Below are 144,179 nucleotides of genomic sequence, written 5' to 3'. Positions count from 1 at the left end.
AACCCAATAAATAGATCTAACCAGTTTTTCTTTTTAAAAACATTGTGTTGGAGTGCTGTACAAATTATTTTATTTCTTTTCTTTGCAAACTTGCTCATCAAATTTCCTTTACTTTCATTGTCTTCCACTTTGTCAATAATCACCTTTTTCCAGCTCTCCCTAACAACATTTCCAAAGCCCACGACACAGAATTATTTTTTGGTCTTTGTATTTAAAGGTGACTGAAGCAAATGCACATCTCAATGCAGCTGAGACTATGTTTGATTTCAAGTTGAGCATTCCAAGAAGACCAACTACATGCCCAATCCTGGGCTTATCAAGTTGGGGTCTCATGGCACCCCATGGGATGAGAAGATATAGTCTCTGTCCTCAAGATTCTCACTTTTAGAGAGACCAAACCAGCATGTTCCCTTTATCAGGAAGGCAACAGCTTTCCCATAAACCCACAGTCAACTATCCCCCAGGTCACACCTGGCCTCTAAAAGGCAAGGAGGCTGGGGAATGGAATATTGAGCTTTCTTCTCTTTAAAGCTGAGGAAGACAAGGGAGAAGGCGTGTAGGAATAGGTTTTGAATGAACTAACTAATCATATGTTCCAAAATAAGAATAATGCCTGTTTTTTTAAGTTTATTTATTTTGAGAGAGAGAGAAAGAGAGAGAGAGAGAGAGAGAGAGAGAGAACACACACAAGCAAGTGGGAGAGGGGCAGAGAGAGAGAGAAAGAGAGAGAATCCCAAGGAGGCTCTGCACTGTCAGTGTGAGGAGCTGGATACAGGGCTTGAACTCATGAACCACGAGATCATGACCTGAGCCAGAACCAAGAGTCAGACACTTAACCAACTGAGCCACCCAGGTGCTCCAATGCCTGTTTTGTTTTTTTTTTTAATGAGGAAACCAAGGCTCAGAGTATTGAAGTATCTTGCCTGTTGTCACACAATTGGTAACAAAAAGAGCAGGATTCTGTGTGACTGTGTCTGACTCAAGAGCCTGCTCTCTGAATCATTCTAAACATCTGCTACCTGTGTTCCTCTCCTCTGGATTATTGTGTTTGCCTCAATATATCATCGGAAGATTTTAACTTAAATATTGTGCATTTTTAGGTGTGCTCGTGTTTGGAAAAGACAGTCTTCGAAGTCTTGGCATTTCTGTCATAGAATCTTTGCCAAATTTTCTTCCCTCCCTCCCCCTTCCTTCCCTCACATATTTATTGAACACCTGCTATGTGCCAAACATTTAGGTCTGCCACTCTGCCTAAACACTCAAGTGCTTGTTGAATAAATAAATATTTGTTGTCTGGCATAATTCTTCTGCCTTTATGTAGAGAACAATGGATTTGTTTGTCTGAAGTACAGGCCATTATTCTCATTTCTAAACCTCTGTTCTGAGAGCATCAATATGGCAGTTTTCAGAATGGAGAAAGAAAGAAAGAAAGAAGAGAAAGAAAGAAAGAAAGAAAGAAAGAAAGAAAGAAAGAAAGAAAGAAAGAAAGAAAAAGAAAGAAAGAAAGAAAGAAAGAAAGAAAGAAAGAAAAGGAGAAGAAGAGGAAGAAGCCAGCCTTTTCAGTGATATTAAACCTCTTAAATGACAAACTTGTAATTTGTAGAGGGAAAATGATTCCCTGAATGCATCTTATATCCTTGAGTTCCAAATTACAAAGTTCTCACTGAAATTGGTTTCTGCCCAGGAGGAGATAACGTCAGTCAAGAAGCTTGCTTTTTGATCAACACTGTACTTCTACCAACAGAGCGTGGCTGGCACCAGCCCTGCTCAAGCTGAACAAGATAACATGAAGGGCAATTTCCATTTCTTGTTGGGGCCTTCAGTGAACATACCAAAGAGAAGAGACAATGGCAGGCTATGGAGGTTATTAAAATACTGTTTTATTTTCAGCTGAAGTTAGAAGTTACAAGTCAGTTTTTGAGGAAACTTGCAGATACTTGTGGTGGTAATGACCACGGGCCCAGCCCACTTTGCTAAGGCATTTAGTGAGACTCAGGAACATTAGTCACCAGGACAAAAGTATTATTTTATAAAATGAGATAATGGCTATTGACTCAAGTTAAAACAATTGAAACTGCTGAGAAGCTTTGACTCATATTAAAATTCTTTGTAATCTTTCTAATTATTGCTCACAGAAATAATTTCATTGATGTTGGAGGGTTTCCACAAAGGAAATGAATGGACTGAAACCATTACTGAGTCTCCTGCTAGCATTTGGAAAGAAGCATTCTCTTTGAGAAAAGGCCCCTCTTCTTTCCAGACCCTCTGCCCTATTCTACACACAACTTCTGCCACCAGGGCAGTTCTTCATGTGTTTCAGTGCTCCTCCATGCCATGAATGCCTTTGTGTCCCTGAGAGGAAGCAAGGACAGCTTACCTCAGCTCTACAGACAAGCTGATTTCAGAGAGATTCAGCTCTCAATTGACACTCCATTCTAGCCTTCTGCATACACAGAGGGCCTAGGAGTCCTGACTTTGTACTCATTGCTTTTCTGGCACCAGCATCCTTGGGGCTATCAGAAAACACCTCTCCACTTTTATTCCAGAGTGGTGTGAGCACATGTAACCTCCTCAAAGATGCAAGAGCCTGTAACTTGCTCAGTAACCTGGAGTCTTTGTTGTTTATTTAATAAAGTCTCCCCCCTGAGACGCTGAAGCCAAAAGCTAAGAGAAGAGGCAGATAGTGCTAAACTTTCCTTTGAGGCTTATCTTTCACTCTAAAGCTATGAAATATTCAAAGCTATCTTGAGAAATGACCTTTAAATTTTTTTAAAGACCATATTCTCTCTCCATGCTTTTTAGATGAAGGGAAACATTTAGGAATGCAGGCATGAGCTGTAAGTTTGCAGCTTAGGAATGTTCTCAGACAATAAAGACTTTCAATTTTAATGTTCTGTATGGTCTATGAGGATTCTGAATTCTTCTTTGCCATCTTTGGTTTAGCAAAATCACCAAATCTTTTTTTACATAAACAACCCCTGCATCACCTCTCACACAAGTCTACACGAACGCACATACCCCTCTACCTTCCTGCTCTTGATTTAAAAATCAGAGCATCATGCCATTACAGTACACGGGTCAAATGGCATCATGGCTGGGAAGCTGCCTTGTAATGTGCAAGATATTCTTTTTTTCTTCCAATGGGATTGTTTGCATCCCAAGGGAAGGATTACTCTATGGACATTTCTTGCTTTCTTTTGTGCCAGGAAGAGTGCTCTATAATGAAGTTGGTTGTTTCACTTGAACTACCTTTATACCTTTCAATGTGTCACACATGTCCCTGCTTAGAATCACCGTCTATTACTTGATGGACAAACTCTTGGTTGAATTGCTCACTCTGGCCATTTTTTCTTGTTCTTGAACACATCAAGCCTATTTTATTTCAGGGCATTTGTACATGCTGTTCCCTGTGCTCAAATCTCTTCCAACAGGTTTTTACAGGGCTAAATACTTTGCATCCTTTGGTTTCTTTGCATCAATCGGCTCTAATATTTTACTGTCTTAGAGATACCACCTATGACTGCCCGTGTTAGTTTAAGGCAGCAATGGAAAACTTAACTCAAACTGGCTTACATAAGATGAAAATGTATTGTCTGATGTACCAGGTAGCCCAGAGACAGTGAGGGTTTCAGGGTTGGTTGACCCAGCAGTTTGTCCATGGCATCAAGGATCCAGATCTTCTCCAACTCTCTGATCCATGGTGTTGGCTTCATCCTAAGATTGATTTCTCCCAACATTGACAACTGTGCTACAGGCTCTCTCAGTCCCATTTAATAGGAAAGAGAAGTGATGTCTTGTACTCTCTTAAGAGCAAGAAAAAACTTTCCCCCAATTCTTTGGTAATATTCTAGTATGTCACATGTCCATTCCTAAGCCAGCCACTCTTCAGGGAATGTGATGACCTTTAAAATAATCAGGCCCCCCTTGGGCTGAATTTAGCTCTTCACACTTAACTGATGGAGTGGAATGGATGTGGTGGCATCCCTTCACCAGAGGCTCTCAGGCACTGCCTACCAGAATTGCTTGAGAACCTTAAAATGACCAACTCCCAAGCTGCTCTTTAGTTAGGTTTAATTGGTGTGGGTCTGGGCCTGTGGTTCCCAAACTTGGCTGCACATTAGAAGTACCTGGGGACTCCTACCATGACAGACATTCTAATGTAATCAGTATAGGATGTGAGGTGGGAATTTCCAGGTGAATGTGCAGCCAAGTCTGGGAATTATTGCCCTAGGCACTGATGCATACATATATGCATATACATTTCAACTTATACATATTTTATTTTTAAATTCTTTAATAGTGTTATTGAGATGTAATTTACATGCTACAAAATTCACTCATTAAGAAGTGTATGATTTGGTGATTTTTAGTATATTTTTAGAGCTGTATAAGCATCACTATAATCTAATTTTAGAGCATTTTAATCATCTCAAAAATAAGTCTCTTAACTATTAACTACCCCATTTCCCTCCACCCCCATTCTAGCCCTAGGCAAATATTGATCTACTCTCTGTCTTTATAGATTTGCCTATTCTTGAAATTTCATATAAATAAATTATACAATATGCAATCCTTTGTGACTGACTTTTTTCACTTAGTGTGTTTTCTAGATTTATGCATGTTGTAGCAAATATCAGTACTTCACTCCTTTATATGGCTGGATAATATTTTAGCATATGGATATACCACATTATGTTTATATGTTCATCAGTTGATGGGATGTGGATTTTCTCCTTTTTGTGGCTATTATGAATAATGTTGCTACGAACATTCATGTACAAGTCTTTGGGTGGACATATGATTTCATTTCTCTTGGGTAGATATCGAGGAATGAAATTTCTGGGTCATTCAGTAACTCTGTGTTTAATTTAACTCCTCAGTTATTGAGGAACTGCCAAACTGTCAAAGCAGCTGCACCATTTTACACTCCTACCAGCAATGTATGAGAGTTCCAATTTCTACACATCATTGCCAATATTTATTATTGTCTATCTTTTTAAGTATAGTTATTCTAGTAGATATGAAGTGGTATCTTATTGTGGTATGTATTTCTGTAATGACTAATGATGTTGAGTATCTTTCCATGTGCTTGTTGGTCATTTGTAAATCTTTGGAAAAGTGCCTATTCAGATACTTTTCTTTTTTTTTAATTGTTTTCTTTTTTTAATGTTTATTTGTTTTTGAGACACAGAGAGAGAGAGAGAGACAGAGAGAGAGAGAACAAATGGGGAAGGGGTAGAGAGATACAGAGACACAGAATCCAAAGTAGGCTCCAGGCTCTGAGCAGTCAGCACAGAGCCTGATGCAGGGCTCAAACCCACAAACTGTGAGATCATACCCTGAGCCAAAGTCAGACGCTTAACTGACTGAACCACCCAGGCACTCAATTTGTCTTCTTATTCTTAAGTTGTAAGAGTTCTTCATGTATTCTGGATACAAGTCCCTTATTAGACATATGACTTGCAAATATTTTCTCCCATTCTGAGTTGTTTTTCATTTCCTGATGGAATCTTCTGTCCAATTTATCGAGTTTTTCTTTTATCACTTGTGTTTTTGGTGTTGTATCTAATAAATCATTAGACATTAGCATAGTTTTGAAAACCTTCCCAGACGATTCCAATATAAAGCCAGGGTTGAGGACTTTTGCCATACATCATTGTGTCTATAGCTTTTTCAACTCTCATTACTTTGCTCTCTCACATTGCCACAAAGACAACCAAACCAAGGTACTTAATAGTCTATAAAAACATTTTGTTTATTTATTAGTTCTCCTGTTTATTTTCTGTCTTTTCCCAATGTCAGCTCCAAAAAGACAAATACCTGTGTGGCTCCCTCTTATATTCCCAGGATAGGGTCTAGCATCTGGAAGGTATCAGTTGAATGGAAAAATGAATGGGACTATTGAGCTGATCTTCTCACTGCCATCCTCCCACACCATCCTCCCAATAGGATTCTTGTCCTTTATTTCCAATTTCTGTTGTTGTTCTGCTACCCTGTTTATCCATGCCAGAGGTGGGAATCTTCCTTATCCTCCACATCTAATCAGCAACCAAGTTCAATGCTTTCCCCTGGAGAGAGCTGCTATTCACACACACACGGCACTGTATTGCCATCGTTCCTTTACTTTTCCATCTTGCTCACTTTTTGTGAGTTTATTGTGAGCAGAGATAGAGCCCTCCTGGCTTCTTATCCTTAGCACTTCACTCAAAATTGGGCATAACCAAGAGCTTAGCAAGGCTTCTAGATTTAATCATATGCTAGGGATTTGACATCTGAATCTGTGAGTTAGAACCAAGAATTGAGAGCCCTTTTTATAGCAGCCTTAGGACTGACTGTCCTTTTGCTCTGATGAGAACTGAGTGGCAGATTCTCTGATGAGATGTTGATGGATGTGAAGAGATGGAAGACGGTGTTAGCACTGGAATTCTGATGTAGAGGGAGACCTTCTAATGACTGGGAACTTAGAAAACATAAAATACTTACCCAGAACATCTGGTGAATTCTATGAAATGATAGTGAGGTGTAAAAATTAGCACATGAATGAAGAGTGTCCTTATGGTAAATGATCAAAATTACTCTCACTATAAGGCATGACCTTTCTGCCACAAAATAACAGTTTGGATTTTCCCCATCGCAGGACGGGGAAAGCTGTTTGCCTTGGGAACTGCAGCATTCCAACATGTCAGGTCCCAGTGGAGCCTGGCAAAGAGTAGAGCAACTGGCTTAGAATCAAAGGTCCACTTCTTCCATTTTTATCCTCTTTGAAGAGAATCAGTTCATCCAGAACCTTTTCTGGGCCTGAGGAGGTAGAAGGTTGGAGCTCACTGAGTCAGGATTTTCTCTGGTGGTTTTTAAAACACGGAAGAATTTGGCTTCATTTTGATCAGAATAAAGAAAATGATTTCACCAGACAAACAAGCTATTCTGCATATGCTTACTTTCCATAAGGTGATATATAATTGTCACATTTGTCTCCCCACCCCCATCCCCCTACAACTAACAGTCAGGAAACTGTTGGGGTGATTGCTGTTTAAGCTGAGGTAGGGGGTGGGATGTTGCAGTTTTAGCAGCTGCTCAAAACACCCTGCTCAGACTCTAGTAAGCTGGTGTTTCTGCAAGCACCTGCAGCTTTGCACCTGGGGGCTTTCATCCTTAGGACAGGCCAGACGTGCTGGGAGTGAATGGCCCTCAGCTCATGTTAGATGGGATTTGGAAGATAAATACCCTAGCTTTCTCACCTCTGGGGACTGGGGGAAATGACCCTGAGGCATATTCCACATGGTCTCCGGTCTTGCAGAATTTTTCAGTGGATTGAATTCCAGTGGCCTACAGTGGTGACCAGTTTGATAGCATGGTCTCTGCCACCTGCCTTCTCTCACTCTTTCACACCTGGATTCACCTCAGGCAATCCTTGCCCTAAATTTCCTGTCCCAGAGTTGCTCCCCAACAGTACATCATCCCCCCTTATCCACATGGGATATATTCCAAGATCCCCAACAGATGCCTGAAGCCACGGATAGTACTGAACCTTATATATAATATCTTTTTTTCCTAGAGATAGATACCTATGATGAAGTTTAATTTATAAATTAGGCACAGAAAGAGATCAGCAGTAACACACCAGTAACACCTTCTTCACAATTTCGTGGATAGATTCATTCTTTTTTTTTGGTAATGCTTTATTTATTTTTAAGAGAGAGAGAGAGAGCACAAACAGGGGAGGGGCAGAGAGAGGGGGAGACAGAGGATCTGAAGTGGGCTTTGTGCTGACAGCAATAAACCCGATGTGGGCTCGAACTCACAAGCAGCGAGATCATGACTTGAGCCAAAGTCTGAAGTCTGATTCTCAACCGACTGAGCCACCCAGGCACCCCTAGAAGATTCACTCTCAGCATAGATCTTAGCAACCTCAGCATACAATTTTTTTCTTTTCTTATTAAGTTGGAATTTTCTGAATTAAAGGAAGAGCTTTATGGCTTCTCTTTGGCATCTTCAAATTGCCAGCATCACTATCCTTGTGCTTTTGGACTATTATTAAATCAAATAAGGGTTCCTTGAACACAAGCACTGTGACACTCCAACAGTTGATCTGATAACCAGGTCAGTTGCTAAGTGACTACCAAATGGTAGCATATACAGCAAGGGCATGCTGGACAAAGAATGATTCATGTCCCAAGTGGACTTAGTAGGTTTTGAGATATTTCATCACACTATTCAGAATGGCACACAATTTAAAACTTATGAATTGTTTATTTCTGGAATTTTCCATTTAATGTTTTCAAGCCACAAGCGACTGTGGGTAACTGAAACCATGGATTAGGGGAACTACTGAATAGTGGAAAACGCGTTTTGGCGATGGGTGGATGTCACCCTTACTCTTGGTCAACCTCCACCCTTTTTCCCGTATGTCTGATGGGATTGTCTGATGTCCCTGGTGTGTGAGGACAGAGTCTCTCAGGAAGAAACCCTAAGTCTCTGAGACATAAGAGTGCCTAAATAAGTGTGGCTCATGCAGCAGAGCAGTGTAAAAATCTAATGAGCTTGCTTTTGACATCATTATTTGTCTTAGCAGATTTCTCCAGTGAGCAAAGCCAAAAGCCTTATGCATATTAGTTTCTTTTTTTTTTTTTTTAGCATAATTTATTGTCAAATTGGTTTCCATACAACACCCAGTGCTCATATTAGTTTCAGGGGTGACTCCAGTCAGCAGAAGCTGTGGCTGTGACTATTCAAACATAGAGACATTTCTTGTAGGGATGCTGCCAATCTTTGGCTGAACCTCTGTTTTATAATCCTGTGGTGGCCATCTCTGGGAGGGAGCAGGTTTTCTTTATTGGGAGACAAATAATGAAAGAGAGAAAAATCTTTCTGATTTTACTCATTTCCCTTTAGGACTGTTGGGTTTTGGATTTGGTTGCCTGTCTCAAATGAGAAAAGAGATTGCTTCTCTCTAGACCATCAGAAAGAAGATGCAGAAAGTTTGACTTTTAGAGTCTAATGCTATAGAATATTTTCATTTTTAAAGAGAAGCTGTAAGTTGGTGTTTATGTGAAATGCCTCCATGATTAAATGTTAGCTCCTTTCTCCTTCCCTCCCTCCTTTCCTTCCTTCCTTCCTTCCTTCCTTCCTTCCTTCCTTCCTTCTTTCCAAAACTGTACAGGCCAAGTCAGAATTAATACAGAACCAAACAAAATAAGTCCATGGTCTGATTCAACACTTGGGTAACCAGTTTGTGACCTCTGACCTCTACAGTTAAGTGGGTACATTGTGGAACAGTATAAGTGGTAAATGACAAAATTACTTTTGTGCATTGAAGGGATGAACTCCATTCATTCACAGATGCTTGGCTCTGTGCCCATCACTATGCCAGGCCCTGAGATCCAGGAATGAATGAGAAACAGTCTCTGCCTGCAAAGGCCTCTCATCTACTGGAAAGCATAACGTAGTCTAGGTGCATGCAGTTAAAGTAACAGCACTCTCTTTTAATTTGGTTTAAGCCTAAAGGGGAATTTATTGAAAGGAACCCATGAACTGTGGGTCTCAGAGAACCCAAAGGAAGCTGGGCCTAATGAGAACCTTGAGTCAACTCTGTAAAATCAAGACACTCTTTCATGAACCCTCATAGTTTCCTAGTTTTTCTTTTTTTCCTCTCTCTCTCTCTCTCTCTTTCTCTCCTAGGCAGACTGGCTTTCTCTCTTAGGCAGGCACATGGACAAACATGGTCTCTTCATAACTCCTGATATATCCTTTTTCTGTTCAAGCTACAGATCAGATGGACTGGAGCTGAGCCTCCTCCACCTTCCCAGGAGAGAGTATTGGGTGGTGCTGCCTCTATGTCCAGTCATATTCAAACATGATTTCTAGGGACCCATCCTTGTGATGGGTGAATTTTCATAGAAAGGGGATACTGTGGTCTGAAAGAGACCTCCTACAGAAGGAAGGATACTTCATTCATTTAATACCTGACATTGATCTAGTCTCTGCTAGAGAGCATAGCCAATAACGCAAGCAAAGCCTTACCTCCTTCAGGGAGCTTACATTCTCTTGAGAGTAGAAAGACAAAGAAAAGAAACAATAAAACAGTTTGACATAGGGGTGAGTATAGTGAATTGTTTAGGGGGACATTGAGGAGGGGCTGTGGAGGGGAGATCTGCAGCTATCAAGGGAGGCAGGTCAGAGAAAGGCTCTCTGAGCAACTTACATTTAATCTGAGATCTGACAGGTAAGAAGGAGCTGGAGTAACATGGTCAGATTTATGTTTTAGACAGATGACTCTGGCAGAGGGAAAAAAGGATCTTTCTCTCCATGGTCTCAGGAAACAAAGCTCACTCAATCAACTTGCTGACAAGGAAAATAATTTTACAGGGTTGCATACCAAGGTGACCTTGTCATTTTCAATCAGCCCTGGTTTATTTGCATCTTCAAACAATAAAAATCAGCTCTTATCTATATAAAATTTTAGAGTTTATAATGCATTCTCACCTCCAATAACATATTTAGTCTCCAAGCACTACTTTGGAGGCAGTGCAGGTACTCTGTCTCCATTTCACAAGATATTGGGACTAACAGAGACTGTGTCATTTATCCCAACAAATAGATGCAGATCTAAGACCTCCCCACCAGGTAATTTTATCAAGTTATATTACTAAGTAGGAAAATGCCACATTAATCCAGAATCATCATGGTTTTCCCCTGTGACTCTTGTTCGGTGGAATCAGTAGGAATGTGAGCCTGGCTACATTTCTTTCAATGTATCCTAGCTTAATAATGGGACCCCGAAACCTTAACAATTTCTTCTCCCAAACCTGTATGTCCAAACATTCAAAAAAAAATTTTTTTTAATATTTATTTTATTTTGAGAAAGAGAGAGAGAGAGAGTACAAATGGGGGAGAGACAGAGAGAGAGAGAAGGAGAGACAGATCCCAATCAGGCTCATAGTCTGACACGGGGCTTGATCTCATGAACTGTGAGATCATGACCTGAGCTGAAATCAAGAGTTGGATGCTTAACTGACTGAGCCATCCAGGTATCCACCCAAATCTTTTTTTAAAGACTTTTTTCTCTCCAGGGTGACTGATTCTGGAGGCTCAAGCTGTGTTATGTGCCTGAAAGCATAAGAACGGCCTCCACAGCCTCTCATTTCCTGCACATCCTGATTTGTGTACAAAACGTCACTGACAAAATTTTTTCTTAACCAGAGATGAAATTCTTGAAAATTCAGCTCCCTGGGCCTGTCCCAAAACTCAGTGATTTGAAGTTTTTTGTGGGGAAGGAAGGCATATACAGGCAGGAATTTTATGCAAGGCTATGCTGGCATCTAAGGAGCTGTGTTCATGGAGACTGTAGATTGGATCCTGGGAAGATGGTGGCATAGTAGGACACTGGGCTCACCGCGCGTCCTGCTGATCACTTAGATTCCAACTACACCTGCCTAAATAACCCAGAAAACCACCAGAAGACTAGCAGAATGGAGTCTCTGGAGCCAAGCGAGATGAGAGGCCCATGGAAGAGGGAAGGAAGGACAGCGAGGCGGTGTGCACTACACGGACTGGTGGGAGGGAGCTGGGGCAGAGGGGCAGCCTGCCGACCAAGCAGAGCCCCTGAGTCTGGCTTGCAAAAGCAGAGGGACTGGACAGAGTGTGTTCTTTTTTTATTTTTTTTTAAATTTTTTTTCAACGTTTTTTATTTATTTTTGGGACAGAGAGAGACAGAGCATGAACGGGGGAGGGGCAGAGAGAGAGGGAGACACAGAATTGGAAGCAGGCTCCAGGCTCCGAGCCATCAGCCCAGAGCCTGACGCGGGGCTCAAACTCACGGACCACGAGATCGTGACCCGGCTGAAGTCGGACGCTTAACCGACTGTGCCACCCAGGCGCCCCTGGACAGAGTGTGTTCTGACAGCAGGTGGGACTTGACATCTGGAAGGTTATAAGATAACAGCTGGGCTCAGAGAACGGGAGGGCTGGAGGACAACAGGAGGGAGAGTTGTTGAGCCTCGGAGGACAGAGCTCAACTTGGCAGGGAGCAAAGGAGCTCGCCAGTGCCATCTCCCTCACCCATCCCCCAGCCAAAATCCCAAAGGGAACCACTTCCTGCCAGGGAACTTGCTTGCACCGCACAAACACCTAACCTGTGCTTCTGTGGATACATCCTTCCAGGGGGTCTGACTCCCTCCAGGGGCCACAGGGCCCCTCCTGAAGTGGATTTCCAAAGGAAAAGCGAGCTGAGCCTACCCCTCCCGCCCCTGTGCACCTTGCTGCTCTACCCCAGCTAATATGCCAGATCCCCAGCACGACAACGCTGGCAGTGTGCAAGGAGCCCAGATGGGCCATGCCACCTCACAGTGAATCCCCCTTGGCAAAGTACAAGTAGCCCAGACTGGCTACGACACACCACAGTGAATCCCCCCCCCCCGCCCCAGGAGAGGGGAAGAGAAGGCACACACCAGTTTGACTGTGGCGCCAGCAGTGGGCTGAGGGCAGACATCAGGTCTGACTGCTGCCCCGCCCACCAATGCAAGTTATTCACCACAGCACAGGGGAAGTGCCCCTCAGTCCTGCACCACTCCAGGGACTATCCAAAATGATGAAACAGAAGAATTCCCCTCAAAAAAAACGTCCAGGAAATAACAACAGCTAACGAACTGATCAAAAAGGATTTAAACAATATAACAGAAAGTGAATTTAGAATAGTAGTCATAAAATTAATCACTGGGCTTGAAAACATTATAAAGGACAGCAGAGAATCTCTTGCTACAGAGATCAAAGGACTAAGGAACAGCCAGGAGGAGCTAAAAAATGCTATCAACGAGCTGCAAAATAAAATGGATACAACCACGGCACAGATTGAAGAGGCAGATGAGAGAATAGGTGAACTAGATGATAAAATTATGGAAAAAGAAGAAGCTGAGAAAAAGAGAGATAAAAAAATCCAGGAGTATGAGGGGAAAATTAGAGAACTAAGTGATGCACTAAAGAGAAGTAATCTATGCATAATTGGTATTCCAGAGGAGGAAGAGAGAGGGAAAGGTGCTGAAGGTGTACTTGAAGAAATAATAGCTGAGACCTTCCCTGATCTGGGAAGGAAAAAGGCATTGAAATCCAAGAGGCACAGAGAACTCCCTTCAGACGCAACTTGAATCCATCTTCTGCATGACATATCATAGTGAAACTGGTAAAATACAAGGATAAAGAGAAAATTCTGACAGCAGCTAGAGATAAACGTACTCTAACATATAAAGGGAGACCTGTAAGACTCGTGACCGATCTCTCTACTGAAACTTGGCAGGCCAGAAAGGAATGGCAGGAGACCTTCAATGTGATGAACAGAAAAAAATATGCAGCCAAGAATCCTTTATCCAGCAAGTCTGTCATTTAGAATAGAAGGAGAGATAAAGGTCTTTCCAAACAAACAAAAACTGAAGGAATTCGTCACCACTAAACCAGCCCTACAAGAGATCCTAAGGGGGATCCTGTGAGACAAAGTACCAGAGACATCACTACAAGCATAAAACATACAGACATCACAATGACTCTAAACCCGTATCTTTCTATAATAACACTGAATGTAAATGGATTAAATGCGCCAACCAAAAGACATAGGGTATCAGAATGGATAAAAAAACAAGACCCATCTATTTGCTGTCTACAAGAGACTCATTTTAGATCTGAGGACACCTTTAGATTGAGAGTGAGGGGATGGAGAACTATTTATCATGCTACTGGAAGCCAAAAGAAAGCTGGAGTAGCCATACTTATATCAGACAAACTAGACTTTCAATTAAAGGCTGTAACAAGAGATGAAGAAGGGCATTATATAATAATTACAGGGTCTATCCATCAGGAAGGGCTAAAAATTATAAATGTCTATGCACCGAATACCGGAGCCCCCAAATATATAAAACAATTACTCATAAACATAAGCAACCTTATTGATAAGAATGTGGTAATTGCAGGGGACTTTAATACCCCACTTACAGAAATGGATAGATCATCTAGACACACGGTCAATAAAGAAACAAGGACCCTGAATGATACATTGGATCAGATGGACTTGACAGATATATTTAGAACTCTGCATCCCAAAGCTACAGAATATACTTTCTTCTCGAGTGCACATGGAACATTCTCTAAGATAGATCATATACTGGGTCACAAAACAGCCCTTCATAAGTTTACAAGAATTGAAATTATACCATGCATATTTCAGACCACAATGCTATGAAGCTTGAAATCAATCACAAGAAAAAGTCTGGAAAACCTCCAAAAGCATGGAGGTTAAAGAACACCCTACTAACGAATGAGAGGGTCAACCAGGCAATTAGAGAAGAAATTTAAAAATATATGGAAACAAACGAAAATGAAAATACAACAATCCAAACGCTTTGGGACGCAGCGAAGGCAGTCCTGAGAGGAAAATACATTGCAATCCAGGCCTATCTCAAGAAACAAGAAAAATCCCAAATACAAAATCTAACAGCACACCTAAAGGAAATAGAAGCAGAACAGCAAAGGCAGCCTAAACCCAGCAGAAGAAGAGAAATAATAAAGATCAGAGCAGAAATAAACAATATAGAATCTAAAAAAACTGTAGAGCAGATCAACGAAACCAAGAGTTGGTTTTTTGAAAAAATAAAATTGACAAACCTCTAGCCAGGCTTCTCAAAAAGAAAAGGGAGATGACCCAAATAGATAAAATCATGAATGAAAATGGAATTATTACAACCAATCCCTCAGAGATACAAACAATTATCAGGGAATACTATGAAAAATTATATGCCAACAAATTGGACAACCTGGAAGAAATGAACAAATTCCTAAACACCCACACTCTTCCAAAACTCAATCAGGAGGAAATAGAAAGCTTGAACAGACCCATAACCAGAGAAGAAATTGAATCGGTTATCAAAAATCTCCCAACAAATAAGAGTCCAGGACCAGATGGCTTCCCAGGGGAATTCACCGCTGTTGTTTAACATAGTGTTGGAAGTGACCCAACAGCAATCAGCAATCAGACAACAAAAGGAAATCAAAGGCATCAAAATTGGCAAAGATGAGGTCAAGCTTTCACTTTTTGCAGATGACATGATATTATACATGGAATATCCGATAGACTCCACCAAAAGTCTGCTAGAACTGATACATGAATTTAGCAAAGTTGCAGGATACAAAATCAATGCACAGAAATCAGTTGCATTCTTATACACTAATAATGAAGCAACAGAAAGACAAAGAAAATGATGCCATTCACAATTGCACCAAGAAGCATAAAATACCTAGGAATAAATCTAACCAAAGATGTACAAGATCTGTATGCTGAAAACTATAGAAAGCTTATGAAGGTAATTGAAGGAGATATAAAGAAATGGAAAGACATTCCCTGCTCATGGATTGGAAGAATAAATATTGTCAAAATGTCAATACTACCCAAAGCCATCTACACATTCAATGCAATCCCAATCAAAATTGCACCAGCATTCTTCTCAAAACTAGAACAAGCAATCCTAAAATTTGTATGGAACCACAAAAGATCCCGAATAGCCAAAGTAATTTTGAAGAAGAAGACCAAAGCAGGAGGCATCACAATCCCAGACTTTAGCCTCTACTACAAAGCTGTCATCATCAAGACAGCATGGTATTGGCACAAAAGCAGACACATAGACCAATGGAATAGAATAGAAACCCCAGAACTAGACCCACAAACGTATGGCCAACTAATCTTTGACAAAGCAGGAAAGAATATCCAATGGACAAAAAGACAGTCTCTTTAACAAATGGTGCTGGGAGAACTGGACAGCAACATGCAGAACGTTGAAACTAGACCACTTTCTCACACCATTCACAAAAACAAACTCAAAATGGATAAAGGACCTGAATGTGAGACAGGAAACCATCAAAACCCTAGGGGAGAAAGCAGGAAAAGACCTCTCTGACCTCAGCCGTAGCAATTTCTTACTTGACACATCCCCAAAGGCAAGGGAATTAAAAGCAAAAATGAACTACTGGGACCTTATGAAGATAAAAAGCTTCTGCACAGCAAAGGAAACCACCAACAAAACTAAAAGGCAACCAACGGAATGGGAAAAGATATTCGCAAATGACATATCGGACAAAGGGCTAGTATCCAAAATCTATAAAGAATTCACCAAACTCCACACCCGAAAAACAAATAACCCAGTGAAGAAATGGGCAGAAAACATGAATAGACACTTCTCAAAAGAAGACAGCCGGATGGCCAACAGGCACATGAAAACATGCTCAACGTTGCTCCTCATGAGGGAAATACAAATCAAAACCACACTCAGATATCACCTCACGCCAGTCAGAGTGGCCAAAATGAACAAATCAGGAGACTATAGATGCTGGCGAGGATGTGGAGAAACGGGAACCCTCTTGCACTGTTGGTGGGAATGCAAACTGGTGCAGCCATTCTGGAAAAACAGTATGAAGGTTCCTCAGAAAATTAAAAATAGACCTACCCTATGACCCAGCAATAGCACTGCTAGAAATTTACCCAAGGGATACAGGAGTACTGATGCATAGGGGCACTTGTACCCCAATGTTTATAGCAGCACTCTCAACAATAGCCAAATGATGGAAAGAGCCTAAATGTCCATCAACTGATGAATGGATAAAGAAATTGTGGTTTATATACACAATGGAGTACTACGTGGCAATGAGAAAGAATGAAATATGGCCCTTTGTAGCAACATGGATGGAACTGGAGAGTGTGATGCTAAGTGAAATAAGCCATACAGAGAAAGACAGATACCATATGTTTTCACTCTTATGTGGATCCTGAGAAACTTAACAAACCCATAGGGGAGGGGAAGGAAAAAAAAAAAAAAAAAGGAGGTTAGAGTGGGAGAGAGCCAAAGCAGAAAAGACTCTGAAAAACTGAGAACAAACTGAGGGTTGATGGGGGGTGGGGGGGGGGGGAAGGGTGGGTAATGGGTGTTGAGGAGGGCACCTTTTGGGATGAGCACTGGGTGATACAAATTGGAAACCAATTTGACAATAAACTTCATATATTGAAAAATAAATAAATAAATAAATAAATACCAAAAAAAAAAAAAAAAAGACTGTAGATTGGTATATTTATTTGATCAATTCTCCCCTAGATGGCAGTAAAGTTCTATTTAACATGTTGAAAGGACCATTAAACCTGCATTATTACTGCAATTTTACAACAGATAAAGTCAAAATGTGTCTCAAGGAAGGGGCACCTTTTTTTCTAATTTGCACTAAGTTACCTTATGGATTGATGGTTACCGCAGGCTTATGTCTTAGGACGAAGTGCTGGTGAAAACCTCCAAACCTGCATTCCTAAGAATGTGTTTGTTTTGAAGAACACAAGTTCTATAGGATGTCAATAGGTTTGTGAACAAAGTGTGTGTAGTCAAATATGTTTATCTCTGAAGAGTCTTGCAGTAAGGACACTGACAGAATTTGTGAAACTCAGTTTGGCCAGTGTGGCTAGTGAAGCTATCACAAGGATGTTGTCTGCAGCATTTTGCTGACCTGACTGCTGCCCAGAATTCTCTTTAAGAAGCACTCTGTAAGAGTGGTTCTATTGAACTGCTGAGAAGAAGTTACTGTGGAACTGTATTGACTGCAGCAGGACTAATTTAAGACACAGCATCCCTTGCACCACAAATCTCTTTAGTTCCCAAGTTCTTAGAGTGAGGAATCGGAGGGCAAGTTCAGATAGAAAAGGCTAGCACCTGATCTGAGACTGTTTGGTTCCTGAATTTTCAGAGAGTGGGAGGAGGGAGTTCATATAGGGAGGAATGTATCTGGTACTTTTGGCTCCTGAGTTCTGATGATCAGAGGTGGCAGAGTTAGAGGTACCTGCATTCTAAAGGGAAAGGGAGCAGTGCTCTTCTAAGAACCTTGTTTTGTGGATGTTCAAAATAATAGTCTGGACAGATGGAGAAAGCAGCTAATAGGATAGTTCTCATCCTTCCCAAGGTCAGCAGGCTTCCTTACAAACAGAGGGGTGGGGGTAGAACAAAGAACTATGTAGAAAGCCCTGAGAGGAATGACCTGATGTATAAAGAACCATCCCACAGGTGCCTCATCTGGGAAGTGTCTGAGACACACTGGAGAGAGGGCAAAAGGGAGGGAAGAAGGGAGAGGGAGGGAGGGATAAGGGGGGGGCAAAGAAAGAGACTTCCTACATTTTTTAGCTTTTCAACTTGGAAGAGAAAGCGATCATGACTGAAGGGGTATTTGGGAGCCCAGTGGCGATGAAGGAAGCTACCTCTGGATGGTAATCAGACTTCACAGCCAGAGGCAGAATAATTATTACTTTGAAAAGCATAAACAAACCAGTGAGGGCTGAGGTCTCTGGGTCAGGCTTGGAAGACAGGGTGTTGGAGGAAAGTCATCATAAACCAGTTGGCCCCAAGGAAGGGAGATCAGAGGCCCTGGTCCAAGGGAACATCTAAGAAGGAGGCCTGTGAACATCCTTGCCCCATCCATCTAGGCAGAGAGGTATTTCCACACAAGGAGCATCCATCAATAAACTCTTTTCCTTCTGAAGTTGACTGTGAGTAACTTGTTTGGCTCTCACTGTGGTTTCTGATGAACAACAAGCAGAAACCATACACCACACATTTAAACACATAATGGTGAAATTAAAAAAAAATAATTTTATTTTTTATTTTTAAAGTTTACATCCAAATTAGTTAGCATATAGTGAAACAATGATTTCAGGAGTAGATTCCTTAATGCCTCTTACCCATGTAGCCCATCACCTCCCACAACCCCTCCAGTAATGCTCAGTTTGTTCTCCATATTTATGAGTCTGTTCTATAACAGTGCAATTTTATTCACAGGATTGGATGGAGAGGGGCCCCAGCCTACAACGTGTGTTGCAAATGACTGCTTGTCATTTGTGAGGTGATTTTTAGGACAGATAGACAATTGTACAAAATTTAATAGTTGCCATATATTTTACTGTGAATTAAAAAGATCTGAAGTCTTTGACTTTTTTTTCCTTTTTATAGAAAACCTATCACTTTTTGAATTAAGCCAAATATTTAAAAAGCGGTTTGATTTAAAGTTGGTTAAATTTTTTTTCTAGGTAAATAAGAGCAGAAGGTATACAGAGATATGGACAAAATCATGAAGGTGGTTTGCCAGTGGCTGTAGTTTGGTAAACCCTAGACTAGAGTGGTAGAAAGGCCCTGGGCTTTGGATTTTGACAAGTCTGACTTGTGTTACTCATTTAGCTGTGTGACCTTGGGCAAATTATTTAACTTCTCTGTCTCAGTTGCCACTTTTGGAAACACTAAAGGCTATATGATATTGATTTCCTGCCAAGTAGCAGGCCCTGTTGTGTTTGGGGATCCCCAGGGAGTGTCTCAGATGTGTTTACAACCTGGTCTATTAGGGGGTTGCCCTTTCAGCTTCAACTGGGGAACTGGAGCAGGAGGCCGTGATGTGGACATGTCCTTGGCCTGCAGTGCTGCACTGCCATTGTGCCTCCCTGTGCCACCCCCTTCGGAAATAGCTTCTGAGACACAGGAAGGAGTTAGTGCTATGGCTGCTACACATCCATGTCCTAACATTTGGGACATGGCTTCCCATCCTGGTGCTCCACCTTGGTGCATGGCTGTGTTTTCTGTTTTTGTCTATGAGAGCAATTCATGTTTCTTCCATGAGTAACACAGTTGTATTGAGAGAGGCAGGTTCAACTGGGATTAGGAAACCATTATTTCATCCTGTTTCAGCCTCTGTAACTTTATGCATGAAATACAGCCAGTCAATCAACAGCACTTAGCAGCTATGTCATTTGGGTAAGTGGCCTATCTGTCTAAGGTTCACTTTCCAGAAAGTATGGATCCAAAATTTATCCTTCCATCAGCAGTAGACAAGACAAGTGTGCTTGTTCCTGTGTGATCTTCAACACTGAACATAGTTTTAAAAGTCTTTTCTAATTTGGTATTATTTTAATTTTTGTTTATTTATACTAGAGTGGTTGATCTTTTTTTCCCATGTTTGTCACTTTCATCTCTTTGGTGAATTATTTTTGTCCTTTGCTCCCCCATCCCCCGCCTGCCATTGGGAGTGTTCCTGTATTTTTTTTTCTTTTGTAGTGACTCTTAAGAAGGTATTTTTTTTTTACTCTAACATTGTTTATCAACATTTGCATATATATATATATATATATATATATATATATATGAGTGAGAGAGAGAAGCTGTTTTAAAATCCATGTCTCCACTGGCTGTCATTTCTGAATTTAATTTAACTGAATGATTTTTATTCTAGTCGTTCTAGTCATATTTCTTTTTTCTGTCTGTCTAGTAGTTTTTTCTCCAGCATATTATTATAAAAAATTTAACCTACCACCTAGATTCTACAGCTCACATTTCATTATATTTGCTTTATCTCACATTTATCTGTGTAGTCATTACATAAATTAAATGGTGAATATTGTGAATTTTACATCGCTGATTGCTGGATTTTGTTGTGTTCCTTCCAGGGATGTTTGATGTAGTCCTGGCAGTTGAATTACTGCCCTTAAATTACTTGAAGTTTACCTTGACACTTAGAGACTGGTGAAGCTTTGTTAGGTTGGGTGTAAAAGACCTTTCTGGGTTAGTTTATACCTACTACTAGTGCATGCCCCTCTGTGCTCCAAACTGAATGCCCTGGATGTTAGGAAAACTCTCCTTTTCTCCGGGGGAGCCGGAACACCCCCTAGATTGGGGTGAGCTCCCTTGACATTCTATGCCCAGCCTGGTAGGGTTTCTCCCTGCACAAGTGAGAGTTAGTGGTTAACAGCAGACTAGAGGGCACCCCTATGTAGAATTTTGGAATTCTTTCTTTGTGTAGTTTCTTCTTTTCTGGTTCTCTGCTCTGCAAATTCCAGAAACCTTAGCTTCATTGAATTTAATCTCTGAAGAGAGCAGAAGGAATTAACTGAGAATTATTAAACCCTACTTCAAATTTATTGTATGCAATTATGTATAGAAAACTAAAGAAATTATTCAGTGGGGGTCTGCTATCGCTGTACAGTTTCTTTTTACCAGGATTATAGTGAAAACACTTGGCCTGGTATGGTTCACCTTTGTCTTATGCTGTTTTGTTCAGGTTCTGCTGCTATTCATCTGTGTCTCTCATTTTTCTGATCTTATATGCTCTAAATTCTGAGTCTCTATTTAGAGATCTTCCTTCTTTTCTTTAAAAATGTTAATCATAAAACGCTGAAAGAAAACACAAAGAAAAGCAGAGAGCATAACTACTCCCCCAATTTTATCACTCATCTTCAACATTTACCAACGGTCAAAGGCTCTTGATTCTAATCGCAGAGTATTGTCCGATTTTATGTCTGCAATTCCTCTAAGGCAATAGTTGGTAACATTGGCTGCATGTTAGAATCACTGGGAAAACTTTTAAAACACCTATCCCCAGGCCACATTCAAGATCAATTAAATCTTGATCTCTGGATCTTGGATCTCTGGTCGTGGGACCCTGGCATCCTTACATTATAAAGCTCACCAAGTGATCCCAGTGTGCAAAAAAAATGTGGAAACCACTGCTCTAAGGTAACTTTATGAAGAGTCTCCATCAGCTGCATCCCCAGGGAGGTCTTGCTGCCTTTCAATAGGGTGTGCAGAGAGCTGTCCACTGGTCACTGAGGAAGAGCGGCCAAGTCTGGCCATGTCTGTGGGAGGCAGTTGCTCAGCTGTGCTCTGTGACTAAATACCTTTTACTTAGAGGTCTCTGGATACTATTCTTTGTTGATGTAATGGTAGGAAGAAGGATTTGTTCAGTGTATTTTGTTGGGAACTGCCACTTCCAAATTAGGTCTGGGCTATGTTAGACTGAAACACAGGCACAAAGAGTGTTCTTAATTAGAGCAGTCAACAGCCTCTCCAGCAGTTTAGTGCTAAGTTTGGGGGGGGGGTGGTTTGTTTGTTTTGTTTGTTTGTTTTTGTTTCATTTAAAAATTTTTTTAATGTTTTTATTTATTTTTGAGACAAAGACAGACAGAGCATGGGCAGGGGAGGGGCAGAGACAGAGGGAAACACAGAATCCGAAGCAGGCTCCAGGCTCTGAGCCAGCACAGAGCCCGACGCTGCTTGAACTCAGACCGCGAGATCATGACCTGAGCTGAAGTCAGATGCTTCACCGACTAAGCCACCCAGGCGCCCCTGTTTTGTTTTGTTTTCCATTTCCTTATTTTACTTTGAGTTTTTAAGTAATTGTGTGAGGTAGGTATCATTTTAGAGATGGAAAAAGGATGCATAATATTAGAGATCTGTGCTCAAGGTCATGGACACTGTTAATAGGCTCCAAACCAGGACTAGTTCCCAGGTTTTCCTTCCTTATAACAGTGCTCTCCCTTACATGGAGTGTCTCCTCTGGCAGGCTATGAGCATGCTATAGATCCTGGGGAGAAAGCTTGGGATACTACAGATAATTCTGGTGTTCAGTGCAGGAATTTCATTTATGTGGCCATGAGTTCCTGCAGGGCTGTCTCAATGGCACACTTGTACTATTGGTCATAGTAGGCCTGGTGAGGTTTAGGAAAAGATGTAAAATAAGTTTGAAAGAAGATAGCCTTCTCAACATCTATAGGAGAGATAAGCATGCTTATGCACTGCTCTGGGAGAGTAATTTCAACTACTTTGGAGGGGAATTTGGTAGTATCTATTAAAATAAATGTGTAATTCCTATGACTGAACAATTTCACTTGTGGATATCTACTATAGAAAAATACTCGCTGGTGCCTTGGGCTGGAAGTGTGGACAAGGCTGTTCATCACAGCATTGTTTATAATAGTGAAAATTTTGAAACAAGTGTTCATTATTGTGGAATGTTAAATAAATAATGGCATAAAATGAAGTAGGTTACTCACTTAATGTTAAATAAATAATGGCATAAAATTACTGTGAGAGACTATGTAAATACTATGTACAAGTATTGCAATAATAAGATTTAGTAACAATAAACAATAATAACAATAAGATTTATGTATACTAAGTGCAATGACTTCTAAGACATAGTGTAGAGAAAAAAAAAGAAAGTTGTAGAAATGAAAGTACAATATGAAATCATTTACTTAAAACAAAATGAAAAAGAAATAAAATAACATATATATGCGAATGCATGAAAAGAGTCTAGTCTGGAAGGAATATACAACACATTGGTAATGGTAGTTCTGAAATGGAGAGAGGAGACTAGTTTTAGGGATGTGTGGTTACAGTGTACTTTAGCTGAATGTTTGATATTATTAGAAAAATTAATGTTTTAGTAATCTAAATAAAATAGTTTCCTTGAAAAACAAATGAACACCTATTAAGCCAAACTGGTCTTTTATTCAGTGCAACCTATAAGGACTATGACACTACCTCTTGAGAAATGAAATCTTTATGTGAACTCAGTAAAGCCCATTTCACTTTCCCCTTTCCTAGACCCATCTTACATTTAATTTGGCTCAAGAGCCATCAAGCCATACTTAAGAGGATCAGGAACAATCTAATAATTATCTTGATTTTAGCAAAAAGTCAAGTGTGATTCAGCAGACAGATGACACTTGACTTTTCTAGAGTGCTGTTCACAGGGGTTCTTGGTTTATGCTTTGGGTTCTCAGAAGGATGGGGAGGAGCCATGGCATATCACACACCTGCAGGCCCAATTGTGCCACTGTTACTGAACCCCAACCTTGGTTTTGATTGGAAATGAATTTCAGCTTTATTCAGAAGGCCAGCAACTTGGGGAAGAAGCAGACTCTTGCCCAAAAGCCAACTCCGAGGTTTCTGCTTTGCTCAAGAGTTTTTCAAGGGGTTTACCATAGTTAATCAGGAAAGAGAATGCAGGGGTCTGCAACATTTCTTGATTATGGGCATACTTGATGGTGCCATGTACAAATGTTATCTCAGTGCTTGGAGTGCAAGTGTGTCTGGTGCTTATTCTGTGATGTGCAGGAGTACTCTGTTCTTTCTGCAAAGGAGAGCAAAGTATACAGATACACAGAGAGATAAATTATTTGCATAACCTAAAATTATTTGTATGACCTAAATTAGTAAAATTTAGTAAAATTATTTGCATGACCTAAAAAAAGAAAAACATTTTTCTAAAAAAATTTCTGAGCTCATCATAAAGCTGAGATGGCTCCAAATAGATTTGCTGGCCTCTGCAGCCTGGGAATGTTTTGGCCGTTCACTCCTCAAGGCCAGTGGTCTGTCTGCTATGGATCAAGGAACTTAGGTCAGCAAGTAAAGAGAGTGTTAACTTAAAGCAAGTTGACTCTTAAGACTGGAGTGCTGTTACCATGAGGGCATTGAGGTGCTCTTTGCAACCTTGTCGGTTTTTGGAAACTAAGGTTGGACTCATGACAGGGTGATCAGGAGATGATCTTTCTAACTCTCATCATGCCTTTGGGACTATCACCTTTGTTCGTCCCTCCACCTAAGATGGTCTCTCAACTTCTTTCTGTTTAGCTATTCTGAGTCTCTGTTCAGTTTGCTCATTCAATGATTTGAAAATTATTTAAGCTTCTTGAGAGCAGAGAATCTTGTCTGTTTTGGTCACTGAAATATTTTAAACACTTGTCATAGTGTCTGGCACATAGTCAGCAAACATTTGTTAAATGAAGGAATAAAATATTTATCCAGTTCCTGCTGTGCATTTGGGCTGTGCAGTAAGGGCACAGTGTTGATCATTCCCTGCCCTGGGGTGCTCAATATTATGTCAGAAGGACATGGTGGGCAAGCTACTTCATCAAGAAGAGGAAAAGCTTCCTTAAGGAAGTGGCATTTTTTATATAAACTGAAGGGTGAGTAGAGTTAGCCATAAGACAAACTGGGAAGGGAATTCCTAGCAGGAGGAAAAGCAAATGTAAGGGCCCTGAGGTAAGTATAAGAAATAATAGAAATAAAAGTAAACCCAGTGGTGGGAGGAGGCTGTCAGATGGCAAAAGATCAGGGTGTGGACATGGGCAGGAATGGGTCCTGCAGCCCTTGCAAGTCTTGAATTTTGAGTTCCCATAATGTATAACAAAGGGCCTAGTACATATCTGTCATATAGTAGATCCAAAATGAGATTTATTGTTGTGTTTAATTTTGCCACTTTTAGAAACACTCCACTCACCCGTAATTTATTTCCACCTACAGTGATGTCTCCAATTTGCAATGTCATTGTAGTGTCCATCACATCCTGTTATTTATGTGTCTGCAGATTTTTCTTAAGTGATCCTCACACTCCACACCTCCATTTGATTTTGGTGGGCCTGTCAATCAGGTTGATCTCTTTGCTCTTTTGGGGAGTGGGTACAGCATTCAGACTGACCAATCAAAGTGTCCTGTAGTCTGGCTCAGTGAGTCCTGTGGGGGAGAAAGGGAAGGTGACCCAGAGACAGCATATCAGAATTTAAGGAATTGACATAGATGTGGGGAAGAGAAGGGCTCTTTCTCTTCTCTAGTATTATTAATATTACAGAAAAGCAGATCCCAGCCAGGATCTGCCTGGTGTTCTCTTTGATTCTCTTTCTGTTTCTTGGCTCTGCTTCCTTCTGTGAGAGCTTCATGCTTAAGAAGTTTCTTTCTATGGGGCAGCAGTGTTTTGGAGCCATTGTTTGCATCTCCAGATCCAGTTGTGCCTAAGAATGAAGCATGAAATAGGACCAGTGGATGTATAGGAATACAATTCATTGTTTTAGTTTATTTTTTGTATGTTGGTCTTATCTCTCTAGATAGATAGTAGGTACAACTTCCAAGCCCAATTTTTTGTTGTTGTTGTTGTTATTAATAGTGCCCAGTGTACTAGTTAACATACAGCAGTTGGTCAAACTATCTGGTGACTATCTGATGACTAACAAAGAAACTACATCACAAAGTTTGGTAACAATATGTTGGATCATTTTACTCCTGAATTAATCAGTGAGTAATGAGGATTTCAAAATATATGTTCATGTTTCAACTTCAGAGAGACTCCATGAGCTGAAAAATTGCTCCTTGGGTTGAAGGATTTGTTTGTAATACTATTTTTCCCATTCTTCAAGTAATAAGGTGCAAGTGAAGAAAGCACAGGATACAATGTAGGTTTTGAGGAAAACAAAGTGTAGGATTCCCATTTGGCATCATGCTACATGTAGGGTATTTTATATTTCCAATTCTTCTTGTCTTGGAGACACATTTGCATTTCAGTCTGTCTAGCATACTGGACAGAATGTGTTTTGGGGGACAGGAGGAGTTGATTACACTGGTACTGTTCAGTGACATGCTCCATGGCCTCCTGAGATGTGCTGTGGCATCGTCTCCCCTGGCTTTGCTCCAGTGGTAGCTCTTTCAGTGTCACTGGCTGTTGGCCTTGAGACAACACAGACTGGGGAAGAACGTTGTTGTATTTGCTTACTAGCATCCTTGATTACTGATGTTGATTTTGTTTTTGTTTTTGTTTTTTTGCATTGTGCATGCAAATCAAATTGCTACAATACATCTAAGCAGATGGTTCTCCTATATCCAGGAAAGACATTGAATGCTGTTGTGTGGGAAGTTCAGAGCAGTGGATTTTATTATTTATTTATTTATTTATTTAGAATTTATATTCAAGTTAGTTAGCAGATAGTGCAATAACGATTTCAGGAGCGGATTCCAGTGATTCATCCTCTATATATAAAACCCAGTGCTCATCCCAACAAGTGTCTTCGTTAATGCCCCTTATCCATTCAGCCCATCTCCCCACCTAAACCCCTCCATCAACCCTCAGTTTGTTCTCCATATTTAAGAGTCTCTTATGTTTTGTTCCCTTCCCTGTTTTTTTTTTAATTAATGTTTTTATTTATTTTTGAGACAGAGAGAGACAGAAAGTGAGCAGGGGAGGGGCAGAGAGAGAGGGAGACACAGAATCTAAAACAGGCTCCAGGCTCCGAGCTGTCAGCACAGATCCCGACACGGGGCTCAAACTCAGGGACCACGAGATCATGACCTGAGCTGAAGCCAGATGCTTAACTGACTGAGTCACCCAGGCGCCCCATCTCTTCCCTGTTTTTACATTATTTTTGCTTCTCTTCCCTTATGTTCATCTGTTTTGTATCTTAAATTCCACATATGAGTGAAGTCCTATGATATATATCTTTCTCTGACTGACTTATTTCGCTTAGCCTAATACCCTCTAGTTCCATCCATGTTGTGGCAAATAGCAAGATTTCATTCTCTTTGATTGCTGGATAATACTCCATTGTATATATATACCACATCTTCTTTATCCATTTATATGTCGATGGATATTTGGGCTCTTTCCATACTTTGGCTATTGCCAATAGTGCTGCTATAAACATTGAGGTGCATGTACCCCTTTGAAATAACACACTTGTATCCCTTGGATATATACCTAGTAGTGCAATTGCTGGATCGTAGGGTACTTCTATTTTTAATTTTTTGCAAAACCTCCCATAATGTTTTCCAGAGTGGCTACACCAGTTTGCATTCTCACCAGCAGTGCAAAAGAGATCCTCTTTCTCTGCATCCTTGCCAACATCTGTTGTTGCCTGAGTTGTTGATGTTAGCCATTCTGACAGGTGTAAGGTGGTATCTCATTGTGGTTTTGATTTGTATTTCCCTGATTATGAGTGATGTTGAGCATTTTTTCATTTGTCTGTTGGCCATCTGGATGTCTTCTTTTGAGAAGTGTCTATTCATGTCTTTTGCTCATTTCTTCACTGGATTATTTGCTTTTTGGGTGAGTTTGATAAGTTCTTTATAGATTTTGGATACTAACCCTTTATCTGATATGTCATTTGCAAATATCTTCTCCCATTTCATCGGTTGCCTTTTAGTTTTGCTGATTGTTTCATTTGCTGTATAGAACCTTTTTACCTTGACGAGGTCCCAATAGTTCATTTTTGCTTTGTTTTCTTGCCTGCGGAGACGTGTTGAGGAAGAAGTTGCTGCAGCTGAGGTCAAAGAGGTTTTTGCCTGCTTTCTCCTTGAGGATTTTGATGGTTTCCTGTCTTACATTGAGGTCTTTCATCCATTTTGAGTTTATTTTTGTGTATGGTGTGAGAAAGTGGTCCAGGTTCATTCTTCTGCATGTCGCTGTCCAGTTTTCCCAGCACCACTTGCTGAAGACAATGTCTTTATTCCACTGGATATTCCATTGGCCATATGTTTGTGGGTCCATTTCTGGTTTCTCTATTCTGTTCCATTGATCTGAGTGTCTGTTTTAGTGCCAGTACCATACTGTCTTGATGATTACAGCTTTGTAATAGACCTTGAAGTCTGGGATTGTGATGCCTCCTGTTTTGGTTTTCTTTTTCAGTATTGCTTTGGCTATTCAGTATTTTTTCTGGTTCCATACAAATTTTAGGATTGTTTGTTCTATCTCTGTGAAGAGTTCTGGTGTTATTTTGATAGAGATTGCACTGAATATGTAGAATGCTTTGGGTAGTATCGACATTCTAACAATATTTGTTCTTCCGGTCCATGAGCATGGAATATAGTGCAGTGGATTTTAAATCTCACCACTCTCATGAAGCCATATTCTTACATGTGAAAACTAGGCTCTCACTTCAAATGACCCTGAAGGGATATAGAACAGAAAGCTTATATGGATTGTCCAGGCAAGCCTGCCAAGCCACATGGGCAGGGAAGCTACAAGGTGAATTGTCAGAAACCCTGTTTGGGGACTTGTTCAGTACTTGGCAGTTCCTTTCACTGAGAACCATCCATAAGGGGAAGTGCCCAATAGCCCTGCTGCTCCCACTTCACATTTCCTTTCTCCTCCTCCTCCTCCTCCTCCTTCTCTTTTGGACTATAGGCACAGACAGCTGAGTTAATCATTCTCGGTTCTCAGCATGCTCTCTTACCATCAGCTGGAGCAAAGCCCTCTTTTGTTCTGTACATTTGTCATTCCCTGTGTTCTCATCTCACTTCCACACCCTTGCCTCTCCAACCCCTCTAGGTACTCATCTTGTGTTTTGATATATGTTCTGAAGAATGTATGTTTCATTGTAAAATAGGGAGAATTCTTTTGGCATAAGTTTATTTTAACTTTAAAAAATGTTTTTTTTAAATTTATTTTGAGAGAGAGATAATGGGAGCAGGAGCAGGAGAGAGGTGGAGAATTCCAAGCAGGATCCCTCTCAGCATAAAGCCCCATGTGGGGCTCAAGCTCATGAATCATGAGATCATGACCTGAGCCGAAATCAAGAGGTGGATGCTTAACCAACTGAGCCACCCAGGTGCCCCTCTTTTGGCATGAGTTTTTAATTTCATGATTGAGCTTGTGTTCTAGACCCTGACTACTCAACGTGTGGCCTTCAGACCAGCAGCATCACCTGGAGATTGCCAGAAACACAGAATTTCAGGCCCTGCCCCACACTTACTGAAATAGACCCTTCATTTTAATGAGATACTAGTATTTTGCCTGTACATTTAAGTTGGAGAAGTTCTTTTTTAATTTTTTTTAATGTTTATTTATTTTTGAGACAGAGAGAGACAGAGCATGAATGGGGGAGGGTCAGAGAGAGAGAGGGAGACACAGAATCTGAAGCAGGCTCCAGGCTCTGAGCTGTCAGCACAGAGCCCGACGCGGGGCTCGAACTCATGGACCGTGAGATCATGACCTGAGCCGAAGTAGGACACTTAATCGACTGAGCCACCCAAGCTCCCCAAGAAGTTCTTTTTTTTAAAAAAATATAATTTATTGCCAAATTGGTTTCCATACAACACCCAGTTAAGTTGGAGAAGTTCTGATCTCATTTATAGTCTGTTTCTTCCTCTTTCTACTTAATAAGTTGTGTTGCCCTCTGTACACCCAGTTTGTTGCTTCTAATTGCTTCATTTCTGTGATATTCATCTACACTGTTTTCTTCTCCATTCTTCCAGTGGTGGACACCTTCTCTGGTTCCCATAATTGTATTAAGTGACCCTATCTTTCTGGCCAGATGTTATTATTTGTTTCACATTGGGACAATCAGATTCTTCCTCCAGGGAGTTTGCACCTGTGTCTGAGATATAACAATTAAGCCTGGATTGATTGAGGAAATAGAAACTTGACAGCTGTAGAATGGGCATACGCTGGAAGAACAGAGCAAGGGAGAAACCACAAAACAGAGATGAGAGACAAATGGAAGGCTCCAGTTCCTTCCCAAGGCCTAGCGGCCAGTGGGCTCCTTGAGGTACTTTCATGCCTTTAAAATGCACTCTTCCCTGTTTCTTTATTTGAAAAATTTGCCATATATATATATGTGTGTGTGTGTGTGTGTGTGTGTGTGTATACATACACACATAAAGCTGTTTTGATCATTTGTAAGTGTACAATTCAGTGATATTGCATTCACATTGTTGTACAGCCATCACCATCATCCACCTCCAGAACTTTTTCATAATCTGTAATTAAAATTTTTTACTTCCTCTTTTTTGAAATTTGAGTTTGTTTTTATTCCATGTAAACCACAGACCATAAAAATAAAAAAAAACACTAAAAATCAGTAGTTTTTCTCATAATATGATCTGGGACAAGTCTGTGAGATAGAAATGACTAATCTAGGGGTGCCTGGGTGGCTCAGTTAGTTAAACATCCTACTTCAGCTCAGGCCATGATCTCAACATTCATGAGTTTGAGCCCATGTTGGGTTCTGTGCAGACAACTCAGAGCCTGGAGCCTACTTCGGATTCTGTGTCTCCCTCTCTTTCTCTGCCTTTCCCCACTCACACTTTCTCTCTCTATCAAGAAAAAAAAGTGAACATTAAAAAGTTAAAAAAAAAAAAAAGGACTAATCTATAAAGAAGGAATATGTGATTGAATCAGGAGTTTTTGTTCGTTTGTTTTTGGATCAGGAATTTTAAACTCAGACTCATAGATGGGAGAACTCTCTGAAATTGGATGGAGCATTTGGTTTAATAGGTATGTATTTTGGAGGAGAAGACCAATAGCTTTCATTAGCCTTTCAGAGGGCTTCAAGAGCAATGGAAAGTTACTAACTTGTGGGTTTAATGATCTCTTAATTTATTAAGTGAAATTTGCCCTGGGGATACACTGCTACTTAAAACACAGTCCTTGCTTCAGTGAGTCCAGTTTGCAGAGAACTGTGGGCTGTGAGATGTGAGCTGAGAAGAGAAGGCCACCAGGGACATCCACCTGGCCAGAGGGAGCCAGCTTTGTGCTCCATCAGACCACTTTCCTTTTTGGTAAAACTCCAGGAAAATCAGAGCAGAAAGGCTGAGTTGTATCCAGGGGACTTTCTCTAAGGTGAGCAGTGAGGTCCAACTCCATCTGGTCTTCTACATCCTGGGACCCCTCTGAAGTTCTATGAACTAAATGAGGAACCCCATATACAATGCCTAACAGTGTCTTGCACATAGAACATGCTCAATAAGTGTGAGCCATTACCATCTTGAGGCAATGCAAGATTGGGAAAATGAAGTTTTTCCATGTTTGACAGTCTTTAAGATCAGATGTCACAAGCTGGTAGACAAGTAGGTGATGTCTGTGGCCTGCTGACACTTTTTGTTTGCCCCAAAGAATTTGAAAAAGAAAAAAAAAGAACATTTGTTGTCAACAATAAAAAATGAGATTCACAGAGAAGTCCTGATTTTGAACTTATTTTTTTTTTTTAAATCAGCAGGTGTGACAACCCTTGGCTGGAGCTGAGCACTTAGTGACTTCTGTGTGTGTCTTCTCTGCTCACCACAGGCCCAAGCACTTTTCATAGCCTCTACTGGGCTTTCCTGTTGATGTTACTAGCCTGGCCTCTGTGAGCTTTATGGTTTATGACTTCTGTCTTAAAATACTGTGTCCAGTTTGGATCTGGAATGTGAAGATGTTGGAAGGAGCCTTGAGCAAGAGAAGTCTAAAAGGATTTAAATTTAATTGAATATTTTAAAATAAACTTTTCTTCTTTATCAATAAAATTTGATCAATGGGTCATGGCCACTTGTCTTGCTTCCCAGTGAGAGCAGCCTAAGTAACAGTTCAGGCTGTTGTGTGTCACAATGTCCTGCTGCTGTTTCTACTGCTGCCGCTGGCTTTGCAGACCAGGAGTCCTAATGCATGAAGCCAAGTAACAGGAGAGAGGACAGCACCTGTGTCCTGGCTGGAATAGGTCCATGGAGGTCTTGGCTTTTTGCTCACAGAAAGAGGTGAGTAACGTGACCTGAACATGTGGATAGTCAGAGCCAACTTGACTTTTTGACCAGTAGAGGCAGAGAAAGTCAGCAGATAGTGAGGTGCCTCTCCTCCCTCTGGCTGGCTGTACTGAGATGCAAATCTATGTGGCCTCTCTGAAGAGGCCCTGAGTGAGCAGTAAGATGTATTTTGCTATGGAGCTGTGACAGCTTGAAATTGCATCACCTGGTATTTATTTGTTTTACCCTTTTCCCTGCCTTAGTCTGTCTTCCTTATTCTTGTTTATCTGGGAATGAACCTCCAATAAAGCTTTAGCATGTAAGCTTGCCACAGTCTCTGCTTTCCAGAAAAACTAAAGTGTATATGCTCATCTTAGGCAACTTGTAAAATCCTGAAAAATATAAAGAAGACAATAAAAATAATTCACCCATAATCCTTCCATCCATTGTTAACCACTGTGAATATATTGGTGTATTTGAGGTTGCTGCTTCTCCTCTCTCTCTCTCTCCACTCCTTCCCTCTCTCTTCTGTCATTTAAACAGATGAGACAGGAAACTGAGGCTGGAAGAAATGGTCTGAAAAGGTAGGACTGAGAGAAGACTTCCTACTTGTCTTGCTGCAAGGAAAGAGATTTTAAAATGAAGATGCTGAATAAAAGGATGATAAATTAAATAGCAAAATCAGAAAGAGAGATTAGATGCATAAAAGAATGCCAAGATTGCCAGAAGCATTCTGCATTGGAAAAAATTTCTAGGAAGGAAGCCTGTGTGATCCCCAATGACTGAAGTAAGCATGGGGCTATGGGGGGAGAATAACAAAAACCATGGCATGTAGGTGCTCAGGGCAGCATCTTCTCTGTCAGAAGACAAACTAGCTAGAGAAAAACTGGCTCAGAAGACAAGCACTTGATGGAAAAGAAGAGGGAGAAACAAGAGAAGGAGAAACAATGTAAATTGAGTTTATTGTGTTTATAAAAATCTCATATATGATTAATTGTCTTTGAATTTTCATAAGAGGTTGTTTGGCAATGGGGAAAAAGAATTGTAAATAAATATGTACAATATGTAAATACATTTATAATAACACATAGGTCTGAGAGTGTAAAGTGTTCAGTAAGGTGTAAGTAATAGCGATACAGCCCAACACCGAGCTAAATAGTTCCTCATTGGTATTATTTGCTAATCATTTCTGGAGGTGACTCAGGATAGATGGCAATAAAATTTTGAGGGAATGTATTTTTGATTGACCCCAAAATGATTTTGCTGCAAAATTCAAATGTAGTGAGTATAATGTGGAGTTTATACTCCTCAAGAGAACTCTATAGATTTTCATATCCCATTTACATCAATAGCAAGATAATTTATCTTGATTACAGGGGGTACTGAGGGAAGTAATTGTCATGTGCTGCTTATTATAGTTCTTCCAAATAAATTGAAAACTTCAAAGTTATAGAGGTTTTAAAACCAGCCATAAGGCATGCACAGTAGCATTTGTTTCAATAATCAATAGTAAATGATCCATGAATTAGAAATGCTTTCTTGGAGTGATCATAATGGTTTTTATTCCTTTCTTTTCCACATCATTAACAATCAGCTTTTAAAAAAACATGGCTAGACCTGGGTGGCTGTTTCTCAAGAAGGGGCTGCATCTGTGTGCCTGAGCCCTTAGAACTGACCACCGGGCCGATGCAGAGCCTTCTTGACATCTCAGACATGGCATAGTGGGGGTCTCTGTACCAGCTCTAGTCTTCAGGTGTAAACACACACTATGCACACTGTTTAAGATTTTTTTGAATTCATTGCCAATATTTAAAAATCAAGAGATTCCACATGAGAAAACACACTTATGGTTTCTCTTTTGAAAATTAGAAAATTGGCTATATTAGGTCTGATTCTGCTATGACAGTCTGCTAAGGCTGTGGGTGACTGTCTCTTTTCTAAATGGGGATGAGCCCTGCAAAGAGAACCTTCCACATCCTCACTTCTCTACTTATTTTTTTTTAGTCTTTCTGGCTTCTGTAGTCATTTGAACTTGGGATCATTACTCTATCCGTACCAGCTTTTACCCCTAAGTCCCCACTGTTATGGGTGAATTGTGTCCCTTCCAAAATTCACATGTTGAAGTCCTAACTGCAGTGCCTGAGAATGTATTTAGAGATAGAGTTTTGAAGAGTTAATTAGGTAAAATGAGGTCATATGTATGGGCCTAATCCAACATGACTGATGTCCTTATAAGAAGAGAGTAAGACACAGACACACACAGAGGGAAGACAAAGTGAAGACAGAGGGAGAAAGCGGTCCACCTGCAAGCCAAGATGAGAGGGCTCTGAAGAAACCAACTCTGCCAATACCTTCATCTTGGACTTCTAACATCCAGAAATGTGAGGGAAAAAATTTCTGTTCTTTAAGCCACCCAATCTGTGCTATGTAATGGCAGCCATAGTAAACTGACATACCCACTCATCACTGTGCTCAGCAAAATGAGGGCTCTTCCTCATAGCACATTCTTCTAAGAAGTGGGAGTGTGAGTAACACGCCCTCATCATTGTTGTGCTTGTTGTCATCCTATCATCACTTCCTAACCTGTATTTAGCCTTTCAGTCTTTCCCAAGCTGTTTGACATACATGTTGTCAGAATATTCACTAAATAAACATGTGAGACTAGTGGTGGGTTCATGTCCATTTCTTCAGATGAGAAAACTGAGACCTAGGGAATTTTCAGGGCCCAATCCAGGATGCCTACCTCTCCCAGTTCAGCAGCTCCCTGAAGCACTACCTCCTCCCTTGCTCTCCCCAAGGTGGAGAGGGGAGGCTTGAAAAGCTTCAGGCAGTTACTGAGAGCTCTAACAGATTGCTCTATGGTGTGGGGGCCCTGAGAACCTGGGACATGGTCAGGAAATCTTGCTCCCTGACATTGACACTTCTAAGAAACTGTGCATAATGGTGAGGTGCAGCCTCTGAGAGATAGTGAGACTCATTTGCAAATGAAACAAGGTATTTGTCAAGTCTGCAGCAAAATGACCTTGGTGTTGGCATCCTTGGAAATTGTTTCTGGAATATGTCTGGGGGAGGAAGCTCTGAGTGGTTTGCAGATGTAAGGGGGAACCCCCTGGTGGAAAGAAGTGGCCAAGAGTCCTGACGGCCAAATTCTCATCCATCCTTGACCTGGGCTGAAGCCACCCCTGCAAGCAGAAACCCAGATCTAGATGGACAGCTGGTCAGAGCAACCTGCTGTGTGTCCCTTTCTCCTCAGTCACACCTGGGTCCTGTAGATGCTGGCTCCTCTCAGGGGACTATCTCATTCAGTCCATGAGCAGGGGGGAGGAGGTGGTACAGAGAGACAGGGGAATATTCTAGTTGCTTTGACTTGTCCTTCATGTATTCTGCAGTTGTTGCTTACCTTTTGTATATGCCTCACATCCTCTCAGCTTCACCTGCCTCCACCCATAGCTCAGGCAGACACTTCTGTGGGCCTCTACTTACTTTGCAGGGAAAGTACGTCACCTCAAACATGTGATCTTTTTCTGAAGGCTTTGGAAGATGGGGTTCTATTGTTGGGGTCGCTGACAGAATTTTGCAGCTGTCCAGTGACCCCACTCATTACCCCTCACTCCCCCACTACTCCCCAATTCTCCATTTTCAGGAACTCTTCCCTTTGGGCTCCCCTCCAGGTCTTTATCTCATTTTATGCAAAAGAGCTCTGTGCCCCCCCACTCTGTCCACCTAAAGACTCATTGATATGGTCATTTCATTTTAAATCATTATATTATCATATTATTTATATGATCTAAAATGGCCCATCCTTCTTAGCTCACCTTTGGCTGCCAAAAATGAGGAGACAATTAGACATTTCAAATCCTTCACTTTTTTTTTCTCCTCATCAGTCTTGGAGAGAGGAAAAAAAAACATTTAGAGATTTGATTTTCTATGTGATATGAATTATGTCACTCTTCTTTCACTTTCAAATCTTAGAAAATTTTCCACTGGGGGTATTTGTACTAAAATTCAGTCAATTTCATTTAACCCTAACTAAAATTCACCAAGTGCCTATTCTTTACCAGGCTTCATGCTCAAGCAAGTCACAATGAAGTAAACTGGAATTTTCCAGACAGAGCCATAATGCTAATGACTATGATGTATACAAGTTGCTTAGGAAACACTGAGGAGGGATGGAGGCAGGGGTGGGGGCTGGGGAGGTTTTAGCTGCATCCTGGAGTTGCCCCAGTGCCTTGACCTTTCCCGTCCCCAGCAGGCTCAACAAGAATTTGTATCACTTCATCTCCTCCTTCCCCACCCCTAATCACTGTCTTTTCTGGAAGAAGAGGGACTGTGAGGTCTTTGCTATGCTCAGTAGGCTGACTTCGGGCTCCTTTATTCCTGTTTAGTCCTTCCTCTGATGTTGAGGTTCCATTTCTTGGAGCTAGTAAGAGATAAGTGGAGCAGAGAAAAATGCCAGTTTTCATTGTTTGGAGAGAGAATGTATCCCATCCTTTGGGAAGTCAACTGCTTTTGGACCCACTTGGCTGCTTTTCTGCTTGGGAAACAGCTCCTCTGTGGGTAAGGCAGAAAGTCTGAATGAGGAAGAGGGTGACCAACTCCTCCCATGGATATTCTGAAAGGCAGGGCTGCCAGTGGAAGGCATGGAGAAGGCCCTTCAAACTCTGCCTCTGAGGCCTTAGCCATGCTGTACGATCCTCTCTTCAGTTTCTGACACCTAACAGAGGAGGAAGCACTGGGCTGGCAATAGGGATGTGCTTGGTGCATCTTGAGACCCTGGGCTGAGTCCATGTTTTCGAACTTTAAAAGAGGGCAGAGAGACAGCTTATTTAAGCAACTTTGTTTGCTCCAATTTATTTCCTAACATTCTGGGGCTCTGGGACAGATCTGAAGTAAAAGGTGATGGAATAAATGCAGAGGTATAATGCAGAAGTGAACTGAGATGATAAGAAGATGGAGGGCAGAAGACAGAGAAACAAAAGGGGAGGGCAGAGAAGAAAAACCAAAGAGAGAGACAGTGGGGACAGAGAGGGAAAGAGGGAGAGAGAGAGAGGATGAATGAACAATAGAGGAAGAATATAATGAATGACAAGGAGGCAGGATTTTCTTCCATTTGTTTGGATTCTGCCCTAGCTGCTGGTCTCTATGGTGATGGGATTCAGTGAAAGGAGGGAGGGAGATGGTTGCCTTTGCCTTTCCTAGAAGGAAGTAGCCCCACTGCAGAAGTTGTCACAGGGCCTGGTCTGGTGTACTTCTCTCCACTGGGCCTGTCTGTGGCTGTTTGCAAGTTTTCTTTCTACAGAACTTAGTGCCTTGCTTTTGTAGCACTTATCACAATTTACAGTTGATCATCAAATAAATAGACATACAAATAAATATATATGTATTCATGAATGCTCTAAGCTCCATGGGCATAGTGACCACATCTACTTTGCTCTTTGTTATAAACCCAAAGCTGGTAGTATCTGGTACCTAGTAGAAGACCAGTAAATGATTATAGAATGGATGAAAGTATGAGTGAATGAATGAAGAGTTGGGATGCTGTCTAATTTGTCTTTGTACCTTTAGTGCTTAGCCCTATACCTAGCACATAGCAGGTGCTCATTTAATGATAGCTGGAGTGAATTAAAGGCTAACTGGATGGATAGAAGATTGGAGTATTGGGGATTGAGGCCTGACAGATGTGTCAGGGCCCAGCCTAGCCCTGAACTTTGCCAAGACACTGCCTCTCAGGCTCTATTTAATTCCCTGACACATTCCCTTTATTTATTTATTTATTTTTATTCTATTTCCCTCTTTCTTGTTTGAAAGTGGCTGATTTCAGGGAAGAGTTTTGAGTGCTCTGCCATCTTCAGCCTGCCTAACCATTAGAGCCACATCCTGGGGGGCTTGGTGTCTTGAGGAGCTGAGGCTGGACTGTGATATGAGGCTGAGTCTACTGGAGCAGTAAAATCTGTTTCTACTCTGGGAATCTCAATGCAGGACTCACCCCTCCTCCAGGAAACTTGACAATAGTTGATTTATGAGTTCTTTTGATTCACAAGTAGTTGTGCCTTGGACACTTCTTTATTGCTATTCAGTGAGTGAGCCCTTTAGCCATCCCTGCACAATGAGACAGGGATGCTGGGTGGGGGTGGTGGCAGAAAGAGAGCAAAGGAGAGAAGTGGGTATCAAGGTCAAGTCCTTACCTCCATCACGATGTCTTCCTGGCATGGGCATGAGTTTGTCATGCTTCTCTTAAGCAGCATTCACATGATTGAGTCCTGACCTTTCCTTGCAGAAAAAAAAAGTCACACCAGTGAAATTAAGGCAGAAATCTAATATTCATGAAGTTCTGATTACCCACAAATTGGATAGTATCTTAAAGTGTATGGTGTCAGAATTGCAAAGAGTTTTGATAAATATGTATGTTTATGGGTCCAAACAGAAGTGAAATAAAGTCTAGTTGCTGAATAATTCCACATGAAGATGTAAAACAGAGCTTGCCACAGCCCATTCATCATTGGGTGCAGGGTTTGGGTGAGTTGTGATTATCTAACATAATTACACATGACATGCAACATTCATGAAACCCAGCAGACATCCTTGTCAACTTGGGATAGGGAAGGGCTTTACATTGAAGCATGGCAAATTCCCAAATTATTATTTAGCTTTTTGTAGTTCAAGTTTGAGCCACTTTTCAGAGGTGCTAATTAGGGTATTCATAATGCCTGCTGAGGGCTGATTAGGTACCTATTGGAAATGAAAGCTTTTCTCCCAAATGGCAAATGAACTAGATATTGTTAAATAAAACATTATGAAACAGAAATCGATTATCACTCACACTTAGCTTACATTTAGTTTTTCCTTTATAGTCAAGATCTTTTGGAAGAAGCACTGAGAAAATGCATTTGAACATATCCTCCCACTCCAAATATTTGATTTCACAAGGGTGAAATCAAATGTATTCTACCAAAATCTTTCCCATTAATTAAAAATACATCTTGTATGACTGAAGGAGAATTTAATCCACAAACTCTGTAATACTTTTCTTCTTCAGACATCTGTGTATAATGTTTCTTAAAGTAGCAATCTCATCTGCTCTCAAATGCTTTCCTCTAAGTGCTTTTTGGCAATGGGCAAGGAGATTTGCAGTTCCCATTTTGGGACCAGCAAACAAATCTGAGACCTGGAGCTTCTCAGATGCTCTCACTTTTGCTTCAAAGGAACATTCTGAGTTTGCAGAGAATGAGGGAGAGGGTCTTCCAAAGTCTCCACAGGGCACAGAGTGGTCCCTGGGACCTCCGGTTCACTCCTTTCTCTAGCCTTCACACTGGATTTTCTGTATCCACTGTTTCTCTCTTCTCAGTTCCTCCTGGACAGACTTACTAGATGGATTTTTTCCCCGAAGTGCAGCTTTCATCATGTTCCATGCGGGAGTAAAATTCGACTTTTCAAGATCCTCATCCTTTTCTTTATGGTGTTCTTGCCAAGCTTCTGCTTCCTATGTAGAAACAGGCCAAGGACCTTCACCTCTGTGGCTTTGCTTGGATCTTCCACTGCCTAGAAGTGGAGGGCCATCACCTCTGCCCAGCTCTAGACTCAAACCCTCCATGGGTCTTCCCTGGATCTTTGCTATGGAATTCATTCCTTCTTAGTGGCAATGTCCTCTAGTCAAAGGCTACCAGGAACACACCCATAGATGACAGGTTAGGTCTCTTACTTGATTCAGTGCTCACCAAAGGCAATGGTGGGGTGTCACAATAAGAGCATATAGGTAGAACTATATTAAAGTTTGGCTTTTGGTTGAGCAATTTGGGGGAGGATATAAGGAAGTGGGTTTTCTGGATTGGGTGTTGTCAGAAAGTAGGAACAATTTTATGACTGGGCATCTTAATAATTGTAATCAATAGGAGGGCACACTGGAGGTAGGACAAAGTTATGCTTGGTGAAAAAGTAGTACTCAATCAGGTTAGTCAAAAGAAGGTGATATTGTCATGTGGATTGTATAGTAACCTTGTTTTTGTTTAATTTTATCATCTCAGAGTGACCTTGTCTGATGCTGTTATTCTGTGAGATTGTTTACATCTAACAGGAGAAAGCCATGATCTAACTGTGAATGCCATACCAGTTCCCAGAAGCCATGATCTGCTTTGGTTCTTTCTCATTTCCCACAGAGCACTCAATGAACACTTTTCTTTTGGCACCCTCCACCTCATATTTTATGCAACAGTCCTTATGCCATGACTTTTTTCTTCACCTGATTCTATGAGCTCCCTGAGGGTAAGGGGTCAGTCTGATCCATTTCTATCCCTTGCAGTGTCAAGCCTGAGGCTTTTACTCTGCAAAAGCAGGCACAATTAAGCATCTCAGAAAATGGGTGGGAAAACTATAAGGGTTAAAGGGGTGAGAGCCTCACTAACCCTTGAATGGCAACTGGGAGGGGTGGTATAGTCAACCATTATTGCTCCTCTCCATCTTTTTTTTTTTCTCTAACTTTTTAAACGTTTATTCATTTATGAGAGAGAGAGAGAGAGACAGACCGTGAGTGGGGGAGGGGCAGAGGGAGAGGGAGACACAGAATCCGAATCAGGCTGGAGGCTCTGAGCTGTCAGCACAGAGCCTGATGCAGGGCTCGAACTTGTGAACTGTGGGATCATGACCTGAGCTGAAATCAGACGCTTAATGGAGTGAGCCACCCAGGTGCCCCGCTCCTCTCCATCTTGACATGAATAGGGTTGATGGATAATCTCTGTTTGCTCCTCCTGATCCACTTCTTGCTCTTCACTCTGCTAGGGTCCCAGGAAACTGACCTGTAAGGATTTAATCAATGGGGTCTCCTGTCCTCTGGCTGTAGGTTGGTTTTGGCCAATAAGAAGTACCAGCAGGAGACTGGAGGGAAGAATGAGAAAGGATTGGGAATTTATTAATGATTTTCTCCTAGTCTGGCCACAATTGGCAGTGACTGTGTCTTGTGGGTGGCCCCTCCTATGGCTCTCTCATGGGTTTAGTGAGCACTCCCTTTCTTTGACTTTGCTTTGGCCCTACACACATCCCTGTAAACAACCTCTTTGTTAAATTTTCCTTGAGATCTTCATTTAAGCGCCACCCATTTCCCATGTTTCTAGTCTGTATTAGCAAGGACTGATACAATTAGGTCTTCACATTAGCCTATAGGAGAAAACTGATGGCCTGTGTCACACAGTGAGAAAGCAGTGAAGATGGGATTGGAGCCTCAGCCTCCTGATTCCTAATTCATGACCTCTTCCTTGACCCTCTGATTCACATTGGGGCTAGTTTATTTAGAAATCAGCCCAAGTGTCTTCTCGTGCTCTGGATTGGTGTTTTTCAAACTGTGGAGTCATGAAATTGGTTCAGAGGATCATGAACCGGCATTAAAAGAAAATAGGCTAGAAACGGAGTGCATCCCACATAGTGGAGGTAAGTATTGTTTTATTAAACCTTGGCTTCAATTGTGTGTGTGTGTGTTTGTGTGTGTGTGGTCTATGTGTGATATTTGTATAGAGTAGCAATGTAAAATGTATTTCTAACTGTGGGCCACAGTAAATTAGAAAGCCCTTGTTCTAAGCAGAGCAGCAAAGCCCTCTCAAGACCTCTTGGTGATTCCCCTCCAGCCTTAGCAGGAGTGGACCCTGCTTTTGTACTCTTCATTTACTGTGACCCTCAAATGATGAATTTCCCAAATGCCTGGGACCAGAGAGCCTTCTGAATCCAAAGAGCATACCGTGGCCCTACTGTTCTGAGGGCTGCACTTTGGAAAATACTGTTCTGGGAGAGGTGAATCAGAGAGGAAATCCAGGGCCTGCCCTTAAGGTGACTCTGTGCTGATGGAAGCAAGCCAGGGAGGCAGTAGGCTGGAGGAGGGAGGGAGAAGAAGGAAGGGAAGTGTTGATCTGTGGGCTCCATATCCACACAGTTAGTTGGGTAGGCAGTGAGGGCCCTTACAGAATCTTAGAATCGCACACACTGATCCAGGTTGTTATTCATCCTTGTATCTCCAGCACCAGCACAGTAGGTTGACACTCAAAAAATATCTGTTGAATGAACAAATGAACCTAGCCCACTCTTCTGACTCTCTAAGGAGGCGATATGTTGTGAAGGAAAGAGAATAGGCTTTTGAGTCACACCACTTGCCAGTTTGCTGCTTTGGTTATGTTATTCAACCTCTCTGAGCTATAGTTGCTTTATATGCAAAATGCAGGTAACAATACCTTTCTCACCATTGTCTTGGGACATTGTGTAAAGGCCAGAAAGAGTGCCTGAAACATTATGGATACCTTGGTAATATAATTTTTCTTCTCTCCCTTAAAGTTCTCTTTCTTACATTCCTTCTATAATTTTTATCACTTGTTTATTATCTATTATCTGCCTGCATGCCTCTAGGGACAAGAAGATCATGGACTTATATTATTAACTCTTTCCAGTTTGGGGGCTAAAGACTGTCTCTTTGTGGCCCACATTCATTGTTCTGGTTTTATTCCTCTAAGCCTCTTACTGCTCCTTAAGGACACTAAATATTAAGGAAGAAGGGAGAAGAATGAGGAGTAAAAAGTGAGTTTTTATTTTTCACTTTAGACCCATCCCTCCCACTCAGATCAACCTGGAGTGTTGGTATTCTGTTCCTTCATGTTTTCCATCTCCCTTTCATTCCTTAGTATAGCATGGAACACAGAGCTGGCATCATTTTAGAACAGACTTCTCATTGGAACTTTGTAAGCATTACACGTTCTGTTTCTGGTAGTAGTATGAAATTTATCTTTCTGAGAATGTGGGACTCACTTGAAGACAATAAGTAAAAGTGACAATCTTTGTGCCTATCTTTCTTCCCAAAACAGTGGAAAAGTCAGTAGTTGTGCAGTGAGCATTGAGGGAACTTCAGGTCCATTAAGGAATTGGAGGCACTGTAGTGGATAGTGTTCATGGGAATGAATGAATGAATGAATGGACCCAGAACAGGAAAGAAGCATTAGGCAGAATAAGCAGGATGGGTGCCCTGCTATCCTTGAGTTCTCCCCTAGTGATTCTCAGACTTAGGGTAAAGACTAAGGCTAGATCCTCCCATAGGGGTTCAGAGGTAGGACATGCAAGGTTGGACAGCTTTGCTTGCTTACTTCAGGGAAGGTCTGAAGATGTAACCCTGGCTCAAGGGCCAGGATGTCTCAGCTCTCTAGAAAAGACAAAGGTGTGTCCAGCTCCAAAGTTCCTGCTCTTATCTCTATGAAGCAACACCTAGACCCTTTTCGACACCTCTTATACTCACATATGCCTTGTACAAACTTCTCCTATTAGATTGGCAGTTCTTAAGCTCAAAATCTGGTTCAATGTGTTGGTCTATTCTGTCCTGGAAAGCAATGATAGCTGTGTAAATATTTGTTGAAGGAATGGCCTAGTGAACAAATAAGTGAGTGGAGGAAACAGGTCTGAACTCCAGGTGGTGTTGGGAGTCTGAGTATTTCTGGATTCTGTGGTATACACAGTGGCCATATTGTGTTGTGTTGTTACCTGAAAGGCTTTAGCTGAGTCCTTCTTGGAACAAATGGGTGGTGTTCTTGGACAGCAAGTTGTACAAAATTCAGGAGTCCCTTTGATGTCTCCCCTTTCAACCAAAGAGAATGTCACCCCATAATGAAAATACCTAAGAACTCAGAAGGCTCTTTGTGAAACTCCTTGTTCTGTACAGGATGACATAGGAATTGTTGATTGATAGTGGCAGTAACTTTTTACAGTTAATGCTGGCAAAGGTCATGTGTGGGTGGATGGATGAAGTGGTGCTTGGCCACATCTTTCCTTGTGAGTTTTATTCTTGTTCTTTCTGGAACTGTTCTCTAATTTGCCATGCTTCATAATCTGGTCTCTCACATGAGGCTGGAAGTCCCTTGCTGGCAGGGGCCATTTCTACATTTTCCAACTAGACCCAAAGTGCCTCTCACATGGTTGGCATCTACTTGGTGTTTGCCAAATGAATAATGTGTTTAAAGGTGAGCAATATTTCAATCATTTTGGCTTTTTGGAAGGGCTTGTGGCTGGAAATCTTGCGGTCTTTTTCTGTATTTATTTTCCAGTAACAAGAAGAGAAATAACACACAGTAGTATCTATTGACAGCCAATCAAATGTCATTATGGTTGTCCTGATGGCAGGCTGTTTCTCATTTGCCCAAATTACCAATCTTATCATGCCATGACCATGTTAGATTGCTTAGGAAACAGATGACATATGTGATAATGCTAAATAAGCTGAAACTGTGCCAGAATGGGGACAGAAGGCATTTTTTTTTTCAAGTGAAGCACGGCACTCTGGAATGGCTTATTGTGATGTGGAAGGAGGACATGGAGGGGAATGAGGCATGGTTGTAGTAGAAGGCTACAAATGAAAGCACATGCTTGTTCCCCAAATAGAGATGAATGACAACTGACCCCTCTGCTACCTGAAGGGAGACTTGATAAGTTTGGGCAAAGAAGTCTTAGTTTTCGGGTAGCATTGGAATTTCTCCTGAGACTCTGATGTTCCCATCTGAATGCAGGTGTTAAGTAAACTTTTATTTTAGCACCAGAAATATGGCAACAAAGAGCTGGCCACATTGCTCTCTGCTACACCCTTCTTTGGCTTCCTATGGTTCTCAAGTGTTTGGTGTTTATCCTAACACAGTTCACAGGCCTCCCTGTGCCCATCCTCTAAGATCCCCTTGTACTATTTCACCCCTTGCTCACCAGGACCTTTCCTGTAGCTCTGTGTTGATATTCCTTCTCAGAAAGTGACACCATGGTTCTCAGCCCTGGCCAAGCAGTCAAATAATCTTGGGAGCTTAAAAAATGTAAACACTCTAGTTGCAGCCCAGGCCAGTGAAATTAGACTTCATGGAGATAGGACTCAGATGCCTTTTTAATTTATTTTTTTTTATTTTTATGTTCTAGAATATAATTTATTGTCAAGTTAGCTAACATGCAGTGTATACAGTGTGCTCTTGGTTTTGGGGCAGATTCCCATGATTTATCGCTTACATACAACACCCAGTGCTCATCTCAACAAGCAAGCTCCCTTCTCAATGTCCACCACCCATTTTCCCCTCTCCACTTCCCCCCATCAACCCTCAGTTTGTTCTCTGTATTTAAGAGTCTCAGATACCTTTTTAAAAGCTCTCTGGTGATTCCAATGTTTAGATAAGACTGAGAACCATCCTCTGGATATCATGATACAGGTGACCCAGAACTCCTCTTGTGACTTCTTGGATCTGTCCATGTGGACTGCGCAAAGGGCAAGATTCATCAAAAGTCCTCCACGACTCCACACTCTGGACTTGCTCCATGAGAACCCCTTCTCAGTTTGCTGCCCTGTCTCTGCCCCGATTCTGGGAAATGTCCCCATGTGATACTCCCTCTGTTTATCAGTCACAGAAGAGAAACAGCCCATGGATCAGACATCTCAGGCAGTGGAGGCCTCCCATGTAAGGAAGAGGTAAAACGTCTTTTTAAATGTCATTGAGAAAGCAGAAAAAGCAGGTGTAGGCACTGAAGCTTTGGAATTTTCCAGTGGGACTGTGGCAGAGTAGGAAGCAGTATTAGATTCACCAATTCATTTGGAAATTCCATGATGGGCAGAACATGCACCTCTAATTTCATTTCAAACTCACTCAAGCATTTACTCCCTTTTTATGAAAACTCCACTTCTCATTAAAATTACCAGTTTAAAATTACAATGTTCTGTTGAGAACATCTAAGAAATGACCTTTCTTCATTCTAAATGCTATAAGAATTAAGTTTTCCTAGGCTGTGGGCTGTACTCTTGGGATAGGTTTTTTTTTTTTTTTTAAATGTACTGGATATTGCTTTCAAAGTTCTCTAATTGCCTAAATTAATAATGGCTTTTTTCTTTGGTTCCTGTAAGGGACAAATGAATTTGAATCTCTCTTTAAAGAATTGAATCTCCAGCTATCTCATTCTGATTACTTTTTGCATTCATTATAGAATTTGAAATGATCTGCAAGGTCACCTTTTTCTACCCACTCCTGACTCCCTCAACTCTACCCCTTATTTCTAGCCTCTAGTTCCAAGAGTTTGGTTGGATAAAAGATAAGAAAGTCCTTAGGCTCGTCTATCCTCGGATTGGCATCTAACCCTCATAGACCGAACATTGTTCATTACATTGGACTTGATTTTACTATACAAAGAAACAATTCTCCTTAGGGAAATTACAAATACACAAACAGAAAAATGAGTATTTTATATTTTATTGTTAAATAAAATATTCAGTCTCACCATACTTTCAAAAATCTCTGGCACTTTTAAAAATGTGCATGTCATGACCAGCAGAACCGACTAAAACACACAAATATATTGCTTAAAACACACACACATACACACACACACACACACACACACACAAACTACACAGCAACAATAAAACTATGCCTTCAGTCTGCTCAGGAAAAGGCACAGCAAAGAGGCTGACACTATTTTTTAGATGTTAAGATGTTCATGTTAAAGAAAATAGAGTATAGTTATTGACTTTGAAATGTATAGCCATATGCTTAATTCAAAGATTGAATCTTTGCTAAAAGGACAGTTAGGCTGATGAAAGAAATTGACTTGTACCACTTAATGAGCAATTTCATATTTTTAATATAGAAATAACTGGTGCTGTGGACAGTCTTTTATTTTTTTGAGAATCCAATAACCAAGAAATCTTTCAAATGATCATTATACAATGAATACCCTGAGGCTTTGAAAAATATTTATTTTGAAATTATCACAAGCTCTACATTATTCACCAATAAAAAAAGGCAATTAAATCCTAGGCTATAAGCTCCAACAGATTTTTGCTGCTGAAAATAATTGGACAGATATTTTTTCCCTTTTTTTAAGTAATAGTGCCTAAAGAGCTTTAATGATCTTACTGCTTATGGATATGGTGCTTAAATATATTTCTTATCTTAACTTTGATGCTGGTGTAACAAGATTATAGAAAATGGCATGTGATTAGAAGTATAGTTTTACTAATGTATAACATACCAAATTAAGTATCTTCTAAAATTTTCCGAAAATCAGCACTAGTTTCTGAATTTAAGTTTGGAGTTGGTAGGAAGGAATCTTTGGTGTAGACCATACATGGTGAAGGCATTTTCTACATGCTCTTTACCTTTTCCAGCCTCCTTGCAATTGTGTGTGTGGAATATATGATCAGTTCTGATCAAAGGGCTATAAGCAGAAATATGAACACATTTAAGTAACAACTGATCCACACCCTCCAGTTCTCTACTTTCTTGCTATGGTGACCTAGAAGCCAACTTTTGAGACGTTGGTGCCCCAAGTGTGCTGGAAACTGAATCACTGAGTTACTGCATGCAGGATGGCTCTCCTGCATGCAGGTCTGTCTGGTTGGCCTCATTATTTGCATTACCAAAGATTCAACTTTTAGATTTTTAAACCACCAAGATTTTAGAGTTAATCTGTTACTGCAGAATAACCTGGGATATCCTTACTAATAATCTCAGGGTTATTGCAGGGTTGTTGAGAGGAGCTAATGGAGCCTAAAGTCCTCTTTCCATAGTGCTTGGTAGTTTTCTTGTAAAGAAAGAACTGCTTTTACTGAAGGATCTCCGAACCTGCACTGCCAGGCAAAATATCCATTTGATTTCTGTGGAGAGTTCAAATGGTTAATTCAAGGAGAACCAGCCCACCTCATGTTTCTTTTCATGGCAGACTTTCATGTTCTCACCTGCCTTGACTAGGTGGTCTGATTCATTTTACTGAGGGGTGCTCTGCACCCCATAGTGTGGATCCCCTTTGGTCCTGGAGACCACCCTTTAGGAGACACAAGTGGATTTGCAACAAGAAGTCCTGGTCTCTTGGTAATTGCCTCCCCTACCACTGCTCACAAGGCTATTAGGTTCAGAAGCTAGAGACCCATGATGAGTTTCCAGGGTACTCAGGTGACCTGCCATCTTGGAGGGGCTACAAGTGCACATGTTCAACCAAAAGCCCTTTCTGCAAAATTCTTTACCAGAATCAACTTTGTTTTCATGTCTAAATAATTTTATTCAATATCTTCTCCAGTGAGGAACAGAGAAGCTGTTTAATTTCACTCCTAGTGAGCAGGAGATAGTGTATCTGCCTTCCCTTTGAATTCAAATGGGGTTGGTTCAGGTTCTATGTAAATATGTGTTCTTGTCAACTTTCCTTCCAATTGAGAGGCTTCTAAGGGAGTCTGAATTTAGCTGTTAGTAACTATGAGAAAAATTAGTTTTGATTTCATAAGTTATTTTAAAATTTTATGCCAGGCTTAGCTCACAATTTATTGCCATCCTTAATATAGATATAGAGCTTTCTAGAACCACATGATTTCTCTTAGAAGTAAACCAATACTAAAACTACAAGTTACACACTTTAAAATTTTTCTTCCCTGTTATTACTAACCAAATTTGCAACAACAGGGCAGGAAAATTTTAAGTGTGATGATGAAGAGTATGAGTCCCAGAGTCTGAATAACCTGGGTTCAAATCTAGTTTCCCCATTTACTGTGTGATCTTGGCCATGTTACTTAACCTCTTTTCTTCTCTCTACCTGTAAAAGGGGCTAATCAGAAAGCCTTCCTCTGGGTGATGTCATTTAGACATTGTCTTTGTAATGTAATTAGAAGTGATCCCTGGGGCGCCTGGGTGGCTCAGTCGGTTAAGCGTCCGACTTCGGCTCAGGTCATGATCTCGCGGTCTGTGAGTTCGAGCCCCGCGTCCGGTTCTGTGCTGAATGCTCAGAGCCTGGAGCCTGTTTCAGATTCTGTGTCTCCCTCTCTCTCTGACCCTCCCCTGTTCATGCTCTGTCTCTCTCTGTCTCAAAAATAAATAAACGTTAAACAAAATTAAAGAAAAAAAGAAGTGATCCTTGAATATGGAAACACTGACAGCTGCTTTTATCATTATTATTATTTTGGAAAGAAAGTAAAAAAGAGTATAGAATAGTTTATGATTGGTTATCATGGGAAAATGAGGGAGTAAGAGGTCCCCACCCCCATTCATCTTTCCTTATTTCTTCCCACTCTAATTGCAATAATGAAGGCAAAAATGTGCAGAAGCCCCCCGCTGTGTGTGTGTGTTGTTTGTATGTGTGTATGTGCATATGTACACATATGCACATATGCACAAAAGGGTGCTCTCCAGAGCATGGAAGGGGCAGGGGAATGTGTCTGTTTTTTTCAGGTCTGAAGGCTGCTGCAGGTGTAATGAGCAGCGATTGATTACCTGTTCAGTAGTTTCTGGGCTGAAGGGAGAGGGATCAGCAAATAAAATGTAGTTATCCCCCTTGTATTTAGATGAGGTGGTTGGGGTGGGTGATGGAACAGCAAGCATATCAGTAATTATCACAAGGGGGAAAGGCCTTTGGCTAATGCCAGACAGAGTAAATACTGGGGAACAGGAATGGGGCTTCTTCCTTGTCAGCTGCATATGCCTTGTCACTCTGGGGAGGCAGGTAAGACAAGATCTACACTTGAGAAGAAACTCCTCAAGTCTCATTTCTAGTCCTTTTCATGGTGTGAGAAGTATGGGTTGATTGTCTCAGTGGGGAGGATCTATCTAGACCTGCACTGGAACCATGGTAAGACAGGGGTGTCTCTCCAGAGCCTGAAATCTCATGCTGTATTGCAATGTTGGAATTAAATTTGCAAAGACATGAGGCCAAATTCACTATAACCCCATGTGCCCTCGAATGGCAGGAAGTGGCAAAAATCAGACTGGGGAATCTTGTTTGCTGTGCAATGGCAAGAGTGAGACAGGTGTACCTGTTTCTGTGCGCTAAACTCAATTACTCCACAGGTGTAACAGATGTGATGTGGATGAATATACAGGCTAGCATCTGTCAGCTGGGAGGGGAACATAGGCACCTTATTAATCACACAGGGATTAGCCAAGTGGTAGATAAACCAGGCCTGGAGTTTTCCAATGCTGTCAAACCTTGGGGGAGAGCTTTTTCAGGTTGTACAGAGGTGCCACTGCCTGAAGTTTTGGATGCAGTTGCTGGAAAATTAACTGACCTCATGCAGGATCTATTTACATATTTTAAAAGAGTGTGGATAATAAACTCTCCATGCCATACAACTCACCATTGTGTGGCATGCTACATTTAGGAAAGGACTTTTATTTTTGGTGCCTTAATGATTCTCACACAAATTTATGAGGCCTCCAAGCAGGCATTGCTTCCCAATTCAGTGAACATCAAGAGAGTTCTGTGTGGAGTACTGAACTTGCAATTGGACTGTGCAACCACAGTGAGTAACTTACTATTATGTACCTTAGTTTCCCCATCTGCAAAGGTCTGGACTGTTGACACTTCCAGGCAGGAAAACTCTTTGTTGAGGTGCCATACTATGCACTGTAGGATGTTCAGCAGCATCCCTGCCCTATATGCACTAGAGGCCAGTAGCACCCCCTCCCCCAATAGTGACAACCAAAAATGTCTCCAGATATTGCCAAATGCCCCCTAGGGAGTAATCTCTGGTCTAGATACTTCCATATTAATGCACTGGGTGACCTATATTTGTATTTTTCTACATATCTGCCACTGAGAGTTCTGGGAACGATGTGCTGTATTAAAGATAATCTTGAGGTCAATTTTACTGACCATTTTTATAAGGATATCTGATATTTATCAAGTATCTATCATGTCCTTGGCACCTGCTGGGCATGTCTTATATAGATGTGGATATTAGTTGTTGTTTTTTAGTCTCCATTTAATTAATTAATTAATTAAATTCAATACTTAATTAATTAAATGATTTAATTAATTAATTCAATGCTTAACTAATTAAATGTTTTAATTAATTAATTAGTTAATTAATTAATTAAAGTTTATTTTGAGAGAGAAAGAGTGCACGTGAATAGGGGAGAAGGAGAGAGAGACTCCCAAGCAGGCTCCACACTGTCAGCATGGAGCCTCATGTGGGGCTCGAACTCATGAACTGTGAGATCATGGCCTGAGCCAAAATCAAGAATTGGACTCTTAACCTACTGAGCCACCCAGGTGCTCCATCCATTTTAAAGATAGAAAGCAAAGGCTCAGAGATGACATACAGTTTTAGTGATGTAAACTGGGACTCAAGTCTGGATCTGTATGGTTCCATAAACCCTCACTCATTTTAATGGTGGCACATTTAAGGGTGTGGATTCAGGAGCCAAATTGCCTGGGTTCAAATTTTGGCAGATTAGTACTGTAACCTTACATGGGCTATTTAGCTTCCTACCAAACCTATGAAGTCACTATTATTAGCTTGATTTTACTTATGGAGAAATTAAGGTATTGAGAGGTTAAGTGAATTAACGTTTATAAAATGTTTAGAACAATGCCTGGCATAAAATAAGAGTTACATAAGAGTTAACTTAAAAATTACAACAAAGGGCCTCTATATTCCTGGTTCTGTTGTGCCTGTGGAGTCACAAAGATGATAAAAGACCTGGTTTCTGACTACTTGGAGTATCTAGTGCGTTGGCAGTGTGAACGTGGTTCTACAGTACATTGGCGCTCTTTCTGGTGTCCTTTTGGTAACTTTGACGAATTTTACACATCTGTGTTCTTCCATGTCTAATAGCCACACCCATATCTCTGTCTTTAGTGACCCACCTTTGGGCTTTGCTCACAGGTACAAGTGTTTGAAGTGATGTTCTAGGGAATTCATGTTTCTCCAACCTGGCCTGTAGCAAGGGTGCTGGGGTATGAAACTTCACATGTTTTAATTCAAATCAGGATGAATTCTAAGATGTATGTTACATGCCAGTGTTGCACTATAGGATCAGGTGGAGAGTGGCACTTACCCATGTTCTCAGTTTCCCTCCCTCTGTCCTTTTCCCATTCCCTTCCTGATTCTCCTGGAGCATTATAAAGTCTTAGTCACATATCTGACTTTTGGGGACCCTGACCTCAGAGAGGGTCAAAGGGGGACCTGAGTAGAGGGGTTACTTGTCTACTCTCTCTGGTTCACACACTTTGTTTGTTGTGGCTGCTGTCTAGGCAAAGGTTCGGTAAGCAGGATTTAGCTGAAGACAAGAGAGTTTTGAACTCTGCGTTGTGGATCCTGGGTGCCATGGGTGTCTGGAGAAAGGAGGTCATTATGGACCAGCATGGTGGAGTACTCCCTTGCCATTTGCTTAAAATATATTGAACCTGAGATGATATCACACAGTGGCTGTCTCATAAAGAAGTGGTTATGGTGGCTGAGCTCTCTCATTACACTCCGTGAGCATTTTTGGCCCAGTGGACTTGCCCTTCCTCTCTCAGCACAGCCTTTTCTGCCATAGCGACTCCTGAGGGGTTGGCATGATTTCACTCTCCTCACTAACATGATTAATGCTGAGGTCCTGTGAATACTCGGGGCTGAAGTTCCCCAGTCTCATCACCCCAGCTGGGAAGAAAACATGGGCAAACTCACTATGTAACTCAAGGGAACCCGTGGTGAGTCCTTTGGAAAGATAAAAATCCTTTTCATCACACACATGTGAATGCATCTGCTCTGGGTCACACAAGCCCACAGATGGGATGGGAAAGGACCTTGAGGGTATGCTTAAGGTCACACTCATATTTGTGTCAGGGATTGAGAGGCTCACATCTCCATACACTCAGACCACAGCTGTTATCTTCACAGTGCTGATTCTATTTGTTTACTTACTTGAATTCCTAATATCAAGTTTCCTTAAGCTATGGCACTAATGGCACTGAGCTCATTTTTCTCTTTTTTTTTCATTCTCCAAAACATGTACCGTATACCAGGCACTGGGTGACAGGCATAGAGCCATGTAAGAAGGACGCCCCTCAGGGCCACATCAGTCCTTGGGACTTCCTGTGAATGTATGCATCCAGGGATATGGAGAGTCATAGGAGACCTTCTAGAAAATGCCCTGGAACCAGACTTTCAACTACTGGTGATGGTGATAAAATTGTGACTCCCAGAGCAGCCCCACTTGAGCTTGGCTTGGTTTGGCTCACACACTGTTTAGAACATTTTGGATTAGCTGCCAACATTTACAGTTTGGGGTTTCACATAACATCTGGATTTCCCATTGTGTCTTGAGAAAAATATATATTAAACTTTGGATATGAGCAGAAACTGCTTCATTTAAGTCAGAGCATGCTCATGCTGGCTTATCCTGGTTCCCACAACTCCCTGCTGTCCTACACCTGATCTGCCTCACACTTTGTGTCCTGCTTGGAGGTTGTAGGCAGTGTAGCATCGTGACCAAGAGCATGGGTTCAGCAGCCAGGTTGACTGTACTCAAATCCCTGCCTTTCCATTTCCCTGTCATGTGACCTTGGCTCCTTACTTTATCTTTCTGTGCCATAGATTTCTTATCTGTAAAATGAAGCTAAGAATAGAGTCCATCATAGGGTTATTGAAGGAATACATGAATTATTATTTACGAACAGCTTAGAACTGTGCCTGGCACATTGTCACCACTCAATAAATGTCACTTATTATTGTTGTTTTTATTGTTATTCTACCCAGTATCAGACTGTGGTTGCAGTTAGGCAGCCATTCTGCATCACTACCTCCGTGGGACTTTGGTAGGATTTGTAAGTAATGATAAGGGTTTTTGAGCTATCTCCTGGGTTCCTAGAAAAGATAGAGAACCTCTCTGAGTTCAAATCCCTCTTTGGGAACTGAAGAGTGATTGTATCATATGGATTCATGTCTTGATGCCAAAAGGGACTTGAAAGCATGGAGCTGCCATGTAGAAGCTCAGGAAATATCCATAGTGAAGACCGAGGTTAAAAAAAATGGCTTCTATCAAAATCCTCAAGAAGAAAGCAGGCAAAAACCTCTTTGATCTTGGCCACAGCTACTTCTTACTCAACACGTCTCCAGAGGCAAGGGAAACAAAAGCAAAAATGAACTATTGGGACCTCATCAAGATGAAAACTTCTGTACAAGGAAGGAAACAATCAGCAAAACTAAAAGGCAACCAATGGAATGGGAGAAGATATTTGCAAACGACATATCAGATAAGGGGTTAGTATCAAAAATCTATAAAGAACTTCTCAAACTCAACACCCAAAAAACTAATAATCCAGTGAAGAAAAGGGCAAAAGACATGAATAGACACTTCTCCAAAGAAGACCTCCAGATGGCCAACTGACAACTGAAAAAATGTTCAGCCTCACTCATCATCAGGGAAATACAAATCAAAACCACAGTGAGATACCTCCTCACACCTATCAGAATGGCTAACACTAACTACTCAGGCAATAACAGATGTTAGTGAGGATGCAGAGAAGGGGGATATTTTTTGCACTGCTGGTGCAAATGCAAACTGGTGCAGCCACCCTGGAAAACAGTATGGAGGTTCCTCAAAAAATTAAAAACAGAAGTACCCTATGACCCAGCAATTGCACTACTAGGTGTTTATCCAAGGTATACAGGTATGCTGTTTTGAAGGGGCACATGCGTCTCAATGTTTAGAGCAGCACTATCAATAATAGTCAAAGCCTGGAAAGAGCCCAAATTTCCATCTATGGATGAATGGATAAAGAAGATGTGGTATATATATACAATGGAGTATTATTTGGCAATCAAAAAGAATGAAATCTTGCCATTTGCAACTATGTGGATGGAACTAAAGGGTATTGTGCTAAGCAAAATTAGAGAAAGACAAATATATGACTTCACTCATATGAGGACTTTAAGATACAAAACAGATGGACATAAGGGAAGAGAAGCAAAAATAATGTAAAACCAGGGAGGGGGACAAAACATAAGAGACTATTAAATATGGAGAACAAACAGAGGGTTGCTGGAGGGGTTTTGGGGGGGGGGATGGGATAAATGGGTGGGGCGCATTAAGGAATCTACTCCTGAAATCATTGCACTGTATGCTAACTTGGATGTAAATTAAAAAAATAAATTTTTTAAAAAAGAAAAAAAAATGGCTCCTACCAACTTGCTCTCAGAAGGATCAAAGAAAAAGCTGCTTCTGGAAATGGACAAATCCTTCTGCTTACAGAGCTGTCATCTGCTTTGCTCCTGGAAGAAAAATAAAGGAAGATAAAAAAAGGCAGCAGAGACTGGCGGTTTGTTCATTGCTATTCCAGCAGCATCCCTCCTTATGCATCTGCATCCATTTCATCCCACCCCAGTCAGTATATTTTCACCAGGCAGTGATGCAAGAATGTCTGTGTACTCGAATTTTATTGTAGTCAGGAAACATTTATGGGTTTGACTTTCAACTGACCATGGCAGGAAGTCTAGAAGCAATTATAACCAACACCTGCTCTATCTGTGCTTCGGGCAGGCAGTGACTGATTCCAGGCCTCCGGTACAAGAGTGTTTCCTATCGTCTCAGAATAATAAAAGTGACACCTTGCTTCCCTGCTATCTGGAGGAGCTCATGGCACTTTACTCTGAAAACCCTCATATTATTGGCATTTCTTTTAGTGAAGATATCAAATTAGTTACTGGAAAGGAAAACGTAGAAGATGGTTATTGTCGATGTTAAAAGACAAGTTTAAACCACTTCCACAGACCATGTCTCATAAGTACAAATATTTGAGTAGAGAAAACTATCGATCTACAGTTGAACAAAATCTGAATTTAGACAATGTTTTGACCATGAATGTGCCAAGATTAAGGCTGGAGAAAGGACACAGTCTTTCTAGCATTGATTTCCACCCAGGATGTGTCTAGCTATTGTACAAGATGATTTTTGATCCCAGACAAATCTCTATTTCCACTTTCTCTGTGCTTTGCCAGCTAGCTGACAGATTCTGGGAGGGTGGGGGGATTTGGGGGCTGGGCTGACCTCAGGAAATCAAGTGTAAAGGGCTTTTTTTCTCACTCAGAAGCGGGTCATGTTCACAGCTGTTCTGTGTAATAATAACTCCCAGGCTCTTGCTTCTGAGCCTTGGCAGACCCGAGTCCTAGGAGGCAAATGAAAGTGAGAAACACCTCAAGGCACTTATTGCCTCGATTTAATTTGAGCCCCAGTTTTACTCTCCTTCTATTTTACATGAAGCTGAAAAGAGCTATACAGGCCAGATGGGCCACGGGCCCCTAGGCAGACAGCTAGGGGCCAGACAAGGCAGAAGAGGGGAGAACAGCATTACAAGGGCTCCTGGATAGGAGACTGAATGTGTGTTTGGCCTGGGAGATCCCACTGTGGTTTCCCATTGGCTGGGGACCAAACAGTTCCTGGGTCCAGAATTTATGTTACCCACGTCCCTGAATTCAAAATAAGAGGCTAAAAGTATTTAACAACAAGGTAGAAACTTGGTTTGTGAATTTACTCTCTTACTCAGACATCTCAAAGGATTTCATATGCAGACATTGCAATACTCAAAGCACAGCAGGAAAAGTGAAAGATGCTATCTTCCTCCTTGTCCCTCTTTTCTGGCTTTCATGGATTTCCAAGGGGCCACCCTGAGCTGATGCCATTTAGGTCAAGTTTAAAGATGTCCTAGTTCTGAGGGACTTGCTGTGCTTCTTTCTATTGTCGGAAGGCTCGATTTCTTTTTTTTTAATATGAAATTTATTGTCAAATTAGTTTCCATACAATACCCAGTGCTCCTCCCAACAGGTGCCCTCCTCAATGCCCATCACCCACACCCTCCCCTCCCTCCCACTCCCCATCAACCCTCAGTTTATTCTCAGTTTTTAAGAGTCTTTTATGGTTTGGCTCCCTCCCTCTCTAACTTTTTTTTTCCCCTTCCCCTCCCCCCATGGTCTTTTGTTAAGTTTCTCAGGATCCACATAAGAGTGAAAACATATGGTATAAGTCTTTCTCTGTATGACTTATTTCACTTAGCATAACACTGTCCAGTTCCATCCACATTGCTACAAAAGGCCATATTTCTTATCTTGTGACAAAATGCAAAGTACTGAAATCTGTGACCCCGTGTTCTTTTCTCACGACCTTTGCCCTTCTCTCTGGATACAACCACTCATCTGTGCTCACTGGTGAGCTCTGAACCACTCATGTCTCAAGATTATTTTCCTTCCTAGCAACAAACATCTGAACATTTTGTTAGAATACTCTGTGTCCTGGATTCCTGTCTTCTGTTTTTCCAACCTCAGACCTCCTACTTGCTGTGGCTTGCAAATTCCGATGCCAGTAGGACCAGGCAGGTAGAATAATTAAATGCAGCAGTTGCAAGTGGTAACAGGGGGTGGTGGGGACTGTGATCACGTGGTGAGTAATACATGCTGCCAAATGGAATAACTCCATCTCAATGTTGCCACCTGGGAATATGGACCCAGTCTTTCAAGAAATTCATATTTTAATGTAAAACCTCCCGATTACACATAAAATGAATTCAGCGTTGTGATCAGCACTCAGTGAGCCAAAATAAACATGTTTGCTGGATGGGTCAATTTTTACTTTCTGCTTTGGAATTTGGAGCAATTGAAGAGTGTTTTAGGAAGGAGGGACATAGTCCAAATGAACAAGATGAAGCAGAGAGACCAGTTACACGGTGGCTTTTGTACCATTCTAGGGAAGAAATGTTGAGTGCCAGAAAGTAATGACAAAGAGGACCTGGATTTGAGAAATGTTTTTGAAATAGAATTCACAGTGTTCAGAAATTTATTGGTTTTGGAGAAGGGCAGAGAGAGATAGGTGGAGAATGGCCCTGATGTATAGTTTTGTCTTGACTTTTGGCTAATTAATGCTTCTAGGATCGTGACCCTTGGCCCACAATCAGCCCTTCTAATACTCCCTTAACCCTGCCTAGTTCTCATACCCTTGCCTATTCCCATAGTGCTGCCATTCAGGGAGCGGCCACCAAACCCAGGAACTTTTTACAAAGACAAGAACAAGTCCCTCTACCACCAAGAGTAGGTAGTTTTAGGATGATAGATCTGAGATACCATGGAAAGCGAATCTGTTACCTTCCATGGTGCACAAAGCACGCTGTTACAGCTAGGACTCATAATAATCCCTCAGTTTCCTAAATTGCTTTACTGCTGCTTTTTTAATTAAGACCCATTAACTTGTCATATATTGATAATAGGATGACCCTGAAATAGATGGATAAATTAAAGCTCTCTTTCATTCTGTGCTTTTATATGAATGTGTTAATTATCTTTGTCATTAGGGAGACTGATGGAGGGATGGAGAAGTACGAAGCAGATTTTGACAAACTGTTGGTGTTTGTAGCTGGAAACTCAGTGCCTGTTGGATGCAATCCTTCACCCTTTGATGTCACAGTTGGCACCAAGGGGCCAAGCTAGGACTTTCTGTACAAAGAGTCCACATTATAGAGGCTGGTGGATGGTGCTGAGGGCCCACTGATTTGATGCAAGAGCTGCACACCAGCACTCACAGGTGTCCAGATCTGGTGTTCAGATGGAGGTTTTTTTGAATGCACACAGCTCACACACTCATTTAAAAAAATAATTATGGTCTAACATTTAAGGATAGGGAGATTTTGCATAAAAATCTAGATTTCTAGCTTCTGAAAATGTTTGATGGTTTGACATCACCAGATGGCAACACACTCCCTACCACTCCCCTTTGCCCCTTGAGTACTGAAACTGAATTTTAAGTGCCATTTGTTATTATCTTGTATGATTTTGTTTGTTCTTATGGTAGTATTAGGGAACAAAAGAAGAGATTTCTGGTATGTATCTCTGTAAAAAACAAAAAACCAAAATATGGACCAAGATGTTGGTCCATGTCTGAGGTCTGACCATGTTTTTCAAAGAAAATTTAGGGAGAGCATATATCTGTGGGGAAGTCAAGGCTGAAGCTAGCCTAGGATTGCAAATAGCTAGGTAAGATCAGTCACTGATGACCCCAATTGGAGAGAGCTAATAAGTTTGGAATCCTTGCTTTCTAGTCACATGTAGCTGTGCCTTAAGGACAGCTTAGAAATGGAATTCCAGAAAACAGGTTGGCATGGTAAATAATCCACTGCGTTAATTTACCAAATAATTATTTCAATTAACTGGGTATTTATTTTGTGCATGCTAGGTACCCAGGCTGTAATTCCTGACCCCACCACTATGTGAAACAGGGAACATCCACAATTGCATAAAGCCAAGCTTGGAAGAAATGGAACATCCAGCATACCAATAAGCACTTCCAGGAGGTAAACTCAGAAGGGGTTCCCTCTGGCTGAAAATTTCAGGAAGTTGCTTTGGAGGTGACAAGACTTGAGAACAGAGGGGGCAGGCAATGTTTGGAAGCACTTTCCTGCTCAGAAGAGCCCTTTGCCTCCATTTATCTGAACTGTGAGTGTTGCCTCTGGCTATCAGCTCCCATGTTTACAAATGATCTACTCATTTCAGGCCACAGAGGTATCTTTTGAAAACCTTCAGCTTTGGAGTCTTGCTGGCCATCGAAAGCATGACAAAGGACTCACTGAAGTAGTGATGATGGGGAGCAGCTGGGTTTGAGGAACTTGGGCACCTGCCACCTTCTTGTTTTTACAGGGCTCTCTGAAGGCCCTGATTATGCCTTATAAAGGTTCACAGAATGGGATTGTTTTCTGCCTCAGGCTTTGTTAACAGAGGCCCTCAGGCTGGCCATTTGTGTGTTTGCAGAAACTTCCTGCCAGTTCTCCCTTGTATTTTTTTTTTATACCTATATCAGGTAGATTCAATGACACCTGAGCCCAAGGCAGCAGACCTGCAGAGAAGGCATGGAGATTGAAGCAAGGTGAAGTGCTCCAAGTCAGTGTGGAGGGACCTCCCCATGCAGTGACCTTGAAGTCCCCCTGCTCCCCTCCCCACAGGATTTTGAGCTTTAAGCCTCATCTCTGACTCAGGAATAAAAGAGCTGAGTTTCTTGAATTTAAGAATGACAGGAACCAGTGGCAGTCATTACTGGTCTAAGCCCAGCCTAAGATTTTCTTTGCATGTTCCCTATGTCCAGCTGCTTCTGAGGGTCAAGCAAATAGTGACTGCTGGGCGGAAGAATGGGGAGTGGTGTCAGAGCATTGGCACTAAACACTAGACATGGCTAGTGTTTATTATTGTTAACTGGCTGTGGGCCAGCCCTGCATCTCTGAGCTTATTTCCCATCTATAACGTTGGGAGAGACCATGTTCCAGCTGGCCAATGTCACTGGTTACTGGAAGGTGTCAATAAGAGAATGTTTTGAACAGCTGTGTAAATGACAAAGTGTTATAGACATGAGATGGTGATGATGAATACACGAACAATGATGTCAGGACTCATGTTCTCCCACTAGAAGGATGTGCCAGAGATGACTCCTTATGAAAATGAAGAACCCAACATGGAGTTTCTCTACTTCTGGTGTCCACCTTGTCATTTCCCCTCTCTCCTCCCAGAGCCTACCTATGCCCAATAGCCCAGGTTTAGCTTTCAATGTGGGCTGAGAGCCAGTGCCCTTAGAAAGCATGTGGCTAATGAGGACAAAAGGCGGTAGGCAGTAAGACATTTGCCATCTTGGTCTCTTGGGAAAAGCTACTTTCTTTTGTCTCTATTCTTTTCCCAGCTCTCCAAGCAAACCCTGTGGTATGAGTTATCTTTGGAAGTAGCCACCTGTGTCCTGTCTTGGAAGGACAGTTTGTACCAGGCTCACCGTTGGGCCATGCTGCAGCAGAGATGTCTGGGAGCTGGTGTTTCAGCTTTGGCAAGTGGTTCTTGTTGCATTACTAAAGGTCACTCCTACCTGACTCATGTTCTAGGTGAGCTGTGTTTGCATCACTCTCCTATTGAAGTAGTATGGGAAGCTGACAGCCACTTCAGTAAACCCTGTTTCTGGTGCACAACCTACACAGTCCAGTTTCTCACTATCACTCTTAGTCCCCACCTGATCTGGAGCTGCTATACTCACATGATGCTCTCCTTTGGGAATACTTCCCCTTTGCTTTCACATTTGCTGCCCCATCAGACTTGTATTGCTGAATCAGGAGGCAAGAACCCAATGAAACTGTTTATTCTGAGAGTTCAAATCCCACCTCCACCTCTTCTTAATAGCTGGGTGGGTTTGAGCAAGTTGTTTAACCTTCTGGCTCTCACTGTATCAGTCAAGGATAAACTAGACAATGAACAACTCCAAATCTGCATTTAAAACAACAAAGGTTTATTTTTCACTGTAAGTCCAGGGTAGGTCTGGGGCAGGGATGTGGGACTGTTCTATAAACTCATCAGTCAGGGCTCCATATTGACAGAAGTTACTGACATTTCTGCATGAGGCTCCAGGCTTTACCATAGTTTATCAGGGAAGAGAGAGCAGAGCTGGCAGACCAAAAACCTCTGGTTAAATGCTTTGGCCTGGATGTGACACAAATCTCTTCTGCTTACAACCAACCATGTGGTAGTGACTAAATTCAAGGGGCTTGGGAATCACAGTCCTTCAGAGACCAGGAAGTAGAGGAAGGTTGGATATTGGTGAATACTAATAATGTTTACTGTATTCATTTTCATCTATAAAACAGGAGTAGTAATAGTAAGTACTTCATATACTTAGGCTGTTCTGAAGCTCATATAAATATTTTCTATTATTGTTATTATTATCATTATACTATTAATATAGTTAATGTGTATGACTGTTATGTTAATGTTAATGATTTTCTAGAATATGTACTCAGGGTAGAGGGTCCCTGAGAGATCATCTAGCTCAACATCTCAAGAAGAACATGATGTTTACAGTGAGACCAGGTGGTGTTCGGTTTCATTCCTAGTCCTCCAATTTTGTAGCTATGTGATATCAAGACACTTACTTACCCTTTGTGTGCCTCAGTTTCCTTATTTGTAATTTGAGAATATAAATTGCATCTGCTTACAGGATTTGGGGAAATGAAAGGAACCCAAGGAAGTGTAACTGGTGGTGTCAGTCTTCACAGATGATGAAAGCAAATATAAACAATTTACTACAAAAGCTTAGCTCTCAGCCACCCCTTTCCTCACCAGCTGGCAGCCTAAACCTCTGCCCCAAGAATGTCCAACAGGAATCCTGGGAGGGGGCAGTGTCCACACATCTAACCATGGCTGTTTAAAGTTCCCTCTCACAGACTCACTTTTGTCCTCATGACTCTGCTGTCCGGGGTGGATGGCTGTCTGGTGACTGCCAGCCCCTCCAAAACCACTCTCATCCCTCCCACATGCTACTGCCTACTTTTCTTATGGCCTCCTTCAGCCTTCTTGATTCTTCTGTCTGTCCCTTGTGGAGACTGTTCCCTTAGCTCTGCTGTGGAGACCTAGTGACTGATATTTGTACAATGGCCCTCTCTATTCTGAAGCCTCTAGGGCAGGCAATGAGGATAGAGTTAGAGAATGGCTTGGCATAGCCTTTACCTTTACCAGCCTCACTGCTCTGTCCTGCCATGTGGATAGCTGCCTTCTTCTCTGAGGAGCTCCACTGTTTACCCTGAAACTTGCCTGCCCTAGTCTGTCAGTTATGTCTGTATATTTATGAAAAACAGTCATGACTTGGTTTAGGTCACCTCTACAGGGCTGCTGGATCCTAGTGAATTGGGGATCATGCCTGGGAGCATCCTGAGAAGGTTGTTGGTTGGTCAGCCCAGAGTTCACAGTGGGCTCCAAAAGGCCTATTCTTTCTAGCCTATCAATATCAACTCTGGCTCAGACAAACACTGTCAAGATGCTTAGCCTTATAAAGTGTTGAGCACCATGGAGGTCCTACATGAGTGCTCAATTAAATGGTAGAATGGAAGATCACCCAGGCTCTGGATCAGACTCTTGGGTTTGCTTGCTTGACTCCACTGCTTATTTGCAGGGAGCCCTAGGACAACCTCATTTGTAGGATAGAATCATGACATTTTCACCTTATAGGTTGATGGAACATGTTTAGAATACTGCTTGCTGCATAATAAGTGCTCATTAATTGTGTTATAATTGCTATTTTCTCTGGTCAACATGTCCACAAAATGATTATATAAAAAAGACCATTAGCTTTTTATGATGGTCTATTCTGCACAGAACTTGACTTTGTCAATTGCCCTATGCTGATTCCATCTTCAGTGGAGACAGATGAGGAAACACGAATTCACAAACATTTGCACTTGAGCAAAGGGACTCTTGTATTCCTCTCATTCCCAAACCCTTCCCAGGTGATCTTAATCTTTGTTCCCTCCGATCCCCTGACCCCAACCAAATCCCTGTTTGAGGTTGGGGTTCTTAGGACTCTGTGTTACTCTGCCATTATTACAGTGGACTTTATTTGTATCTGACATTCTTCCTTATCATGTCATTAGCATTAGCATGGAGGAACCAGGAGAGTGGCAGTTATACTTGGTTGTTGATCCTTTGCTCCCCTTGGTTGAACTTTAGCTGTGTTCTTGAGATGGCAAGAATGTAGACTTCCTGTAGATGCCTCCTCTGCACACCTCACTGTGCAGAATGAATGGACTCCCAAACATTTTTGGAAACCTTGAAGAAGACTCCATTTCTAGTATCTATATATGGACCATTCCCAAGCCCACATCACCCCCTAATGAAATCTTCACCAACACTCTAATGAATAATTTCATATTTTAATTCCAGAATGTAGGTTGATTTAGTATATTTCTCTTCTGGTTGACTCTATCCATGAGCTGTTAACAAATTCTCACTTACTCTGACGTGAAACATGCCTTTTATAACTGCCAAAAGAAGTCTGATCCATTAATCAGAAATTGTTCCTTTAGATTGAGAGTTCTTCTCTGGGTGAGGTACACGGCCCCTCCCTGCTTAAGGGAATTTTTTTTTTTTTAGTTGAGAAATGCTGCTTTAGGTTCTATTCACTGTGAGGCTTCTTCTTCACAGGGTAAGCATGCCAAACTTCTTCAATAATTCCTAAGATGGCAGGGTTGGAGGTTAGGCACCTTTCCCACCATGATCCCCTGTATTTATCTGTTCTCCCTCTGAAAGGCACTGCCCAACACTACAGGGGGTTAGAAAGGTTTACAGTTTAAAGACGGATCTATAGATAGATAGAAGAAGGAAAGGAATCCAAGAAGGAAAGGAAAGGAATAACTCTGATGGTCAAGGTCAGGTACCCTTAGGAAACATGAGGATCTTCTTGTGTCCCTCAAATTATTGCAGGAAGAGGGCATCCTGTATACCTACAAGTAAGCAGATAAGGGGATCATGGGCATGTGGTGCAAATCTCTTCTGAATGCTGCAATTGCCTCCCCTCCAGGAGTCTATGAATTTGAAATAGAATTGTAATCTTTTATTCAGAGTCTTGGGTGAGAGCTACTTGTCTCCTTTGTAATGTTCCCTTGCATTCTTGGGAAGATTCTTTCCTTGCAGCTTGGGTGTATACTTCACAAGTAACAGTGAACTGGGGTCTGAGAGTGGATCAGAGAGGGACCCTCACATGCTTTGAATGATCTTGTGCAGGCTCTTCATTGCGTGTGTTATTCATTGTCTTTGAGAAAACCTCTTCTGTCTCATGACCAGTGCTGGCAGTTTCACCATTAAAGACTACCTTCCGCTGACAATGGGTGGCCTTGGAATAACCCTTTATCCTTTCCCAGTTTCATTTACTTACCTGTAAAATGAGGAAGCCAGACTAAGCTCTATGATACCTTTGTGCTTTGACATTCCATTATTAATTAGCCTTTAGACTGCAATTAGCCATTCTAGTAGAAGACTTAAGTTTTCACCTATTTCTATATATAATTATTTTCAATCTTTTTCTCTATGTGTATTTATGTGTGAATGTGTGTATGTGTCAGTCTGTGGGTATATGTATGTGTGCAATGGTGTATAAATGGGTGTACCTATGTGTTTGTGGTATAAATGTATAGGTGTGTACATGTGTGTCTCTGTATGGATGTTCATGTTGTGCGTATGTGTATGTTTGTGTCTCTGTGTGTGTGTTTATTCTTCCTGAGTCCTTTCACTCCAGCCCATTAGTAACCCCGGTGTTTGAGGAAGCAGTGGGGGCCACAGCAAAGCTAGGTTGCTACAGCTCAACATGTCCCTGCTGACTGAGACAAGGCATCCAACCTGCAGAATTCTTGCACCCCAGCACAATCTTTGCACCTCTGCATGTGCATGGGCTTCCCTCCTCTTCCTCCTCCTCCTCCTCTCCTATCTCTCCCCTCCTTCCTCTAGCTTTGGCCACTTCTCACTGCAGCAGCACACCATGGAGGGTAAACTTGAAAAGCCTGTTTTGATTCTCAGCTACTTTCTGCTTACAGAGGAACTGTATACAGAATTGGGAGCACAAATTAGCACTAGAATGCTCCTTACTGAGTACAAAAGGTCAGCAATTACCAAGTCCTCCAGACACCAGGTGAGGCAGTCTACTCCAAGCAACAGCTGTGTGTGAGAGCTTGTGTATGCTCCCCACCTGAGGCAGGGCCACATTATGACTTCTATGGGTCTGAGACACTGTTGTCTCCATGGGTCCTTTCCTGCATAAAAAAATATTATGAATTATACTTTCTGACTGACTTCAGATAAAGAAGAATGTAACCCAGGCTACATTCATTATTATTTATTCCTTATTATTACATTCTTTTTTTCCTTCTGATTTTAAAAGAAAATTAAAATATTCCTTAGGCCTCAAAAAATCCCATGGTCCCTAGACATTGTGCCTGATGTGCCTAGTGGAGAAGTCAGCTCTGCCAGGGAAGTTTTTTCCTCTTGCTCCCAATGGTCGTCTATGGCTCTAAAATCCATTGTTTTTGCCCTTCTTACCACTTTTTCTGTCTGTCCTTATCTGCTTCATATCTGACCCCCATTACCACTATATTACCTGGCTAGTTCACCTTCATCAACACCCTAAGAGTACTCCAAATGCTCCAGGGCCTGCAGAGGGATTTAAGTCAAAGCCAAGAGAGATGGTTCTTGCTTTTCTTATCCAGGGTCAAAATTAGCACTCATTTATTCATTTCCCTTGGCTTAAGTACCCACCCATGGGAGGTAATGTGACCTCCTGGTTTGGGCTGTGTGGTTGTGAAGCCTGACTTCAGTACTCAGTGCTGCATGGTCTTGGGCAAGTTCTTCACTCTCTGCCCAGTTTTCCCTTGGTAAAATGACAATAGGTGAAGTTATCTCATGGGGTGGTTGTGCAGATTAAATGAGATGACACAGTACCAAGGGTGCAATAACTGCCAGACTTAGAAAATAAAAATATAGGATGTTTGGTTAAATTTGAGAAACAGCTCTTGTTGCTGACTTTTTGTACTTTATTGAAAAAGGAAAACTGACTGCAGACATACAGGGCATCTTGACAAAGTCAGTACAGTATGCAGGATAAAAATCATTAAATTTGGGAAATGGCCTGTATATACAGGATGCCTAGAAGCTCTCCAGGCCCTATAACAATATCTAAAGGCCAGGAGGAAGAGACAGAGCAGGATCCTGTGCTCTGAGACTGTGATACTGAGGACATCTGCCCTTCATCATCCAGTGACCTATATTTTTTGCTAAGGCAGCAATCCATGTAGTAGAGAGAGCACTGCAGGAGTCAAGAGAATTAAATTTTACTTGGGTCACAGCATAACTTCATCACATCTATTTTGTTCTTTAGGTATCATCCACTATTCCTTTGAGTCTAAGTGTCCATGTTTAGTTAACCATTTTCCTGTCATTGGCCATGTAGGTTGTTTTGCATACAAAATGCGGTTGTAATTGAGAAAGGTCCTTGGAAGTATCATCTGTTCCTTTCACTTTGTGAAGACGTCAAGTCTCAGACCAGATAGCTCCCAATGGACAAGCCTTTGTCCCCAACACCACCTGTGCCCCATATCACTCCCTCCTCAGGGGCTTCCTCATATCTTCCTAGCTAATATTCCCACAGGTACACTGTTTATTTCCATTCAGAACTCTGTGGGGTTTTGTTTGCTGTCAAATGACTTGGTTGCCCTTACCCTCAGTCCTGTGGATAAGATATTTTAACTAGTAGGGGCCTCAAGAGCAGGAATCTCTAGGGCTGGGTCTCTTTCTCATAAGGGAGGCCCAGTAATTTTGGAAAGAAAAACTCCTCTTTGCTTGAAGATAGTTAAATGATTTTAAAATAAATTGCTTTTGTTTGTGTTGAATAAAAAGGTTGGAAATAAGGAGAAGCAAGATAGATGACTTCTAATTCCATTCATCATTCCTACTGCAAAATTGAGAGAACTCCAATTCTTCCCATGTCTGCCTATCTCTTAAATATATCATCTTGCACTGTGGCTGAAACTTATGGTGGAAATATGTGCTCAAGGGCCCTTTTCTTTTTTATGTAAAAAGTATTTTTCAGACACAGTGACAAGAATATATGATTTGTTTATAAACTTGAATAATTCAAGGATTACTTACTGACAATTCAAGTTTCTTTTTTGTCTTTTCTCTGTATTCCCCTCTCCCTTTTGTTTCTCTCCTTCTTTCTTGTTTTTAAGAACATTCTTGCAGATTATCCTGGCCACGTGTCTTTCCCTGGGAGGACTCCTTCCTGAGCTTGGCCAACCATGTAGTTTGGGGTACTCAGGTGTGTTTCTTACCTTGGGACCCACCCTTGGGCTGGTCTTCACATGGCTCAGCTTTAAGGTGCTGAGTCATAGGTCTAAAGAGCTTGGAGCAGAACTGCTATAGCCCTTGGAACAAAAGCCAGTGAGATGAGAAAGATAAGGTGCCAATGAGATTCTTATATTCTGAAAGAAGACACATTTTCATCTTGCTCAATTCAAAGTCAGAACTGGCAGTTCCAAGGACAGTGAGCTTTGGGTTCCTTTGCTGTTTCTGGGAGGAAGGGAGGGGGCAGGGTATTAGTTTCTCCTGGGCCTTGAGCTGGAAGACAAGGACAGACTGTGTATATACCTGAGGGGACCTCTAATATCTTCATGAGACTTTTCCTCAGCTCAGTTGTCTTGAGCTGCCTGGGTTTTGGGGGCATGGGCTGCAAGGACTGGTGCAGAGGCCTCTGGTACTTATTCACCTCTCAGGAGCCACTTATAAGTCCAAACTGAAGTCATAGCAGCCCTGATTGAAAAAAGCCAGCCTGGCACTGTGTCATCATATGAAAAGGGGCAATAAGATTGTCTCTTATGGGATGCAGTCAAAAACAGAGCTACACCTGAAAAAATTCCATAATCCAAAGTGGAACCATGGTGACACCAACAACAGCTGTGTTGGAAGAAAACAACTAAAACATTTAAGGAATGTCTTGGAAAGTAGTAGGGGGAATTAGAATTACCAGCTAGTTAATTTGATTCATTCTTGTCTGTGGGTGGGATCACCTGTATGAATTCTCAGTTGCTGTTGATAAAGAGGCCAAGGAGATCCTCAGAAAATAAGCCAGTGTGTGTGTGTGTGTGTGTGTGTGTGTGTGTGTGTGAATGTGAGGGGGCACCAAGGGAGACAGCTAGCAGTGCATATCTGCTGGGAGATTTCTATAGTATCATGAGTCTAAATATTTTGAAAAACTGCATGAGTCTGCCTCATTTACAAAAACAAAACAAATCAGTTCTAGGAAACCCAGCCAATCAGCAAATAATGTTTTGAGCATATGTTATGTGTGAGATTCTCTGCTAGGCATTGGTGACATGGGAATGGTACAAAGAGATAAAACAAGGAAACAGACTCCCTGCAGCTCCCTGCAGCTCCCTGGTGGGGGAAACAATAAATACAATCCTTGGAATGTGGTTTTAACAGTTATCTCTGAAGCATTTTTTTCCCCCAGGCTGTTTATCTAGCCTCTTGGTAATTTTGATCCTCAGGTTTTCAAGAGTTCAGAGGGTAGAGAGTTGCATACACATAGGCTTCCAGGATGTGTCAGGCCTGCACTAGCTGTAAGTTACAGAGATCCAGTGATGAAAAGGTAATCATTGGTTCATAAACTGGAAAGTCCAGAGAGAGCATCTGCTTCAGGCAGAGCTAGATATGGGGCTCCAAGATGTCATCAGTGATCTGCCTTTTCCCATCTTGGCTTTACTTTCCTTTGTTTTGGCTTCATTCTCAGGCAAACTTCCCCCAAGGGGTAGCAAATAAGGCCAGACTATGTTCTCCAGACAAAAAAAGGATTTATTTCCCAACAGTTCCAGCAGAAGTCCCAGGCTCTCACTGGCTCTGATCCAGTAATTCACCCATAGTTGAACCAACCACTGGCCAGGGAGGTAGAATTGCCTCCTAGATTGGCCAAATTTTGGTCATAGCCTGGGAGCTGAGAAGGTGGACTGAGTCCCACCCAGACTGCAAGGACTGAGGATGAAGGAGAGATGGGCCCCCAGGAAAATCAGTTGCTGAACAAGAAGGAGAAAAAATGGTGCTGGGTAAGAAAAAATAAGAGCTGCACACTTTAGACAGAAGCTTCCAAAGAAGGGACAGGACTTGAGTAGTGTCTTGGAGGATGTCTGGAATCATCTAGAATTGAGATGGCATTCTAGCACAGGTTCTGGTATGATCAAAGGTGTGACATGGGACTGTGAGTGGCACACTTGGATCACAGAAAGGACAATGGTTTGATTGGAATGATATGTTTGCAAGAGATCACTGGAAATTGGACTGATTGGTTGGATCCAGGCCATGCAAAACCCTAGGAAGTTTCTAAAGAATTTTGAGCAGAAAAGTGGCATGGTGCGGGTTGGTCACTAAGGGGATCAAATAAGCAGCAGATGTGCTGGATGTGAGAATGAGAGATAGGAGTCAAGAAGAAGGGGGTGGAATAGGTGGCAATAATGTGGAAGGAAGAAAAGAAGATATATCAGCTAGCTATTGCTGTGTGATAACCACCCCAAACTCAGTGACTTAAAACAATAAAAAAACATTTATGGTCACTTCTCTTCTGGTTAACTAGGAATTAGCTGATCAATCCAGTCCTGTTCTGTAGGTCATTCATCTTCCTTGAAACAGCAAGCTAGCTGGGGAATGTTCTCATTGTGATAACAGAAACATAAGAGCACAAGCCCAACTATGTAACACATTTCAAGCTCTAGTTTATGTCACATCTGCTAATGTTCCACTGACATATCAATGGCTAGGCCCAAAGTCAAAAGGAAAGAAGTACACTTTGCTTCTTTTGCTTCTTTTGGGAGGAACTGTAAAGTCATTGTATTCCTTGGATACAGGAAAAGATAAGAGATTGGGAAAAATACCACAGTCTATCACTGAAGGGGGAAAATATAAGCTATTCATTTTCAAAGTAATTTTTTTATCTTTAGTAGGATTAGCCACAGAGTCCTCCTCCTCTTCAACATTATAACTTTTCTCTTTAATTTTCTTTTTTTTTTAAAGTTTATTTCTTTGAGACACAGAGAGAAGAAAGAGAGGGAATGAGTGGGGGAGGGGCAGAGAGAGAGGGAGAGAGATATTCCCAAGCAGGCTCCATGCTCTGAGCTGAGCCTGAGTTGGGGCTCAATCTCATGATGGTGAGATCATGACCTAGCTGAAATCAAGTCTGGTGCTTAACCTACGAAGCCATCCAGGTGCCCCTAATTTTCTTTTTAATTACAAAATACTACAAAGATATAGAGAACTAGGAAGATGGCGGTGTAGGAGGACGCTGGGCTCACCATGTCCTGCTGATTGCTTAGATGCCACCCACATCTGCCTAAATAACCCAGAAAACCACCAGAAGACTAGCAGAACGGACTCTCTAGAGTCAAGTATAGACAAGAGACCCACAGAAGAGGGTAGGAAGGGCGGAGAGGCAGTGCATACTAAACAGACTGTCGGAAGGGAGCTGGGGTGGTGGAGGGGCATCCTGCCCAGCAAGACAGAGCCCCAGAGTCTGGCTTGCAAAAGTGGAGGGGCTGGACTGCCTGAGTTCTGACAGCCAGCGGGACTTAACATCTGAAATGTTAAAAATCAACAGCTCTGCTCTCGGAGAGCAGGGAGGGCGAGAGGGCAACGGGAGGGAGAGGTGTTGAGCCCTGGAGGACAGAACTCAGCTCGGCAGGGAACAAAGGTGCTGGCAAGCACCATATCCCTCTCCCATCCCCAGCCAAAATCCCAAAGGGAACCAGTTCCCATCACCGAACTTGCTTGCACTGCACAAGCACCCAACGCTGTGCTTCTGTGGATCCATCCCTCCAAAGGGTCTGCCTCCCTCCTAGTGCTGCAGGGTCCCTCCTGCAGGGGACGAAATCCCCAGCAAAGTGAGCTAAGTCTGCCCCTCCCACCCCTGTGCACCTTGTGGATCCACCCCAGCTAATATGCCAGATCTCATTGAAGCAGCACCACAAGCCTGGCAGTGTGCAAGTAGCCCAGACAGGGGCCACACCACTCCACAGTGAGTCCTGCCCCTGAGAGAGGGGAAGATAAGGTACACACCTGTTTGACTGTGGCCCCAGCAGTGGGCTGGGGGCAGACATCAGGTCTGACTGCGGCCTTGACCACCAACACAATTTTCTCCCAACAGCACAGGGGAAGTGCCCTGCAGTTTGGAGCTACCACAGGGACTGCCAAAATGATGAAATGGAAGAATTCTCCTCAAAAGAAACTCCACCAAGTAGCAATAGCTAACGAATTGATCAAAAACGATTTAAGCAATATAATGGAACAAGAAATTAGAATAATAGTCATAAAATTAATTGCTGGGCTTGAAAAAAGTATAGAGGACAGCAAAGAATCTATTGCTACAGAGATCTGGGACTAAGAAATAGTCATGAAGAACTAAAAAAATGTTATAAAAGAGGTGCAAAATAAAATGAAGGTGACCACAGCTCAGATTGAAAAGGCAGAGGACAGAATAGGTGAATTAGAAGATAAAATTATGGAAAAAGAAGAAGCTGAGAAAAGAGAGATAAAAAATCCAGGAGTATGAGGAGAGAATTAGAGAACTAAGTGATACAATCAAACGTATCATAGGAATTCCAGAAGAGGAAGAGAGAGAGAAAGGGGCTGAAGATGTACTTGAACAAATCATAGCTGAGAACTTCCCTGATCTGGGGAAGGAAAAAGGCATTGAAATCCAAAAGGCACAGAGAACTCCCTTCAGACATAACTTGAATGGATCTTCTGCATGAAATATAGTGAAACTGGCAAAATACGAGGATAAAGAGAAAATTCTGAAAGCAGCTAGGGATAAACAGGCTTTAACCTACAAAGGGAGACCCATGAGACTAGTGGCAGATCTATCTACTGAAACTTGGCAGGCCAGAAAGGAATGGCAGGAAATCTTCAATGTGATGAACAGGAAAAATATGCAGCTGAGAATCCTTTATCCAGCAAGTCTGTCATTCAGAATAGAAGGAGAGATAAAGGTCTTCCCAAACAAACAAAAACTGAAGGAATTCATCACCACTAAACCAGCCCTACAAGAGATCCTATGGGGGTATTCTGTGAATGAAATGTTGCAAGGACCACAAAGTACCAGAGACATCACTACAAGCATGAAACCTACAGACATCGCAGTGACTCTAAACCCATATCTTTCGATAATAATACTGAATGTAAATGGACTAAATGCTCCAACCAAAAGACATAGGGTATCAGAATGGACAAAATACTACAAAGATATATAGAATAAAAATAAATAAGAGATTCCTGTGTACCGAGCATACTGATTTCACGGATGTTAGTATTTGCTTTCTGTTCTCTTTCCTCTTCTCCCCCCAAGAAATACAATATTGATTCTACCAGGGGTCCATCCCAGTATTATTCACCTCATTCTTCCATGTGTGTTTTATATTTTACCCATTTTAGTTTTTTTAAACATGCTTTTATTAAAAAGAAGTCATTCATTGATAGTTTTGATCTGTATATCAGGGTTAAAGTCCTCTGTATTTAATGCCTCTGGCTCTGAAAAGGCAGCACACTTTAGTAACTATTGAAAATCACAAGAGGGCAGTATAACCTTAGGGGAAAAAATATCTGGTGGAGGAGGCACAGCTCTTTCTCTATTCCTTTCTCTCCCATTTCTGTTGAGATCGCCTAAGTCTGCTGTTTCTCTGTTAGCACTTGATGTGTGGCTTGTGAGTGTGTGTGCATGGGCCTGTTTCCATTCTGTGGGTGACTGCGTATTAGGACTCTCCCATCTTCCTGTTCTTACCTCACTGCCCTGTTGTCATTTTCTGGGTGCCTTGTCTTCCCTCCCTCAGACCTTGTGTCTGCTTTCTGACCTGTTTTTTTCCCCCAGTTTATTATTTGTCTTGGTCTTATCCCCACTTTCCATCTCTGTCTTTGGTGTTTATTGTGACTAGGGCCTGGATTTGTGCTCCCAGTTTTTAAGTTCCTCCTAAATGATGTAGACATAAGTTCCACAGGATTAGGAGGATGGGAGGCAGGATTGTGTTGGGTGCTAGGGAGGAGGGCATGGCTAAGATGCTTTCCTAGATATTTCACTCAGGAGAATGAACTATATTTCCCCTGCTCTCAAAAAATCCACATCAAGTAAAACTCTATACTAAACAGGTTTATTTATAACCATTTATATGTATCCTTAATTGGTTTTGTTTGGAGTCTGAAGGTCTTGACTGAGAAAAGCTTCCTGGATCTGTTATAAAGGCCTATGTTGATTTATTGAGTACTGTGGTGTGTGTGTGTGTGTGTGTGTGTGTGTGTGTGTGTGTTAGGGCAAGAGAGGGAGAGAGAGGTGTATATCTGTGTCTTGAAAAGCAGAAGTATGCATGTGTGCATGTCTATATGTGAATATATGTTTCTCTGTGAATTTGTGCTGGGTGTGTATGATTGTGCCTGCGTATGCCTATTTGAAGGTTTGTGACTCTGTATATTGGAGAGTGTGAGTGGCAGCATGTGTATGAATGTGGCACTTTATGAATGTGTCTAGGTGTGAGCATGTGGATGAATGTCCATGTGTGGTGGAGAGCATGAGTGTCAGTGTTTGTGTTTGTTCTCAGAGTGTGAGTGTATAAACTGGTGCTGGAATCTTGGCTCCTATTGCCAAGTTGCCTCTGGAGCATCCTGGGCTGTGGAACAGATGGTGACATCAAGTGATGGAGTGATAAACCACATGGAATTGACTTCTGACCTCCCAGGGGTTTGGGGATGTAACTTAAAACTGCCTTCACCTCAGAGGATACCAGTATTTCAGTGCTTTTGTGACACATGAAAGCATGAAAGTTGGCAGATTTGTAGGAGAATTGGGGAATCTCAGAGAAGGATGAACCCTTAGGGTCTTCTCGTTCAGTCCTCCCCTCACACCATTGTAGGGATGTTCAGCTGAGGCATTGCTGCCCCAGGACCGCCAATCCTTTTGGTGCTTAGGTGGCTTCCTTGATCAGTTCATTTGCAAACTGGGTACATGGTGAGGGGCCCTTTGGCACTGGGGTGTCCAATTCTGATTCAAAGCCAAATGCAGCTTTCCAGTTCCTGTCCCCTCCAGGCTCTGCCAGCCTTTAAGAGTGCTCCAGCTCCCTGCAGGGCAATCCTTCCTCCCCACTTCCTAGCTTCTAGTGCTTTGCTGCAATCCCTGCCTCCATCATCACATAGTGTTCTCCCTATGCCTCTGACTTCACATGGCTCTCTTCTCACAAGGACACTGACCACATTGGACTAGGGGTCCACCCTGTTCCAGCATGACCTCATCTTAACTAATTACATCTTCAATGGCCTTATTTCCAAATAAAGTCACATTCTGAGGTACTAGGAATTAAGAGTTCAATATACCTGTTTTTGGGTGGGAGGGTACAACCCATGACATGAACCATCTCAGTAATTATCACATTATTTGTCCAGGATCCATGTTTTTGGATAAATCCAGAAACATATTTTGGAGCAGTGGAGCCCTCCTTGGCCCTTCTTCCCCACTTCTTTCTCTCCACTCTCTCTGTTGCCACATTCAGTCACCAGCAGTAGAACTTCAACTTCCCTAGTTTCTGCACATGAAAGAAAATTAAGTGTTAGGGAACAGCAAAGGATTGAGATTGTGTGTCTCAATGGCAGGACTCCAAGTCTGCCTTGCTGGTCTGTGCCCCCAAGAAGCACTGTGAGAGCCTACATAAAAGGGAGTGGCAGCCACAGCACAAACAACTAAAAGGAGGTCACCAAAGACAAAAAAAAAAAAAGCTTTCCTGCTCCTTTATTCCAAGACATCTCAGATTTCATACTCCCCCTTTCCTTTTAGGAAGCAAACCCTCTAATTTAAAATTTTTTTTTTCAACGTTTTTTATTTATTTTTGGGACAGAGAGAGACAGAGCATGAACGGGGGAGGGGCAGAGAGAGAGGGAGACACAGAATCGGAAACAGGCTCCAGGCTCCGAGCCATCAGCCCAGAGCCTGACGCGGGGCTCGAACTCACGGACCGCGGGATCGTGACCTGGCTGAAGTCGGACGCTTAACCAACTGCGCCACCTAGGCGCTCCGCAAACCCTCTAATTTAAAGGTGCTATTAATCTGTTCTTTTACATTTCATTTCCTGTCTTCACCAACTAGATTAATGTTCCTTCTGGCGCTAGAAACAGCAGTGTGCTACTTTAAATTCTTAGTGATAAAGTATTTGTGTTTCTTTCTCTTTTTTAAAAAAAATTTATGTTTATTTTTTATTATTTTTGAGAGAGAGAGAGACAGAGACAGAGACAGAGCACGAGCAGGGGGAGGGACAGAGAGAGAGGTAGACACAGAATCCAAAGCAGGTTCCAGGCTCTGAGCTTTCAGCACAGAGCCCGACATGGGGCTCAAACCCATGGACTGTGAGATCATGACCTGAGCTGAAGTCAGATGCTTAACCAACTGAGCCACTCAGGTGCCTCTCTTTCTCTTTTTTTAAGCTTATACTTGTAAGTAAAATATGAAATTTCAGTTTCCTAGTATGGGAGCCATGGTAGGGGTGTGTGCATGTGTATATGTGTATACATGTGTATACATGTGCCCATGTATGTGTATGTATGCATGTGTATATGTGCATGCATGTATGTGTATACATGTGTGTATGTATATGTGTGCATGCATATGTGTATGTAATGGCATGTGTGTAAGCGCACATGTGTGTTGCATGTATATGTGTGCATGTAGGTGTGTGGTATGGATGTAAGTGCATGTGTGCGTTGTATGTATATATATGTCTGAATGCATGTGTGGTGTGCATGTAAGTGCATACAGATGTGTTGCATGCATATGTGTGTATGTGTGTGTGTGATGTGCATGTAAGTGCATGCATGTGTGTTGTATGTATATGTGTTGTCTGTATATGTGTGTGGTGTGCATGAATGAGTGTTACACTCAGCATTCCTACTCCCCTCTCCAGATCTGAAAGTTAAGAGATAACTTACCAAAGTCAGTCAAGAACCTGGGCCACCTGGACTAGGTCCTTGTCTTCTGTATGTTAAATTCTGGAATTCTAGGCAGTCACCAGTTTCTGGAGGTGAGGTGGAGGGATTTTTGGCAGCCAGAAGACATAGGTTCTACTCTTAGCACCATCATTTTGCTCTTAGCTTCAGAATAAAGAAGGAAGAACATCCCTTGCCCCTGATTCCTACTGCATAATACCTGGGGTTCACTAACTGGATTGTCAGGTCATATACCCTTTCCTGAGCCAGTCCAAGGGCTGTGGAGGATTCAATATGCAGAAGGTCAGGCTCCTCCTTGGAGCTTGGGATGGAGCCCTTCTGAACTGCATGTGTGGAGTGTGGTGGAGAGGCAGCAACTCCTCAGAAATTTCTTTCTCCAGGGGGAAAGGCAAATGTGCCCTGGGGGTGTGGCAGGGTTCTTCTTTGCCCTGATTCAAGTTGCCTGAAATACTTTGCCCACGTGAGCCAAGGGTACAGCTTCTACAGTCCTACCCACCCTACCACCTCCAGTTTGTTTTCCTTTAGATTAGTTCAGAAACCTGGTGCTCTGTATTTGAGTAGAGGCAAGGCAACATCATCTGTGTGAAAGGCAGCAGACCTGCCTGAAGTTTGAGACACAGGTTGGGTGTACCTGTGGGGCTGGTCCCAGGGAGATGATCGCCCTTGACTTGAGAGCCCAGGAATGAGGAAAATATGTAAAGGGTAACAAACTTCTGTTCTTTGCTCAGTTAAACTTAAGAAAGGAGAGGCTGAAGAGGCTGATGACTAGACCAACTGGTCCATCAAACTCAGGCCAAAGCCCTGGAAATTTCCAAGGTCTTTTGTGATATACTGTGAGGGCTCTGTCCTCTACACTCTTATGACACTTATATTGATTAGTTTCCCTTCTGTAGCTCCTTAACAAGTTTTCTTCCTTCCAGAAAGCCTTGAGTCTTCCTTATTACAGTGCACCACTCCTCTTTACCTGTTTCATAGTGTCTGCTGCTGACTTATGGCATAACGAGGAAATTCCCCTCCCTCTTATCTTTCTTTCCTGGTAGTGCCCGGTGTGTGTGTGTGCGTGTGTGTGTGTGTGCACATGTGCTTCAGCAGGCCTTCCTGATAGTTAAGGGTGATTCTAATTCCACGGTGGGAGATTGTGGGGAGAGTGTTGATCCCCATTCCTGTTTCTGCAGGAGCCCCCAGAAGGTGACTGGAGAGCCCTTAATGTCTTCTTAAGTCCTGCCTAACTAATCCACTCCAGACCAAATACAGACTCTTCTATCCCTGTAATGGATGAACTTATGGAAAGGGTCAGGCTGTTCTCAGAAGAAACACATGGCTGGAAGAACAGGAGGTATAATTTGACCTAAGAAATTTTCCTGTATTATTCAGAAAAGGGACCTTTCAGAGTAAGAACCTGGAGAGGAAGGGATGGATCCCATAAGGTTCATTCTTGGTTTTTGCCCTAAGCTCCCTTCTTGAGTTCCCTGTTTGGGTCTCTAACTTCTGTTTGGGTAATATAAAATGGGGTCTGTTTAGTTTATTTCCCCAAATACTAGGTACCATAAACTTAGGGATATTCAGCCTGCTATGTAAATGTCCCCTCCTCCCACCATGTTACTTTCCCCTTCATAACAGGGTGGGGGGCCTCTGTGGTGACAAAGATCAAATAAGTATAGAAAATACTGCTTTTGGAGCAAGGTTCCATTGAAAGCATTGTCAGGAGTGGAAAGCTTGTAGTCCAGGGATTAAAATTGTGGCTGCCAGCTGAATTTCATCTGCAGAAATGTGTTTTACAGTGCAAAGTAGAATTCAAGTGTAAATTCAGAATTTAGGTGGAGTCACACTCTCCATTTAGCCAGCTATGAGGGTCAGTTTTGCCATTACCTCGCTTGCCTGGTCCTCAACATATTTAATTTCACAGACCTTTATGACTACCCTTTCCTTTACTTACAGATGAGGAAATGAAAGTCCAAAGAGCACCATGTAATACAGTCAGCTGGTGAGAGAACCAGGAAAGGAACCCAGGTCTTGGCTGAACCCAGGCTGAATCTCTTTCCTTTGTCTCCAAAATATAAGATTATGCTCACAATTTTTCCATTTTGCAACCCTGCTAATGATACCTATACCTCAGGAGGGAAGACATAGAGACACCAGACACAGAGGAAATGCAAGATGAGAATTTCAGGCATCATAGTTCAGAGAGAAGAAACCTTGGCTGGCACCAAGAAACTTAAATACCTCCCCATCAGCTGATTGCCCAAGGCTTGCTTGGCTGTAGCCATGGGCTCTGTCCTCACATTTTCCATGATTTAATCCAATGCTTTCTTGGCTTACATAATGCATTAGGGAGCTATGAATAATCTTTGTGTTAATGAAACATGGATTTTGTTCAACCTAGAGGGCTGTGGAGGTGGTGGGGGGATGGATGACTGACTTAGAAACCTGCAAGTCCCTGCAAAATCTTACCTCTACTCTTAGCTGTTCTCAGAAACCCAAGAGGGGAACTCTTGGCAGCTGTTTTATCTAGAATCAGTGCTGCCCTAGCCTGGGCTAATGCAGGTTGCAATGGAACAAGGATAGAGGATATGATGTCCTCAAATGCAGAAAGAAGTTTTAAGTTCTTTAGAAAAGCAGCTCAGGTAGTAAGAGGACCTGAGTAAAATTATCCTGTCCAGTCTCTTCCTGGACAGGAATAGGTATTCCCCCATTCTCCTGCCAGAAATGGGTAAAATAGCCCACTTCCATTTACTTATTCAGCTCTATTGGCATAATCTCTGCATTGATCTCAAAATCAGTTATACAAAGCCACTGCTTCATGGGGTTTCTTATTTACAACTGAGTCCTATGTGTCTATAAAACTGCCTGGCATTTAGTAGATGCTTATGTAATGCCTATGCTCCAAAGAATAAACATTTTATCAAATATGTATTCTGAGTTTATGATTCACTCTCAAATATTTTTGCTGTGTGCATGCTTAATAAAGCACTTTCCTTCAAATGATTCTAAAGACTGTTACAAATGGTGAAGCTGCTGGAAGAAGCAATGCTGTCTTTGGAGACCACTGAGGCAGTGAGCTTGCTAGGACTTAAAGCAGGGTGACCAGAAGCTCTGTTCGGCAATGCCAAGTCAGGAGAGAGAGTTAATGGAGTTTGTCCCCCAAAGTCGAACAATGCTGACCTAGGTCAATGGAGGTGGTGCTTGTGTTCCAGGAGGTGGCTGCCCACTACAGGAAATGTCACTCAAAACACACAGAGTGAGCTACCACATGTCTCTTGGGCTGGTTCACTGCTGTTTTCATGATGAAATAGAGAAAGTGATCCATTTCAGTAAACTTTTGGGTATTTGAGAGCATGGAAAAAATATTTGACATATTTTCCCAATTACCTGTTCTTTATGATTCTTTGTTTCAGTTTCTATAACTTTTATCAGGCTCAAAGAGTAGTTGTTAAACGAATGAAATGTCTGAGGCTTTCCGGCCCTCTGAGTGTGATGCCTGCACTGGGCAAACAGCGTCCATTTCTAAGGACACCCACTATGTGCCAAGCATAGGGTCACAGGGGCAGGGAACACAGAGCTTGTTTTTTTGATTATTTTTTCTTCTTTGATTCTAATTTTAAGCCATTCTTTAAAAAAGTGGTTTTGCAAAAACAAAATTAGAATAACAACAGGAATATAAAGCAAACATTTCTCCCAGCTCCATTTTTAAATTTTTTTTAAATTTAAGTTTTTTATTTTAATTCCAGTTAGTTAACATAGAGTATAATATTAGTTTCAAGTGTACAATACAGTGATTGAAAACTTTCATACATCACCCAGTGCTCATCATTACAAGTTCACTCCTTAATCCCCATCACCTATTTATTTATTTTCCCATCACCTATTTAACCCATCCCCCTCCCCTTTCCTCTGGTAACCATCAGTATGTCCTCTAAAATTAGGAGTCTGTTTTGTACTTTGTCTCTTTCTTTTGTTTTTTCCCTTTGCTTGTTTGTTGTGTTTCTTAAACTCCACATATCAGTGAAATCATATGGTATTTGTCTTTCTCTGACTGACTTATTTCATTTACCATTATACTCTCTAGCTCCATCCACGTTGCAAATGGCAAGATTTCTTTCTTTTTCTTGGCTGGATAGTATTTCATTATAATATATACACCACATCTTCTTTATCCATTCATCAATTGGACACTTGGGCTGCTTCCATAATTTGTCTTATAAATAATGCTGCTATAATCATCAGGTGTTCTTGTATTCTTTGTGCAATTGTTGGATTGTAAGGTAGCTGTATTTGTAACTATACTGTTTTCTACAGTGGCTGCACCAGTTTGCATTCCCAGCAACAGTGCAAGAGGTTTCCCTTTTCTCCACACCTTCACCAACATCTGTTGTTTCTTGTGTTGTTTCTTTTAGCCATTCTGATATGTGTGAGGTGATATCTCATTATAGTTGTGATTTGCATTTCTCTGATGATGAGTGATGATGGCATCTTTTCATGTCTATTAGCCATCTGTATGTCTTCTTTGCAAAAATGTCTGTTCATGTCTTCTGTCCATTTTTAAATTGGATTATTTGGTTTTTGGTGTTCAGTTTTATAACTTTTTTATGTATTTTGGATACTAGCCCTTTATCAGATTTGTCATTTACAAATATATTCTCCCATTCAATAGGTTGCTTTTTAGTTTTGTTGATTGTTTTCTTCCTAAAAAGCAGAAGCCTTTTATTTTGAGGTAGTCCCAATAGTTTATTTTTGCTTTTGTTTCCCTTGCCTCAGGAGACGTAGATTGAAAGAAGTTCCTATGCCTGATGTCAAAGAAGTTACTGCATGTATTCTCTTCTAGAATTTTGATGGTTTCAGCTCTCACATTTAGGCCTTTCATCCATTTTGAGTTTAGTTATGTGTATGGTGTAAAAAAGTGGTGAAGTTTCATTCTTCTGCATGTTGCTGTCCAGTTTTCCCAACACAATTTTTTGAAAAGACTGTCTTTTTCCCATTGGATATTCCTTTCTGCATTGTCAAAGATTAATTGAACATATAATTGGGGGTTTATTTTCTATTCTGTTCCATTGATCTATGTATCTATTTTTGTGACAATATCATACTGTTTTGATTACCACAGCTTTGAAATGTAACTTTCAGTCCAGAATTGTGATGCCCCCAGCTTTGCTTTTCTTTTTCAAGATTGCTTTGGCTATTGGGAGTCTTTTATGGCTCCATACAAATTTTAGTATTGCTTGTTCTAGTTCTGTGAAAAATGCTGTTAATATTTTAAGGATTTCATTAAATAAATGCACTTCTTTGGGTAGTATAGACATTTTAACAATATTTGTTCTTCCAATCCATGAGAATGGAATGTCTTTCCATTTCTTTATGTCGTCTTCAATTTCCTCCATCAGTGTTTTATACCTTTCAAAGTACAGGTCTTTCACCTCTTTGGTTAGGTGTATTCCTAGGTATCTTATTATTTTGGGTGCAATTGTAAATGGGCTTATTTTATTAATTTCTCTTTCTGTTGCTTCATTATTGGTGTATAGATATGCAACATATTTCTGTACATTGATTTTTTTATCCTTTGGCTTTACTGAATTTATTTATCAGTTCTACCATTTTTTTTTTTTTTTTGTGGAGCCTTGGGTTTTCTATATAGAATATCATGTCATCTGGAAATAGGGAAAGTTTTACTTCTTTATCGACTTGGATGCCTTTTATTTCTTTTTGTTTTCTGATTGCTGCAGATAGGATTTCCAGTACTATGTTGAATAAAAATGATGAGAGTGGACATCCTTGTCTTGTTCCTGACATTAGGGGAACAGCTCTCCAATTCCCCCCCATTAAGAATGATGTTAACTGTGGGTTTTATATATATGGCCTTTATTATGTTGAGATATATTCCCTCTAAATCTATTTTGTTGAGGGGTTTTATCATGAATGGATGTTGTACTTTGTCAAATGCTTTTTCCATATCTACTGAAATGATCATATGGTCATTCTCCTATTGATGTGATGTATCACATTGCTTGATTTATGAATATTTAGCCACCCTGGCAACCCAGGAATAAATCCCACTTGATCACAGTGAATGATTTTTTCAATATATGTTGAAGTCAGCTTGCAAGTATTTTATGGAGAATTTTTGCATCTGTGCTCTTTGGAGATATTGGCCTGTAGTTCTCTTTTATAGCGGTGTCTTTATCTGCTTTTGGCATCAGGGTAATACTGGCTCCATGGAATGAATTTGGAAGTTTTCCTTCCTTTTCTATTCTTTTTTCTGGAAAATTTTGAAAATAAGTATTTCAACTCTTCTTTAAATGTTTGGGAAGCCATCTGCTGCTTGACTTCTGTGTTTTGGAAAGACTTAATTTAATTTGCTAGTTATTGGTCTGTTCAAGTTTTCTCTTTCTTCCTGTATCAGTTTTGGTAGTTTGTGTTTCCAGGACTTTATCCATTTCTTCCAGGTTGCCCAACTTGTTGGCGTATATTTTTTATAATATTCTTTTAGGTTTGTATTTCTGTGATGCTGGTTGTTATTTCTCTTCTCTTCTCTAATTTGTGATTTTATTTATTTCAGTCCTTTCTCTTTTCTTTTCGATAAGTCTGACTAGAGATTTTTAAATTTTATTTATTTTTTTCAAAGAACTAGTCCTGGTTTCATTGATCTGTTCTACTGTTTCTGTGTGTGTGTGTGTGTGTGTGTGTGTGTGTGTGTGTATATCCTTTATTTTTTTTTCTCATCTTTATTATTTCCTTCCTTCTGCTGACCTTAGACTTTGCTTGTTGCTCTCTTTCTAGCTCCTTTAGGTGTAAGGTCAGGTTGTTTGAGATTTCTCTTGCTTCTTGAGGTAGACCTGTATTGCTATAGTCTTACCTCTAATGGCTGCTTTTGCTGCATCCCCGGGTTTGAGATGGTTTTGTTTTCATTTTCATTTGTTTTTATTTACTTTTTAATTTCTTTTCTAATTTCCTGGTTGATGAATTCATTGTTTATTAGCATGTTATTTAGCCTTTATGTATTTTTAATCTTTCCAGGTTTTTTCTTATGGTTGACTTCTAGTTTTATAGAACTGTGGTCAGAAAATATGCACTGTATGATTTCAATCTTCTTCAGTTTCTTAAGGTTTGTTTTGTTGCCTAAGATGTGATATTCTGGCTAATGTTCTTTGTGCACTTGGAAACGGCACTTTATGTATTCTGTTGTTTTAGGGTGGAATATTCTGAGTATATAAGCTAAATCCATCTGTTCCAGTGTGTCATTCAAAGCCATTGTTTCTTTATTGGTTTTCTGTTTAGATAATCTTTTTATTAGTGTAAGTGGGTTATTAAGGCCCCGTATTATTGTATTATTATCAATTAGTTTCTTTATTAACTGTTTAATGTATTTGGGTGCTTTTATGTGGGGTGCATATATATTTATAATTGTTATATCTTCTTGTTGGATTGTCCCTTTTATTATTATATAGTGCCCTTTGTCTCTTGTTACAGTCTTTGTTTTAAAGCCTATTTTGTCAGATATAAGTATTGCTACTCTGGCTTTCTTTTGACATCCATTTGCATGATAGATATTTCTCCATTCCCCCATTTTCAAAATGCCAGTGTCTTTAATGAGGTCTGAAATGAGTCTCTGTAGGCAGCATATAGATGGGTCTTGTTTTTCTCAAATCCATTTGTCACTCTGTCTTTGGAACATTTAGTCTGTTTACATTCAAAGTAATTATTGATAGATACTTATATATCGCCATTTTATTGCTTGGTTTGTGTTTGTTTCTGAAGAATTTATCTGGTCCTTTCTTGTCTTTCTCTTTTTCATGTTTTTTTTTCAACGTTTTTTATTTATTTTTGGGACAGAGAGAGACAGAGCATGAACGGGGGAGGGGCAGAGAGAGAGGGAGACACAGAATCGGAAACAGGCTCCAGGCTCCGAGCCATCGGCCCAGAGCCTGACGCGGGGCTCGAACTCACGGACTGCGAGATCGTGACCTGGCTGAAGTCGGACGCTTAACCGACTGCGCCACCCAGGCGCCCCCTCTCTTTTTCATGTTTTGATTCTTTTCTTTAGTGATATATTTTTATTTGTTTCTCTTTATTTATTTTTTTTGCATATTTATTGGTATTTTTGATATATGGCTACCATTACGTTTATATATAACCTCTTTTTCATATAGTGGTCTATATTAAGTTGAGGTTGTTTAAGTTTGAATACATTCTTTTCTCCTCTCCACAAATATTAGATATATGTTATTATGTTTTATATACTTTTTTGTGAGTTCCTCAACTGTTTTTTTTTTTTTTTACAGAAAATTTCATTCTTTCCACTCAAAGTGTCTGTTTTAATATTTCTTTCAGGACTGGTTTAATGGTCATGAACTCGTTTAACTTTGGTTGTCTGGGAAACTTTTCATCTTTCCTCCTATTTGAAATGACAGGCTTGCTGGATAGAGTTTTGTTGGCTGCATATTTTTTCCATTTCAGCACTTTGAGTATATACTTACCAAGTTTCTATTGAAAAATGTCCTGATCATCTTATGGGTTTTCCCTTGTAAATTAATAACTTCATTTGTCTTGCTGCTTTAAATTTTTTTCTTTATCACTATATTTTGCAAATTTAATTATAATGTCTTGGTGTCAGTCTGCTGTTTTTGATTCTGGTGGAGGTTCTCTGTGCCTTTTTCATCTGCATATCTGTTTCCTTCCCAAGATTAGGGAAGTTTTCAGCTATCATTTCTTCAAATAAATTTTATTCCCCCCTTTCTCTCTCTTCTGGGACTCCTATACTATATATGTTATTACATTTGGTGGAATCACTGAGTTCCCTAAGTCTATTCTTGTTTTGTATAATTCTTTTCTCTCTTTTGTTCAGCTTGATTACTTTCCATTACTCTGTCTTCAAGGTCACTGGTTCATTCACCTGCTTCTTCCATCCTGCTTTTCATTCCATCAAGCATGTTTCTCATTTCACTTATTGTGCCTTTTATCTCTGCTATGTTATTTCCTATCTCTGTGTTAAAGGTCTCACTCATGTTTCCACTCTTTTCTCACATCCAAGGAGTATCTTTATGATCATTGCTTTGAATTTTATACCTGTCATATTACTTATATTTGCTTTGCTTAAATCACTGGCTGTGGCCTTGTCCTGTTCTTTCATTTGGGATAAATTTCTCTATCTCTTCATTTTGTCTACCTTTTGGTGTCTGTTTCTCTGTGTTAAGAAAGTTAGCTGTGGTGTTGGTGAGAATGTGGAGAAAGAAGGTCCCTCTTGTACTGTTGGTGAGAATGAAAACTGGTGCAGCTACTTTGAAAAAAAATATGGACATTCCTCAGAAAGTTAGAAATATAACTACCCTAGGATCCAACAATTGCACTACTAGGTATTTACCCAAAGATACAAAAATACTAAATCAAAGGGACACATGCATCCTGATGTTTATAGCAGCATTATCTACAATAGCCAAATTATGGAAACAGTCCAGGTGTCCATCGACTGATGAATGGACAAAGAAGTGGTATATATAAAAAATGGAATACTACTCAGTTATAAAAAGAATGAAATATTGCCATTGGCAATGAGGCAGATGGAGCTAGAGGGTATTAGGCAAAGCAAAATATGTTAGAGAAAGACTAATACCATATGATTTTATTCATATGTGGAATTTAAGAAACAAATGATCTTAAGGAAACAAAAGAGAGAAAGAGGTAAACCAAGAAAGAGACTCTTAACTATAGAGAACAAACTGATGGTTACCAGAGGAGAGCAGGGTGGAGGGATGGGTTAAATAGATGATGGTGATTAAGGTATACACTCTTTACAATGACCACCGGGTATTGTATGTAAGTGTTGAATGACTAAATTGCACACCTGAAACTTACATTACACTGTAAGTTAAGTAACTGGAATTTAAATAAAAACTTTTTTAAAAAATCAGCTGTGTCTTCTGCTCTTGAAAGTAGTGACTTTATGAAGAAGAGGTCCTGGAGTGCCCTGCAGTGCAGTGTGTCCTTTTACCAGGATCTGGCCCTTCAGGAGAGTGTTCAATGTATGTAGCCTACATCTTGCTGTCTTATCTGAGTCAATTTCCTTTCAGTTAAGTCATCTTCACTGACTCTCTGCTTTTTGTGGACTGTGCTTGCTCTCTGTGGTGTTAGTGGGACCAACCAGGCCAGGTCTGGCAGGAGATGGAGAACTTGAGAGCAGGGTGGCTGTGTTAGCAAAATTTGTGCTAGGCCACTAGTCATCTGCTGGATTCCTGAAGTGCTGTGGCAGCTGGGGGCTGCACACCTAGGTGGCTAGGGGCATAGGGTGAGTATAGTGCATGATGGTGGCTGATGGTGGGTGTCAGGGTGTGGAGTAGCAGTTGGTCCCTGTGTGAGTATTGGGCATGGCAAGCTACAGCATCTGTGTATCTGGTGGTGGGCACAGAATGCAACACAGCTGGGGGCTCCCAGCTGAGCCCTGTGCAGTGGATGTGTGCAGGGTGGGTTGGCAGCTGTGCACCAGGTGCTTGGGCGAGATGCCTACAGGAGTTTAACAAAATTTGACCTGAGCCCAGAGCCAAGGCCAGCAGACTTGGGGATGTGTGAATCCTCAGGAGAACTTGGGAGCATGGTGCATTGTTAGCATGTTAGGTAGCAAGTATCTGTAAAGCCCTACCTCTCATAGGTGTCTTTGTGTTTATGCTGGGAGTGGGGGAAGGAAAATGGCACCTGCCAACTCCCTTGTTTTCAGAGAAGTCCCCCAGTATGCTCAGAAATAAGCAGAAACAGGTCTATCTCCTGTTTGTCCCCAGCACTGTGTAAGCTGCAGTTTTTATGTTGCCTTTTCATGCAGGCTGCTGTCTCTTTAACAGCAGCAACCCAGCTCTCACTCTCCTTCCCTGTTCACCCAGTGCTGAGTCAGCTGACTTTTAAAGCTTCAGGTTCCAAGTCCCACTTATACAAACTCACAGAATTCAGCCCCTGTGTTTTTTAAACCCAAATGTTACAGGAATTAGTCTTCCTTCTGTGAGCTCCCTGGTGTGAGGGCCCATTTCTCTGCCCTCTCTGTTCATGCCAATACCCTTCTCCCACGGGTGGCATCCCCCTGCCTTTCTGACCTTCCTAGCCTTTCAGATGTGGCTCCTTCTCTATGTATAGTTGTGGAGTTTATTCTTCCAGTTTGTGTATATCTCTCCAGTTTATTGACTTGGATGTGGATGATATCTAGTTGAAAACATGGAACAGGGTGAGCTCAGGTTCCTCCTACTCCACCATCTTCCTAAGCTCTTCTCCTCTATTTTCATTAATTAATCAAATAAATGTTGTCCTTTGTCCCTGTGACCCTCTGGTCTTTATATGTCTATGCAATCATACTGGTTATTCTTGCTGTCTAGCCAGTCTCTGGGCTCCCTTCCACTGTATGGGCTGTCCCCCACCTTATGAAACAGGCCTTACATGCCACCATGGAAACTGAACACATCAGCATCTGCCTTTCCCACATCCCTTGCAGCTAGGGCACAGCCATGTGTCTTGGGTTCTGCCAGTCAGAAGCTCCTACACATACACACAAGGTGGATCTGGGGGCACACTCTCTGTGGAGGCTTTGTCAGTTTTAAGAGGAAGGGTTCCCAGGGGCAGCAACAGTGGTGGTGATGGTGATAATGTCCAGTGTCTGGTGTCCAGGGTGATTGGGCAGGGCAAACCATTCTTTGGTATGATTTGAGCAATGTTTAATTTGCTTCCAGTCTTAGTTCTCCAAGCCCCTGAATATTTCAGTGAATTCCCCAATATTCTCTTATTTAATTGTTTTTCTGTTTAAATCAACCTGATTGCTTTCTGCTGCTTGCAACAATAGCATAGCTAGAAATGTAAGGCTGATACACCTATTCATAATTTTTACTCTTTCATGGTATTAGAATTAATGTAATTTTATATCATGCACTTTTATTTAACATTATACCATGTGTATTTTTCAGTTTGACATAATCTTTCAGCTTTCTATGATGATAACATTAGTATATAAAATATTATAATGCATATTAATTATGTATAATAATAATATTATATATAATTATGTATAATAATAATATTAACTTTAATTCTCCTACTACCCTTTGGTAACCAATGTTAACAGACTGGCGGGGTGCTGATGTTTCACCTCATATTGTCCATTTGTGGGGGATAGGGCTTTCCTGTAGTACAGGTGGCTGAGTATAGGGGACATAGACAGGGCCATATTAGAGCTTAAAGAGCTTTAGAGAAAATCTAGTCAGAGCTCTTCATTGTTGGCTGAGGAATTTGAGGCCAGGAGAGGTGAATTAACTCAAGCAGGTAACTCATTCAGACAGCCAGTGTTGGATGCAGGACCAAACCCAAGCCTGGCAGCTCTATGCCAGAGCAGAGCTTTTTTCATTATGGCTGTATGCCTGCTACAGAACAATGTTAAACTTAGTGTTTTTATTAAAAGTATTCAGGAGAATGGGGCCCAGATTGGATGGTATGAGGTATGCAATATTGGTGCTCAGATTATTGTACAAAACTCCAAATCTGTGCTGTCAGTGCAGAGCCTGCTTGAGATTCTCCCTCTCCCTCTCTCTCTGCCCCTCCCTGCTTTCACTGTGTCTCTCTAAAAATAAATAAACTTTTTAAAAAGAAGAAAGATGTCTCTGAAATTCAAACCAGAATAAATGAAAGTTTTTGATCACTTTGTGCAATTGAGAAATCATCTTAAGGATGTTTTGCATGCAGCTAACACTCAATACATATTATTGATTACTATAATAAACACTTTCATATCCATTATCTCATGGGCTTGTCACAATGCTATAGGCCCACGAATAGATTTGGTGAGTATTGTTATTCTCATTGTGCAACTGAAGATTCATCTGAGACTCAAGTGGTTAAGTGAAATGGATCATTTCACCAGTCAAAGACACATCTGAAATTGAAACCTAATTTTCCTTACTGCTACCCCAGTGTCCATTTCTCCAAAGCTGCTTTGGAATGGAGTATACAGTGGCTGGGTTCTATACATCATCCTCATGAGCATGTAAATTGCTTGGGGGAGTCTCTCCCCACCATTCTGTTAAAGGCATCAAGCCCTTGTGCTGAGCTCTGGGGTGCTTCATGTGCACCATGTTAAATTCAAGGACGGTGTGGGCCATTTGGGAAGCATATGGAATTGGGCACAATATGCTTCTTCCTTTCCCCTTCTGGCTCTGTCATTTCTTAAAGATTCTCATAAAACTAATGACAGGATAAGGTAAGAAATCACATTACACTTTATAATGCGCTAATTAGGTAAATATGTTAAAAAATGTTCCCCATAGTGCCATTTCATGGTTGCACTGTTGGTAATCAGCACTTGTCTTCGAAGTGTCAGAATTCAAAAGCAAAGCTCCTCACTTTGCTGTGTTATATCACACTAATGAAATGAGTTAAGTGGAGTACTGGGAATGCTCTGCCTCTCTGATTGCTCAAGTCGTTGAAGGAATACTTTGAGGCTAGTGCTTTGGTCCTGGCTGATCCTTTGAGCATTAAGAGCTCTCTCCAGGCCCAGATATAAAGGTTCTATGCCTAGATAAGATGTTTATGTGCCAGTGTTAAGATGGGTTCCTCTGGCTCTGGATCATGTATGTACCAGGATGTACCAGGTACATCCATTCATGTACACCAGGATCCTAGACAGACAATGGGCATACTAAGATTAGAAATTGACAGCCCTATTTCACAGCAAGGGAGCAAAATCTGTGGTACTTTTTGTCTTCAATATGCTTTAGGTTGCAAACATAAATAGCCATAATATTAGTTTCTGGGTGACTGGACCATACCAAGGGAAGAATGGCAACGAGGGAGCACTTGGAACACATTCTGGGGTCAGAATACATAGGAAGCACTCTCAGACCCATTGTTAGCTCATCCTAATGGCCTGCTAGAATTTCTAGTTTGCAAACAACAGTGTGTCACTAATTTGTGAAGAAAGGAACTTATGAGAAGTATGCTGGATGTTGAAAACCAGGTTTGGGAATAAGCAGGACTGGGGGAGTTAGAGATGAATATGGGTTAGAGATGAAAAGGGTGAATATGGTAGTCCTTGCCATGTGGCTAGCAACATCTGATCCACTTCTACCACTGCAATGGACAGATTGAGTCATTTTGGAGTCTAATATTCCAGATACTTAGAGGAGCCATCTGATTAGGAGGGCTTGGACCACATGCCCATTCTCTAGTTGTACCTTTTTATTCTTTCTAGCAGGAGACAAGATCCTGGGTTTACTGTCTCATGGATACCGTCTGAAACAGTAGGTAACCAAAGGTAATTGGTATGCTTTTAAGAGGGAAATGGATCCTGTGGAGCCAAAAAGTGACAAATGACAAGTATGCTTAGTAAGGGACAGAATTTTGGACCTCAGGGGCCTTGCCCCTGAGTGGGAGCCATGCTATGGTTTATTACTGAAATTTAGCCAGCTGTCTACTCAGCCTATTTCTGTGCTATACAAATACACAAGTCACAAGCAACATGTGACTCTTTAAATTTAAATTAATTAAAAGTGAGTAAAATTGGGGCACCTGGGTGGCTCAGTCTGTTAAGTGTCTGACTCTTGATTTTGGCTCAGGTCATGATCTGAGTTGTGAGATGAAGCCCTGCATCAGGCTCTGTGCTTCACATGGAGCCTGCTTAAAATTTCTTTTCTCTCTCTCACCTTCCATCTTTCTCTCTCTCTCTCAAAAAAAAAAAAGTGAATGAAATCAAACATTTAGTTTCCTGTTTACATTAAACACTTTTCAAATACTCTAGAGTCACATATGGCTGGTGGTCACCAAACTGGTCAGTACAGATATAGAACATTTCTGTAATTTCAGAATGTGCTAATAGACTACATTAGAGTTTTGATGGGTCATTCAGGCCTTTCTCTGTATCTTCATTTTATATGACATCGACTCCAAGGCCATTTATTCTCTGTTTGCCAATGAAAGGGGTTGGGCATAAGGTGCGAAAAAGGAGAAATGACTGGTTGCATATTTTGTCTTTCCTTTGTTTTTGGTAGTGCATGATGTAACAGTATGGATAAATGTAGAAGTCACAGTATAATAAGACAGATTAGCTTATGAACAAGGAACAAAGTTGAATACACACACACACACACACACACACACACACAGAGAAAATAATATATTGGGTTGGTGGGCACACACAGAAAAGAATGTATTGGGTTGGTGGGGGACTATGGAGGTTTTCTTTTCATTTGAGTTTCAGTATTACTATTAAAATGATTGGGTCTTAAATAAACTTTTTCATAAAGAAAAATTTATTATTTTGGTATAAATGAGGTATTGAGGAACATTTATAGATGACAAAGATCCATAATCACATTTTTTTTTGTAAGATCATGTTTAAAAGATTTACATGAGCTCTTTTGTCCCTCAAACACTCTTACATGATTCATGGCAGGGCAGAGATTTAAATCCTTAGGCCTGTTCTGGAACTAAGAATACATTTCAAAATTTTTTTCAATTTAAATGCAACTGTGTCTCAGATGGTTGGATAGCCTACCTTCTAAAGTCACACAAGTAGTGCAGAGTAAGGCTGGAGTTTGAACCCCAGGTTTCTGGCTTCTCTTTCAGTGATGAATCCTAAAATCCTCTTACTCACTATAGGCAGAATTCTCATGTAGTTAGGCTCTCTTTGCCCCCATCCTCATGGTGTTGGGATGCTAAATATCACACTGCAAACCTGAGAGAGAGTAAAAATAGGGTTAAGCCCAGGAACAATAGGTCAGGGATCAGTTGCTTGGTTTAGGAGGTAGGGGCGCTCAGGGTGGGAGTCAGGGCCTAATGGGTAGAGTCTCTCTTGATCTCAGCCTGTTAAATGGGCCTGATAACTCCTACTCTAAACTCTTACAAGGTGGTTGTTATAAAGTTAAAAGTAGATAATGGTATGCAAACCCTTTACCAAAGCTGAAAGTACAAAGTACAAACGTAAAACATGATTATTACAAGGGGCACTGGGTAGGAAGAAAAGTACTCCCTGAAAATATATTTCTCATTCCTGGAAATATAATGTAAAATACTATTTTAGAGATGGTGTCTGAGAAAGGACATTGTGTGGACAATATCTCAATTTAACAATTTGTTCAACATGTAGCTGGCAACCATGGCCCATGTCTTGAACATATGTTTCTAGAAGGCAGAGGCTCTGGTGCATCCAGGGCTGCATGTAGAAAGGTGCCTGGACATGTACACTCACCCAGCAGGTTCATGTTGTCAGGCTAAGGCACTGGAAAAAAATCCTAAAGGGAATTCATTTAAAGTGGGACCAATATTCCAAACTAAATACAACCAAAATATTTGATTGAAACTTTATCTTGTGAAATAAAAAAATGAAAACAAGCTTATATTTATACAATAATTGTTTTAGTTACAATCATATACAAAAGGAAAAAATTGTTCTGAAAATCTAATTAACTGATAAACTAACTATAGTAAATATCCTAAGATCAAGCTCTGCCAAAAAGTTTGAAGTGTTTTTGATGTTCCTGAGAGTTTCTGAAGACATTTTTCTCTTCTGAAGCTTTTATCTGATCAAATCATCACTTTGCGGTCTTTTCTCTGCATTATCTGCCCTAACTCTGCCTTATCCTTATTTGTCAATGATTTAAGTGGGGTTCAAAGCAGTCTCCCTTGTCACTTAAATTAACTTTGCAAATCTTGCAGAAGATGCATGATTTCTCAATTTCATTTGGCAATTGATTTGCATTGTATTTGCATCATATTGACAGGCACCTGGCACATCTAATAATCTGGAAGCTTCTGCAAGAAGTCTCTGATCAATGTGGCTCCTCCGGGTATGAGCTTCTAAGAGGGTCAAGAGGTTCTTGTCAGACCAGTTTAAAAGTGTTCAGGTTATTAAAGAATATCTATTCTTTAATTTGTTTCCATTTGGAATCTTGTAACCTCATGGACTCAGACAACAAACACTCAGGAGCATAGGCCTTCTGTACTCCATCTAGTGCAACTCAGAGGGGAGGGTGGTGTCACGCATGTCATCCCTGAGTGCTAATTAAAATAATCTATTTTCTTCTGTGACCTGGGGCAAGCTTTTTCCTCTGTGGCTTCATGTGTAATATATTCTAATTTCAGTCCTGCTCTCCACCGTCTCTGTAATATAACACCAGTTCTCAGCTCTTCAGCCACTCCTCCAGTTCTGGCTCAGGCCACAGTACCACCATAGTAGACATGACTCATGAGACTGTAATATTTGATGCAGCAGGAGACATGGTAGAAAACACGGGGAGCTCTAGAGTGAGCATCCTGGATATTTGCCTCAGCAAAGGATCAAGGGGACCTTCAAACTTACTTTGGTGTAATCTGAATGGACTATTATCAATTTAAAAAACTAGATTGAGAGGATCAAGAGGATTCCACTGCATTGACTTCAGGCCTTTTAAAATTTGTGGTAAAAATTGATAACATAAAATTTACCATTTTAAATTATTTTTTCCACTTTTAAATGGCAGTTCTGTGTCATTAAGTACACTCACATTGTTGTATAACCATCACCACCACCAATCTCTAGAACTTTCTCATCATCCCAACTGAAACTCTGTAACCTTTAAACAGCAACTCCTCGTTTCCTCTCCCCCAGCTCCTGGTAACCACTATTCTACTTTCTGTCTCTATGAATTTGATTACTCTAGGTACCTCATATATGTGAAATCATATAGTATCTGTTTTTCAGTGTGACAATATTTCACTTAGCATAATGTCTTCAAGGGTCATCCATGTTGTGACATGTCAAAACTTCATCCCTTTTTATGCCTGAATAGTATTCCATTATATGTATATACCACATTTTGTTTATCCATTCATCCAATGGATATTTGGTTTGTTTCTATATTTTCGCTACTGTGAATAATGCTGCTATGAACATGGGTGTGCAAATATGTATTTGAATCTCTTCTTCCAGTTCTTTTGAGTTGAGTTTGGTTTATCAAGCTTAATTCCTAAAATATGTCTGTTTTCTCTCATTTGAAAACACCTTTAAAAAATTAGGGGTAGGCGCCTGGGTGGCACAGTCGGTTAAGCGTCCGACTTCAGCCAGGTCACGATCTCACGGTCTGTGAGTTCGAGCCCCACGTCAGGCTCTGGGCTGATGGCTCGGAGCCTGGAGCCTATTTCCGATTCTGTGTCTCCCTCTCTCTCTGCCCCTCCCCTGTTCATGCTCTGTCTCTCTCTGTCCCAAAAATAAATAAAAAACGTTGAAAAAAAATTAAAAAAAAAATTAGGGGTAGAGTGATATTAATCTGCTTATTGAAAAAAATCTTCCTTTAGAGTTATAGCTATTGAAAGAAAAGACCTAAGGAGTGCCTGGGTGGCTTGGTTGGTTAAGCATCCAACTCTTGATTTTGGCTCAGGTCATAATCTCACAGTTCGTGAGTTCAAGCTCCACATCAGACTCAACGCTGACAGCGCGGAGCCTGCTTGGAATTCTCTCTCTCCCTCCCTTGCTCTCTGCCACTTTTGCCCCTCTCTTTATCAAAATAAATAAATAAACTTTAAAAAAAAGAAATAAAAGATTTGAGAGTTTATACCTCCATATATCTTGAGGAAGAAGAAATAAACTTAGTAGTATTCCTGAAGCTTCAGAAGGAAGGATAACTAGAGTTTTGGAGGAGACAGTTTTCAGCTTAATATATGAAGAAGTTTTCTAGGTCTGAGTATTACCCAACAAGGGCCTGAACAGGTGGGTCATGAGCAAACTGTCACAATCTGCATGGGGTAAGAAGAATCTCCAAGCTGCATCCATGACTAGGTGTATCCAGACATTATCATCCTGCTCTTCCTTCCTCTTTCCTTTTTTTGAAATATTTCCTACTCATGATAGTTCATTTTGCACTTGATTACATATTCTGTTGTACAGTGACCTAATTACTTAATGTGTGTAAATCTTTGACTACCAGCATTTAGCAGGGCTTACATACATACTTTTCTTCAAACTCTGTGAGCCCAGTAAATTTATTGAAATGTCATATTGATGAGAAATTGGAAATGCCATATGAGTTCTCTCTCTCTCTTCCTCTCTCTCTCTCTCTCCCTCTCTGAAAGAGAAATTCTAATCTAATGCTGTTTGAATGGAATGAGGAGAGTCCTGTTTCTTTTCTTTCTTCTTCCAGGTACTTCTGTTCCTTCACCATCTTCTTCTATTCTTCTTTCTTCAGAAAAGAAGAACAGGTAATTATTCACCTGTGATATCAGGGAATCATTATTAGTCCAAGAAGTTGCTCTTCAATCCTTTAGGGAGTGCTTGTGCTATGGGAGATAATGCATATAAAGCTCTCTAAATGATGTGGCTAGAACTCCCCCATGTACCCTGTGAGCAAGGAGAGGGCTTGTTTTTAGAGAGCTGCCAGTGAAGCATTTCAAAGGTAATTGGCAAATGATGTCTTAGAGACAATGTAAAAAATTCATTGAATTTTCCTAGCCTGAGATTGGAAGCCATCCCTTCTCTGCAGGGCAACCCAATGACTTATAATAACAACCTGTGGAAAATTATATTTTCAAGCCCCAATTTATTTCCTACCCACTGGAGATTATGAAAGGACTGTCACCCAGGAAACAAAAATAGCTTAGTGGAGTGTTGTTTTTTTTTTTCAGGGCAACGGAAAAATTATGTTTCTTTTGCTGTTTTTAAAACAAAACAAATGCCTGGATGTGGGCCCAGGGTTACAGGCAGGACTGGAGCAGTGACAATAATAAGGAAGGAGTAGGCTGCTCATTTATACATTTGATCTATCACCTGATCTGGAGCTTAATTAAAAGGCTCCATTCAGGTTGTCTGTTGGAACATTGCTGAGGCAGGAGATGGATGGCTGTGGTTAGTGGCTGTCAAGATGGTGATCTGCCTCAGGGCTAAGTCTGAGGGGTGGGCATTTCTTGGAGGCAGGTGTTGGGTTCCAGTCTCTATTCTCTAGCCTTTGTCATGAGTTTTACCTGGTTTCTCTAAATGTACAGTCCTTAAGACCCCCTAATATTCTCTGTCCTAGTTAGAGCTCCCTCAAAGGCAGACCCTGAGACAATGACTTGGGTGCAGGTAGTTTTGAAGGAAGTACGATGAGGGAATGAGAGAGCAAGACAAGCGAGAAAAGAAAGACAAAAATGTGTGCCGTGATCTGGTTGCCACTGAGGGCAACTGGGGCTCATCCCACTGGGAAATATGATGACTTTTTTTTTTTTTTTTGCTTTTAGACTGTATGATTTTATTTTATTTTTTAATGAAATATTTTTATTTATTTTTTTCTCATTTTTTTATTTTTTAATATTTTTTAAATATGAAATTTATTGTCAAATTGGTTTCCATAGAACACCCAGTGCTCATCCCAACAGGTGCCCTCCTCTTTGCCCATCACCCACTTTACACTCCCTCCCACTCTTGATCAACCCTCAGTTTATTCTCAGTTTTTAAGAGTCTCTTACGGGAAGATCCTGGGAAGATGGCAGCGTAGGAGGACGCTGGGCTCACCGCACTCCCTGCTGATCACTTAGATTCCACCTACACCTGCCTAAATAACCCAGAAAACCACCAGAAGACTAGCAGAATGGAGTCTCCAGAGCCAAGTGCAGACTAGAGGCCCACGGAAGAGGGTAGGAAGGGCGGAGAGGGTGCGTGCTCCACGGACTGGCGGGAGGGAGCCGGGGTGGAGGGGCAGCCCACCAGCCAAGCAGAGCCCCCGAGTCTGGCTTGCAGAGTGTGTTCCAACAGCAAGCGGGAGTTGACATTTGGAAGGTTATAAGCTAACAGCTCTGCTCAGAGAACGGGAGAGCTGGAGGACAACAGGAGGGAGAGTTGTTGAGCCCTGGATGACAGAGCACAGCTTGGTGGGGACCAAAGGCGCTTGCCAATGCCATATCCCTCACCCATCCCCCAGCCAAAATCCCACAGGGAACCAGTTCCTGCCAGGGAACTTGCTTGCACCGCGCAAACACCCAACGTGTGCTTCTGTGGATCCATCCCTCCGGTGGGTCTGACTCCCACCTGGTGCTGCAGGGTCCCTCCCAAAGTGGGTCTCCAAAGGAAAAGCGAGCTGAGCCTGCCCCTCCTGCCCCTGTGCACCTTGTGGATCCACCCCAGCTAATATGCTAGATCCCCAGCACCACAAGCCTGGCAAAGTGCAAGTAGCCATGACTGGCCATGCCACCCCAGTGAATCCCTCCCCTAGGAGAAGGGAAGAGAAGGCACACACCAGTCTGACTGTGGCCCCAGCAGTGGGCTGGGGGCAGACATCAGGTCTGACTGCTGCCCCGCCCACCAATGCAAGTTACTCACGACAACACAGGAGAAGTGCCCCTCAGTCCCACACCACTCCAGGGACTATCCAAAATGATGAAACGGAAGAATTCCCCTCAAAAAAACATCCAGGAAAAAACAACAGCTAACGAACTGATCAAAAAGGATTTAAACAATATAACAGAGAGTGAACTTAGAATAGTAGTCATAAAATTAATCACTGGGCTTGAAAACATTATAAAGGACAGCAGAGAATCTCTTGCTACAGAGATCAAGGGACTAAGGAACAGCCAGGAGGAGCTAAAAAATGCTATCAACGAGCTACAAAATAAAATGGAGACAACCATGGCACGGATTGAAGAGGCAGATGAGAGAATAGGTGAACTAGATGATAAAATTATGGAAAAAGAAGAAGCTGAAAAAAGAGAGATAAAAAAATCCAGGAGTATGAGGGGAAAATTAGAGAAGTAAGTGATGCACAAAAGAGAAATAATCTACGCATAATTGGTATTCCAGAGGAGGAAGAGAGAGGAAAAGGTGCTGAAGGTGTACTTGAAGAAATAATAGCTGAGAACTTCCCTGATCTGGGGAAAGAAAAAGGCATTGAAATCCAAGAGGCACAGAGAATTCCCTTCAGACGCAACTTGAATCGATCTTCCGCATGACATATTGTAGTGAAACTGGCAAAATACAAGGATAAAGAGAAAATTCTGACAGCAGCTAGAGATAAACATGCTCTAACATATAAAGGGAGACCTATAAGACTCGTGATCGATCTCTCTACTGAAACTTGGCAGGCCAGAAAGAAATGGCAGGAGATCTTCAATGTGATGAACAGAAAAAAATATGCAGCCGAGAATCCTTTATCCAGCAAGTCTGTCATTTAGAATAGAAGGAGAGATAAAGGTCTTCCCAAACAAACAAAAAAAGAAGGAATTCGTCACCACTAAACCAGCCCTACAAGAGATCCTAAGGGGGAGCCTGTGAGACAAAGTCCCAGAGACATTGCTACAACCATGAAACCTACGGACATCACAAGGACTCTAAACCCATATCTTTCTATAACAACACTGAATGTAAATGGACTAAATGCACCAACCAAAAGACATAGGGTATCAGAATGGATAAAAAAACAAGACCCATCTCTTTGCTGTCTACAAGAGGCTCATTTTAGACCTGAGGACACCTTCAGATTGAAAGTGAGGGGATGGAGACCTATTTATCATGCCACTGGAAGTCAAAAGAAAGCTGGAGTAGCCATACTTATATCAGACAAACTAGACTTTCAATTAAAGGCTGTAACAAGAGATGAAGAAGAGCATTATATAATAATCACAGGGTCTATCCATCAGGAAGAGCTAACAATTATAATGTCTATGCACTGAATACAGGAGCTCCAAAATATATAAAACAATTCCAAACATAAGCAACCTTATTGATAAGAATGTGGTAATTGTAGGGGAACTTAACACCCCACTTACAGAAATGGATAGATCATCTAGACACACGGTCAATAAAGAAACAAGGGCCCTGAATGACACATTGGATCAGATGGACTTGACAGATGTATTTAGAACTCTGCATCTCAAAGCAACAGAATATACTTTCTTCTTGAGTGCACATGGAACATTCTCCAAGATAGATCACATACTGGGTCACAAAACAGCCCGTCATAAGTATACAAGAATTGAAATCATACCATGCATACTTTCAGACCACAATGCTATGAAGCTTGAAATCAACCACAGGAAAAAGTCGGGAAAACCTCCAAAAGCATGGAGGTTAAAGAACACCCTACTAAAGAATGAATGGGTCAACCAGGCAAATAGAGAGGAAATTTAAAAATATATGGAAACAAATGAAAATGAAAATACAACAATCCAAACGCTTTGGGATGCAGCAAATGCTTTGGGATGCTTAGGAATTTGTCCATTTCTTCCAGGTTGTCCAGTTTGTTGGCATATAATTTTTCATAGTATTCCCTGATAATTGCTTGTATTTCTGAGGGATTGGTTGTAATAATTCCATTTTCATTCATGAAATTATCTATTTGGGTCATCTCCCTTTTCTTTTTGAGAAGCCTGGCTAGAGGTTTATCAATTTTGTTTATTTTTTCAAAAAAAACAACTCTTGGTTTCGTTGATCTGCTCTACAGTTTTTTTAGATTCTATATTGTTTATTTCTGCTCTGATCTTTATTATTTCTCTTCTTCTGCTGGATTTGGGGTGTCTTTACTGTTCTATTTCCTTTAGGTGTGCTGTTAGATTTTGTATTTGGGATTTTTCTTGTTTCTTGAGATAGGCCTGGATTGCAATGTATTTTCCTCTCAGGACTGCCATTGCTGCATCCCAAAGCATTTGGTTCTTGTATTTTCATTTCCATTTGTTTCCATATATATTTTTTTAATTTCTTCTCTAATTGCCTGGTTGACCCATTCATTCTTTAGTAGGGTGTTCTTTAACCACCATGCTTTTGGAGGTTGTCTAGACATTTTCCTGTGGTTTATTTTAAGTTTCATAGCATTATGGTCTGATAGTGTGCATGGTATGATCTCAATTCTTTTGTACTTATGAAGGGCTGTTTTGTGACCCAGTATGTGATCTATCTTGGAGAATGTTCCATGTGCACTCGAGAAGAAAGTATATTCTGTTGCTTTGGGATGCAGAGTTCTAAATATATCTGTCAAGTCCATCTGATCCAATGTGTCATTCAGGGCCCTTGTTTCTTTATTGACCGTGTGTCTAGATGATCTATCCATTGTTGTAAGTGGGGTATTAAAGTCCCCTGCAATTACTACATTCTTATCAATAAGGTTGCTCATGCTTGTCATTAATTGTTTTATATATTTGGGGGGGCTCCCATATTCAGCACATAGACATTTATAATTGTTAGCTCTTCCTGATGGATAGACCCTGTAATTATATTATAATGCCCTTCTTCCTATCTTGTTGTAGCCTTTAATTTAAAGTCTAGTTTGTCTGATATAAATATGGCTACTCCAGCTTTCTTTTGACTTCCAGTAGCATGGTAGATAGTTCTCCATCCCCTCACTTTCAATCTGAAGGTCTAAAATGAGCCTCTTGTAGACAGCAAAGAGATGCGTCTTAGTTGTTTTTTCTTTTTTATCCATTCTTATACCCTTTATGTCTTTTGGTTGGAGCATTTAGTCCATTTACATTCAGTGTTATTGAATGATGTGGGTTTAGGGTCATTGTGATGTCTGTAGGTTTCATGCTTGTAGTAATATCTCTGGTGCCTTGTGGTCCTTGCAATGTTTCAGTCACAGAATCCCCTATAGGATCTCTTGTAGGGATGGTTTAGTGATGATGAATTCCTTCAGTTTTTGTTTGTTTGGGAAGACCTTTATCTCTCCTTCTATTCTGAATGACAGACTTGCTAGATAAAGGATTCTTGGCTCATATTTTTCTTGTTGATCACATTGAAGATTTCCTGCCATTCCTTTCTGGCCTGCCAAGTTTTAGTAGATAGGTCTGCTACTACCCTTATGTGTCTACCATTGTAAGTTAGGGCCTGTTTATCCCTAGCTGCTTTCAGAATTTTCTCTTTATCCTTGTATTTTGCCAGTATCACTATGATATGTTGTGTAGAAGATCGATTCAAGTTACATCTGAAGGGAGTTCTCTGTGACTTTTGGATTTCAATGTCTTTTTCCTCCCCTAGATCAGGGAACTTCTCAGCTATGATTTGTTCCAGTACACCTTCAGTCCCTTTCTCTCTCTCTTCTTCTGGAAATCGTATGATACGGATATTGTTCTGTTGGATTGGATCACTTAGTTCTCTAATTCTCTGCTCATACTCCTGGATTTTTTTTATCTCTCTTTTTTTCAGCTTCCTCTTTTTCCATAATTTTATCCTCTAATTAACCTGTTCTCTCCTGTGCCTCTTCAATCCGAGCTGTGGTCACCTCCATTTTATTTTGCACCTCATTGAGCATATTTTAGCTCCTCATGACTATTTCTTAGTCCCAGGTCTCTTTAGCAATAGATTCTCTGCTTGTCCTCTATGCCTCTTTCAAGTCCAGTGATTAATTTTATGACTATTATTCTAATTTCTTGTTCCATTATATTGCTTAAATCGTTTTGATCAATTCATTAGCTGTCACTACTTCCTGGAGTTTCTTTTGAGGAGAATTCTTCCGTTTCATCATTTTGACAGTCCCTGCAGTAGCTCCAAACTGCAGGGCACTTCCCCTGTGCTGTTGGGAGAAACTTGTGTTGGTGGGCAGGGCCACAGTCAGACCCGATGTCTGCCCCCAGCCCACCACTGGGGCCACAGTCAGGCTGGTTTGTACCTTATCTTGCCCTCTTCCAGGGGCAGGACTCACTGTGGAGTGGTATGGTCTCTGTCTGGGCTACTTGCTCACTGCCAGGCTTGTGGTGCTGCTCCAATGGGATCTGGCCAAGGGCATATTAGCCAGAGTGGATCTGCAAGGTGCACAGGGGTAGGAGGGGTAGGCTTAGCTAGCTTTGTCATGGGTGGTCCCCTGCAGGAGGGCCCTGCAGCACCAGGAGGGAGGCAGGCCCGTTGGAGGGATGGATTCACAGAAGCACAAGTTTGGGCATTTGCGCGTTGCAAGCAAGTTTGGTGATAGGAACTGGTTCCCTTTGGAATTTCGGCTGGGGGATGGGAGAAGGATATGGCACTTGCCAGCGCCTTTGTTCCCCTCTGAGATGAGCTCTGTCTTCCAGGGCTCAACAACTCTCCCTCCTGGTGTCCTCTCACCCTCCCTGCTCTCTGAGAGCAGAGCGTTGACTTTTAACATTCCAGATGTTAAGTCCCCCTGGTTGTCAGAACTAATGGAGTATGGCCCATCTGCTTTTGCAAGCCAGACTTCAGGGGTTCTGCCTTGCCAGGCTGGCTGCCCCTCTACCGCCCTGGCTCCCTCCTGCCAGTCCATGTAGCATGCACTGCCTTTCCACCCTTCCTACCCTCTTCCGTGGGCTCTTGTCTATGCTTGGCTCTGGAGAGTCTGTTCTGCTAGTCTTCTGGTAGCTTTCTGGGTTATTTAGCAGATGTGGGTGGAGTCTTAGCGATCAGCAGGATTAAGTGAGACCAGCGTCCTTCAATGCCTCCATCTTCCATTGGAGCCAAGCTGATGACTTTTTAGAATATACTTCAGAATTGTTGCCCAAAGGACTGAATATTTATTTATCATTCCTCATTGGTTAACTCTGGCACTTCTGCCTTTCCTTGTGTGAGGCCAGCACATAGTCCACTGGTCAAGAACATTCTCAGGCAGAGACCTAGGAAACCACCAGCATGAATTGGAACTGTCTGTCAACATCTTCCCGGACAGGCTCAGAGGATACAAGTGTGGCATCAAAAGGGTTTTTTAATGGCTCCTTCTCTAGCATCTCTTCTTCCAATTAACCCGCAAACATAAGCCTGAACAGTACTCCTTGGTCCCTTCCTACTCTTTTTGTAGTCTCCCTGGGACATTTCATTCACTTATGTAGCTTCTACAATTGCTCATGTGTAAAATGGTGTGATGACAGCTTTTATAGAAGACATATCTTGATTTGTCTGTCCAGCTCTTTATCTTTTCTGGGAACTACCCCATCACCACTGTGTATTGTGGAAACATCTTCCAACCACGTGATTTCTCTGTGTCCTTGCCTGCTGGCTACAACTGATTGGTTCAGAGATGGGCATCACAAGCTGAGCCAACTGAATCATTTCCCTAGGGATTCATACTTAGGACTGAGAAAGAGTGCTGACACATATCAAGCTTGGGAGTTGTTGGTGGTCATATTCTACCAGGTGAACTGGGCCCAGTGTGAGCTGCTCTGTTGCTGTGAAGCATAGTGAAGCTGACCTTTGTAGAAGAGTACAGACAAGAGGTGGGAGAACAGTCCTGAGGGTGTTCAAGTGTGGTTCTAGTTCTTCCCGAGGTCATTCAGCTTCCTTGTCCATGGTTACTACAAAGTACCTTCTTTCTTCATTAACCTTCTACTTTACACTAACTTAAGCAAATGGGAGGAGCAGAGAACCAACTTGAAACAAATATGCTGTATGTTTATGAAGTCCTTATAATAACCCTATGAGATGAAGTGGTTAGCTCAATATTGACATACAGCCAGCCCTCAACAAATGGAAGCTATTCTTATTTTTAATAATGGCTCCTGCATCTCTGTTCCTACCTGACCTTATCCTTGACTTTTGGTAGTTTCCTGATGAATGTCCCCAACACCTCAAACTCAATAGAGTTGCATTTCCCACCTAAGACACCACACCTACTTTATATAAATGATCACCACATACCCAGAATTCTGTTCAGAAGCCTGAGAATGTCCTGAACTCTTTCTTATACCCCACAGCCAATCAAGTAACACTTTTGGTGAATTTGCCTCATACATATTTCTCAAGTTGATTCATTTCTTTACACTCACGTAACTACCACTCTGGTCCCTCCCTTATCATTTCTCATCTGAATTACAGAAATTATGTCTAACAAATCTCCCAACTACCATTATTTCCCTTTTCAATTTGATGTTTTTTCAAACTTTCTGTTAAGGCAGTGGAATCCTTTTTTCAATCCAAATCTTACATGAAACTCCAATGTATAAAACACACAAAATTGAAGCTACTCTGGTTAAAAAGAGAAGAGTGGAGGATGCTTAAGCCCCTTCTACCCAACCTTGTCCCCACACCCTGGCCCTTGTCCATCCCACAAGATGACATGAAAAAAGAGGTGAAGGAGGAGGAGCATTCAGTCCCAAAGATATCAAGGAGAAGAGCATTCCAGACAGAATTAACACCCAGTAGACAGACCCTAAGGAGCTGGGCAGGTTTGAGGAGCTCCTGGCCAGTGCTGATGGAGCATGCCGAGAAGAGGGAAGAGTCGTGGGACAACAGTGAAGGAAGAGACATGGTCTGATTAGGTAGGGCCTCCTTGGATACTGGGAGAACTTTGGTTTTTACTCTGAGCGAGATGGGAGCCAGTGAAGGGTTCTGAGCATAATTCTTCCTTGGTTGGACTTGTATCCTAAAAGGATCACTTGGACAGAATAAACAAACAAGCAAACAAAAAGCAGAAATAAACCCATAAATACAGAGAACAAACTGGTGGTTACCAGGGGGAGGTGGATGGAGAGATGGGTGAAGGGGTGTGGGAGATAGAGCTTCCAGTTACAGAATGAATAAGTCAGGAGAATAAAAGATATGATATAGGAAATATAGTCAGTGGTATTATTATAATGTATAGTGACAGATGGTAGCTACACTTGTGGCGAGCAGAGCTGCAATGCATAAACTTGTTGAATCACTATGTTGTACACTTGAAACTAATGTCACATTTTGTGTCAACTATACTTCAATTAAAAGAAAATGAAAAAATGAAAGGATTACTCATATCACTCTGTGGATAAGAGACTGTAGGAAGGTGATGATAAGAGCAGAGAGATCTGTGAAGAGGCTGTTGCAATGATTTAGGAGAGAGATGCCTAGCATGGTGGCAGGGGAGGTGGTGGTGGGGGTCCAGATTCTGTGCATATTTTGGAAGTGGAATCAACAGTATTTACTAAGGGATTGCATGTGGAGTAAAGGAAAGAAAGGTGTCAAGAAAGATAGTATTTTTTTTGGTCTAAATACCTAGAAGGATAAATTCCCTTTAGTGTAGATAGAGAAGGCTGCAGGTAGAGTGGGTGTAGGTGCCACAATATTGACTTTATCACAGGTGAATTTTTCATAATACTTTATTGACATTATTTCAGATTTTTGGCATAAAAATTTGATACCCAATTATTCATTTTTTAATATGAAATTTATTGTCAAATTGGTTTCCATACAACACCCAGTGCTCATCCCAACAGGTGCCCTCCTCAATGCCCATCACCCACTTTCCCCTCTCTCCCACCTCCCATCAACCCTCAGTTTAGTCTCAGTTTTTAAGAGTCTCTTATGGTTTATCTTCCTCCCTCCCTTTTTTTTTCCTTCCCTTCCCCCATGGTCTTCTGTTACATTTCTCAGGATCCACATAAGAGTGAAAACATATGGTATCTGTCTTTCTCTGTATGACTTATTTCACTTAGCATAACACTCTCCAGTTCCATCCACATTGCTACAAAAGGCTGTATTTCATTCTTTCTCATTGCCAAGTAGTATTCCATTGTGTATACAAACCACAATTTCTTTATCCATTCATCAGTTGATGGACATTTAGGCTCTTTCCATAGTTTGGCTATTGTTGAAAATGCTGCTATAAACATTGGGGGACAAGTGCTCTTATGCATCAGCACTCCTGTATCCCTTGGGCAAATTCCTAGCAGTGCTATTGCATACCTAATTATTCAAAAATCAGATCTACTAAGGGAAAAATTTTTCACTTTTCAGAAAAAATTGATTTAAATAATAAAAACAGTAAACCCTCATAGCATATCTAAAATGTGAATAAATTTAAAATAAATTTTTAGAAATACATTTATTACATAAAGATCAGACAAAGAAAATAAAGATGAGGCTGAGCAACATATAGTGAGAACTGCAGCACTTACTGCTTCGGTGCACACTGATCTTGATAGGTGGACTCAAAATGCCCTTCTGTTCTTGAATGTTCTGCTCTTATACTGAATACAATGATGAGTGCACACAACAGGTAATTTCGAAGCATCAGAGAAGAATCTTCTTAGAGGCTTAGGTAGAGAGGGCTCACCTGGCTTGGGTGGCCAGAATAGGACATTGTATACTTTATAGATGTAGAATCTACAAATATTCATGTTTTTAAACAACCGTAGAACAGTTGTATTGCATTTATAATATTGCACACCCAATGTCTAACACAAGCATAGCAGATTCCCCATACACTGAGAATGTATAAACGAATGAATATTGCTATAAAAGGCACATGCAGAGAGGATTGTGATAGCCCACATTGTTTTTATCTGCTTTTGACACTCAGCCACTGCCTTAAGGTGTCTTTAGATAGGACTGCTGACCACACTATTTCATTTTCCCTGTTCATTTGGCATAATTATGTATCCTCATCTGTCCCCTCAACTGTACCTACTGGAAATGTCTACAGCAGCAAGTTACAGAAAAACCTAACTACAGCAACTTATTTTGGAGGTGAACAGCCTAGGGATTGTACAAGAATCCAGCCTCTTCTTCAGCTCTGTTCTGCCATTCTTAGGTTGGATTTCATCCTTAAGCTTATCACCTCATGTTTTCAAGATAACAGATACACTTCCAGAAATTGCATGCTTACTCCAAGCAGAAGGAAGGAAGAGGAGATAAAAGAAAACAGTAACCATATCTACCTTCTTTTTTTACCCAGAAACCCTGAAGGTCCCTTTAGGTCTCATTAACCATAACTGTATTATAAGACTGGCTTTCACAAAAAAAAGCCTGGCCAAAAAATTATTTGTAGCGGATCATTCTGCTGCTCCAACAAAACCAGGGATCTGTTAAAATGAGGGAAATAGATATTAGGTAGGCAACTAATAGATCTGTTATACCAACTAAACTGTAAAGTCAATGGCCACTGGATCCATTGTTTTCTACTTTGGTCTTTATTGGGGACCCCCAAGTACCACAGAAGAGAACTAGACACTTATTGGCTGGGTGGATTCCAGTGACACCGAGCCAGGGAGTCTGTCCAAGGCTACAAATCTAGATAAGTTTTTCCTTTGATCTCTGGTACTTTCACTAACAACCAGACCTTCACCTTGAGATAAAACCACTGTGCTTCTGCCAAAGAGTGCTGCATGGCTCGTTAAGGGCTACCTTTAGCTGCCAAGACTCATCATCAAACTATCCTTGACAAATTTTAATTTTAGTTAAAGTAATTGGCCTAATATGAATCAGACTGACGGCCAGATTTCAGAACAGCCTCTAATAGTCCATAATATCCATGCTACCCAGGGGATTCAAGATGACATCGCCAAAGATAATTATTACAGGATGTAGGAGCTAATAGTGAGAGCTAATTAAAGGTCTTGTTTCACATATATTTCCTGCTTAAAGGAAGGAGATAGGGAGCTCTTGAGAGAAGTAATAGGTTTCTGGGGAAGGTAACTTCCCTTAGCAACTTAGAATGATGTCATGATTTTAACTTCAAAAAGTTTCTTCTCAGTACAGGGATAAGCCCCATGAAGAAAAGAGTTATAAATATCCAAACAACTTGGAGAAACTTACATATTAATCAAAGGGAAAGGCTAACAGGAAAAGTAGCATATCATATTATTAAAAGCACAGGTGTAGAGTAAAATGGACCTTGATTCAGATTCCAGCCCTGACACTAGTTTTGACACCTTAGGAAATTTATTTAAACCCTTGTAGTTGGTTTCTAATCTGGAAATTAATCTAATCTGACAGGCAATAGTGGTATCTTCACAGAATTGAGGCGAGAGTTAACATAAGATAATGAATGTAAAGCACATAGCCCAGACTTTGGCAAGTATCAACTGAACCTATTAAAGATGGTTATTTGGCAGAGTACATTGGCAAGTGGGCCAGGGTTCAGGCTACTAGGACTGCCCACACATCCTCGTGTCCCCACCTCTGGTTTCCACTGTGTACATTGAATTTTAGTGAAGATAAAGAATGCTATGTCCCAGAAAGCTCAGAAAAATGTTTATTCATTTATCTGTTGGTATAATAACTTATTGAATGCCTATTGTGTATGTATATGTGTGTGTGTGTGTGTGCACATGCATACACATATACATTACACACATACACCCACATGGTTCAACGGTGTGATCCCTGCATCTGGAATCTGTGGATCCCAGTAGAGGAGACCTGTGTGTGTATCAGTAGGTACAACACAAAGAAGAGGCTGCTGGCCACTGCACAAGAGGGACACGGAAGCACAATGAGGGTACAGGGGGAGGGTCTGGAATGGCTTTGTGGGGAGACATCAATTGAGCTGAGTCTTGAGGAGCTTCACTGGCACAGGTGGAGATCTGAGAGATCAACAACTCCAGTTAGAGGAGACAACAAGAACATGTAGGGCTATTTAAAAGGACCAAAAGTAATTCATTTTGACTACAGCTTTGGTGGTCAGAGCATCAGGGACCATTGTGAACATAGAATTGCTGAGATTCACTTATAGAAGGCCTCCAATACCATCTTTGGAAGGGCAGGAAAAGGAGGGATCTGCAGGCAGATTTGTAGAGTGGCAGATGGCAATTTGGGGGAGTTACATCTTGCAGGCCTCTTGGACTTTATAAAAGCAGAGCCTCATGAAGAAACATGTTATTTTACCTTTGGAAGGGTTTGGGCAAAACCCTCTCTCTGTCTGTGGGAGCAGTGGTTGTATGTGCCCTGGCACATGCGACTGGTGGTGTTTCTACTCTTAAAGAGCAAAGTTTTATGCTTTTATTGTTTTTTTTTCCCCTTCAACCATCTCCTAATTACCTCTGCATATTGTGAAAATATCATTGGTGGAGAATGGGAGGGTTCAGAATTTCCATCAAATGTCAGAATCTGCTTACCATGCCTCCTCCTGCTTCCTGGCTCCTGACTCCTGTTTTATGAGGTGCACCAGGCACAGACAGCAGGCAAAAATGTGCAGGGAGTTTGAAGCACAGATATACTGCTTCCTGAGCAGTCGATAAATCACATGTCTATCTCCTCCTCTCTACCAAGAAGATTTTCTTTCAAATGAAGTGCATGACCAGTGTTCAAAAGGGAGCCTTTCAACTTAATGGAAAACTGTGACTAATCAATCAGCCAAGGACTGTCACCCCAAGCAGCCCTGTGGCTAGAATCGCCCACCTACCCATTAAGAACAATTAGAGCTGCTCCATTAACATTCCTTTCCCTTCATCTCCTTCACTTGGACCAAAGCTGGCATCGTAAGGCGAGTTATAAACCACTGGTTTGGTTCATGAATTTTTTATTTCCTCCTTGCTCTCTGTTTGGAACTGTCAGGTACTCCTCCTCTTCCTCCAGGGCTCCATTTTTCTGTGACAGCTCTCCCAGACTAAGACTTGGAGCCCCTGGAGGTGAAGTGCCCACCTTGAGAAATGGTATTGTCTCTGACTGCCCCATGGTTGAGTGGTGACAAGGGAGAGAGACTTTTTGCACAGTGCAAGGGAGGGACAGAGGTCAGGGAAGGATGGGGGAACTCAGAAGTGGTGCCATGACCCTCTTTGTGGAGCCTGCCCAGTGCTGGGTGCACATCCTCAGAAACGACCACAGATGGTCTCTTCCATGGAGCATGCTCAGAAAGTCTCTTGGTGATAATTAGCTTCCTGCAGTAGCTGCTAAAGCTCATTTACCCACGATTAGGGAGGAATTGCTTTGCTTCAATTACCTCTTCCCAGCACCAATAAAGTGCACATTGGCAGCTCTGAGCTCAGGCACACACTCTCTTTCATGGAGTACCTCCAATTTCCACCTACAGCGATTTTATTATGGCAAAATATTTTACTTCTGATTAACTTGAAACAGTTTTTAAGTCTCTCTTTGCATTGAGAGATGTGAAGAAGTCAGTGAATGTATAGGTCAACCGTTTTGGGCAACAAATACAATCTTAGGAGTGGGGACTTGACCTAAAGTTCTTTAAAGCCCGGTCCCAAGATTTAAATGCCTTCTCACTCAGTCCTCCCTATTAGTTGAAATTTAACTGTTTCTTTGCTGACAAAATATATGTAGGAGATAATGTCTGTGGCTCACTCATACTCCCTTGAGTCTTAACATCTTAATACAGCCTTACAACTGCCTGAGCATTTTCTCTGGAGGCCAGAATTTATTCTTCTTACATTTTGGAAGACCAGAAGAGCAAGATAATGCCCTCCAGGAATAGGTGACAATGAAGGATGGATTGAGTTGGTGTGTAAATGCCCCAGTCCCTTTTTCCCTCTGGTAGATAACTCTGAAGATGGTGTTCTGCACTGGCTCTTGGAGTTCCCCAGAAAAATCAAGCCTTAGTTGTCTGTAGTGGTAATTAGCTCAACTCACCTTTTATTGGTTACTTCCTGCTCTATCTTACTTTCCTACTCTCTTCCCTATGTTTCCTGAGATTACCTTCTAAATAAATTTCTTACTCTTGAATCCTTGTCTCAGCATTTTTTTCTGGGAGAACCAGACAGAAAAAAATTTCATCAAGAGGAACAGAATATCTAGTCTGGGTCTTGTTACAGTAAAAAGGCACAGGATTGGGGGCAAAATTTCTGAGCCCCGGGTTAATGATTTACATTGAGCTTCATAGAAAATAATTCAAATGTTGGGCTTAAGGTTCAGCAAATTATAGGTAACATCTTCCTAATATGCATTATGAAATTACAATAAGATGTGGGGAGATATTTGGCCTGAAGGAGCTTAACTATTTGACTCTAGTCAGTGTGCTGAAAAGGATGCATCATGCCTTGAAATTCATCTGGTCTGATCTTTAAAATAACTGGGCAGACAGATCATAATGGGAAATTATATGTCTTGGCAGCCCAAGCAGATTGGGTGATGATCAGTCAACTGTTTAAAATTAACTATTTGTTCTTCCTTCTGTAATTTTTGCATTAAAGCTCTACTATGTGCATTGCACTGTGTGGATCGTGGAGGATGAGAGGGAAAGGAGACAGAGGACCTGCCCCCAAAAGACTTATGATTTTCTGATAAGCAAAAACTAAACTGGTAGACCCAAGGTCTTATACCTTCTCTATCTCTCTGTGACTGTGGGCAAGTTACTTCTCTTTTCTGGGTAATAATTTTCCATATGAAAAATTAAAAAAAATAGAGGACTAGATAATCTCTCATTGCCCTTCCAATTCTGATATTCTCTAACTCTTGTTTCCCAGTATTTCTAAGCAACATTTTGCACATTCTGTCTTTCAGAGATGAAGTCTTGGTATAAAGTTAATACAGAAATGTTTTCTATTTTTAATTTTTAAAAAATAGAACTACCCTATGACACAGAAATTGCACTTCTAGATATTTATCCAAAGAATAAAAAAATGCTGATTCAAAGGGACACATGGACCCAATATTTATAGCAGAATTATCAACAATAGTCAAATTATAGAAAGATCCCAAATGTCCATCAACTGACGAATGGATAAAGATGTGGTATATATACCCAATGGAATATTACTCGGCGATCAAAATGAATTAAACCATTTGCAACAATGTGGGCGGAACTAGAGTGTATTATGCTGAATGAAGTAAGTCAGTCAGAGAAAGACAAATATCATATGATTTCACCCATGTATGGAATTTAAAAAACATAACAGGCAAACCTGGGGGAAGGAAGGGAAAATAAGAGAAAAACAGAGAGGGAGCCAAACCATAAGAAACTCTTAAATACAGAGAACAAACTAAATGTTGTTGGTGGGATGTTGGCTGGGGGGATAGGCTAAATGGGTGATGGGCATTAAGGAGGGCACTTGTTGGGATGAGCACTAGGTGTTATATGTAAGTGATGAATCACTAAATTCTACTCCTAATACCATTACTACACTATATGTTAACTAGCTTGGATTTAAATAAAATTTAGCAAAAAAGAAATGTTTTCATATTTGTAGTCTATGACACAAATACTGTGATTAGCATTTAAAGTTTATATAGTTTTTTAAAATGTTTACTTATTTTGAGAGAGAGACAGAGTGTAAGCAGGGAAGGAGCAGAGAGAGAGGGAGACACGGAATCCAAAGCAGGCTCCAGGCTCTGAGCTGTCAGCACAAAGCCCAAAGCAGGGCTTAATGTCATGAACTGCGAGATTATGACCTGAGCTGAAGTCAGATGCTCAACCGACTAAGCCACCCAGGTGCCCCAGGTTTATATAGTTTTAAATGTAGGTAACATAATTTTTCTTTGCAGGTAACATAATGTTAAATATCATCATCAACGATGGATAATTTGATTGAACTCTTTTTTTAATGTTTATTTTTGAGAGAGAGGGAGAGACAGAATATGAGCAGGGGAGAGGCAGAGAGAGAGGAAGACACAGAATCCAAAGCAGGTTCCAGGCTCTGAGCTGTCAGCACAGAGCACCATGCAGGGCTCAAACTCACAAACCGCGAGATCATGACCTGAGCCGAAGTGGGATGCTCAGCTGACTGAGCTACCCAGGCACCCCATAATTTGATTGAACTCTTTAATGGGAATTTAAGTATTTGATTTTTTTCACTATTACTTTATTGTAATAAACATCCTATTGGATGTATTTCTTTTGCACTTTGTATAAAGGTTTCTACAGGGTAAAATAGCTGCATGTGGGAATTCTAGGAGAAAGGGTATAAACTGCAAAAATGCTAATGGATATTGCCAAACTGCCATCCAGTGTAAGTCTTAATTACTACATCTTTTAATGTTTCCCCCTCCAACTTTATTGAGGTAATTGACATATAGCATTGTGTAAGTTTAAGGTATACAATGTGATGATTGATATATCTATATATTGTGAAACAATGACCACAAAAATTAGTTACATCCTTGTCTACTCTGACATAAATTTAAGGAAGATAAAACAAAATCTGATATGTGAAAATGGCTTTGATTGAATTTTTAAATTTTATTTAAAAAAATTTTAATGTTTATTTATTTGAGAGAGAGAGAGAGAGAGAGAGAGAAGAGAGAGAGAATGAGAACAGCGGAGGGGCAGATTGAGAGAGAGACACAGAATCTGAAGCAGGCTCCAGGCTCCAAGCTGCCAGCACAGAGCCAGATGTGAGATCCCACAAACTGTGAGATCATGACCTGAGCCCAAGTCAGATGCTTAACCGAGTCACCCAGGCACCCTGTGTTGACTGCATTTTAACTTTGTCTTTAAATATGAGTGATAGTCACCATGGTTGTTATTTGTTAGCTATTTTATTTCTTCTTTTCTCTGTGAATGTCTTTCTTTTTGATTTGTTAACACATTTATCTATTAAGCCTTCTGTGTGTTTAACGTGTTGCAATTATTTTACAGTTATATTTTGTTTTCCCTTCTGATTTTGGTTTTGCTTTCTGCTACTCTGAAATTGAAAAATTTAATGTAATCAACATGGACAGTATTTCCCTTCATAACATTTTGTTTTTATGGCAAAACTGATTTTTTCTAAGACAATAAATATTTTCACTTGTGTTTTTTTCTATTGTTTTCTAAAAATTTCAGCTTTATTGTGGTATAATTGATATATAAAGTTGTAAGATATTTAAAGTGTACATGATGGTGATCTGATATGCCTATATATTTTGAAAGAATTTCTCTCATCTACTTAATTAACACATCCATCACCTCACATTAGTCTTTTTTCTTTTCTTCTTCTTCCTTTTTTTTGGTGAGAATATTTAAGTTCTACTCTTTTAGCAAATTTAATTTATAATTGTTATCAATTATAGTCAACATATTTTACATTAGATCCTTAGACCTCATTCAGCTTCTAGCTGAAAGTTTGTACATTTTTACCAACCTTGTCCTGTTCTCTTATCCTCCAGCCTGTGGCAACTGGTTTTCTACTCTCTGTTTCTGAGTTCAGCATTTTTAGGATTTCACATATAAGATAGCTTGTTATATTTGTCTTTCTTTGTATAGCTTATTTCACTTCTGACATAATGCTTTCAAAGATCCATCCATGTTGTCCCAAATAGCAGAATTTTCTTCTTTCTCATGGCTAAATAATATTCCATCATATAGTGTGTATATCTATATCTATAAGTTATTTAAATATATTATATATATAAATATAGTGGGAATATATTGTTTCCATATCTTGGCTACTGTGAATAACACTGCAATAAACATGGGAGAGCAGATCTTTTGGATATCCTCTTTTCATTTCCTTTGGATATTTACTTGGAAGTGGGATTACTGGATATATGGTAGTTCTATTTTTAATGTTTTGAAGAAGCTCCACACTGTTTTCCATAGTGGCTGCACCAATTTACATTCCCACAAACACAACACAAGTTTTCCCTTTTCTCTACATTCTCTCCAACACTTATTTCTTGTGTTTTTGGTAATAGCCATTCTAAAATGGATGGGGTGGTATCTCAATGTGTTTTTTTTTTAATTGTATGATTAACACTATATTTAACTTCAATATTTAACAATGGACATTTTTTCTTTTTTCTTTTTTTGGTAGTAAATCATTTCATATACAATTTAAATCACTCATCCTATCAGATTCCTCTCTTTTCCTCCTAAGAGAAAATCACTATTCCTTTTGTTCAAACTTTTATACTTCTACTACATATACACTTATTTTTATTTAATAATTATTAAGTATTTTTGGAATTTACAAAAATTATTTCACCTTACAAGTATAATTTTAAAATTTGATGTTCTATCTTTTCTTTGTATTTTTGAGGTATAGTAGACAATGTTATAATGTTACAATAATATATTAATTTCAGGTGTACAACATACTGACTTGACAGTTCCATATATTATTCAATGCTCACCATGATAACTATAGTCACCATACAATGTTATTACAATATTATTGACTATATTCCTATGCTGTACTTTTCATCTCCATGACTTATTTATTGTATAACTGGAATATTGCATCTCTTAATCCCCTTCACCTATTTTACTCATCCTTCTCCTTTGGCAACCATCAGTTTGTTTTCTGTATTCATGAGTCTGTTTTGTTTGCTTGTTTATTTATTTATTTATTTTAATTCCACATATAAGTGAAGTCATATGGCATTTGTCTTTCTCTGATTGTGTAATTTCACTTAGCATAATACCCTGTAGGTCCATCCATGTTGTTGTAAATGGAAAGACCTCCTTTTTATGGTTGAGTAATATTCCACTGTATACATACACCACATCTTCTTTATCCATTTATCTATTGATGGATACTTTGGTTGCTTCCATATCTTTTCTACTGTAAATAATGCTGCAATAAACATAGGGATGCACTTATCTTTTCAAACTAGGGTGTTCATTATCTTTAAGTGGATGCCAGTAGTGGAATCTTGGATCATATGGTAGTTCTATTTTTAAATTTTTAAAGAACCTCCATGATGTTTTCACAGTAGTTGCACAAATTTAAATTCCCACCAACAGTGCATGAAGGCTCCCTTTTCTCCACATCCCCTCTTTATTATTTCTTATCTTTTTGATAATAGCTATCCTAACAGATAAAGAGTGATATCTCATTGTGGTTTTTATTTGAATTTCCCTGACGATTATTAGTGATGTTGAGAACCTTTTCATATACTTGTTGGCCATCTGTATGTCTTCTTTGGAAAAATGTCTATTCAGTTTCTCTGCCCATTTTTTAATTGGGTTTTTTTTTTTTGGCTGTTCAATTGCATGAGTTCTTTATCTATTTGGATATTAACCCTCTATCAGATATATAATTTGCAAATATTTTCTCCCATTACAAAGGTTGTCTTTTAATTTTGGGGCACCAGACATGTGCACAAACTCCTTCCAGGGAGACATCAGTGACCTGAAGTGGGCCACTGGGGGAATGTGGAGATGGCATCCACTGGCCTCCTCAATCTCTCAGGAGAATTGCAGTCAGCTCTTAGATGATGCGTGCTAAATAAGAAGCCTGACCCTGAAGTAGCTTTTGAAGTATGCAAATAAAGCTATGTCAAAATAGCCCTCTTTCAGGAAAGATTGGGAAATGGGTATGTCTGTCTGCTCCTTGTAGGCTGAGCCCTGGATTGGGGGGGGGGGGGGAGGGTATAGCCAAAGCTAGTCTTCATGATCTTCTTAAAAATGGTTCCTTTGTTACAGTCTTATGAGTATCATGGGTGCAAGCTTCATTTGTTTTCAGAGCTAGGTATTCTGGGGACCTGTCCTTCAGGTGTAAGTTTTAAAAGTTAGGGTGCTAGATATTGGGTCCAAACCTTTGCTCTTCAAGGAGTAGTTGGGAGTTGTGGGTTCCCTCCTGATTATATATTGCTGCGTGGGGAGTAGTTCATCTAATCCATAACAATTGCTCAGTTAGTTTCTAGATTTCTTTCAAAGGGAATTTCTCCATGTGTAGTTGTAGATTTGTTGTGTGCATGAGAGGAGGGAAGCTCAGAAGCCCTCTATGTTACCATGTTGGACCAGAACCTCTTCCTAGTGTTTTTATGGTTTCATTTTTTTGTAAATATTTCAAATATTTTTGAAATATTTTGTAAATATTTCATCAATTAAGAATTTATTTTGGAAAAAATTAATGAGTGAGGGATACAATTTATTTATTTTTTCTAGATCACTAATCTGATGGCCCAGTGGTGTTAACTGAACAATCCAGATTTCCTCAGTGAATTGAAATGTCATCTCTATTATATATTAAATCACCAGGCCCACTTGAGACTATTTATATACTCTTTTTTTTCTATAATTTGACTATAATGTGTATAGGTGTGGACTTCTTTGGTTTTATCCTGTAAGAGTTTATTGAGTTCCACAGATGTATAGAGAAAAGGTTTTCATACAATTTGGGAAGTTTTTGATTATTATGTTTTCAAATATTCTTGCTGCCTTTCTTTCTTCTCCTGTGATTTCTCTTATGTTTATGTTCGTATGTATGATGTTGTGCTATGTGTTTCTGAACTTCTTCATTTTTTCCTCATTTTTTTTCTTTCTGTTTTTCCCTGCATTGTTAGGATCTTTTAGGCCAATATCACCTTCCCAACTACCCTTGAAATGTGCTATTGTTTTAGAGTTAATCTTTTGGCTAGGGATGGGGGACAGTTTCAATGGCTTTCCATTGGTTTTCTTCTCTATGATCTCTTCTATCCCAAATACCAAGGCCCCAATACGGGTGTTGAACTCACTCAGGAGCTAGGTGCACACTACATGTGAGCATTCTTTGAGTGGACTGACAGCTGGAGGATACTGACAGATACTGACAGATACTGACTTCCAGTATCTGGGGGAAAAGGCTCCCTCTTTACAGAGGACCTGTGTGGTGTATTTTTGTGTTTATCACAATTTGATCTTATTCGCTAAAAACTTTGATGTGCATACCTGCATATAAAAACATACATATATTTCAGAAAATATGTAAGGAAGTACTATATTATAAACCATATAATTTAGGGAATGATTAAAACTACTTGTTTTTGTCTTAGTTTGGTTTCCTGCAGAAGCAAACTCCAATTTAAGGACTATCCAGGAAGCACAAATGAGTGACTGGGAAAAGTGAGACAGAGGAGGGAAAAAAACCCATAAAATGTATGTAAATGAATGGCTTACTGGAGATCCATCTGACCAAAAGCCCTGAAAGAAACTGTATGGAATACATCTGAAGTTGTCCACCAGAAGGCAGGGAAATTGAAGCATTTATTCCCTTCTATCTCTATTGGTTGAGGATTATCCCTTGTGCTCTGCCAGTTCCAGTTTACACTCGCACTTAGTGGAGTTAGCTCTGGTGTTGCTGGAGAAAGTCCTTAGGAAGACACTAAGAGGTGCAAATTTTTGAGGCAAGAAGCTGTCACCATTTTGGAGCCATCTGTCACAGCTTCAGGTGACCTCAAGTGAACTGAGGGAATTGAAGCCATCAACAGTATCTGCTATAACTTTATAAGTGATTCTAGAAAGAATTAAGTTTCCAAATATATTTGGAATAGCAAAATAACTTATGTAAATTTCCACAAGCTAGCTTTGGATAATGGCAGGAATAATTCAGATTGAAGGTCAATTTCAGATCTTGTACTAGGCAGATATATGATGCTACCAGCCAGAAATATGTGGGGACTTGAGCAGCTTGCCCATTTAAACCTTTTTCTTTCTTTCTTTCTTTTTTTTTTTTTTTTTTTTTTTTTTTTTTTGCTTCAATAATCAAAGGAATGCTTGGTTAGATACCAATCTGTGACCAGCAGGACCTTGGGCCCATCTCTAGTGCCAGGGGTCCTGCTCTTAGCTTTGGTTCAGAAACATGTCCAGCATCATGTCTTTAATATCTACTAGTCAAGACTCATTGAAAGACTGCCTTTTAATGCATAGATTCTCCATTCCATTTTCTTTTATGATTGAACATAATTAAGGAAGCTTTCTTGATGACAGCATCCTTTAGAGAACTTTAAAGAAAGTCTGGTTTGTAGTGAACAAACCTTCTCAGGTCATTTAGTATGAAAGATAGACCCAATTGCCATAGTGGATTAATCAGGGGGACTAGAGAGAGAACACAGTTTGTTTTCCCACTGTATCATACCTGTGTGATCTATTTTCCATATCTTGGATTCAGGTAGGCTTGTTTTAAATACTTTCCTTATCTAAATTTTCACATGAGTACTTATACCTGTGAATGTGCATCACAGTGCCACATTGCCTAGGGAAGAGGGCAGCAAGCCTCCAAGATGTGTCATGATGTGCAGGAACCTTTGTGGTGTGACAAAGCTGCAGTTGGTAGAGATCCTAATGAATCTGGCATTCTTTTTTTTTTTTTTTTAATTTTTTTTCAACGTTTTTTATTTATTTTTGGGACAGAGAGAGACAGAGCATGAATGGGGGAGGGGCAGAGAGAGAGGGAGACACAGAACCGGAAGCAGGCTCCAGGCTCCGAGCCATCAGCCCAGAGCCTGACGCGGGGCTCGAACTCACGGACCTCGAGATCGTGACCTGGCTGAAGTCGGACGCTTAACCGACTGCGCCACCCAGGCGCCCCTTTCTTTTTTTTTTTTATTTTTTTATTTTTTTATTTTTTATTTATTTATTTTTTTTTTGAATCTGGCATTCTTAACAAGGAAACTGCACATCTCCTGTTTCCTACCTACTATATTCCTTTCAACTCTATGAATGGAAAACTAAAGTTGTCCTCATTCTAGGGTCTTATCTGTAATCTTTGCCCACAAAAAGATGCAGGATAGCGTTGATCAAGAAGTAGAGAGGAGACAGAGTAAGTGTTACTGATTCAGAATGGTATTGTTTCTGAATTTGCCCAAGATTAGGGTCATCAATTGGGGTGAATCCTAACTCTTTCTACAGAGCAATAAAGTCCCTGAGTGGGGAATCTTCTGAGTTTCCAGTACTCTGTAAAATATTTTTAATCATGCCACCTTTCTTTTTATAGGAAAAGCAGAGTGATATTTTGTGTGTGGAGTTCATAACTTAACAACATTCTCTCAGCAGAGTAAGGACACTTGCTCCATATGTTTGCTTTCATTATTAATAGCATGTTCACATTTCAGATGAATGTTATGCCAAATTAACCTAATTATGCATGGCATCTAATTTTCTGAGTGATAGGCAAGCCTTTAGGGGCTTTTTTTTTTTAATTGTGAAGAACACTCAAATTGCAGCTGTGAAGCTTTGGTAGGGATACAAGTGAAAGAGAGATAACAATCTGGTGGATTTCCAAGAGGAATCCTCTAAAAGAGGGAAAATCTATTGTCCTTTTTATTTAATAATCTCATCTAGGCATATGGGTTTGCATGAATATTACATCATTCAAAAACATCCTTTTCCAGACTTACTCCTTATTTCTTTCCTTTGTATCTTTGCTCCATCTCTGAATAACTATCCAAATCAGGTATTTTCCAAATAGGTTTGCTTCAGTTGTTAACTGAAAACAATTGCTGATGGCTGCCAGGAGTGATGTTGAGAAAGACTCTGGGACTGTGCCTTATTTAACAAGAAACACAGTGTGCCCAATTTAAGATGTCTGCTCATATTTGCCCACCTTTTCACTGTTCTTGATCTATGGGACCCCAGTCCTACTCTTGTCATCATCTTTTCTCATTTGGACAGTGCCACTGCAATCCCAATTATGTTTCTGCTACCATGATTGTCTTTGCCCCACTCTTGCCTCCACACAGCTGCCAGATCCCCACTGAATCTCATTAGAAGCACCAGGACTTGACTGAGAAATTCTTCATTGAGTAGACTTGTCCTGTACATTGCAGGGTGTTTAGCATCCCTGAACCTCCCTAAATCCCAGTAGTATCCTCAAATCATTGTGACAACCAAAAATATCCCTACATGTTTCCAAATGTCTTCTGGGGATGCCCATACTGCCTCTGTTGAGAAAAATCCATTTTTTCCATGTTAAAATAATGTAATGATAAAAAAAATACCTAAAAGTGAATGTTTCTATGACTTCACATTTTACTTGGGTTAAATTCCAACTCTTCACCATGACTTTCAGACTGCTGTGTTTCAACCACTTTGACCTTGTATTTCAAGACCACATCAAGCTTTGATTCTTTTTAGTAGCTTTTCACCATATCTGTTTCTATGCCTGAGTGTCTGCCCCATCACCTCTCCCTAGCCCTAATTTTCACCTGTGGGCTCCTTCCCTTCCTTCAGGTCTCATTCGGCTTATCTATCAGCTCCTCAGACAGCCTTACTTGATTCTGATCACTTTATATAAGTAGGCTCTCCCACCCCTGTTTTCTTCCACCACTGCCTTCTATTTGTTACCATTATAGCATTTTCTCAATTTGTAATCCTATATTCATTTATGTGTTGGCTTTACTCTTTGTCTTATGTCACTAGCTCCATAAGGACAGAGACAAAATCTATTTGGATTATGACTTTATGACCTGGAAGATATCTGCAGATGGCTGGTGACTGTAGACACCTCTAATGGGTTTGAAGGGATATGCTACAGAGGGCAGCTAAGCTCATTTCCCAGATGTGTCTGGAGGATACCAAAAGCATTTCTACCTCAATTTGGTGCAATAATACTTGGCTGTAGGAACAAATAGATGGTGCTCTGTTTCTAGTTACCAAAGTGTCTTAGACAGCCCTCAATAAGTGGCAAGGAAAAGAACTTCTGAATCTGAGTTTGGAAATAGCCAGGAGAGAGCTTTTGGGTCTGAAGGAGACATGTGGATGTCAGAGTCCCTGTGGATCCACTGCCTCTGCCATTCCAAGATTTAATGAGAACAATTGCCCTGTCCTTCACCTTTACCCTGGGATATCTGAGATCTGAGATCTCCAATCCAGAAAAAGGAGTGGGCAGGAGAAAACACTGACTCTTCACCCTGAAATGTCTGAATTTAGCTGGGAGAGAATTAGTGTATCTAGAAGTAGCTAGGTTAAGTTTATGCACCAGGCAAAATGGAATTTAACCCCAAAACTGAGTTCAGTTATAGAAAGTTAAATTTTTGCACACTGAGCTTTGTGATGGAAAATTCATAGCATGTGTAATGATAATAAATGTTAATAATGACTATTCTGATTTATACTCTATAGCAGTCACATCTCTTTGGTTCTTACAATGACACATTGAGGATATACTAGAGCTGGGCTCTGACTCTAGGTGTTCTTTCTTTGGCAGCTTGTCTCCTTGTTACTGGGCCTCGTGCTGCATCTTGGAGCTCTCAGGGGAGATTAGAATTTTAGATCAAATAACATGAAGGCTGTCTGTCTTGGAATCCTGAGTTAGGTGTTTGCTTGCCTAAATAACCTATTGTGGGGATCTTTCCAGAAGAGATGAGTGGAGATCTTGGATCTGTGGATGGTATTTCCTTGAGTCTCCTAGGCTACCAGAAGCTTGAGATCTCTCGCCATTTCTCCTTGGTCTCACTCTATCAAGATGCAGGATCAGGGCTGCCTGTGCTTGGATGGGTTTCTAGCAGCCTCTCTGGCAGGAGGGTTTGAGACTGAGAGAGGTCTGTTGATAACTATGGGCTGAGGCTGTATTACAAACACCCATGTGCTGAACGCAGAGACTTGAAGGAGGCTCTTAAATTTCTCAGTACCTGTGTGCTCTGCATGGGGCCAGATGGGGCACTGCTCTGTGCAGGCCTCTCATCAGGCCATGAGAGCCTGTTACAGGCTGCTAGTTTTAGCACCAAATCTTACATGCTATTGTCAAGGGTCTCTCAAACTTGAGGTTGAATGCTGAAATTAATACTAACAGTGTTATCATCAAAAGGAATGTTTGGTGAACATCTATTGTATGCCAGGCACCAAGCTAAATCCTTTACTATATTAGCTCATTTAATTCTTGTAATAATGCAATATAGGAGATACCATCATTGCTTTCATTTCAGTGGTGATGATTTGATACTTAGAGATATTTGGAAATAATATCCAAAATCACACAGCTGAACCTTGGACTATCTGGCTTTAGAGTGGGATTCTAAATCACTGGGCCATACCTTACTATCATAATCATGGCCATCATGATTGCCCCTATGTGTCAGGTACTGTGCAAAGTGCCTTATGACTAAAGGAAGCTCTAAAGTTATATATGGGGTATGCCAGCAGACTTTCATAGGTAAGTCCACATCACTGCTAACAAAACCCTAGGGTCAATTGTTGACACCTGAGCTAGACTTATCAGCGTGAGCATCAGAGGTGTGAAGGTACCACAAAGGCATTGGCTGTCCTTCAAATTGTGATTGGACTTGTGCATTGTGCACTGGACTGTACTGTTACTCCTGTGGGCAGAGCAGAAGTTGCACATTCACTTGGGTCTCTGGATGAGGCTCTCATTGTCACTGAGGAATCTACAGCCAGGGCAATCCAGAATTGACTGATTTATCTCTGGAACCTGTTATTATTTTGCCTAGTAGGTATTGCTGTCTCCATTTGACAGATGGAGAATTTGAGACCCAAAAACCTTAAGTGAGGTATCTGAAGATGTATAACTAGTAAGTGACAGCGCTGAAATTTGTCTGTTCTGTACTGGTGCTCATGTTATCTCCATTCCTCTGGTGCTCAATTATTATCAATATCAGAAATTTTCCTCTTTCAATTTTCTTCCCTTCAGTATGATGACAATAAGACAGATCTAAGTGGCTTGGGAAGAAACCACTCCCTCACAACATATATATGCATGTCTTCTATGTGAGATTGTGATTAGAGCTATTTAAATAATATGTCCATATAGATTTCCCCTTTCTTTCCAAATCTGTCCCACAGAGGAAGTTAGGTGGTTAAAGTTTATTGGTATTCCAATGGTACAGTTTGCAGCAATGTTTTTCAGTTGATCAGAATTATCTGAGGCATTTTTGAAAAGTACTCATGCCTGGGTCAACTCCAGAGTTTTGGCACGGATGGTGTGCAGAAAAGAAATCTGTGTTTTTATTTTTTTCCACTTTTTAATTAAGCTTTTAGATTCCAATATAGTTAACATACAGTGTTATATTAATTTAAGGTGTACAATATAACAATTCAACAATTCTGTACATTACTCAGTGTTCATCATGAAAAGTGTAGTCTTTAATCCTCATCACCTATTTCACCCATCCCCCCATCCACTTCCCCTCTGGTAGCCATCAGTTTGTTCTCTATAGTTAAGAGTTAAGAGAAATCTGTGCTTTTAACAATCCATACCCTCCATATGTTTGGTAGCTACTTATGAAGAGGACAGAACCTTGGCTTATGAGCTTGGAGTCTTGGATTCCTAACAGGGTCTCCGTGATTTGCTTCATAACTTTATTTTTTTAATGTTTGTTATTTGTTTGCTTGCTTATTTATTTATTCAAAACAGAGAGAGAGAGAGAGAGAGAGAGAGAGAGAGAGAGAGAATCTCAAGCAGGATCCATGCTGTCAGTGCAGAGCCCGATGAGGGGCCTCAATCTCACTACTGGTGGATCAGGACCTGAGCTGTTATCAAGAGTATGACACTTAGTCATCTGAGTCACCCAGGCACCCTGCTTCATAACTTTAATTACATAGCATTTTCTGTGTCAAACTTTGTTTCCCCAACTATCAAATAAGGGTAATTGGAATAAATCAGTGGTTCCAAAAAGGTTTCCTACAGGATTAATATTCCTGGCATATGTGTTCTCTTTGAGCTGTACAGAGGCAATATTAAAAATACTTCACACGTATGCAAATGCGGGTCATCAAGAAGATGCTGGCCGTGATGGTGAAATAAGATTCTTGAGGTGATTTGTTGGTTAGAATTTGTTGACTAATCCTTTAGTTACCAGATGATGGAACACACTGAGGTTTGTGGGGCAGACCAGGGAGCCCAGGGTTGTGGTGGGAGTCATTTGGAGGACCTGGGATAATGACTACTTACCAATTCAAATGTAAGGATGTCACTATTTTGACAACCCTTACAGCAGAGCTGGTGAGTGCCAGATGACTACCAGCCTTACCTGTATAGTAATTTTGTTATTCTTTATTATTATCATTTGTTTTTATTATAGTTAAAATATTAAATTAGTTACCAATACTTAAGTACAGGGGAACATTTAATTTATAAACCTGGATATACAGCTTGTCTTGGAAAAAAAAATATCTGGACACACTGGTTCTGAACTTCTGCCTGGCAACAATTTCTTGTGGTTGAAAAGTGGTTGCTCCCTTGAACTCAGCAGGTATTCTCCATATCCTGACAGAGCCTGACCAGCCACTTCTTCCATTTATCCTCCCTGCTGGATTGTATAGACATTTGATTTTGTGGTTCTTTGCCTAATAAGGTCCTTTTCAGCCTTTAAGCTTAAGGGATTTTTTATTCTTTTGCTCTCCGATCCTATTCCTGAATGAGGTGAAATGGGCAGGCAAGTAGGTGAAGTACTGAAAACTGAACCCTGTAAGGAGTCAGTGATTTTAAGGTGAGATTTGAAGCCTATTAAAGTAGGTGACATCTCTTTAAGCTATAAATTGCCTCCTGTCAGGAGCTGGGTAGGTAGGCCTTGTTGCAGATTAATCCCAAGAATGTTTCATTAAAATCTCTGCATATCCAGCAGTGGTAGGTGACATCCTGACTTGACTTGACTTTTTCCTGAGGTGACATGCCTGTCCTTTATGCCACAAACTATATCTACAGCTTCTCCCACTTTCAGCCTCAATTATAGGAGTGGCTTGTTGATTTGACTTTAATTCTGAGTTACCTCCTTGAGACTGTGTGCTGGCTGAGGTCTCTGCTTTCTGAAGTCTTGTTAAATGTCTGTCACAGAACTGACAACCTTGGAGGATTTCACACTAAAGAGCAAATCATCTCAGCCTTTGGAGTCCTGACTCAGACAGAAAAAAAGGGCAGACATTACCTCTCATCTGGCAGCCTTTCCCCAAAGAACCTGATTCCCAAGTTTTTTCTCATTTTCCTTATCTGAAATACAAAGGCCCCAGAACGTGATTTTGTTCAAGAATCGGATGTATTGCTGAGTCTGCTCAGTGAAGGGTGGGCTTTGTATTTTACACTGAATAACAACACTGGCAAAAATGATAATAATAATAATAATAATTAATAATAAATGCTTTCTTCCTTGTTTCCTCACTTATTGACTAAGCATCTATTACCAGACACATCATAGACTTACTGTCTTAAGAAAGAGGCTATCTTAGTGTGGGATGCCTCAGAAGCAAATACTGAGACAAGGATTCCAGTGCCAATAGTTTATTTTGGAGGTTCAGGAAACAGAGGAGTAGACAGGAGATATAGGGAAGGGAAGACAATCAGCAAAGGGTGTTCTATTAAGCCAGATGCCATACTAAACAACACAGTGAACTGAAGCTTAAACCTATAAGAGACTGAGAAAATATGTAAAACACACAGCTCAGGATTATTCCTCCCAAGGGAAAGGGAGCTAGGGTATTTATATACCAATTTTAGAGGATCATTGGTTGAGAGCTTCTGGCAGAGGCTGTTAATTCCTTGGCACTTCAGCCTGCTGCATAGTAGCCTTCAGTTTCCAAGAAAAGCTCTCAGAACCTGAGATACAGAAGTTGGCTGAATTCCCTAAAATCATAGAATGAGAGGGATATAGGTGGGGCCCTGAAAATATCTGCTATAGAAAAAAAAACATTAATTAAATATTAACTCAGGAAAACCCATAAAATGACAACAATGATAAGGATTCTAAGGAGAGATGCATTTAGTGGAAATCTGTTCTGGTCAGGTTTATTTTAATAAAAGCTTTACATATGTAATTTATTGAATCTTTTAAAAATCCATGAGATTGAATAACTTGCCAGTATGGGGCAGAGCCAAGACTTGAATCTAGGGTTCTATGTTGGAAACCGATGCTTAGTTGCCTACTTTGTTTTATCCACATATAAACTCATCTTCTTTTGGCAATATGTAGAGTGAAAATAGCAGACAACTGTGGTCAGAGAGAATTAAATAACAATGTAGATACACCCCAAGGGAAACCTTCTTTCAACTGAATGCAAACCTAACCTGCCATCTTTGCATTCCAATTGTATTTTAAAAATAGTGGCTGTGCACATATTACAAAGGTGGAGAGGAGCCAGAGTACTTCCAGGGGAGAAGAAATCATCATTTTTGCCTCTATGTCTTTTCATGAACTCTTAGAGCATATCCCCAACCCCCAAATGCCTAGGAAGCTAATAGAAGTATTTGGCCACAATTCCAAGGATTGCTGATTTTTATTTCATGAGCTGAACACAATTTTTCATGACTGATTATGAACTGGGTTCCAATGTTGTTATTATATAACCAACAAAATATTTGGTAACAATGTATCCAAAGAAGTATAGTGCCAGAGAATTAGGGCCAAGTGGAATGTCATGTTTCATAGTAAAAATAAATCCATCTCTGGACACGGACATTTCAAGAGAACAAAAATTTGGTTTCGATGTTACGCCAAACTGGATAGCTTAATGGACATAAAGGAGATACTTAATGGATTTTTTCCTGGATAAAAAATGATCAGCTAAGAGTTAATTAGAGATTTCAACCCATGGGAAGGGCAGCTTGAAGAGAACCAAGGTCATTCATGCCTGTTTGTCTATGAACAGCTTAGTTGTCTAAATGTTGTACTGCTTGTTTTAAATTCAGCAAGTGTTTACTGTGTGTCCAAGTTTTCCTTAAAGATAACTTATCATCTTACTCAGGTGGTACTGAGGACTTTGAGATTAGCATCAAATGCTCGTTATTTGCAATGTTTTTATTTGAAAGTAGCAAGAAATTATGACTAGTTTTTGACAAGCTGAATCCTACATTCAGCTGTATGATTTTTTAAAAATAGTACATGGGTTAGGCTTGAGAAGACCTAAGTTTGACTGGCTCCCCTATTTGTAGCCTATATGAATTTTAAAAGAGCACTTTCACCTTTAGGCTTTGTTTCTTCATCTGGATGATGGTGAAACTAGGAGGTCTCTAAACTCACTTCCTCTAAAAGTCTGTGAGACATATTTCTTTCCTACCTTTTCCTTCTCTGACTCCCTTAGGCCGTGGTATACAGAATGGACTGCATAAGGAAAAGAAGAGGCCAGGTTGCCTGACGTGGTGATGCAGGTGTGAACTGATGACAATGGGAAAGGATATAAAAGAGAGATCAAAGGGAAGTTTAGAAAGCAGAATCAGATAGCTGGTGTGTATGTGTGTGTGGCTTGAGGGTAGGGAGGTGGGTGGGTGGTACCTTTCCAAAGAGATATGGGAGCCAGGAAGCAAGTTATCTTTAGAAGTAAAGGTGATGTGTTAAGTCCTGGGAGTACATGAGTCTGGCTTTCTTACTAAGCTTCAGGAAAGTCACTCAACCACCAGGAACTTTATTTTCCAGATTTTCTATAAAGTAGAAATAAGATTAGAAAAGAACCTGAGACTCTAGGAAGATGGCGGTGTAGGAGGACGCTGGGCTCACCACGTCCTTCTGATCACTTAGATTCCACCCACACCTGCCTAAATAACCCAGAAAACCACCAGAAGACTAGCAGAACAGATTCTCCAGAGCCAAGTATAGACGAGAAGCCCACGGAAGAGGGTAGGAAGGGCGGAGAGGCGGTGCACATTACACGGACTGGCGGAAGGGAGCCGGGGTGGAGGGGCAGCCCACCAGCCAAGCAGAGCCCCGAGTCTGGCTTACAAAAGCGGAAGGGCAAGAAGGAGTGTGTTAGGACAGCAAATGGGACTTAACATCTGGAAGGTTATAAGCTAACAGCTCTGCTTGGAGAGCAGGAGGGCTGGAGGACAATGGGAGGGAGAGTTGTTGAGCCCCGGACACAGAGCTCAGCTTGGTGGGGAATAAGGTGCTCACCAGCGCCATCTCCCTCGCCCATTCCCCAGCCAAAATCCCAAAGGGAACCAGTTCCTGCCAGGGAACTTGCACTGCGCAAACACCCAAAGCTGTGCTTCAGTGGATCCATCCCTCTGGTGGGTCTGACTCTGTCCCGGTGCCACAGAGCCCCTCCCGAAGCAGATCCCTGAAGGAAAAGCAAAGTGAGCCTGCCCCTCCCCCCCCCCCCCCGTGCACCTTGCCGATCCACCCCAGCTAATATGCCAGATCCCCAGCACCACAAGCCTGGCAGTGTGCAAGTAGCCCAGATGGGCCACGCCACCCCACAGTGAATCCCACCCCTAGGAGAGGGGAAGAGAAGGCACATACCAATGTGACTGTGGCCCCAGCAGTGGGCTGGGGGCAGACATCAGGTCTGACTGTGCCCCGCCCACCAATGCAAGTTATTCAAGACAGCACAGGGGAAGTGCCCCACAGTTCCACACCACTCCAGGGACTATCCAAAATGATGAAACGGAAGAATTCCCCTCAAAAGAATCTTCAGGAAATAGCAACACCTAACAAACTGGTCAAAAATGATTTAAATATAACAGAGAGTGAATTTAGAATAATAGTCATAAAATTAATTGTTGGGCTTGAAAACAGTACAGAGGACTGCAGAGAATCTATTGCTACAGAGATCAAGGGACTAAGGAACAGCCAGGAGGAGTTAAAAAATGCCATTAATGAGCTGCAAAATAAAATGGAGATGAAGACAGCTCGGACTGAAGAGGCAGAGGAGAGAATAGGTGAACTAGAAGGTAAAATTAAGGAAAAAGAAGAAGCTGAGAAAAAGAGAGATAAAAAAATCCAGGAGTGTGAGGGGAAAATTAGAGAACTAAGTGATGCACTAAAGAGAAATAATCTACGCATAATTGGTATTCCAGAGGAGGAAGAGAGAGGGAAAGGTGCTGAAGGTGTACTTGAAGAAATAATAGCTGAGAACTTCCCTGATCTGGGGAAGGAAAAAGGCATTGAAATCCAAGAGGCACAGAGAACTCCCTTCAGACGTAACTTGAATTGATCTTTTGCACGACATATCTTAGTGAAACTGGCAAAATACAAGGATAAAGAGAATATTCTGAAAGCAGCTAGGGATAAACGTGCTCTAACATATAAAGAGAGACTGATAAGACTCGTGACCGATCTCTCTACTGAAACTCGGCAGGCCAGAAAGGAATGGCAGGAAATCTTCAAAATGATGAACAGAAAAATATGCAGCCAAGAATCCTTTATCCAGCAAGTCTGTCATTTAGAATAGAAGGAGAGATAAAAGTCTTCCCAAACAAACAAAAAAAGAAGGAATTCGTCACCACTAAACCAGCCCTACAAGAGATCCTAAGGGGAATCCTGTGACACAAAGTACCAGAGACATCACTACAAGCATGAAACCTACAGACATCACAATGACTCTAAACTCATATCTTTCTATAATAACACTGAATGTAAATGGACTAAATGCGCCAACCAAAAGACATAGGGTATCAGAATGGATAAAAAAAAACAAGACCCATCTATTTGGTGTCTATAAGAGACTCATTTTAGACCTGTGGACACTTTCAGATTGAAAGTGAGGGGATGGAGAGCTATTTATCATGGTACTGGAAGTCAAAAGAGACCTGGAGTAGCCATACTTATATCAGACAAACTAGACTTTCAATTAAAGGCTGTAACAAGAGATGAAGAAGGGCATTATATCATAATTACAGGGTCTATCCATCAGGAAGAGCTAACAATTATAAATGTCTATGCGCCAAATATGGGAACCCCCAAATATATAAAACAATTACTCACAAACATAAGCAACCTTATCAACAAGACAGTGGTAATTGCAGGGGACTTTAACACCCCACTTACAACAATGCATAGATCATCTAGACAGATGGTCAATAAAGAAACAAGGGTCCTGAATGACACATTGGATCAGATGGACTTGACAGTTATATTTAGAACTCTGCATCCGAAAGCAACAGAATATACTTTCTTCTCGAGTGCGCATGGAACATTCTCCAAGATAGATCACATACTGGGTCCAAAACAGCCCTTCATAAGTATACAAAACTTGAAATCATACCATGCATACTTTCAGACCACAATGCTGTGAGGCTTGAAATCAACCACAGGAAAAAGTCGGGAAAACCTCCAAAGGCATGGAGGTTAAAAAACGCCCTACTAAAGAATGAATGGGTCAACCAGGTAATTAGAGAAGAAATTTAAAAATATATGGAAACAAACGAAAATGAAAACACAACAATCCAAACACTTTGGGATGCAGTGAAGACAGTCCTGAGAGGAAAATATATTGCAATCCAGGCCTATCTCAAGAAACAAGAAAAATCCCAAATGCAAAATCTAACAGCACACCTAAAGGAAATAGAAACAGAACAGCAAAGACAGCCTAAACCCAGAAGAAGAAGAGAAATAATAACAATTAGGGCAGAAATAAACAATATAGAACCAAAAAAAAAAAAAACTGTAAAGCAGATCAACGAAACCAAGAGTTAGTTTTTTGAAAAAATAAACAAAATTGATAAATCTCTAGCCAGGCTTCTCAAAAAGAAAAGGGAGATGACCCAAATAGATAATATCATGAATGAAAATGGAATTATTACAACCAATCCCTCAGAGATACAAGCAAGTATCAGGGAATACTGTGAAAAACTATATGCCAACAAACAGGACAACCTGGAAGAAATGGACAAATTCCTAAACACCCACACATTTCCAAAACTCAATCAGGAGGAAATAGAAAGCTTGAACAGACCCATAACCAGTGAAGAAATTGAATCGGTTATCAAAAATCTCCTAACAAATAAGAGTCCAGGACCAGATGACTTCCCAGGGGAGTTCTACCAGACGTTTAAAGCAGAGATAATACCTATCTTTCTCAAGCCATTCCAAGAAATAGAAAGGGAAGGAAAACTTCCAGACTCATTCTCTGAAGCCAGTATTACTTTGATTCCTAAACCAGACAGAGGCCCAGTAAAAAAAGAGAACTACAGTCCAATATCCCTGATGAATATGGACGCAAAAATTCTCAATAAGATACGAGCAAATTGAATTCAACAGCATATGAAAAGAATTATTCACCATGATCAAGTGGGATTCATTCCTGGGATGCAGGGCTGGTTCAACATTTGCAAATCAATCAACGTGATACATCACATTAATAAAAAAAAAAAAGAAAGAACCATATGATCCTGTCAATCGATGCAGAAAAAGCATTTGACAAAATTCAGCATCCTTTCTTAATAAAAACCCTCAAGAAAGTCGGGATAGAAGGAACATACTTAAAGATCATAAAGGCCATTTATGAAAAGCAACAGCTAACATCATCCCCAATGGGGAAAAACTGAGATATTTTTCCCTGAGATCAGGAACATGACAGGGATGTCCACTCTCACAGCTGTTGTTTAACATAGTGTTGGAAGTTCTAGTAGCAGCAATCAGACAACAAAAGGAAATCAAAGGAATCAAAATTGGCAAAGATAAAGTTAAACTTTCACTTTTTGCAGATGACATGATATTATACATGGAAAATCCGATAGACTCCACCAAAAGTCTGCTAGAACTGATACATGAATTCAGCAAAGTCGCAGGATACAAAATCAATGTACAGAAATCGGTTGCACTCTTATACACTAATAGTGAAGCAACAGAAAGACAAATAAAGAAACTGATCCCATTCACAATTGTACCAAGAAGCATAAAATACCTAGGAATAAACCTAACCAAAGATGTAAAAGATCTGTATGCTGAAAACTATAGGAAGCTTATGAAGGAAATTGAAGAAGATATAAAGAAATGGAAAAACATTCCATGCTCATGGATTGGAAGAATAAATATTGTCAAAATGTCAATACTACCCAAAGCTATCTACACATTCAGTGCAATCCCAATCAAAATTGCACCAGATTTCTTCTCGAAACTAGAACAAGCAATCCTAAAATTCATATGGAACCACGAAAGGCCCCGAATAGCCAAAGTAATTTTGAAGAAGAAGACCAAAGCAGGAGGCATCACAATCCCAGGCTTTAGCCTCTACTACAAAGCTGTCATCATCAAGACAGCATGGTACTGGCACAAAAGCAGACACATAGACCAATGGAATAGAATAGAAACCCCAGAACTAGACCCACAAACGTATGGCCAACTAATCTTTGACAAAGAAGGAAAGAATATCCAATGGAAAAAAGACAGTCTCTTTAACAAATGGTGCTGGGAGAACTGGACAGCAAAGTGCAGAAGAATGAAACTAGACCACTTTCTCACGCCATTCACAAAAATAAACTCAAAATGGATAAAGGACCTGAATGTGAGACAGGAAACCATTAAAACCCTAGAGGAGAAAGCAGGAAAAGACCTCTCTGACCTCAGTCGTAGCAATTTCTTACTTGACACATCCCCAAAGGAAAAGGTTGGTTACCTAATTGGCATCTTTTGTGTTTTAGCTTAATTATCACTCCTCAACGAAATCTTCCTTTTCTGACCCAGCCCTATAGACCAGGTTAAGAGCTGCTCTTCTTACTTCCATAGCACCCTGTTATTTCTCTATTATAGCACTGGTTTTAGTATGAAGATTTCTTTGCTTATTTTTTACTCTTTCAGCTTGAAGGTCTGTGATGTCAGGGACTCTCTACTCTGCTCCTTGTTCTTCCCTCAGCACCTAGCACAGGCCAGGAACATAGAAGGAGCTCACTGAATAGCTGTTGAATGGGTAAAGTTTAGTTTCTTCCCAAGGGTAATTGGTTTAAGTATTTTATGGACACCTCAAACTCACCTTGTCCTATACTGATAGAGACCTGAGCCTTCAAGTTTTAGTTGGCTAGGTCTCTCTGTGACTTTCTCCCCTCAACTTCAACTACAGGGGAGCTATAGTCTTTGGGTAAGGTAGTATTGGAAATAAGACAGAATATTTTGGACAGAAAAAATTGCCTCCCCTTTCCTGTGAAATACTGAATGTTGTTTGAGGGGAATGGCAGAGAGTGGTAGTCTCTGACCATTTTCCACCACCAAGAAGGGACTTTTCATTTCTACAACATTCCAGGCCCACTGAGGCAGAGAATGCCAAATGAGATATCTGACCAGAAATGCAGTTTCAACAAATACTTTCCTTTCTTCAGGATTTTTTATTTCATGAAAAGTTGGTCTTAGTTGTGGCTTATGTAGAGGACTTGGGAGTATGTGAAATAGTACCAGTTCTGAAGTTAATCTGAAGTTAATCTAAAGTTAATCTTCCAATAAAACTCTACCAGCAAGTCATGGTGGCCAGCATTTATAAACCAGAATAAACAATTTCCACAATATGTGACACTTGATGAAGATTGCTAGGCACAGTGCAATTGGGATTTTATATGGAGTGTTAATATTTTATGTACATATAAGAACAGCTGATAATTAACATACAAGCAGATCCAAAATTGTGTGTTGAGGCTGAACCAGGAGATTACTTATGTGTGAGGCAGGTCACCCTGTGTTGTGCCTTGATTATTTTCCAAATCCAAATAACCCTCAATGTGTAGATGCATTGGATCTGACACTTGGCCTTGTCTATGTCATAAAAGAGTTTATGAAACACATTAAAGAGATGGCACAATTTTGCTATGTTGTAGATAGCAAAGGCATGGGCAGGGTGATGGGGAAGGATTACCACTACTGATTAGGTTATGAAAGAAAGCTGGCCTATGACATGGTTTACAATTTCTGGTAATTAGGGAATATGTGGGAGTGTTGATCAACTTTGCCTTTCTGAGTAAAATGTAGATGTGTGGGCCTTGTGCCCAGAAGATACAGCTGGTCTCAGTATAATGTAGAACAATTTCCTGTTAACATGGACAACCTGCATTTGAATATGCAGATATAATCTTAATAATAATGATTACAGTTTTTATTCCACCCATCTATTAATTTAATTCATTCAATATTAGATTTTTACTAAATATTAAAATAGCACATGATGATTAACTGTATGCATTAGTCAGCATAGGCTAAGTTAAAAAAAAATGACCCCTAAAATTTCAATTCATTTTAAGTTCATGTCCATCATGGGTTGACTTTGGCTATCCTGCATCATCTTCATTCCAGGACCAAGGCAGAAAGAGCAGCTATTACCTGATGCATGCTGGCTTCATGATCTATTGCAGGCCATGTATTGACACTCAAAACTCTGTTCAGAAGTGGCCACTGTCATATCAGTAGTCAAAGTAAATCACAATGCCCCCAGGTGTCAGTGGAGTGAGATGTCTCATCCTCCTTTAATCCCTCTGTCTGGTAGTAGGAAAGTGAATATTTTGAAAAAATAATACAGTTTACATTAAAGTAAGCAGCAGGAATTTGGATGAAGAATTCTCAATGACAGAAAGATTGGTTTGATGAATGGTTTGACTTATTTCACAGGGAGACTTCATGGAATGTGAAGAACTGAAATAGATCTTCCAAGAAGTGAGTTTTATAAGAAGCATTCCCTTTTTTTTCCCAGAATAGTGGTAACTCCCTGCTCTGACCCCTCCCAGTACTGATTTCCAGGATTTACCCAGAATGGGTTTTGTGGAAGCACAAATATTCTGTTTTCCTTAGTGCATAGCCACAGATAGGGAGCTGAAGACTTTTAAAAACAACTTTTTCCTGAAACTCGCAAGTCAAATGCTGAGTGTGCTACTCTACTGGGATCATATTATTTGCCTCATTTATGCAAAATTTTCATACTTGCAAGCAATTCACTACTACAGGAAGTAAAGTCATGAATTCTTATACTACTAAATTTAATTAAAGTTGCTCATTGCTGATACCCAGTGTAAAACTGTTACACTTTATTAGTCATCCTACAAAAAAGTGATGAGAGCACATGTTGGGATTTTATTTATACTTCATATAAAACAAAGTAGCCAGTATAATTAGACAGTAATTTGTAACTTCCAATGTAAACATTTTAGGAGCAGTAGTATCAAAAGTGAGTGCTAATTAGAGAGATGTTAGAGAAAATATGTAAGTGGTAACAGATTGACAAGCTATACCAAACAGCAGGCTATTTATAACTCCATGCTGTTTTTAAATTCTATTTTGTTTAATAGTCTTTGGACAACTCATAAGAGGGGAGAGCTTCACAACTTGATTTGCAGTTTAATTTCTGTAAATACGGCTAAACCTTGCAGACATGATTGCAATGCAGCTAGCTGTGATAATTAAAAATGTATTATTACCTGGATGACTTCCTGTGTCATTTGAGATTCTAATATCTTTTTTGCTACATCTCCCCAAAGAGAAGATAAATCCAAGCATTATTTAATTATGTTTTTTACAATAAAAGTGGCTTTAATCAGCAACCTCTCAGGAGCTCTTGCCTTGTAGTAATTTATTCAAACAATAAAAAAGTCAAGAAATATTTATGTGAAAGGGAGGGGGTGGTGAGGCTCTTACTTGGGCTCCTGTTGACACTGTGGACACCTAACCTCTAGTTTCATTAGAAAAGGTGAAAATGATTTGGTGCCAATTATATAGACTTCTTTTGGATTTCTCAGAAAAAAAATGTAAAAAATTGTCTTCTTTGGGTAAGGAGAGATGAATCACTCTTTTTTCTTCCTTTCCCTCCCCCATGGTCTTCTTTGACTACTGTTGATAATGCTGCTATAGACATTGAAGTGCGTGTGTCCTTTTGAATTAGTATTTTTGAATTCTTTGTGTAAGTACCTAGTAGTGTAATTGCTGGATCTTAGGGAAGTTCTATTTTTAAATTTTTGAGGAAACTTCATACTGTTTTCCACAGTGGCTACACTAGTTTCCACTTCCACCAACAGTACAAGAGGGTTTCTTTTTCTCCACATCCTCACCAACACCTAATGTTTCTTGAGTCTTTTATTTTGGTCAGTCTGACAGGTGTGAGGTGATATCTCACTGTAGTTTTGATTATACTTCCCTGGTGATCAGTGATGTTGAGCATATATATATATATTTTTTTCAATATATGAAGTTTATTGTCAAATTGGTTTCCATACAACACCCAGTGCTCATCCCAAAAGGTGCCCTCCTCATTGCCCATCACCCACCCTCCCCTCCTTCCCACCCCCCATCAACCCTCAGTTTCTTCTCAGTTTTTAACAGTCTCTTATGTTTTGGCTCCCTCCCTCTCTAACCTCTTTTTTTTTTTCTTCCTTCCCCTTCCCCATGATCTTCTGTTAAGTTTCTCAGGATCCACATAAGAGTGAAACCATATGGTATCTGTCTTTCTCTATATGACTTATTTCACCTAGCATAACACTGTCCAGTTCTATCCATGTTGCTACAAAAGGCCATATTTCATTCTTTCTCATTGCCACGTAGTATTCCATTGTGTATGTAAACCACAATTTCTTTATCCATTCATCCGTTGATGGACATTTAGGCTCTTTCCGTAATTTGGCTATTATTGAGAGTGCTGCTATAAACATTGGGGTACAAGTGCCCCTATGCATCAGCACTCCTGTATCCCTTGGGTAAATTCCTAGCCGTGCTGTTGCTGGGTCATAGGGTAGATCCATTTTTAATTTTTTGAGGAACCTCCACACTGTTTTCCAGAGTGGCTGCACCAGTTTGCATTCCCACCAACAGTGCAAGAGGGTTCCTGTTTCTCCACATCCTCTCCAGCATCTATAGTCTCCTGATTTGTTCATTTTGGCCACTCTGACTGGCGTGAGGTGATATCTGAATGTGGTTTTGATTTGTATTTCCCTGATGAGGTGTGACGTTGAGCATGTTTTCATGTGCCTGTTGGTCATCTGGATGTCTTCTTTAGAAAAGTGTCTATTAATGTCTTCTGCCCATTTCTTCATTGGATTATTTGTTTTTTGGGTGTGGATTTTGGTGAGTTCTTTCTATATTTTGAATACTGCCTTTATCAGAAATGTCATTTGAAATTATCTTCTCCCACTCCACAGATTGCCTTTTAGTTTTATTGATCATTTCCTTCACCGTACAGAAGCTGTTTATTTTGATGAAATATTATTAGTTTATTTTTGCTTATGTTTCTTTAGCCTCAGAAGAAGTATCTAGAAAGAAGTTGCTATTTTTTGATGTCAAAGAGATTACTGCTTGTGTTTTCCTCTAGGATTTTTATGGTTTCAGGTCGCACATTTAGGACATTGATCCATTTTGAGTTTATTTTTGTGTAAGGTATAAGAAAGTGGTCCAGTTTCATTCTTTAATACTTATTCCTCTCAAACTATTTCAAATTTGAAAAGGAAGGAAAACATCCAAATTCATTCTATGAAGCCAGCATTACCTTGATACTGAAACCAGATAAAGACACCCCTAAGAAAGAACTACAGACTAATATCCCTGATGGACATAGATGCAATAATTCTCAATAAAATACTAGCAAACTGAATCCAATGATACATTAAAAAATCATTCACACAATCAAATGGGATCATCTCGACTTGCCAGGATGACTGAATATTTGTAAATCAATCAATGTAGGACACCATATTAATAAAAGAAAGGATAATAAATATATGATCATTTCAATGGCTACATTTGAAATGCATTTGACAAAATACAACATCCATTTATTATAAAAAGAAAACCTCAACAAAGTAGGCTTAGAGTGAACATATCTTAACATAATAAAGGCCACCTATGGAAAACCCATAGCAAATATCATTATCAATTGGGAAAAACTGAGAGCTTTTCCTCTATGGTCAGGAAGAAGACAGATGTCCACTGTCACCATTGTTATTTAACATAGCACTGGAAGTTTTAGCTACAGTGATCAGAGGACAAAAGGAAATAAAATGCATCCAAATTGGTAAGGAAGAAGTAAAACTTTCACTATCTCTGAATTAAATGATACTATATATAGAAAACCACAAAGGTCCCACCAAAAAAATGCTAGAACTGATAAACAAATTCTGTAAAGTCACAGGATACAAAATCAATGCCATAAATTGCATTTCTATACACCAGTAATGAAGCAGCAGAAAGACAAATTAATAAATCAATCTTATTTACAATTGCACCAAAAACAAGACACCTATGAATAAACCTAAACAAATAGGTGAAAGATCTGTACTCTGAAAACTATAGGACAGTGATGAAAGAAATTGAAGATAACACCAAAAAATGGAAGGACATCCTATGATCATGGACCAGAAGAACCTGTAGTGTTAAAATGTGTATACTACTCAAAACAATCTACACATTCAATGCAATCTCTATCAAAATACCATCAGCATTCTTCAAAGAGCTGGAACAAAGAATTCTAAAATTTGTATGGAACCAGAAAAGACCCTGGATAGACAAAGCAATGTTGAAAAACAAAACCAAAGATAGAAGCAGCACAATTATGAACTTCAAACTGTATTATAAAGCTATATTAAAGGCAGTATGGTCCTGACCCAAAAGCAGACACATAGATCAATGGAACAGAATAGACAACCCAGAAATGGGCCAACAAATGTATGGCCAACTAATCTTCAACAAAGAAGGAAAGAATATCCAATGGAAAAAAAAAGTCTCTTCAGCAAATGGTGTTGGCAAACCTGGATCACTTTGAACCTGGACCACTTTATTATACCAAACACAAGAATAAATTCAAAATGGATGAAAGACCCAAATGTGAGACAGGAAGCCATCAAAATCCTACAATAGAAGTACAGGCAGAAACCACTTTTATTTTGGCTGCAACAACTTCTTACTAGACACGTCTCTGGAGGCAAGGGAAACCAAAGCAAAATTGAACTATTGGGACCTCATCAAAATAAAAAGCTTCTGCACACCGAAGGAAACAATCAACAAAACTAAAATTCTACCAACAGAATGGGAGAGGATATTTACAAATGACAGATCAGATAAAGTGTTAGTATCCAAAATCTATAAAGAACTTATCAAACCCATCAATCTTAACACCCAAAAAACAATCCAGTGAAGAAATGGGCAAAAGACATGAACAGACACTTCTCCAAAGAAGACATCCAAATAGCTAACAGACACATGAAAAAATGCTCCACATTACTCATCATCAGGGAAATACAAATCAAAACCACAATGAGATACCACCTCACACCTGGCAGAATGGCTAGCATTAACAACTCAGGCAATAACAGATGTTGGCGAGGATGCAGAGAAAGAGGATCTTTTGCACTGCTGGTGGGAATGCAAGCTGGTGCAGCCACTCTGGAAAACAGTATGGAGGTTCTTCAAAAAATTAAAAGTAGAAGTACTCTATGACCCAGATTTTCACTACTAGATATTTATCCAAGGGATACAGGTATAGTGTTTCAAAAGGGCCTATGCACCCCAATATTTATAGCAGCACTATCAACAATACTTAAAGTATGGAAAGAGCCAAAATGTCCATTGACAGTTGAATGGATAAGGAAGATTGGTGTATACACACACACACACACACACACACACACACAGTGGAGTATTACTCAGCAGACAATAAGAATGAAACCTTGCCATTTGCAACTACATGAATGGAATTGGAGGGTATTATGCTAAATGAAATTAGTCAGAAAAAGACAAATATCATATGGCTTCACTCATGTGAGGAATTTAAGATATAAAACAGATGAACATAAGGGAAGGGAAGCAAAAATAATATGAAAACAGAGAGGGGGACAAAGCATAAGAGACACTTAAATATAAAGAACAAACAAGGGTGCCTGGGTAGCTCAGTTGGTTGAGCATCTGACTTTGGCTCAGGTCGTGATCTCACAGCTCATGAGTTCGAGCCCTGCATCAGGCTCTGTGCTGACGGTTCAGAGCCTGGAGCCTGCTTTGGATTCTGTGTCTCCCTCTCTTTCTGCTCCTCCCCACTCATGCTCTATCTGTCTCTCTCTCAAAATAAATAAGCATCAAAAATTAAAAAAATAAAAATAAAGAACAAACAGAGGATTGCTGGAGGGGTTGTGGGTGGTGAGATGGCTTAAATGGGTAAGGGGCATTAAGGAATATACTCCTGAAATCATTGTTGCACTATATGCTAACTAATCTGGATGTAAATTAATTAACTAATTAATTTAAAAAACATAAATAATTAAAGCCAATGAAGGGAGTACAATATGAAACACAAACAAATGAACCTAACTATTGCAAATGAATGAAAAAACCACCTTAAAGGAGAGTGAGAGAAGAACTAATTTACTTTGAAAAACAGTATTTTACTATATTCACAAGGTTAATGGTAACAAGATGCTGTATCAATTAGGTTTGTTTTTCACAGGTGTAAGAGTTAATGATTTCAAAATGGCTTTATGAGTTCTCAAAGATTGAATGAATAGATCAATATATTGTGGATAATTCAAAGAAAAAAGTTTAATAAGCCTCTTTCTCTCTGTATTTCTCTTTATATATATATACATATATACAGAATTTATACTAAAGTATATATGTATACATATATATGTGTATATAGTATTCAGAATTGTACTGAGAAGCCTAGCAACACTCATTCTTACTGAATATTATTTCTTTTAGTCTCTATCAGCAGATAAAGCCAATAAATTATATATATGGTACATATATATACATATATATCTCTGTATTTCTCTTTATATTTATAATCTCTCTGTATTTCTCTTTATATGTATATACATATATATTTCTTTTTATATATATACACATGTAATTTCTCTTTATATACATATATACACAAATATATTTCTCTTTATATATATACATATGTATTTCTCTTTAAATATATATACATATATATTTCTCTTTATATGCACATATATATTTCTCTTTGTATATATATACATATGTATTTCTCTTTATATATATACATATGTATTTCTCTTTATATATATGTATTTCTCTTTATATGTATGTATATGTATATATACATACATATGTATATATATACATATATATAAAGAAATACAGAGAGATTATAAATATAAAGAGAAATACAGAGATACATGTGTGTGTGTATATATATATATATACATACATACATACATACATATGGTGCATATATATATATATGCACCATATGTATAATTTCTTGGCTTTATCTACTGATAGGGACTAAAAGCAATACTATTCAGTAAGAATGAGTGTAGCTAGTCTTCTCAGTAAAATTTTCAATTAAATGGAACCAAATTTTCTTGAAGGCATGGCTGATTCCAAGGCTGGGGCAAACAAAAAAAGTGTAAGATGAGTCTGGTATCTCTTGCTTTGTCAGAAAGTAAGAAAGTGCTCAAAACCTAATGGAAATATTTCAGAAGGACACAGCGGCTAACTTGAAGAAAATCCCAAGGGCCAAATTGGGGATAATTTGAACAACATAATAAATATAGTAACAGATTATAAAACATACAGTACAATAAAAATCCATGAGTTTCTACTAGTAAAATGTGTGAATAAATGAATAAACAGGGGCGCCTGGGTGGCGCAGTCGGTTAAGCGTCCGACTTCAGCCAGGTCACGATCTCGCGGTCCGTGAGTTCGAGCCCCGCGTCAGGCTCTGGGCTGATGGCTCGGAGCCTGGAGCCTGTTTCCGATTCTGTGTCTCCCTCTCTCTCTGCCCCTCCCCCGTTCATGCTCTGTCTCTCTCTGTCCCAAAAATAAATAAAAAATGTTGAAAAAAAAATTTAAATGAATAAACAAATAAAGGAGACAAGAAAAGAGCAAGTTCTGCTTATAGGGGAATGTCAACTAACAAGTATAGAAGGAATGATGGAATTAGAAAGTCACCACTGGCAACCTCCATAAGTTTCAAACAACAATGATCAATGAATGATAAAACTAGTGAGTAGAAGTGGGTGAAACACAGGATATTTATCTAAATTCAAAGTATCTTCTATAAGATTCTTATTGCTTACTCATGAAAAATAATCATTTTACTGTAGAAACGTGGCAGAACTACCTTAGCTAAGTGATCAGAGGTAACAATGCTAGTCAGTGGGACAAACTGACAGCGTGTGCCTCCTGATAATGGCATACTGAGAAGTGAGTCACATTTGTGGTGACTTTATGAAGTATGTATAACCTGAATTTAATCATAAGAAAATATTAGCCAAACCCAAATTAAGAACACTTGAAAAAATATCTGTCTAGTACTCTTTAAAATATTAAGGTCTTGAAAGACAAAGAAAGACTGAATTATTCCAGATTAAAGGAAATTAAAAATACATCAAAAATAATGTAATAAATGATTCTGGATTGGATCCTGAACCAAAAACTAATTACATTAGCAGGATTATTTGTAAATTTGATTAAAGTCTATATATTAGATAATAATATTGTATCAATGTTATTTTCTTGATTTTGTACTGTAGCTCTTATGTTAAAATTTTGGAAATATTTGTGTGGGGAACATGGCATTCTTTTTCCTATTTCTGCAACATTTGATACGCCTGAAATTACTTTAAAATGCATTTTAAAGTTAAAAGAAAAATGTAAAGCAAAACATAAATAAGGTCAATAAATAAGTCCAGCAAACGCAATATTTTAGCATCCTCAGGGATAGTTTCTACCAATTTCATTTTTTTCCATTATATGAGAAATAGTCTCTTGTTTCTTCCCATACCACAGAATTTTTTTTTTTTTTGGTCAAAACTGGACGTTTGAAATATAAAGTGACAATTCTGAAAAAGAGATTCTTCCCTCTCTCCAAGGTTTGCTGTTGCTGCTTGTATTGTTGTTTGTTTTCTTACTTCTCTGAGATAATTTGTGAAGTCTACATTTTTGTCATGTGTACCAATTGAAGCATCTGTCTCATTAGCTTAGTATTCAGCTAGTATTTTGACAGAAGTTTCCTTAAATGCCTGGAACCATAAAAAGATAACTCCTTAGTCATTTAATATCTTCTCTCTGTGTGTTGGGAGATGCTTCAACACTAAGCCAGGAAGCTTATGGCTCTACCTTAGTCTTCACTTCTTTCAAGAGCCTGAAAGTCATCCATAAGTGAGAATTTAGGGCCCTCTCAAGTATTTTCTGAGCATATGCCCAACCCTTGGCATATGCATGGCTTTCTCAATTCCCAGGATTTTGTGGATGCTTTTCAAAGCCCTTATTCAAAAAGTGTCTCATTATGCAGTCTTTTCTTCTCAGCCTTTTTATTTGTCTGTTGTTTTTCCCAGCTGTCAACCCTAGCTCCTGGCAGCAGTAGCTAATGCATTTGCTTTCAAATATTTTTGATTAATGCTCCTTTTGTATCTGTCTCATTCCTTGTAGAATCTGTGTTAAATGCAATAAAGGCAAGTCCATTTGAGCTAGTCCTCTAGGGAACCACCAGACAACTCACAAGAAACAATCACAGTTCTTTGAAAATAAGATTCCATCTTCTTCCTCTGGTACTAGGAATTTATACATGGAATATAGGCAATTGTCTTCTTCAAGGCTATCACCGACCTGGGAAGCAGTGAAAGAGGATAGGATAAGTTACAAGGCCACAAAACTCTCTTAATGATAAAATGTTTGCCTGGTTGCTATAAATTTGTAATTTGTTTTCAGACACTGTTATAAAGTTGATAATGACAAATTTTACCAGTTTATTCACTTTAATGGAGATACAGGATTTTGGGCTTTCCTATTCCATTATTTTTTTGCTGACATCATCTGATAATTTCTTCTTAATTTCTTAGAGTTACATTGACTCTAATTCCATAGTTGCCTAGACTAGAACCCATTACTTGTCTTTTGAGGAGAAACAGAGTGTGTTGTAAAGAGAAAATATATCTGATTAAGGACTTACCCAAAATATAAAAAGAACACTTAAAACTCACCTAAAGATAATAACCAACCTAATTAAAAAATGGGGAAAAAATCTCAACAAAGGAGTTTTCTTCTTTGGATTCCTAACAATCTCCTAAACGGTTTTTAAAATTTGCATGCACAAATGTACACATACAAATAATAAAATGAAAAATATGAATTAAAAAATACTGACACAATTTGTCTTTAGGGATTACAAATGAAATCAACAGTGGGATGCAACCAACACCTATTATACTGGCTAATTGCTAAAAAACTAACAATACCAAATGTCAAATATGCAGAACAACAGGACCTTCATTCATTGCCAGTGGAATGCAAAATGGTACAGACACACAAGGCAGTTTGA

The 144,179-nt window shown here is 40.4% G+C and overlaps 1 long non-coding RNA gene across 2 annotated transcripts; it reads left to right on the top strand.

Moving 5' to 3' along the window:
- The first annotated feature begins 32,015 nt into the window (after positions 1 to 32,015).
- On the top strand, positions 32,016 to 127,423 carry LOC131499492 (uncharacterized). Of its 2 annotated transcripts, XR_009255912.1 has the most exons (4): positions 32,016 to 32,099; positions 90,341 to 90,403; positions 117,341 to 117,443; positions 127,311 to 127,423. It is a non-coding gene; the product is annotated as an uncharacterized LOC131499492 (long non-coding RNA). The 2 variants fall into 2 exon arrangements; XR_009255913.1 differs by lacking the exons at positions 32,016 to 32,099; positions 90,341 to 90,403 and adding an exon at positions 41,154 to 41,501.
- Positions 127,424 to 144,179: the final 16,756 nt, after the last annotated feature.

Source organism: Neofelis nebulosa, chromosome 17 (assembly GCF_028018385.1).
Source record: "Neofelis nebulosa isolate mNeoNeb1 chromosome 17, mNeoNeb1.pri, whole genome shotgun sequence".
NCBI lineage: Eukaryota > Metazoa > Chordata > Mammalia > Carnivora > Felidae > Neofelis > Neofelis nebulosa.
The sequence above is the reverse complement of the archived record's forward strand: the minus strand, read 5'-3'. Positions and strand labels throughout refer to the sequence as shown.